At 44.8% G+C, this 121,896-nt stretch overlaps 3 long non-coding RNA genes across 4 annotated transcripts; 2 read left to right on the top strand and 1 right to left on the bottom strand.

Annotated features, from left to right (window-relative positions):
* Window positions 1–2,385: 2,385 nt before the first annotated feature.
* Window positions 2,386–85,252, top strand: LOC103876830. The gene is made up of 2 exons (XR_636235.4): window positions 2,386–3,698; window positions 84,922–85,252. It is a non-coding gene; the product is annotated as an uncharacterized LOC103876830 (long non-coding RNA).
* Window positions 83,878–86,249, bottom strand: LOC103876829. The gene is made up of 2 exons (XR_002516586.2): window positions 86,165–86,249; window positions 83,878–85,069 (listed from the first exon to the last, which is right to left on the bottom strand). It is a non-coding gene; the product is annotated as an uncharacterized LOC103876829 (long non-coding RNA).
* Window positions 86,250–86,464: 215 nt separating this feature from the next.
* On the top strand, window positions 86,465–98,234 carry LOC108581593. 2 transcript variants are annotated; one of them, XR_001893964.3, is made up of 4 exons: window positions 86,465–87,980; window positions 92,082–92,206; window positions 92,296–93,168; window positions 95,577–98,234. It is a non-coding gene; the product is annotated as an uncharacterized LOC108581593 (long non-coding RNA). The 2 variants fall into 2 exon arrangements; XR_001893963.3 differs by lacking the exon at window positions 95,577–98,234 and having other exon boundaries at window positions 92,296–93,628.
* Window positions 98,235–121,896: the final 23,662 nt, after the last annotated feature.

Below are 121,896 nucleotides of genomic sequence, written 5' to 3'. Positions count from 1 at the left end.
ACTTCCCTGAGCCTCAGTTTTCTCATTTGCAAAATGAGAATAATAAATAGTTCCTGCCTTGTGGAGCTGTGATGAGGTGCTAGTACCTGTAGTATATGCTTAGCAAATGAGAGTTGCCTTCTTTTTACTTCTTCCTTCTATCCATCTCTATCTAATTTGGCTTATGAATTTGCTCCAGTTAAATGCCTCAGGGAGATGAAAATGTGAATGTCAATCAACCTAGAAAGAAAGTGCTTATGCACTATGACCCATGGAGAACCATTAGTCCTCAAAAGCACTGGGCAAGTAGGCAGTTGTGGCCTGCAGCCACAATTTGGCACTGAATCATGTCCTGTTTAGCATTGTTCACTAATTGTTTCAAGTTATTTTCCCTCTCTGAGATTCAATTTCCTAGCTAGTTGTAACATGAGCTTGGATGAGATCCTCTTTAAGCCCTGTCTAATTCTTCTCAGTTCTCTTTTCTGCTCCTATACCCCCATTTACATACAAAAACTCAGAAAATAGAAACAACTATGGAAAGCTAAGCAAATCCCTTACACAGAGCTCAGATTCTCTCCAGTATGATATACAGGCACAGTCTGGGGCCTCTGGTTGCTGCCCAGAACTCTCACCATTTTGCACCATCCTATTATAATACAAAGTCAGTGTCTTTGTATTATAAACCCCACAGCGAGTATCTGATGACAAGACGAACTCCACCCCACAGCGAGTATCTGATGACAAGACGAACTTCTGAGCTCAGGGATTCAAGACCAGCATTCAAAACAGTTCCACTAGAATAAGTTGGTTCAGAGAGTCACTGAAATGGTCACACTTTGTGCTTACTCTCAAGAGCCATGCTTCTAAACTTTAGCTATGCATTAGCATCACCTGGGGAGCTTTCAAAATAGCAGAGATCATCATTGTATTTGGTTTAGGATGGGCCTAGGCAGTGATATTTTTTAAAAGCTCTCCAGGCAATTGTAAGTGCATTCAAGATGGAGAATTATTGATTTAGGTCAGATACTAGAGTGTAATTATTGGGGCCCACCTCTGAGTTTCTGGACACACCGGCAATAACCCTGACAGGCTCTGAGTAGGACTGATGTTGGATGAATCAATGGATGAATGAACAAATAACTGTGAGATAGTATAGTGGCAAGAGTGTTGGACTAAAGGCCAGAAAACCATATTCCCAGCCCTGGCCCAATCACTGTGTAAATACTGTACCAGCAATTATTTTCCCTGAGCCTCCATTTGCTCTCTTGTGAAAAGGGGATAATAAAATCTGCTTTATGTGAAGATAGTGCATGTCAAAGTGCTTTGCATATGTGTACATCATATTGAGAAATTGTTAAAAATAAATCATAACAGCCATCCTAGCCAACTGTTTTTTTTTTAAATAAAACTTGGAACTGCGAATTAATGCAGAAATTGACTGTAGGGTCAGAGTGGGAAGCAGACTCCACACTGCAGCCATGTGGTTCGTGTTCCCCTAGTTTAAACCTAGTGTGATTACTGTATTGGGAGATCGCTATAGGATGTTTGTGCCCCCACGCCCAAATTCATATGTGGTAGCCTAATCCCCAATGTGATGGTATTTGGAGGTGGAGATTGTGGGGGGTATTCATGCCCTTATAAAGAAGAGCTCCCTCTCCCCTTCCATCATAGGAGGACACAGCAGAAAGCATCATCTGTGAACCAGGAAGCAGGTCGTCATCAGACACGGAATCTGCCAGCACCTCGATCTTGGACTTCTCAGACACTAGAACTATGAGCAATACATTTTTGCTGTTTGTAAGCCACCCAGTTTATGATATTCTTTTTTCTTTTTCTTTCTTTTTTATTAAGTTATTTTTTTGTTTTGTTTTGTTTTGTTTTGAAATGGGGTCTTGCTCTGTTGCCCAGGCTGGAGTGCAATGGCACGATCTCGGCTCACTGCAACTCTGCCTCCCAAGTTCAAGCCATTCTCCTGCCTCAGCCTCCTGAGTAGCTAGGATTACAGGCACGCACCATCACACCTGGCTAATTTTTTGTATTTTCACTAGAGACAGGGTTTCACCATGCTGGCCAGGCTGGTCTCGAACTCCTGGCCTCAAGTGATCTGCCTGCCTTGGCCTCCCAAAGTGCTGGGAGTACAGGCGTGAGCCACCATGCCTGGCCTTTAAAAATTTTTTTTTGAGATGGGATCTTGCTTTGTTACCCAGGCTGCAGTACAGTGTTACAATCTCAGTTCACTGCAACCTCCCTGTCCTGTGCTCAAACAATCCTCCAGCCTCAGCCTCCCAAGTAGCTGGGACCACAGGAGCTGCCACCACGCCTGGCTATTTTTTATGTTTTTTTTAGAGATGGGGATTTCACCATGTTGCCCAGGCTGGTCTCCAACTCCTGGGCTCAAGTGATCCCCCCCACCTTGGCCTCCCAAAATGCTGAGATTGCAGGCATGAGCCACCACACCTGGCCTAGTTTATGGTATTCTATTGTAGCAGCCCTAATGAACCAAGACAGGGATCATGAAGCCGTGGTGACTGACCAACATCCCACCCCCTGCCAACAAGCCTTGCACCTCAGGTCCCACTAAGGCCCCTCCCCGGCTGCCTCGTTGCCATCTCCCTGTTTCTCAGCACAGTTCTGGCTTGGAGTAGGTGATCAGTGGATGCATGAGTGAGTGTCCCTGGATTTCTGAGTGCAGCTTTAATACATGCCTCTGCCTTTTCTGTTGTGGCAACTTTCTGGACCACCCATCTGACAACTTTGGAGTGGTTTCATGTAAGGGGCATGAGTCTGCTGACTCCTCAGTTTGGATGCCCCCTACTGCCACCTGTGAGAAGTTCCCATTCTCTTGCCCCCAGCAATTTGGGCCCCCCACTAGTCAGACCAGTCTTGGCTCTTCATGAAGGGGAATGTGGAATTCAGACAAAACACATGGTGTTTGCCCAGGATCTTGCTGTTTTCATTTATGTTTTTAAATAACTTGTTTTTCTTATTATTACAAAGTAACACATGTTTGAAAAAATTTGGAAAAACCAGTCAAGCAAATATTAAGAAAGTACAAACCTTTCACAAATCCCTCAATCTGAAAGAATCACTGCTTAATGTTCTTATTTTTGTGTATCCACCAGATACACACACATGTATACATACATGTTTAGAAAAATTGGGTCATCCTGTACTTAGCCATTTATAACCTGCTTTTTCACTTAATAATGTTCTACTGCCTTGAAGAGTCATCTTGCCCTATTATTTACCTCGAGCCCCATGTGTCCACTTCTACTGCCATGAGTTGCTTACGGTTATTTACAAACTGAGCAACATAAATTAGAACAGGACAAATCAATCCGGTGTGCAGGGCTTTTCTAGCTAACTGGCGCCTGGTAATGGGTGCTTTCACCAGTGGTGTCTGCTCAGCGACAAACCCTACATGTTCTAAAATATTTGTTTCATCAAGAGCTCCAGGGCTCAGGCTGTAACAGAAACAACAAGTTTACGGAGCAGCCATACCCTTAAAACTGCTATGGTTTCTATGAAACTGGAAAATTCCATTGCCACAGCCAATGTCAACAGGCAAGAAAGGAATGCAGGCACTCAAAGGAAGGGAAGAATTTGACGAACAGACTATGGGTAACTGGCAACAATTCCGTGAAAATGACCAGAAGGCACCGGCTTCTGTCATCGGGGTTCAGAAATGAGAGTCCAGGCATTGGCCCTCCCTGAAGCAGGTAAGGTAGTAAACCTGTAATATATGTTTGTGTAAAGAAGAAACCTAGGCTAGGGTTCTGGCAGTGATGGAACTAGCTAACAGTATCCCAGGAGCCCCCAGCCCTCCCCTGGGGACTTGTCCCCCAATCTTACAATACTCCTTGGCCAAGTGCCCACGTGCCCACACCACAGGCCACCTCGAGATTCTTGCAGATGCTGTGCCTCCAAATGGGAAGCTTGATGGCTGCTGAGGGGAGGAGGTGGGGGCTTGCAGGGAGAGAGTTGGGATTCGGACTGAGAGAGAGTGAGTGGGTGTCACACGCATCACATGTCACGCAAGGAGAGATTACATTCAGATCCCTTCTAGATTCACACTTCCCACCAATATTATTGCAGAAGTCTCTGAACTGGGACCCCTTGTTTCTTGTTTCTTGATGCCTTTCTTTACCATCCATTAACCAAAATGCCACCTAGAGTGATTTTCAATTACCTTCTAATTAGATAATTCTTATTTAAAATGTTCTTTTCTTCTATTTATGGAAAGCAAGTAGTACCTGCACATTGTTTAAAAATCAAACACAACCAAAAGATCCATAATGAAAAACGTTAGTCTCTTGTCTCTGCTCCCCACCCATTCCCTACTGACTTGCCCCAGTTCTGGCTACCAAAGGTGACTACTCCTAAACTTTTTCTTTTTTTTTTTTTTTTTTGTGGCAGTTGTGGTGCTTAGCTTCATATTCCTTAATATCATGCTTATATTGTTATTTCCTGACCCCTCAATTTTAAACTTTAAACTGCCTCCTTTTTATGTAGATGAGGATTTTTAAAAATGTATAAACAGCTTTATTGAGGTATAAGGGACATAGAATAAACTGCATGTATTTAAAGTCATGTATTTAAAGTGTACAGTTTGGCCAGGAGTGGTGTCTTGCACCTGTAATCCCAGCACTTTTGGAGGCTGAGGTGGGAGGATCACTTGAGCCCAGGAGTTCGAGACCAGCCTGGGCAACATAACATGACCCCATCTCTACAAAAAAATAAAAAATTGGCTGGGTATTTTGAGACCCTGTCAGAAAGAAAAAAGAAAGAAAGACAGAAAAAAAGAAAGAAAGAAGAAAGGACGAAAGAAAGGAAGAAGATTAAGAAAGGGAGAAGATTAAGAAAAAGATTTTGTGCTAGAAAAAAAAAAGAATAATGAATAAGCACATGAAAAGATACTAGCACTAGAGAAACGCAAACTAAAACCACATTAGATTAACTAAAATTTAGAAACCTGACCATACCAAATGTTGCCAAAGATATAGAGGAACTAGAACTCTCATACTGCTAGTGGAAATACAAAATGATAGAACTACTTTGGAAAACAGCTTGGCACTTTCTTAAAAAGGTAAACATGCACTTACCATATGGTAGTGTATGATTCAGCTACTCCACTCCTAGGTATTTACTCACTAGAAAAGACAGCAGATGTCGATACAAAGACTTGTACAGGAATATTCATAACAGCTTTATCTGTAATAGCCCCAAACTGGAAACAGCCTAAATGTCCATTAAAGCTGAATGGATATACAAACTGTAGTATTAGGTTAGTGCAAAAGTATTAGGTTTTTGCCATTGAATGGCAAAAACCTAATACTTTTGCACCAACCTAATATATTCATACAGTGGGCTACTACTTAACAATATAAAGGAATGAACTATTGATATATGCAACAAGATGGCTGAATCTCAAAGTCATTATGTTGAGTGAAATAAGCCAGGCCAAAAGAGTATATACCATGTGATTCCATTACATAAAACTCTTGAAAATGCAAGCTAACCAATAGTGACAAAGAACAGATCAGGGGTTGCCTGGGAATGGTGGCAGGAAAGAAGTCAGAGAAGGGAGTGGCTAAGGGATGAGAATACTTCTAGAGGTGATAGATATGTTCATGTTTTTGATTGTGGTGATGGTTTTGTGGGTGTACCTAAGACCAAATGTATCAAATCATACACTTTATTTATTTATATTTATTTTAACTGTTTTTAGAGACAGGGTCTCGCTCTGTAGCCCGGGCTGGAGTGCAGTGGTGTGATCATGGCTCACTGCAATCTCAGACTCATGGGTTCAAGTGATCCTCCTACCTCAGCCTCCCAAGTAGTTGGGACTCCAGGAATGTGCCAACATACCTAGCTAATTTTTTTTACTTTTTAATTTTTTTATAGATATGGGGTTTCGCCATGTTGCCCAGGTTGGTCTCAAACTCCTGGGCTCAAGCAGTTTGCCCACCTTGGCCTCCCAAGTGTTGGGATTACAGGTGTGAGCCATGGTGCCCAGCTCATTCTGCCTTTGTATTATATTGTTACATGTTTGTATTTATATTATATTGTTACATTTTATGACTATATATATTATTATTCAACCAAGGGGTCAAAATTAACATAACCAAAAATATTAATTATTGCTTAATGATATCAGTGTTAATGATATCAAATGCTGCCTGATGTGATGCATTCAAAAAGATAATACATTACAGTTGAAGTAGCCTTGCCTAAAATGCATAATTTAAATCGCATCGTAAGACAAAATCAGACAAACCCACAAGGGAAATTCTAAAACACAACAAGTCTGTGCTCTCCAAGAAAAGCCAATATCCAGAAAGACAAAGGAAAGCTGAAGAAGTGTGACATTGGATTGTATCCAAGACAAGATGTTTCCCTGCTGAAAGGCCAGATCTAGCTCTAGACTTACCTGGACTGGGTAAGTCTTAGCATCCCAGAGGTTCGGGGAACAACATGGTGGCAGAAGTTTTTAGGCAGCAGTGGGTGGGAAATTCAATGAATTCTGGAATCACAGATCAGGAGGCAAACGAGGTGGTGCCTAGGGTGAGGTATAGGGGAAGGGGCATGAAGCTTTCATACCCTCTTTTGGCAGGCCATCCTCTGGGAGCCTCCACATGTTCAGCTAGCCAGAAGTTCCTTATTCTTCTATCTTCTTTGGTGAAGTGTCTATTCAAATATTTTGCCAATTTAAAAAACTGTGTTTTTTTCTTACTATTGCGTTTGGAGAGTTTGTCATACATTCTGTATATAAGCCCTTTATCAGCTATGTAGTTTGCCAAGATCTTCTGTGGGGCTTGTCTTTTCATTCTCTTAACAGTGTTTTTAGAAGAGCAGAAGCTTAAAAATTTAGAAAGTACAATTTATCAATTTGTGCTTTTTGTGTTGCCTAAGAAAATGTTTGCCTAATCCAACTTCATGAAGTTTTTCTTCTATGTTTTTTTCTTGAAGTTTTATAATTTAGGCTTTTACATTTAGGTCTGAAATACATTTTGAATTCATTTTTATACATGGTGTGAGATATGGCTCAGTTATTATATGTTTTTGCATGTGGATATCAAGTTGTTCCAGCTCTATTTGTTGAACAAACTGTCTTTCCTATACTAAATTGCCTTTGTATCTTTCTTGAAAATCTATGGTCCCTATATGTGTGGGACTATTTTTGGACTCTGTAATTCTGTATTCTGTTTCATTGATCTATTCATCTATTATTGCACCAATGCTAAACATATTTCATTACTGTAGCTTTATAGTAAGTCTGCAAATCAGGTAATATTAGTTCTCTAACTTTGTCTTTTTTGTTTTTCAAAGTTGTTTTGGCTCTTCTAAGTCCTTTGCATTTTCATTAAAATCAACATCAATTTCTACAAAGACTCCTGCTATGATTTTAATTGGGATTACATTGAATCTTTATATTAATTTGGGAAGAATTGACACATTAAAAAATATTAAGTCTTCTGATCCTGGAAAATCAAACCTGAAATATGCCCGAGCATGGTGGATCACGCCTGTAATCCCAGCACTTTGGGAGGCTGAGGCGGGAGGATCACTGTAGCCCAGGAGTTCAAGACTAGCCTGGGCAACATAGAGAGACCTTGTCTCTATTTAAAAAAAGAAAAAAGAAAAGAAAAGAAAAAAGAAAAAAAGAAGCTGAAATGCGGAAATACTCAGAATTTCAGTTACAGAATTGCTTTTCTGTTATTTTCTAATATTTTTATAATATAGTTATATCAATAAATAGTATTTTCTAAGAATTTGCCATGTGCCAAGAACTGTGGAATATTTAGTTTAAATCTTACAAAATTCTACCAAGTTAATACTATTATTAGTTCTATGTCACAGATGAGGAAACTGAGAATCAGAGAGATTAACAGACTGCTTCAGAACACATAGCTAGTAAATGGTGCAGCCAGACTTACTTTATATTACTTTTATAGTTTTAAGACCAGACTCTATAAATTGCCTTCATCTAAACCCTCAAAGCTAAGCTTTATTTGAGCAAAATCCCACCAACTATATCTGTCCCTCCAGCTAGCTCCAGCTTTTATTAAATGAGATAACCAGTGGGAGAGAAGTTCATGGAATTGAGAGGAAAAAAAAAAAAAAAAAAACAGCTTCAAGTGAACTGTAGCTCAGTCCTTGGACTGGCATTGCCTGCAGGGGTGGCCCCTGGCCTGGACATGGGACCTGAAATGTGGGAAGCTGGTTTCTTTTCTTTTTCTTTTTTTTTCTCCTTTTTTTTTTTGTACTTCAGAGACACCAGAGTTAACATTATTTTTGATTCTGGGAAAAATAAAAGAAGTTGTAGAGCAATGCTCTTTCCTCGCTAATGACGTCTGTGTGAACTTCTATGATTCACACTATCCTTGAGGTTTATCACATCTGAACCTGAAAATCACTTTCCAGTTTGACTTTAACTCCATGAATCACCCCTTGTGCTCCAGGATCACCCCTCCAAACAAGACAGGGAGGTTGAAACTAAGAGGAAAATGACTTTTAGGGGGTTTCAGAAACAGAAACTTTTCACATTGAGCATGGTTTCTCTAAAAAGTATATTTGAATTAGAGAGCACAATATTGTTCCTTAAGATTACTGGTAAACAGGAAGTGCAGCCTGAGGCCCAGCACGCAGAGATTCAGGAAAAAGAGAGGGTATTTGGGGGCTGTCAACATTTTATATTACTTCAATTTTGATTTAGGGAGGTGGAAATTTCCAGTCTGCGTCAGAACACCCCTAAGGGGACAACAGGAAGATAGAATGGGAACTTTGGGTTCTGATATAATACAATTACTCCACAAATACTGTCTGGTACTTAGCTCTTGAGACCCAAGAGGTGTCTTCGGACTGAAAGGACTACACACCAAAAGGCAAGTTGAAACTGTCGCATATTTCAGGGGTAAAGAACAAAAGCATCACTCATTGCTTCTGAAAATCAACTTAGAGAGGAGGGTGAGAGTGAGCTATGGAATTTCTTCATCATTTCTTGTCTTCTCTGTTGAGAAGTAAATAACCAGGTCTTTCCTGATTCATCAGACTTTGAAGCACACACATACACAAACCCTAACAATCCTATCAGAGAGAATCTGAACATGAGATAGGACGCAGCACATAAATAAAAGCAATTCTACAAGTGATGAAGAGATGGAAGACTCAGATAGCATGCACAGGAGTGTTTACTATGTAAGACAGACAGCTTTGGAGCTAGATAAAGAAGACAGAATAGTTATTTCCCGGGCTCAGCCATCGAGATAAGGGCTGGTGGATACCCTGGGAAGTTGCAAGCAAAATATTACAGCTCATGAAGGGTCTCTGCCCAAGAGCAGCTAGGAACTCAGTAAAGCAATAACCTTGAGACTGTCACATATCAGAGCTTGAGATGAAAGTGGCCTCTAAGGTCGGGTCTGAGTGGCAGGAGGAAAACTGGCACCAGCAGAACGTGGACTGGCCTATGGGCAAAGTACAAGGGGGAACAATAAAACAAAACGTTTCAAGGTAGGAAGAGATTGTTGGTGATGGACTGCTGGAAAGAGATTTGGGAAAACGTTTTATTACTTTTGGATGCTGACAGCCAATGTATCATATCCAAGTTTCCTGATGGTGTAGTAATAACAAAGGCAAAGCAATAATAAAGGACAAGGCAATGAAATAAAAAAAAAGATTTATTTTATTTAGTTACTAGGGTTGGCAAAGGCACAGGTGGTACAATGCAAATAAATGGCGAAGTCCAGTGTGACAGGAAGAGAAGGGAAAGTGTGAGAACCAAAGAGGAATGAGGAAAAACTAGGGGTTAGAATGGATCGTTTGGGCAAAGAATGAGAAAATTTTGTGAGACATTGGAAAATTGGAAGCATTCAGGGATCTTGGTCCTTTTCTAGAGAAGAATCCTATTGTCCTATATTATTATGTCAGTGAACACATGTGGGGGTCTCTAAAGTCAAGGGATCATCCCCACAATGAGAGAGCCCAATAATAGTTCTGCCAAATACCACAGAGACCCCCAGCTTCTGAGATCCCCAAGCTTTGTGGTTCCTGAGTGAGGAGACACAGAAACCGCAGTGTAGGATTTGGTATTGACCTTTTTAATCCCTGTACATGGAACATGTGAGATTTCGCACAGACTTGAAGCCTGCATAGATCTGACTTGGTGTTTTTCAGACTCTGCCCCTCACCTTCTCTGTATGTAGGTCTTTGCTGGAGCCCTGTGTATGGTGAACCACGGCTTTCCTACCTGGGCTCCAAACCCAGTGCTTCTAATCCTGCCTTCCAGATTTTACTCTTAGCTGACCCATTGGCATCCTATCCCAGGATCATCAATTCAGAATCTCCATCACATTTGGGTGCAGTGGATCATGTTTATAATCTCAGCACATTGGGAGGCCATGGCAAGATCACTTGAGTCCGGGAGTTTGAGACCAGCCTGGGCAATGTGGTGGCTGTCTCTACAAAAAATAAGAAAAAAAATTAGCCTGGCATGGTGGCATGTGCCTGTGGGGCCAGCTACTCAGGAGGCTGAGGTAGGAGGATCTCTTGAGCCTAGGAAGTTGATGCTGCAGTGAGCCAAGATCCCGCCACTGCACTCCAGCCTGGGTGACAGAGCAAGATCCTGTCTCAAAATAAATAAAGAATCTCCATCACCAATGAGTATTTATCGGGTGACCACAAGGTACAATAACTCCCCATGTACACTCTGAGGTGGAAGAAAAAAGACCAGTTTGGAGAAAGGATACATTTACAAACAGATAACTTGTCTCATACTCCACAGGAAATCAATGACTTTCTCCTTTTATCTTCGTCACCACCACCACCACCATTTTTATCATCATCATCACCATCATCATGATACAAATAGATATTCCACTTGTGGCTCAACTAGGCTGACAGCTTTATGTGTAATATGTTATATAATCTTTCTCCCAATATTGTAAAGAGAGCATTATTTATCATCCCCTTTGTACAGATGAGGAAACTGTGGGTTAGTTTGCTCAAGGCTAAGCATCTGGGGAGTGATGCACCCGGCAGTCAAGTCTAGAGCCTGCCACCTTACTTATTAGCCTACGCTCTTGCTTAAATCTTCTACTTCTCCTTATCGTCTTATTTTTCCTAGCTCAAACATGAGTTCCCCTACAGGTTCAGTTGAGGTACATAGCAGGTGTTCAATAAATAATATTTGTTCAGTTTATTTGAAATGGGCTCACTGATACTCACAGCTGCATCATGAATCCACTGGCCTTATGGAGCCTGCTTTGGAGGGTTTTATCTTCATCACTTCATCCTTTCTTTCTTTTTGAGAGAGAGTCTCACTCTGTCGCCCAGGCTGGACAGCAGTGGTGCGTGGATCCCTTCTTTTTTTTTCTTTTTCTTTTTTTTTTTGAGACGGAGTCTCGCTCTGTTGCCAGGCTGTAGTGCAGTGGCACGATCTCGGCTCACTGCAACCTCCACCTCCCAGGTTCAAGCGATTCTCCTGCCTCAGCCCCCCGAGTAGCTGGAACTACAGGCGCACACAACTACACCCAGGTAATTTTTATATTTTTAGTAGAAACGGGGTTTCACCATGTTAGCCAGGATGGTCTCGATCTCTTGACCTCGTGATCTGCCCGCCTTGCCCTCCCATAGTGCTGGGATTTTAGGCGCGAGCCACTGAGCTGGGCCTGTGGGATCCCTTCTTTCATCAGTTGAGGTCCTCCAATCAGCTGGCCAGCTTTGAGCTATGTGAAGTAACACATTTTCAAGCCTCGAGCCCTGGGCCACTGTGACCCAGTGTGGGGAAAAGAACAGAGCAAATTCTCATTATTGGCAGCTCAGTATTTTATCCACAGCGGATGGGGACATACAAGACTCCGAGGCACAGGCGGCTGCCAGCCTGACTCAATGTCTTGGCACTCTTTATGATTGTCACGGAAAAGCTGAATCCAGAATGAACATCTGCCCAGGCTAGTCAGAGAGGAAACAGCTCTTGGTTAGCTAATTAATTGCTTTTTCATCTGCATCAGATGATTCTGTTTTAGTGCAGTGGCTTTAACACAAGGGTCTGGGAGCCTGGATTTACTCTTTTCACATTTCCCGGGTGGTAGTAGTAGGTCCTTGTACCTCCCAGCCCAGGTCCTATCCTGTCTGGCTGGCTCCTTGAAGAAGAAAAAGACCTTACATTTGTCTAGGCAGACTTATTGTTTCTTGAAAGAGTGAGCATCTGAGCTGGAGGCCTTTATAGCCTATAGTTTTTGAGAGTGGGGTCCACATGTGCCTCTCACTATAGTTCAGATGACTTCACCCATGATGTACCCAGCACCCACTGCATGTAATGACAGAACACGGGTTCTTCCAACCTAGTCTGGTGTGTCTGTGTGATGTGAGAGGGGAGGGCAACAGATAAGATTTATACACAGAAGCAATAATGGAACAATTCAAAATAATGTGTGTTCAAGGGCTAAATTGCTTAGCAGTTGTGCAGCTACAGGGAGAGAGCAGTTAAACCCACAAAGTCCTTGGAGGATAAAAGAAATTTAGAGAAATGAAGAGGACCTTCTCGGAAGGACAACATGTACTGAGTGGTGGAGGTGGCACTGAGAATCCCGAGTGTGAGGAGGGCTAGGCTTTCTACAGTATAGTCTGGGAAGTAAGAAGACTTGCTATAATGGAGCCCAGGGTTCATGGTGGGGAACCCCATGTTTCCTTCTCCTAGCATTTTTCCAGAGCCTTCGTGGCATCACTGGCCCGTGTTCCAACTGTCCCCTGCATACAGTTCTCTCAAGCTGTTTTTAACACTTGATTACCTTTAGCCCTTTATAACTGTGTTCCCCATTTTTAGACAGTAATCTGCTTGAAGCTGAGGACCGTGGCTTATTTGTCTTTGCCTGGCACAGAAAACATGATCCATAAATGTGTGTTGAATAAATGAATGAATAAACACTTCATTGGAGGGGAATTGAATGAATAGACTGGCTCTAGAATGAAACATGCTATTTGTGCCAGGCATTCTGACTCATTCTGCCTTCAGATGAACAGGGGTGGCATTTTGGGCTTACAGTAATTTATTCAATCATTTATGTACTCAAAAATTGTGTGTTGAAGGCCTACTGTGTTCTCAACACTAATATAGAAGCCATTTTATCAACAGTGGTAAAACAGATAAACTCTTATTCAGGTGGAGCTGACATTCTTATAAGAAGGATAGATAGGCTAGGCACGGTGGCTCACGCCTATAATCCCAGCACTTTGGGAGGCCGAGGCAGGCGGATCACGAGGTCAGGACATCGAGACCATCCTGGCTAACAAGGCGAAACCCTGTCTCTACTAAAACTACAAAAAAATTAGCCGGGCGTAGTGGCAGGAGCCTGTAGTTCCAGCTACTCAGGAGGCTGAGGCAGGAGAATGATGTGAACCTGGGAGGCGCAGCTTGCAGTGAACCAAGATCAATAGCGCCACTGCACTCCAGCTTGGGCAACAGAGGGAGACTCTGTCTCAAAAAAAAAAAAAAAAAAAAGGATAGATACTGAGGCCTGCTGGAGAATTAGTGAGGCTCTATGCAAAATGGAAATTTAGGGTCTTTTGTTCAAATAGCAGGAGAAGAGTGGTGTTGTTAAAGGTATTAAAATATAAAGTTTTTTTTCTTTGTTTTCTGCAGTTTCCCTCTCAACTTGTCATGGCATTTTAAAATTTGCTATATAAGATCCCTCTAAGAAAAATGATCATTTAAAAATTATCACCATAAATTTTATCATTTATGTTTATGTTGTATAATGCCAGTTTTAAGTATAAGCATGAGAGTATTTAATGAAATTACAAAATTCATATTTTATAGCTCATACATGTGTGTGGACTTCGTTTTTTAGCAGAACAGTGAAAACTGCATAAAACTAATTCAATTATTTTTATGTCATTTCCTAATCTACGACATTCTACCAACACTGCCCACCTTTGGCATGCTGAGTGAAGAAGGTCTAAAAAGACTATGGGTTGCCCAATCTTTCCCTTTCCTTCTATGCCATTATTTTCTGTGTATGTGTGTAATTGAGGCACTGACAGTCCCCCGAGGCAAAATGAGAACTTGCTTCAAATGTAGAAAGAAAGCAATGGAGGCCGGGCGCGGTGGCTCAAGCCTGTAATCCCAGCACTTTGGGAGGCCGAGACGGGCGGATCACGAGGTCAGGAGATCGAGACCATGCTGGCTAACACGGTGAAACCCCGTCTCTACTAAAAAATACAAAAAATTAGCCGGGCGAGGTGGCGGGCGCCTGTGGTCCCAGCTACTTGGGAGGCTGAGGCGGGAGAATGGCGTGAACCCGGGAGGCGGAGCTTGCAGTGAGCTGAGATCCGGCCACTGCACTCCAGCCTGGGCGACAGAGGGAGACTCCGTCTCAAAAAAAAAAAAAAAAAAAAAAAAAGAAAGAAAGCAATGGAGTTCCAATAAACACAAATGACCACGGAACCTTATCATATCTTCTTTTTTTTTTTTTTTTTGGAGACGGAGTCTTGCTCTGTGCCCCGGGCTGGAGTGCAGTGGTGTGATCTTGGCTCACTGCAACCTCCATCTCCAAGATTCAAGCAATGCTTGTGCCTTGGCCTCTGGAGTAGCTAGGACTACAGGGATGCGCCACCACGCCCGGTTACCTTTTTGTATTTTTAGTAGGGACAGAGTTTTACCATGTTACCTAGGACGGTCTCGAACTCCTGAGCTCTGACAATCCACCCACCTCGGCCTCCCAAAGTGCTAGGATTACAGGCATGAGCTACCGCTCCCAGCCCCTATCATATCTTTTCTTACTCATGTTACTTCCCTGTACTGTATTAGGATTGGCTTAGAATGTGCCTTTCTAGAACCACTGTATATTGAAAAAGAACCACAAAACCTTTGACCTTCTTTCCACTATGTCTTTTCCAGTATGTGTCTTCCTAAAAGGGAGCTCTGAAAAGCCCACGACAGTCTTGTAGATGTTCATTAGAAAAGCTTAGACCCAGAATATATGCTCGCCCGCATGGCTCAGTGATACGGGAATTAAAGGATTCTTGAGTAAAGGGAATGAGTGTATTTGTCTTTGTGGCAAGGGTGTTGGGGAGATACTGGAGGATATGCGACAATGTGTGTGGGTGGTGAGTGCATGTCATGCCTGGGTGAGGCTTAGAAGGGGTGTGGTATGTGTTCCTGTGCGTATCCCTGTATGTGTGTGTGGCGGGGGGGTGGTATTTGTTGCACATGTTTTGTGTGTCTGTGTGATTGGTAGATAGGGTTTGTGGTGTGTTTGTATATGTGTGCAATATGAAATGAATGTTAGTTTTAGTTTTCTCAGCATACTTTTCTCTGGGCTGTGTAGCCCGCATCTTTTGTTTCCCCTGAAATGCCAGTCTGTTCTCATGTTCTTCTAAGTAAAATAACATGCAGCTTTTAGACATTCACAAACAAAACCCAGTGGTTTTTACTGAGTCAAGTGTTCCCTGGGGCTTTGCTTTTTTTTTTTTTTTTCCTCCTCTCCTTCCTGTAAATCCATTTTATGCGTTGGAGCTAGAAGATGACATCTTGTTACATCATGTTAGACAGCACCATAATTTTTTCCAGCAAACCATTTCCAATCTGGCTAAGCAGACAGAACTGAACAATGACAACCCAGCAGAAATAAAGGATCGGCTCGCAGCCCTGCAGGGTGGACTCGGAGGAGCCTTGTCCCCAGATCTGAGGTTGACTCGCTGTGTTTTAAGTCTTAACTTCTTAGATTGGGGAGGAAGAAATCTGTTCAGGTTCGCAGCTCTTCCAGTGATAATGCACAGTCTTTCTCTGCTGGAGCTGAGGATGCCTGTTGTGGGGAGGGGCCTCTGCAAAGGGAGGGAGCAATAGGGTGAGACTGATGGCTTGCCTGAGGTCCTTTCTATACTATGCACAGGTCAGGCCTGTCTTTTGCTTCCCAGCTGCAGCTGCTATTTATAGTCCTGTCTCTGTTTGCTATTCTGCCTGTGACCCCTGTAGTCAGCTCAAGGCCTGTGTTTAAAAAGAGCTCTTCTATGCTTATGTTCAAGCCCACCACGGAGGCTTTCCTTTAGCAATCTGTGTGCCAAAACTCAGTGAAAGGGCTCTGCAGGTCCCCTCCCCACCTCCTTGTATGCCATGCATCAGATCGGGCGTCAGGGTTCCCTCAATGCTGCCCTGCATCTCCACCTGCAGTCTGTGTTGTGGTGAGAATTAGTTCTAGGTGGGAGTTGTGCTGTATCTCTTACTTATTGTGGGTGACCTGCCAGAGTGTCCCTTCCAAACAAATCTCATTATGTCAGCCTTTGGCCTAAAAATATTCACTAACTTACTAGCTGTACTGCCTAGATAACTAAGACAAAAAACTTTAGGATCTATAAAGTCAGGGATGCGTATGAATACCAAACTCAGAGCCAGGTGATCCAGGTTTGAACCATAATTCCAAACTATGTGACTCTGAGCAAGTCGGTGACACTCTCTGAGCTTCCCCATCCTGCTTGCAAAGAGATTGCCTGCTTCGCAGGGGTGGGGATGCTGCGAGGACTAGGATGAGAAAGTAACCTGGAAGCCCCCCTACTTGCACATTCTGCTAGCTCAACTTCTCAGACTTCCCAAAAGAATGTGGCAACAAATGAAGGTGGGGAGCAATTGAGATGCTCTGGAGATCACAGAGAAAAAGATTGCTAGGTTTGACTCCATCCGCCAGTAATGGATTTTTTTTTTTAAATTGAAAAATACTTAAGATTGAAACTTAGAAAGTATGTGTATATATTGTAAATTTAACACAGGTCAATAAAAATCAGTTGAACACATACTGCATTCCAGTCAATGTAGTCAACACCAGAGATATCAAGAACACACAGAAATAATTCGAACAAAATGTTTTTGTGATTCTTATCACAAAAAGGGGAATTATATCAAAACAACCACAAAGAGGATCCAGAACTCAATCTCACTATATAAATTTAAAATGTGATAAATATGAGAGTAAGAAAAGATTATTTAATAAGAACTATGTGTATCACTGGTCATAAATTTGGAAAATATTTTGTTTAGATCAATTCTTTATATCATATCATATAGAAAATGGCAATGGGCTAAGAATCATATATAAATAGACAAATTATGTGACGAAACTACAAAAATTCAGCATAGACACAGCCAGATCAATAGAGAAATAGGTTCTCAATTTTGGAGCAACAGAACAAATCATGAAGATTGACAGGCCCAAATAAATATTTTAAGAGCTTTCAAGTAGTGAAAACTGGTAACTCTAATATAAAATACCAACAGAGACTGCAGAAATATTTTTATCAATCATGGTAAAGGGTATGTACTGATACTTTAAAAATTATTCATTAAAAAATATAAAATAAAACATCGAGATTTCAATAGATGAATAAAAAAAAGAACAAGTAATTTACAAATTTACAAACAAGAAACTATAGATTGCCCATAAACCCCAGAAAAAGTTTGTCGTTATAATTAAATAAGTGTAGACTACAGCAACATCAAAACATCAATTTACATTGTTAAATAAAAGGAAGTTAAAATGTGATGGTCAATGATGGTCTGGTTGTGAGTGACACTGGAGAGCCATACATTACCGATGCCAATGTGAATTCTTATCACCTGTCTGAAAAATAAAATGACAATGCATACCAAAACCCATAAAAATATTCACACCCGTTGAGCTTAATGTCAGTCTCCAAAGAGTTTATACTAAGGAAGAAATAAAAAACAGAAAAGCTTCGTGATTGACATTGTTTAAATTTTCTTTAATAGTCAAAATTGATGATAAATTAAATGCTGAACAAAAGGGGCACAGCAAGGAAAAGTATGATGACTATGACCCTTAAGAACACTATGTAGGTATTAAAATAATGATAATAAAAAGGTTAAAATACAGAAATGTTTATGATAAAATAATTAAAATTAGGCTGGACATGGTGGTCCATGGATCACACCTGTAATCCCAGCACTTTTGGAGACCAGGGCAGGAGCGCTGCCTGAGGTCAGCAGTTTGAGACCAGCCTGAGCAACATAGTAGGACCTCATCTCTACAAAATTATTTTTTAAAAATTAGCTGGGCACGGTGGTGTGAGCCTGTGGTCCCAGCTACTTGGGAGGCTGAGGCCAGAGGATCACTTGAACCAAGGACTTTGAAGCTGCAATGGGCTATGACTGTGCCACTGCATTCTAGCCTGAACAACAGAGGGAGACTCTGTCTCTAAAAAAAAAAGATAAAAGATAAAGTATAAAATTTAATATTATATAAATACAGTATAATAATTATAATTATGTAGAATGAGTTATACATTTTAACAGAACCAAAAGAAACTATGCAAAAGTATAAAAATAGTTGTATTACATTATGCAATTATGATTGTTTTTTAATTAAAAAGAAAGATTCCTTAATTGTGCTATACTGACTTGATTTGGCCAAAAAAAAAAAATTTTTTTTAATTAACAAGTAAAAATTGTACATATTTATGATGTACAACATGACACTTTAATATATGTATACATTGTAGAATGGCTAAATCAAGCTGTTTAACGTGCATTACTTCACATGCTTTTTTTTTTGTGGTGAAAACACTTAAAATCTACACTCTCGGCGACTTTGAAGGATACGATATATTGTCATTAACTGTAGTCACCGTGATATACAATAGATCTATTGAATTTATTCCTCCTAACTGAAATTTTGTGTCCTTTGGTCAACATCCCCCCATTTCCCCCACCCCACCCTCGGTATCTGATAATCACCATTTTACTCTCTATTTCTGTAAGTTTGACTTTTTTAATACTCCATGTAAAAGTGGGATGATGTGATATTTGTTGCCCTGTGCCTGGCTTATTTCACTTGACATAATGTCCTCCGGGTTCATCCATGTTGCCACAAGTGACAGGATTTTCTTCTTTTTCAAAGTGGTTTAGTATTTCATTGTAAATGTACAATGCATTTTCTTTATTCCTCTGCTGATGGATACTTAGATTGATTCCATATCTTGGCTACTGTGAATAGTGCTGCAGTGAATATGGGAGTGCAGAGAGCTCTTTGATATACTAATTTCTTTTTCTTTTTTTTTTTTTGAAATGGAGTCTTGCTCTGTCACCCAGGTTGGAGCACAGTGGCATGATCTTGACTCACTGCAACCTCTGCTTCCTGAGTTCAAGAGATTCTCCTGTCTCAGCCTCCCAAGTAGTTGGGATTACAGGCACCCGCCACCACGCTGGGCTAATTTTTGTATTTTTTTTAGTAGAGACTGGGTTTCGCCATGTTGGCCAGGCTGGTCTCAAACTCCTGACCTCAGGTGATCCGCCCACCTCAGCCTCCTAAAGTACTGGGACTACAGGCGTGAGCCACCATGCCTGGCCTGACATACTAATTTCTTGCCTTTGAATAAATATCCAGTAGTGGGATTGCTGGACGGTATGGCAAGTCTATTTTTAATTTTTTAAGGAACCTCCATACGGTTTCTCATAATGGCTATACTAACCTACATTCCCACTAACAGAGTACAGGGCTCCCTTTTCCCCATATCGTCGCCAACACTTATCTATCACTTTTTGGGTGATAGCCATGCTAACAGTTGTAGGTGACATTTTGTTGTGGTTCTAATGTGCATTTCCCTGATGATTAGTGAGTGATGTTGAGCAACCTGTTTGCCATTTGTATGTCTTCCTCTTTTTTTATTAAAATTTTTTTCTCTTAAATTTTATTTAATTACTTTTTAAAATTTTTCTTGTAAAGATAGGGTCTCACTCACTATGTTGCCCAGTCTGACCTCAAACCCCTGGCCTGAAGCAATCTTCCTGCCCCGCCTCAACTTCCCAATGTGCTAGGATTACAAGCATGAGTCACAGCACCTGGCCCTTGGCTCATTTTTTAATCAAGTTGTTTGTTTGTTGTTTTAGTATTGAGTTATTTGAGTTTCTTACACATTTTGGATAGGAAAAAAATATTAAGAAGAAGAGAAAAAAATCCTCTTCATATTGGCCTGAACTTAAATTCTGGGTATATTTTTATTTTAGTTCTTGCTACTTCTATTTTGACCTGTTGTTTGTAGACAGATCCTCCCATCCTCATCCCCAGCTCCACCACAGGGCAAATTCCAATGATCTGGCTGCCACTGGCTTCCTGATAGTGTTCTTTGTGTTACTGTGACCGTGGAAGCAAACAAGAAAGGAAATGCTTTATTCTGATCACTTCAGGATTCCCAGCTTCCCTTTCTCCATCCTATAGCAGCATCCCTCTTGGCCCCACAGGGCCTGCTTGAGAAGGGCGCATGCAGCCAGCCCTGGTCACGTGCTCAGCTGTGTCACAATAGTGAGAGGAAAGATCAGGCTAGCTGTTTACAAGTACATAATCTCAGCATAGGCAAGTAGTATGGAGAAGGTTGAAAAAGAATTCCTGAAGGAATTAAGAGTTATCTCTTATTCCTCTTCCTTTCTATTTTCTAGTTTCTTTCTTAGGGCCAATTCTTGAGTCACTATTCTTTTCTGTAAGTTGACCCTATGTGCACCTACACGTCTGTTCAGCAGTCTTGTAGTGCCCCACTCCATTCCACGCCCACAGCTTACAAAGATGTACAAGATACAGTCCCTGATTTCAAGGAGCTTGCTCTACAGCAGGAAAATAGACATTAAACCAAAATTCTTCCCTATAGAAATGTGCTAACTCCCAAGACTGAAATCTGGCATCACACTCTGGGAAACATCAAGAAGGTTCTGGCCCAACCTGGACATTTGGAGATGGCATGAGGTGGGGAGCAAAGTGGGGTTGGAGAGAATGGGGTGCGATGAGATGGAATAAAGGATGCTTGAGACAGAGGAAACAATATTAGCCAAGACCAGCCTGAAAGGAAACAAGCAGAGTGAGTTTAAGGAAAACTATCTTTCAGCTCCCTGATGCTTTTAAAAATGAAAGCTATTTTAGTGGCTGAGACCAGGATCGACTCCTTTCAGTCTATTTATTTATTTATTTATTTATGAGGACAGTGGCTTGCTCTGTCACCCAGATGGAGTGCAATGGTACCATCATAGCTCACTGTAGCCTGGAACTTCTGAACTTGAGGGATCCTTCCACCTCAGTCTTTTGAGTAGCTAGGATGATGGGTGCACACCACCATCGCTATCCTTTCAGTCCTTTTAATTATCCAGCTCTGCTGGAGAAGCCTCTCTCTCTGACAGCACAGTTGGAGTAGAATGCAGCGGAGCGATCATAGCTCACTATAACCTTGAACTCCTGAGCTCAAGCAATCCTCTTGCCTCAGCCTCCTGAGTAGCTGAAACTACAGGCAAATGCCTGTATTTTTATTTATTTATTATTTATTTATTTGTAGAGACTGAGTCTTGCTTTTTTGCCCAGGTTGGTCTCAAACTCCTGGCCTCAAGCCAAACTCCCACTTCTTCTCCTAAAGCACAGGGATTATAGGTCTGAGCCACCACGTCCAGCTCCAGGCAATTTCTATTTGTGAAAATGCTTAGATGTTGTTAACTTTTCCTGGATGAATTCTGAGGTGTGTATGAAGAACTCAGGTTAATGTAATTGCTATATTTTAAAAAAAAAAAACACTTGGTATTATCAAGTTTTCTGTATCTGAGGAATGAACCAATGAGTTTATTTCAAGTGCTATATACAAGAAGGTAGCAGTTAAAAAATAATAAATAATTGATTTTTAACAAGAGGGACATGATCATTCAATAGAAAAAGATGGGTCTCTTCACCAAATGGTGCTGAGACCACTGGATATCCACATACAGTAGAATAAATTTGAACCCTAAGTCTCACTTCATATATGATAATTAATTCAAAATAAATTGAAGACTCAAATAGCAGAGCTAAAACTATAAAGCTGTTAGAAGGAAACAGTTATACATCTTCATGACCTTGTATTAGGCAATGGTTTCTTAGACATGGCACTAGAGCACATGCAAAAAAATTAAAAAATAAAAAAAGGAACAGAGAAAGTAGAGAAATTGGACTTTATCAAAATTAAAGACTTTTGTGAATCAAAGGCCACTACCAAAAAGGTGAAAAGGCAACCCACTGAATGGGAGAAAATACTTAAAATCTGATAAGAGTCTAGAATATATAAATAACTTTTATAACTCAACAACAATAAGACACACAACACAATTTAGATGTGGGCAAATGACTGGAATAGGCATTTCTCCAAGAAGATATACAAATGGCCAATATACAAATGGCCAATAAACTCATGAAAATATTCTTAACATCATTAGTCATTAGTGAAAAATGCAATAAAAAATCAAAATAAGATTCTACTTTACACCCATTACGATAGCTATAATAAAAATAAAAAATAAACAGAAAGTCACAAGAATTGGTGACGATGTGAAGAAATTAAAACCCTCATATACTGCTAGTGGAATGTAAAATGGCACAGCTGCTATGGAAAATAGTTTGGCAGTTCCTCAAAAAGCTAAACATAGAATTACCAATAACCCAACACTTCCACTCCTAAGTATATACAAAGGAGAATTGAAAACATATGTCTGCACATAAACCTGTACACGAGTGTTCACAGCAGCATGATTCATAACAGCCAACAAGTGGAAACAATCTAAAAGTTCATCAACTGATGAAGGGATATGCAAAATGCAGTCTAGCCATAAAATGGGATATTATTTGGTCATAAAAAGAATTGAAGTACCGATACATGCTGCAACATAAATGATACTTAAAAACATTACACTAAGTGAAGAAGCAAGATGCAAAAGGCCACATATTGTGTAATTACGTTTATACGAAATATCCAGAATAGGCAAATCTGTAGAGACAGAAAGTAAGTTAGTGATTCCTTAGGTGTCGGGGCCGGGGAGAAAGGGATGAGGAGCTAATGAAGGGAAGAGGGATGAAGAACTTTCATTTTGATGTGATGAAAATCTTCTGGAAATAGATAGTAATGATGGCTGCACAAGTTTGTGAATATACTAAAAACCACGGAACTGTACACTTTAAAATAGTCAGATGTTATGTGAATATTATCTCAAAAAAATTTTTAAAAAGGAATGCAGAGAGACTTTAAACTTTACTACACTGAACCTAAGCTGGCACTTGGGACTCTACTGTGACCATAAGTGAGATGTTACAATTTGAGAAGCACTTTATGCTAAGGTTTCAGCTGGGAATGGTGGGAAAACACCAGTAAGACATTGGCTCTATCCTCAAGGTGCTCATTCCCTGTTTGAAGACACAGGTCCATTGCACTAACTAGAACGCAAGCCAGAAGACAGTAAATGCCACCGTGGAGAGAGGTGGTTCTGCTGGAATGCAAGGGCAGGAGTGGTATATTCTCACTGAAGGAAGACGGGAAGGCCTTACAGAAGAGGAGACATTGGAATTGGGCTTCTAAGGATGAGTAGGAGTTTAACAGGTGGAGAAGGTGGGGGAAGAGCCATCTAGGCAGTGGGGCCAACTTGAGCAGAGGTCTGGAGGTATATAAAGCATTCAAAGATATTCACATTAAGTGGAGGGTATGATTAAAGCTATGGTTTCTCTCTTCTTCTAGCTAGCACTCAGTCATTGCTTTTTATTAAACATCATAACCATTATCCACATTGATCCTTGGCTTTCGTCTCACAGAATATGAGCCTCCGATGTAAAAGTAGAGAAACAGAAATGTTGTTGAGCCTTGGTAAGGCTCGGCAACATTTCTTAAGTTCTCTTGCTGTGTCCACATCCTTTTTTTTTGTGAGACAGTGTCTCGCTCTGTTGCCCAGGCCAGAGTGCAATGGTGCGATCTCGGTTCACTGCAACCTCTGCTTCCTGGGTTCAAATGATTCTCCCTGCCTCAGCCTCCCGTGTAGCTGGGATTACAAGCACCCACCACCATGCCTGGCTAATTTTTGTATTTTTAGTAGAGATGGGGTTTTGCCATGTTGGCCAGCTGGTCTCGAACTCCTGACCTCAGGTAATCTGCCCCCTTTGGCCTCCAAAGTGCTGGGATTACAGGCATGAGCCACTGTGCTAGGCCTCCATATCCTTCTTAGGGTTGTCTGCACACTGGGACATTTTCAGCCCATGGCTCTGCTCCTGCATGTCTCTCCATTCTGAGAAGCCCTCTTTGCTGCAGTGACTGGCTCCATCCACCTGCCAGACAGACAAGTTTTTCTTCCCTCTTGAAAAGGCTTTTGCATGATGGAGGAGGAAACCAGGGAGGAGGGAAAGAGACACATCTTATTCTCCTGAGAAAAGTCATCCTGACTGTCTCCATTGGCAGCTGGCTTTATTTGGCTTCTATTTGGATGGTGAACCCATTGCCTTGAGGAGCTTGGGGAGACAAGTGCTTCTGTAAGAGGAGTTTGGTACCTAATGAATTGTTCAGTGAGGAATGCTAAGCAGAAAGCATTCTGGAAGGAAAGACATATTTTCAGTATTGAGCCCTGAGGCTCCTAATGCCTCCCAGACGAAAAACTAACAGAGTGATCCTCCCAAGTGTGCATGACTGACATTTGCTCCCCAATGCACTAAGCATAAGCCTGTTTTATTGTGTTTACAATTTTGTATCTTCAGACCGTAACTGATTTATTGCAAACATGAATGTCCTAGACAGTGGAGATGTCCAGTCTTTTCTCTAAAGCCAGAGCTAATCCTGCACCAGAGATCCAGTGTGATGAACTCTTCAGTGTTCCCAGACCTCATGTGCTTATGAGAGATCAGGACAGGGAGACATCTGGTCTCAAGTAGCTCTACCCGGGGTAGAATATTGTCCTACCCAGGAAATGATCTTGGCAAATGAAGCCTGTGTGCCTGCCTGGGATTCAGCCTCCTGCCCTGTGACCCCTGCGTATAGAGCAGAGGACTACGCAGTGTTGTAAATATGCTCCTCCCAAATCCAAATAGGAGATGTGGGATTTAACACTATCTTCTCCTTGAACCACTTGATAATTTTTTTTCAATCCCAAGAAAACTTAATTCCTGTTCCACGGTCTCTAGTTCTCTGAGGGATAAATGCTCTGAAATGTAGACAAGGACCAGATGTGCAGCGGATGGGTCAGTCGGTACTGGGAGGGAGGAGGAGGGAGAAGGGAGGAGAGAGAAGCAGGCCTGAATGTCATTACTTGCAAGGGTCAGGGGGGTCAGTGACAGTGGCAAGAAACAGATTTTTCCAGCTGCTTTCAGGCTGAGATTTGTACTGCATAATCTGAATGCTTTTATCTGTTTCTGAAAATAGACAGGAATTTTTTCCACAGGCTGCTCCAATCTGGCTATGGAGACGTGAGGGAGGATTGCAGGGAGACAGTTGTATGTAGTCCAATAAGTATGTTTTGTGACCCCCCCCATCCCGCCCAAACAAAATGAGCCTTTCTCCATTTTGGCTCTGTGGAGCCACATTATCTTAAAGCCTCTCAGAGTCAGGAGTCAAAAGTGCTGGACATACTTTCCATTCTGAATTTTGTGTAGCTTCTGATATCTTGAGCTATTGTTTATTTTTACTTAAATAGTCAGGATAAAAGGCCTTTGTGAGTTCCTAAGTACCTGTCCAGATACTGGTTTCTTGAGTCTGCACAGAAGGGCATATATGGGAAACACGAACAACACAAAAGAAAATGGTTTGATCAGAAATTACAGTTTACAGTGATTACCAATTCCACAAATCATATTCTCCTCCTTTATCCTGAATTTAGACTACAAAGAAGCATCACAAATTATTGACAAAGATATTCTGGAAGGTTAACTCTGGATTAAATCAGACTTCATCTCTCTCAGCAGCTGGTCCCTCTCATCTAAGATCAAAAGGATCTTGAACCTTCCGAGTGAACTGCTGTCAAGCAAACAGCAGGAGAACCTCTAATATTATTTACATAGCATTTTCTTTTTCCAATTATGTATTGGTTTCTTCTTGGTGCAAGCCTAGCTTATAAATGTGGAAACCAAGACACAGGGAAAGAAAAACAATGTTAAAGGTCAGGTAGAGAGTCAGAAAGGGAACTGAGAATAAGACAAGCTCCTTTTAACCCACAGATAAATGTGTCTAGATATCACCTCTACTTACTGCAACAATCCTTTTCAATCGCTATTCACCCATCTACCAAGAATATGAAGTCATTTGTGCTGAGGGTGCAGTAAAGCATGCCAACTTCATTTTCCAACCTGGAGTTTCTTGGGCCTATAGGAAACCGATTAGAGTCTTTGAGACTGGTACATTTGGGGACCTTGTTTGCAACGTTCCTCTGAAGTAGAACTTGTAATGAATGGAAGCAAGAGAAGAGTGCCAGATTATTCTGGAATGCTGTCAATATCCTGTGTCTCTAAGATTCTGTTGTTGTCCTTATGCCCAAAGAGCCTCATGATTAACTCAGGTACCTGTGAGGAGGAAAAAGTAGAAACACGAACTCTCATAGTCACTTACTGCAGGCCAAGGTCTCTGTCTAGGAACTGCTATTTGTGAGTCAATTTCTTGATGATGTGTTTTTTTCTGCTCCATACCATGCTGGGTGTCAAGTGGAATGTCTTGTTTATCAGTCCTCCAGGACCCCCACACCTGGTACTTGTGGCATCACGACGATTGTCATAGTCTATGGGAAGGTGACTACAATCTGCTGTGTGTATAATGCTGTGTGACTCCCAGTTGTCAGCCACTCAGTCATTAAGCAGAAGAAAGAATGGGAAGGCATAGAGATCAGAGGGAGAAGGACAAAGAGATACAACGAGAGTGACAGGAAGGAAGAAAAAATGACTGAGAAACTCATAATGCAAAGTGGGTAATGGGTTTTGAAAATAACAGGGTGAGCCAAAGAGAAAGGGACAAATGATTTAGCAGAGAGACTGGAACATATACTGGTACCTCCACCTACTGTACCCCAAGCCTTGTGTTGAACCTGGAAAAACAGTCTGGCCCTGCCAGGGACTCCCAAGCACAACCAAACACAGAGCTTCAAAGGAAAGAAGAGCAGGAAGTTGGTGGGTTTCAGGTGCTTGGAAAAGAAGTAGGCTGACATCTGACTCATCCTATTCAACTGAAAGCACCTAGCACACACACAAGCTTTCAGATGAGATCATCTGGTCGTGACTTGCAAAAGACTCTGATTTGGTGGCGTATGGGGCTAGGTACTTTATCAACATTTTTCCTTACTCTTCCCAGCACAGCAAAAGGTGGGTAGAATTGCAGCTCCTTTATAATAATAAGTAATGTTATGGAAAGGAAAAATGAAGTATAGAGAAGGGATAGAGAAGGGACAGACTTTAAAAAGGATACTAAATATCAAGAAATACAAACACACACACACAATAATAAGAAAAACAAACACACACACACACATACACACAGACAAACAGACATTGTTCTCCTTGATCCCTTGAGAGGTAATACGGTAGGACAGACAACACATGTGCTTGAACATCAGAAAGACGTAGGCCTAAGCCTACTTTTGCCACTTACTGACCTTGAGCAGTTGGTTTAACCTCTTTGATCCTCAGTTTTTTCATCTGTACAGTGGGAAAATAATTCCTACCATTCAGGGATCTTGTGAGGGCTGACGATGAGATGCGTACAGTGCCTGGCATTGGTTAGGAGATCAGTGACTGTCAGCCAGGATTATTCTACTCTCTGTTAGCTTCTAGCAGCAGTGTGAGGACTCACTTCTCCACCTCCCTAGTAATTGTTGTTTTATGGTACTTTGGAAAGGAGCTTCAAGTTCATTTGGTTCAAGTCATTCCTTTTGTGGTCCAGAAAGGTGGGTGGCTGATTCAACATCACAGCTGGGAGGTAGATCAGTGGCAAAGCTGGGTTGGCACACCTGGCTTCCCAGACAATACTGCTTCCTCCTTACCTGTCTGCTTCTGCAAAAATGATGACTGGAACATCTTTGTAATAAGTCTTCAGAAGAAAAAATATTGATAAAAATAAATGAACCAGAGGCCTCCCCTTTCATTACTTTGCGATCCCTTTACACACCTGGGTTGTTGTGCAAAGCAGATAAGCTCTCCATCTTGTGGGTGCTAACACGGGCATCAGGGAGATTTCTTACCATTGTGCAGGCAGCCCTATCAAACCTTCACATGAGCTTTTTTTTTTTTTTTTTTTTTTGCTTTCCTGGTGGAAGCAGTAGCAGTGACTTGCTGCTATGGGATGCTCCGTCCACTAGCCTTGGCTTATGGGAATCCATCCAATGACTGTGCAGGAAGTCATCTATCTAAACCCTCTTTGCCAGTAAGAATGTTTAAAACCGGCCAGAACCTCAGGGACAGTTCAGCTATTAATGGAAAGTAAATCAAATCTGAGGCCCTTAAAGACTCATGTGGTATAAACTGCATTTCCATAGACCCGAAAGCACATCTAGAAAGCCTTCTGGAAAGAAAGAGGGCCTTAGCTTCATCCTAGGCTGTGACTGCTTATGTTAGTAAGGATCAGGCAAGATAGTTAATTCATCTTTTATAGAGCCGAGAACTTTCCAGAGGTAGAAAACAGGAGAGCAGGGTATTTAGGATGAAAGGAGAAGGAATAATCCAGCCTAGGAAGAAAAGCAGCCTGGGATGATATCCTGACCCCAATCTCGTCTCAGGGCTGGGTTCAACCTCCAGGTCTTCCTTTTCCTTCAGTTGGTTGAGAGAGGAGAGAAGACCAGAAATGGGTGAAAAAGAAGGGAAGCCTTCCATCTGTCCCTTACAAAAAAAGGACTCTCTTACCATGTCCTGTTAAGACTCTCCTTCTAGAAAATGGGCATGGAGGTGCCGATTAGGGCAGAATCCATTTCTCAGATGCCAGCTCACCATCAGCATCTGGGTGGAGGGAGGCGTTCATGCTGGCCAGATGTTTGTAAGGCTGTGGTAGTGAAGCCAAGAACCCCTGCAGACAACCAATGTCCTACTGAGTCTAGGACGAGTCTGCTTTGCCCTCAGCCTGGGGAGTGCCCGTGCACAAGGGAAAAGGCAGGTCAGATGAGAGTGGGGATGCGAGGGGACCCTTTCTAAGCCAAAGGCCCACTTCAGTTCCAGGCAAAGAGGGTCTCCCTTTCTTCTCCCCCAGCAATTCTTCAGATGATTACTTCCACACCCAATTTCCTTCATGCTCACATAAAGAGCCAGCCTCAGGGTCTGTAGTTTGGGAGGAAAGCTGCCTGCTCACCCCTCCTCTTTATCCTACACAAAATACACACACACACACACACACACACACACACACACATGCCTGCAAGAGTTTCACTCTTCACTGACTCTATCAGCCCAGCCTCATTTCCTTCCACGGCAGGGCCCTTGGAGCCCAGCGCTGAGCTGGTGCTGCTCTAAAAATAACTGTGTCCGATGTGATGAATGGGAAGGCATTTGCTCTCCTTTTCCTGCCTCAGCGCTGGGGCCTGAATCATGTTGGGAAATGACATTCTGTTAACACAAGCACTTTTGTTTCCTCCTGTGCTCTCTTGCCATCCGGTGGGGGCCCCGGCCTGGACTGGCTTTCAATTTTTAAAGCCTCCCTGGGGGTCCATCCATACCCCCATCCCCTGACATTAAGGAAAGCTTTAGACAAAGAGAAACGGAGAGAAGCATCCTGTGCCTCCCTGGGGGCATGCTAAGGACGTGAGGAGGCACAGGTGGCACAGATACGACCCCATCCCTACTTCACCAGGAAAAGCTGAGCTGACCGGACGTCCAGACCAGGAATGTCTCGCGAGGTCAGGAACCAGCCTCAGCTTGGCACTCGGCTCTGGGCAGCTACTCGACGAATGACTGCAGAGTGGGAAATGGGAGGGTCCCAGCCCGAGAATGACTTCCTGCTTCCATCTGAGAGTGGCTCTGATGCCACATGGAATCAGGCTTGGAGGGGAGTGGGCCTCAGCATTTTGGGCAACATATTTTGAGGCTTCTCCTTCCAGAGAAGCAGCTGGGCTTCTCTGGACTTTGTTCTAAGTTCTGTGAAACCAGGCATCAAACCTACTTACCTTTCCATACCCCTAGGTCCCAGTCATCGTGCCTGGCTCGGAAGAAGATCTTAATAGGTGCTTTTTCGTTCGAACAGAAATAAATAGCATCCAGAGGGTCTTGGAGGGAGAACTAGAGTCACTCAGCTTTTTAAAGAACAAAGGATGGAGTCTCTGGAATCTAGAGATTTAGGCAAAGCCCTCATGCTGGGCCTGGAGAAAGACTATTTATTTATTTATTTACTTATTTATTTATTTTATTTCCTTTTTGTTTTTTAGAGACAGGGTCTCACCATGTTGGCCAGGCTACTTTCAAACTCCTGGGCTCCAGCGATCCTCCTGCCACAAACCCTCAAAGTGCTGGAATTACAGGTGTGAACCACCACATCCGGCTGTCAGATCATTTCTTAAAGCCCTTCCTCTGCCCTTGACTCTATCCCAACTCACAGGCCACTTGGGAACCCATGACTCTCCTCTCTGGAGCAAGGATTTGGCAGCTTATCACCCTCAGACAGAAACCAGCTCCTCCTGCGAAGCCTCGCTTCTCGTCCCTAAGACTCATTTCTGGTTTTTGTCTTGCTTTTGTATGGGACCTTGGTTTAACGGAACTTGTTTTAAACATCCTCTTGGGCCCCCTATCGATCCTCTTAGCCTTTAACCTATTCTCAAAGTGACAGAAACTTTTGGCTTCAGTAGTAAACCCATAATAAATCCGAAATCTAGGGAATCCATGTTTTACAGTTTCAAGAGAGTTTCAAGCCTGTAATCCCAGCACTTTGGGAGGCCGAGACGGGTGGATCACGAGGTCAGGAGATCGAGACCATCCTGGCTAACACGGTGAAACCCCGTCTCTACTAAGAAATACAAAAAATAGCCGGGCGAGGTGGCAGCGCCTGTAGTCCCAGCTACTCGGGAGGCTGAGGCCGGAGAATGGCGTGAACCCGGGAGGCGGAGCTTGCAGTGAGCTGAGATCTGGCCACTGCACTCCAGCCTGGGCGACAGCGCGAGACTCCGTCTCAAAAAAAAAAAAAAAAAAAAAAGAGAGTTTCATTGTTGGACTGGGGCAGAATATAACCAGCACCCATGCATGGTCATCACTCCCATCTGTGTGTCTTTAAATGTGTAGGGACCCTGGGGCAGGTCTTAGTGGCTGCTTGCATGCTATGTTATCCAGCTCTCCAACGTGTCTCCCCACTCCTTTGGCACCCAATCACACACACGCCTACCCTGAGAGGAGATGGGGAGCATGTGGGCCTGAGAACAAAAGTCTACGCCCTCAAGGTGGCCAGGACAGGCTTCCAAGCTGTCAGTGAGTGATGGCAGCAGACAGGCCCACTATGACTGGCAGAGGCTGATGCATACTCATGAACCTATGGGACACAGATATGCTATGACTGGAGAAGACACAGGTTCATGTAAATAAGAAGCTGAGATTGGGGAATCTCTAAGGGCAGAAACTCAGGAAGATACCACAGGAGACTCAGATTCCAAAAATGGGGGCACAGAAATGCATCAGCCCAGTGACTCACACCCTGTAGGTGCCGGTCATTGATGAAGAAGAGGAAGGAATTTGGGAAGGAGGCATTGGCTCCACCAGATCTTTTGTGACCTTAGGTATCTTCATTGGTAAAATCAGGAGACAGGGTTGATCTCTGAATCTGTGATGCTGTCATATTTTGTACTTAAAATTGGAGGGATCAGGCAATAGGAGGACGAGAACAGCCTCTGTGGTGAGATGGCCAAATGGTTCCTAAAGAGAAGGCTTCCCTCTGTCCTTTCAATTCCTTGAATCTTTCTCCATAATCCCTTGTAACAAATCAAAATGCTCTTTCTTAGAAGGCCTGGACTCCATCTTGGTGGTTAGCACCTCCTTTAATTTCTGCTGCACAGCTTGTCAGCTCTCTCTCCTTCCCTCTCGTCCCCTCCTAGTTGCCCTTAGGTGTGGCTTTTTCCCTCCTGATGTCTCTGACTGCTGAGCAAGTGGAACCCTTCTCTCTGGATTCCCCAGGCTTCAACAGAGGTCAGATTGGACTTGACTTCAGCCGGTCCTTTGACCACCTGAGCAGTGTCCTTTCCCATTCTCCCACTCGCAGATATTTCTTCAGAGGTGTGTCCCTAGTTTTGGGTATTCCTTCTCCCAAGGCAGCTCTCCCGAAGATCTCTGTGCTCTTGCCTGCTCCCCAAATTTCTTTTGTGGCCACTCCCTGAAGGCCTGTCCTGAATCAGCTCATGCTCATTTTGTCCTTCCCAATATTTGTTGTTTGGACACACAACTCTGCATCTCTGCTTTCTTGGTCTTGCCCCTTCTCCAAGACTTTCATTTTCTGTTTTTACTCTAGCTCTCAGAGTGATCGCCAGGGCTAAGCCTAGAAAGATGCCACTGAAGGGAAAGAGATCTTGCAGACTGGAACTTCCCTACCTCTACCCCCACCCCCAGTTATCTCTATTGAGAAATGGCTACCAGGCAATCTCTAAGAGTCTGGGGAACTTTATGGCTGCTAGATTTCAGGGGACTATTCTGGATGTTTCCAGAGTGGAGCCAAAGCTCATCTTCAGGATATTTATATGGTGACCAGAAATCTCCAGTGCTGGCTGATGCCAGGCCTTTGCATGAAGTGCTTACTTCTGCTAAATTCTGTTTGTAGGAGCCTCCTCCTTGCAGAGGATGACACTCCCTTGCTGAGGGTTAACTGCTCAGGAAGCTTTTGATCTGCATGTGAAAAAGCAACCAAAGTCAATCCAGCAGGCAGCCCAGTTTGCTAGCTCTCTCCTTCTCTGTCTCTAGATGACATCCAAATAGCCCTGTTCTGATAAGTGCCAGAGAGTAACTATTCTAAAATTAAAGGGCAAGAATGTCTTTTCAAAAAAACATTTTTTAAAAAAACTTGGGCTCTGCAACTTAGCCTTTCCCTCAGTGAGGCAGGCTTCCAGGGTGGCTGGTTTCACTGCTGTAAAGATAAATGGGAGGCTAAGTGGGGGTGCGCGCACCTCCTGGGGCCATGGCTGGGGACTTGACAAGTCATTTATTCCAGGGCATAGCCTGGCTTCTCGCTAACCTCCAGTGTAATCTCAGCCAAAGAGAAACCTGAAGTGGACGACCCCCAGCGTGGGTCCACTGCTTCCCAGTCAGCACCTCCCGCATCTGGTGGATGTGCACAATTTGTAATACTTTTGAGGATAATGACTTGGTCTCATGGAAAAAGGAGAATTGGTCCAAGATAATGTCTGGTAAGCCTTGACATTCCACCCTGAGGCGATCCTACACTCATGTAGAATCACCGAACAGCTGCACGATCATATTACAGAATCTTCCTCAACAGCCAGTTTGTCATTGAATTCATCCCCAAATTCCAGCTTTTCTCAAACAAAAGGAGCCCTGATGTGGGAGGAGCTGGAGTCAGCCAGATGGAAGAGAAGTGCAGATTGCCAAGGCTGGGAGCACCCTTCGAATGTTTTGGTCCAATCCCTCTCATTTTGTATGGGAAAAAACTGAGATCCAAAGAAAAGGTGAGAATTTCCCAAGGTAACCCAGTGGAAGAGCTGGGTCAAGAAGGTGGGACTCTTGAATCACAGGACCCCAGGCCAAGGTAGCCACTCGCCTCTTGGGGTTGCATGGCCCTCCCTGACCCCATTCTCAGAGAAGCCTGGGGAATGAGATTCTTGGCCAGAGGAAAAGTGATGGAATTGCTTTAGTGAAAAGAAACAAAGCTGTATTGTCAGGAGGATCCTGAGTCTCCCAAGTCTGCCAGGAGAAGAAATCTTGCTGTTTTCGAGGGAAAATGAGGAGGAGGTGGTGGCAAAGTCCAGCTTTTATGAAGCCATAAATACAAAGTTAAACAACATGAAGCAAGTTGCCTGGGTCTGTAACACAAGTAAACTTGTATCCCTGGAATCATTTTGGAGGACCAAACAGAAAAGAGCAAATAATAGTAGCCATTCAATAGCAAGCCTTAAGCACCTACTTGGGGTAAGATATTGTACTATTGTGCTAGGTGCTATTGGGGATAGAGGAGAAAGTGTGGGCAGAGAATATTGTTCCAAGAGCCAGTCTGGTGCCTGTCAATAGCAATGTTTTTAGAGGCACACACACATACACATACACATACACATGCATGTGTGTCAAGGAACGAAGTATTTTATAAAGCCCAATTCATTTTCTTTATTCCTAGATAATTTTCTATCTTTTTGGGCTGTTATTAATATAACCTTCTCAATTTTTAACAGTATCCTCTGAATAAAGTGTTGGCAACTCTCCTGAGTGTTTTTGAAACTATATTGGTTGATGAAATCCAAAAGTCTGGCAACTACAGATGTGGTTGAAAGGACCTAGGCTCTAGGGATAGAGAGAGATGGGTTCAGATCTAGGGTCAGTCCTTTATTAATTATCTGCCTTGGGAACATTTCTTAACCTTCAGAGTTCAAGTTTCCTACCTATGATACAAAAGTCCCCAGAGCAGTGAAGCCTTCCTGTGGAAGTACTCACAACTGTTATTCCTCATCTCTTAGAAATTGTGTGTGTGTGTTTATGTGTGCACACGTGTGCACTTGCACTGTGCTAGGAGCTGTGTGGGAAACAGGCAGGCTTTAATAGCCTTTACTCTCACGGAGCTGAAAATGTTGCCGGCGAGACAGTCCACCTCACCAGAAATCATGAGACAGAGGCAGAAAGTCTAGCATATCTTTCTTCTCCCCCAGAACAATTTCTTTGGTTTGGTAAAGGTGACAGGAATTTTCAGAGATTGCTTTCCACAGTTCACATTATATTGTTTTTCCATGGCTGGTTTCAGTTTATACTAAGGCTCCCTCAAAGCTCATAAAGTTCCCTTTAAAACCTCATAAAATTTCACCTGTGAATATTTATTGCCCACAGGATGTGAGCTGTGTCCGTTTGGTTTTGATAGATTTACCATTATTAAACATGGACTCCTACTTCCCACCAGCCTTATGAAGATGGCTGCCTCCTCATTTAGTGCAGTGGGCAATCCTCTCTGCTCCCCCGTGAGGAAATATTTCAGCTCCCCGGAAACGAGCTCAGCCAGTGGGCAATGATTCTTATTCCCAGGCTCCTGAGGTTCAGGAGTTTGCTCCAGCTCTGGGCAATTGATATGGTCCATAAAAGTCACTCCAACTCACTCCAGCCTCCCAGACTCCTCCCAGATGCCATTCCCAGGAATCCATCCACGAATATTTGTTGACCTCCACAGTCAGAGGTATCTGAGACATTACAAGGATGTTAAAGATGTTCCTGCCATAGTCAAGCGAAAGTCTCAAGTGCATAAAAACAATTCAAATTAATTTCTTCTATTGACCCCAAACTCATCTCCCAGGGACATTTGCCCACTGGCCCTAATCCTATATGATGATCCTACAAATATTTGCTGAAAGGCATCATGTTTCTCCTTTAACTTTCTCTTTTCCAGGCCAAATAATAATATCACCACTCCATTGAATCTGCTTTAAGACCCTGGTTTCCAGACTCTTTCCTGTCCTGGTTGGTACCCTCTGGGGCTCCCATTAGAGCATGTGTCTGAATCACACTGGAGTCAAGAAGAGTCTGTAGGGATGGATCTCAGTCTGCCTGGCTGAAGATCCTCGTTCCCAGGGTGAAGAATGAACCTGGCTGTGCAGAGCACTTCAGAAGATGTCAGCCAGTGCCCGAAGTTCACAGCAAGTTCAGACCCTGGTCAATTAAAGAACAGCTCTGGGAAGTCCAAACAGGCAGATAGAGTGCCTTGATCAGAGAATCCACAGCAATTTAGGGGTGTAGGCTGCAGAGTCAGAGTAGAGGAAAAAATACAGAGATACAGGCTGGGATAATGTAGAAAGAGAAGGAAGCTACCTACAGCTAGATGTAACCCAAGTGCCTAAGTCTCACGCCTAGGGGATACAGAGTCCTGGGTCTGAATGACATGTGGGAGGCTCGGAGGAAGCTGGAGGAGCAGTCTAGGTGAAGAATTGTTGTTTAACCCTAAGGTGTAACAGAAGGTGAAGCCAAAGCTGCTGACCTACTCCTTGTTGTATTATCAGGATTCCTTTGCATGAAAGTGCAGACGTCCAACTCATACTGTCTTATGCACAAAGGAGATCTATTTGTTCATACAACCCCAAGGTACTGGTACTGAGGGTAGGTCCTGCTTCAGGAACTGTTGGACTCAGGTGATTCTCTATCTGCCAACTCCACATTGATGTTCTTTCAGACAGGTGTTTCTGAGTGGTAGATTCTGCAGCTTTTGTTCACTTATTCTCAGCCTCAAACTCAACTGAAAATGAGCCTCTGTTTCCTAAAAATTCTAAAATAAAGTCCCAGAATTGGAACTGGATCACGTGCACATTTCTGGAGCTTGGAGGTGGAAGTCTAACCTTGTAATGCAGAGAATGATGGAGAAGGAATTTCCCCAAGGAAAATGGGACTGGATCCTAGTGAAGCACAGATGATAGATGTCTACACAATGCCTCACTCCAGATTAGCTCTGGAGCTGGGGTACTCAGTTTCAGGCTGGGGCAGTGGAAAGAGCTGGCAGTTGCCATGAGCTGAGGGTGTCTGCCAATTGGAAGGCCTCTTTTTTGTCAACATTTATCTTAGCACTTCAGACATGGTCCAAGCAGCAAGGGGCACAAAGGGACCTCATCTCCACATTGCAGGCCCTGTCCTTTAAGGAAAGCCCAAGTGTGGATTGTAGATGCCCCTCTGCATTCTCAACGCTCCTCCTGGGGGTGTGTACTACACTCAGGAACTTGCTTTAGCTCTGTCCCTTTTCAACATCAGGTACATTTTGTGGGGTGAAAAAAGAACATTTAAAGCAGTCTTGCTTCTCCTCTTCTTGATCTTCCTCTGGAAGTAATCATAACAAAGCCTCATCATATTCTAAAATTAAAGGTTTGGTTCAGCTTGGTAAGCCTGGGTTTGACTCAGACACAAATGTCATCCCCAAACTCAGCTCAGCCGTGGATCTGCACTGAGTTGTTATTCCCCTCATCTTAATCTCAGCACTCTCTTGTGAAGACTTTGTGGGAGAGGGACACTTCTCTGAGTAGGGGCTTCTTGGAGAACTGGAGTGACTCCATTTTTTCCTGGGGCGTTCTTCTTTCTTCTGTTTGGACAAGAAGAATCTGTCCTTCCCTGTCCTCCCTTTCAACTCTTCCACTCTTTGAGCTGGAAACTTTCCTGACAAAGTAAAGATGGAGGTGACAAATCATATTTGGGTCACATTCCTAGGTCTCCTCCTCTTGGCTACCCCTAGGCTAAGGAGTCTGGAAACCGTCAAATGATTCAGAATGAGCTGAATGGGTTCTTCATGCTTCACATTTGGTGCCAGGGAGCAGAGCAGTGGCTGATGCAAGAATTGAACGGAGCAGGAGTTGAGCTTAAAAAAAGAAAAAGAAAAAGAAATCGGCTGTAGCTAAGGAATCCTACAAAAAGTATTTACAAAGAGCACTCGGTGGGGGCCCATGCATGGCTGTAGATCTCAGGTTGCTGCTGGAGGCCAGGTAGAGCTGGACTCTGCCCACAGCATGTGCTCGCTTGATACTTACAGGATTCCCTCTCTGTTCCTAGGACCTATTCCTGTCCAGGGCCATTGACAAGGAGTAATCAGGTTGGGCAATTGGAGAAGTTAGGATAGGCTCAGCAAAATCTTGGGAGGATGAACAAATGTCACTTATCACATCCACAGGTGACAAGCACGCAGCCATGGGGAAAAGGCGCTCATAGGACAGTGAGTTGTACCACGCTGTTCTTCAGCACCTTCGGCAGGCTGTGCATGCAGGCTGATGATGGCAGCCTGCAGGTATGCCTTCGGGAGCAGGCAGCCTCCTGTCAATGGAGAAGGCTCACTGGGTCACTGTTGACTCCATTTTTCTTCATTAATCCTCCAGGTCTTGCCCCTCTACCCCCACCTAACACCCCTTCAGTCCACCGATCTTCTCCGGGATCCTGCCTCATTCTACTCCCAGACAGTTTTAAACCTGGGGGACCATTATCTGGTTTCTCTGGGGGTGGGGGCTAAAGTGGAATGGCCTGGTTCTTCCCCCGTGCTCCTCCCAGTCAATCTTGAGCATAAACTCTCTGTCTTGTTTTCTTCAGGGAGGCTCCTTTGGATTGTCAAGAGCCTTTTCTTCTTCCAGCAAAACTCTCTTTGCATAAATTTTAAAAAAAATTGGTTTTCAAAATTTTTGAATTTGGAAGTTAAATGAACAAAAAAATGGACTTTTTTTCCCTTTGAAGTACACTTTGAACAATTTTTAAATTTCGTATAAGTAAAATAACTTGTGGGGTACAGGGCAGTTTTGAGACGTGGAGATGTTGCGTAGTCGTGAAACCTCGGCTTTTAGGATAGCCGTCACCCAAATTACCTGTACGTAACTTCTCACCCCTCACCCCGCTCTCACCCTCCCACCCTTCTGAGTGTCCAGTGTCTATTGTTTGAACAATCTTAATTCCCCCCACCCCTGCAAATGACGCAGATGTTTTGAAGACAATAATTAAGACTGAGGAATTGTAAAAAAGAAAAGCACAAACACTGATATTTCAATATGTGATTCTATTTCATTCTCATTGGTTCTTTGTGTGGCCAAATAATTTGGGAGCAGAAAACCGATATCTACAAATAATCTTTTAAAAATATATTTTTATACATATTATTTATATATTATATAAATAATTATATATAAATTGTATTTATAAAATACATTTATAAATATAAATTATATATAAATTATATCACCACTACACAACATCTCCATGTCTCCAAACCGCACTGTACCCCCACAAGTTATTTTACTTATGCAAAATTTAAAAATTGTTCAAAGGGTACTTCAAAGAGAAAAAAGTCAATTTATTATATTGTTATATAAATAATATGTACAATATAATTTATATATTATATTATATATTTGTATATTATATAATAATGTGATTGAGATTTTTTTTATATACCACACAATTCACTTGTTTAAAGTGTATGAAACAGTGGTTTTTATCCTATTCACAGAATTGCCACAATCTGTCCATACAGGTGGTTCTTTTGGAAAGTAGACACTGGAGCAATGGTGATGGATTTTGTTTTTGTTTTTGTTTTGAATTCTACAAAAAGTCCAATTCACACATGCTAAACTGCCCAATGTAAAATCTAGCACCAGAGTGTTTCCAGGGCACCAGCACCACCTATCCACCTTGCTTAGGGTAGAGGGAGCTTCCGTTCATCAGTGAGCCCAGCCCTTGACATACATTGCATTATGTAATCTTTCTAAGATGATTCACCCTACAGGGGAGAATATGATTCTTATTTTTCAGACGAGGTAACTGGGGTGATTAAAAGTCACCCAGCTAGTAAGTGGCAGAGTTGGAGATTTTAGTGCAAGTCTGTGTGAATCCGAGGCCATTTCATCCAAAGCTCTTTCTCCTGCCTTAGACTGCCTCTGAGGACAAAGGATAGCATGGGAGTGTTCTAGAAAAGTTTCTCTGCTTTCACGGGCTTGAACTTCTCTACTATTCTGAGAGCCCTGCAATGGAAATCTATGCCAGCTGGGTGTTTTCAAAATGTGGTTTGAAATGACTGGTTTGTCTGAGATGGCCATCGGCCGAGACTCCAGAGACATGGAGAAGGCTTTTGTCATGGGCCTCCTCCAAAAGGAGCAGATGACATGGCCTTGTGTCTTGAGCCCAGATCATGAGACCCTGGAGAATGAATGCCTCTAGAACCATCCTGGTACTGCCTCAGTCCTGGTGACCCAGTAACCTGGGCAGAAGGGCAGTCTTCCAGGCTTTGACCCTGGGACATCCTCATCCTGCATGGACCAGAGCCAGGCGGAGACAGGCCTGCCCCCTAGTTAACCCTCTGCCTTTGACCTCTCTTCTTCTTTTGACTTCTTGAACCCTTTTATGTATTTTCTTATGTCTTCCTAGCTCCTTATTTGGACTTGCTCTTGTTTTTGTTTTTGTTTTTTGTTTTTTTCTGTTCCAATAAAACCCTCACAGCAAAGATTTAAGTGAATGACAATACCTAGTGTTGGTAAGTGGATGGGAAAACAGTCTCGTTTACCATTGGTGGGAATTTAAAATGGTGCACCCTACTTGGAAGGCAATTAGTAGTATCTGTGAAAAGCTTTTGGACTCAGCAGTTTCAGTTCATGAAAGTAATACTATAGAAATACTTGCACAAAGGTATATGCACAAAGAACTTTTTTTGAGACAGGGTCTCATCTGTTGCCCAGACTGGAGCTCAGTGATGCAACCACGACACACTGCAGCCTCAACCTCCTGGACTCAAGCAATCCTCCCATGTCAGCCTCCCGAGAGGCTGAGAATACAGGTGTGTGCCATCATTCCTGGTTAATTTTTCATTTTTTGTAGAGATGAGGTCTCACTGTATTGCCCAGACTGGTCTCAAACAATTCTGGCCTCAAGTGATTGTACTGCCTCAGCCTCAAGCGGTCCTCCCACCTCCGCCTTCCAAAGCGCTGAGATTACAGGCAGGAGCCGTCGCACCCAGCCTGTTAGAGCGAGCTTTGTAAATCGGAAACCATCTAAACATCCACAGTAAGGAACCAGTTATGTAAACTGGTATGTTGATATAAAGATACTTTGCAGTCATTAAAATGGTAGTGCTCTGTGTATTTTCATAGAGTCAGCCAAAGTTATTTATACATAAGTGGTTGAGAACAGTATGCACATTATGATAGTTAATATTTATTATCTACTTACTATGCATCAGGCATTTGTACTTTCACTTATTGTCTTATTCAATTATCAAAGCAAACATACGAATATTATTATTGTTCCCATTTTCAGACAAGGCTTTACAAAAAAATTTACAGATCTTGTCCCAATGCTGCACAGTTAATTAGTAGCCAAGCCAATATGAGAACATGGATCTGTCTCGCTCCTAAGCTTTCCAGTGTAATCACATTTTTGTAGACAATATGATAATATGCATGGATGTTAGCACAAGTGTTAAGAAAACAAAAATTTGCTTGGAGAACTGCCGTTTATCCTCCTAGACTCCTTGGGTGTTTACTTTCTCTCTTTCCATTTCAGGCAGAGTCAGTCACCCCCTCTTGGGTGCTTCCAGAGCCGCTGTGAATATCCCAAATACCCCTCACCAACCTCTATCTTAAACATTAGCTTACATGTTTGCCACCACTATTATTACGTTCTGTCCTCACCAGCTAGGTCTGGCTTATTTGGTTTTATAACCCCAGTGCCTGGCACAAAATAGATAGATGGCCTCAGAACACTCATTGAAATCCTAAAGGAGTTTAATACTCATTGAGTCAAAGGTCAGGGGGTCAGGTTCAAGGTCACGATATCAGGGCAGATGGCCACTGCTGCTATTCTGGGGAAAGGGCCTGGTGGGCAGATCAGGGAGCTAATCTCAGTTGCTCTTAGGATCACTGGAGCAGAGTTCTGAGCTCCAGAAGGAAGCCTTCCACAGGGCCAGAGCAGATAGACTGGGAAGCTAGTGAACCTAAAGCTTTAGGACCCGTGAAGGTCCTGTATTAATTTTGCATTTGTAATTTTGCAACCTTTCTGTGAGAGAGGGTTCCCCTAGGCCTGATATGGTGGCTCATTCCTATAATCTCAGCACTTTGGGAGGCTGAGGCAGGCGGATCACTTGAGCCCAGGAGTTTGAGATCAGATTGGGCAACATGGCAAAACTCTGTCTCTACAAAAAATTTGAAAATAGCCGGGGGTGGTGGTGTGTACCTATAGTCCCAACTACTTGGGAGGCTGAGGTGGGAGGATCACCTAAGTCTGGGAGGTCAAGGCTCCAGTAAGCTGTGATTGCACTACTGCACTCCAGCCTGGGTGACAGAGTGAGACCCTATCTCAAAAAATGAAAAATAAAAAAAGAGAGGGCTCTCCCACAGGTGGCATAAGGTTCAAACTCCACAAAACCTGTGTTGCTGCCCTGTCCAGAACTTTTCTATCCCAGACACTTCTCCCTCCTTTTTTCCTAAGGTGATCTTTCCTTAAATGTCCCCTTAAATGTCAGGTGTCAGTGTTCTGAGCATCCCTGTCATCAATCACCTTAATTGTCATCACTTGCACTTCAATGCGAATCAATTGCAAATCAATTACATTAAACAATGCAAATTAGTGTTCCCCAGGAAGATAGCTTGGGTGTCTTGGGTCTCTATGGTGTTGAAATATTTTGGGAAGCCCAGGAGAAGCAGCATATTTATCTGTTATCAGACCTCAAGGGTCAACTGAAATGTCGACTGGTGTTGCACGAGGCTGCAACTGAAACTTCTCATGTGGGAACACTAGGCGCTTCGAGCTCATCAGAAGCCTGATTGGCAAATGCATTCATCTGTGATTAATTAGAACATGGAGCAACAATGTCATCTTAATAGGGTCATTAAAAATAAGTCATTTAATTGCTTGGAGACCAACTCTTTCAAAAGCAAATGTAGGGGCCCTTAGAAATAAAAATATTGGGAATTCCTCCTGTAAATCTTTGCTCTGTAGACTGATTAGCCTCTCCAAAAGCAGAGCAGATCCCAAAGCCACAAGGGAGTGGCTCTGAGCACATGAGATGAGATTGAGTAGAAAACATGTCCACTCACAGCAGCTCTGTCTCCCGCCCCAGCCCCCGCTCCCCTTCAGGGCTCCTGGAAGCCTCTCTTGGAGGGAGACAAATGGTTTTCATTTAAGAAGTGATCATTGGCTGGGCGCGGTGGCTCACGCCTGTAATCCCAGCACTTTGGGAGGCCGAGGTGGGCGGATCACCTGAGGTCGGGAGTTCAAGACCAGCCTGACCAACAGGGTGAAACCCCCCCCATCTCTACTAAAAATACAAAATTAGCCGGGCGTAGTGGCGTGTGCCTGTAATCCCAGCTACTTGGGAGGCTGAGGCAGGAGAATCGCTTGAACCTGGGAGGTGGAGGTTGCAGTGAGCCAAGATTGTGCCATTGCACTCCAGCCTGGGCAACAAGAACGAAACTGTCTCAAAAACAAACAAACAAAAAACCAACAACAAACAGAAGAAGAAGTGATTATTTAGTGACTCCTGCACAACCTCTTTCTGCAGCCCCTGGCCTCTGATTGCACAGCCTGTTCCAGGAGGTGGGAGGAGAAGCCGGCATGTGGTTTAAGAGTAGTTGATCTTTTTGAAAAATCCCACATCTTAGCCCATCTTTCAGCTCCACATGATCTATTCTCAGAAAATGCTAACCGGCCAGAAGGAAAGAGCAACAGAAGAAAAGGAGGAGGGCAAAGAGTAAAAGAGGAGAAAGGAAAGAGTGACAGTGAAAAGCAAGTAAGAAAAGTGAAGGGAGGAAAGAGAAAGATGGAAGAAGAGCGGGTTGGATGGCAAAAGGGAGAAAGTGTGAGTAGTGGTCCTGAAAAACGACAGTCTGTGATGAGATATGGCCACAGTACGAATGGTGTATTTTAGAAACCTTCAGGAAAACAAAAAACAAACAAACAAAAAAAACAAAAAAAAACAGGTACTTTTCCCACAAATGTAATGAAGACTCCTCCTTAGCCCAGGTGTCCCACCCTCCTCCCCAAGCCCTAGCACAGCATCCCATCCTTCTCAAAACCCACTTCACCAACATATGCTGTTAGTTTCTGCCACCTAATCTGGGGAGTCCTATGAGGTAATGGGTCTTTCAGGATGGTGATGGGATCTTGCAAAGCCAAAACAACATAGTGGGACAATTGCTCAAGTGATTCCTGACATAGCACCACCTGGGATAAACACAGGCCAGCGGCTGAACGGCTATGCACAAGCACTCAGTGCCAGAGGTGGAGTGGAGCTATGATTCAAGATAAGGAGGAGCCTCCCAGGCAACGAGAATGGCAGCAAAGCCCAGCACAGCTTCAACCCAGGCTCTTGCACTGGCTTTTCTTTGTCTTTCTGGTTTTATTATAAATATACTCATATAAAAATAAGTACCACTCCACTTTTGTATACAACTTTATAATTTAAGCATTTCCCGTGCATTCTCTCATTTGATCCTTTCACACTTAAAATTGTTTTAAAATTAGCTAAATGTTCAATGTTTTTATAATTTTCCTCACTCGACCCACATATTTTCCACAAACATTACTGGTCTATCACTTCCCTATACCCGCAACACATGCAACAACAACAACAACACATCTTTTCACCTTTTTTCTACGTCTTTTCTAAAGCAGGCTTTTCCTCCTCTGGCCAGTTCTCATGACACTGTAATTGCAGGTTTTTGCAATTTTGCTTTCCTGTCTACATCTCCAGGATTGTAACCTTTTGTTCCCTTTTCCACTTACCTCTGACAAAAGGTTTGATCTTTGCACCTGTGGCTTGACTCTTTACCTCCTCCTTCCACGTTAGCTTAGCCAACTCTCACCAGGTTCTTTCAGGACCAGAGGACAATTAGAGGCACAATTAGATGAAGTGTTGGCTAATCACCTCTGCCTTGTGTCTCACTCACTGCAGCTGCTTTTCTGCTCCTCGATATTATTATCGTGATTATAATTATTTTGGAGAAAGAGTCTCTGTTGCCCAGGCTGGAGTGCGATGGCATGACTTCAGCTCACTGCAACCTCCACCTCCCGGGTTCGAGTGATTCTCCTGCCTCAGCCTCCCCAGTAGCTGGGATTACAGGCACGCACCACCACACTTGGCTAATTTTTGTATTTTTAGTAGAGACTGGGTTTCACCATGTTGGCCAGATTGGTCTTGCGCTCCTGACCTCAGATGATCCGTCTTTGAGCCTCCCAAAGTGCTGGGATTATAGGCATCAGCCACCGCGCCCAGCCTATTATTATTATTATTTGAGATGGAGTCTCACTCTGTCACCCAGGCTGGAGTGCAGTGGCATGGTCTCAGCTCACTGTGACCTCTGTCTCCTGGGTTCAAGCGATTCTCCCACCTCAGCCTCCCGAGTAGCTGGAATTACAGGCATGCACCACCACGCCCGCCCAGCTAATTCTTTTGTATTTTTAGTAGAGACGGAGTTTCACCATGTTGGCCAGGATGGTCTCAAACTTCTGACCTCAAGTCATCCACCTGCCTCGGCCTCCCAAAGTGCTAGAATTACAGGTGTGAGCTATCATGTCCAGCTCAATATTATGTTGTTTTGAATTCAGCTCTTTAATTATTAGCTGAGAAACCTTGGGGAAGTTATTTAATCTCCTTGAGCTTCACTTCCCTGATTCTCAGTAAAATCAGCGTACTAGTAGAACTGAAAGTAGGCTTGTGGTAAGACTTAAAGAGATAATGATGCACAGAACCTCCTGCCTGGTAGGGGGTGGGTGTCTATCAATGTCAGTTCCTAATCTCTTCATTGCACTTTCACATCTTTCTGACTAATTAGGAACACAGCATTATTGGAAAACCACTTGACTGTGGAATCACTAGACCTATGTTTAATTCCAGCTTTTGCCTCTTTGGACTAGACCTTCATTCTAGTCTCAAGTAGCACATGCCTAAAATGGTGACAATAAACATCTTGTGTATTCACCCACCAAGATGGTTGTAAGGATCAAATGGAAAGTGTGTAAAAATGCCTCTGAAATTCAAAGGTGACATTCCGACACAATTCTTAGTGATAAGACATTCTCTGAGACAGTACTGGGTTGACCCACTTCCTTTTTATTTTCCTGTCGCTTCCTAAGGAGCCTTTTAAGATTTTTGGTAACATTACAATAAACATATTGTAAAATGTATTATCTTAACCTTGTAATTGTACAGTTCAGTAGTGTTACGTATATCCACATTGTTGTGCAATCTTTGGAACTTTTTTCATCTTGAAAAACTTAAGAGGATTTAAAAACATCCTTCTCTCTAGACTACCAGCATCTACTGTGTAAGGCTTCACGGTATTTCCCTTTGAGATTTCCTTCTTAAGCCCTCCGAGGCAAAGGTGGGTCATTGAGCCTCTACTGAGGCAGCCAGTCCAGGAATATTTTAAAGTTAAATCCTGGAGATGGGCCCATGGGTTGCCCCTGTGCCATCTGGAACCCGTTTTTTCCTAAGTGAAACTCTCCCTTCCTATATCTTTGCAATGGTAGAATCAGAATTTGGCTTCCAGTGGTACCTACTTTTCTTTCCACTGTACGAGCAAGTCATCACGACCCTAAGATGGCTTAAATGGCTCAAGCTGGCCCCCTTCCTGTTCCTTCTTTAGCAGGAAAAAGTGCATCCTCCTGGGGAACAGCCTCTCTCTCAGGCCGAGCTCATCCTTCTCTTTGGGGCCATAGCTCCACTAGAAGGACCTTGACTATATTCTATAAAAGAAAACCTCTGCCAGCAAATGTTGCTTCAAATGTCTTGTTTTCTCGGATTAATTCTAAATGACCCTTTAAAAACATTTCCCTTCTTTTTAGCTTTTTACCTCTTTCTGCCTCTTTTTCAAAGTGAACTCCTGGGCTCTTAGAATAGAACTCCTGTTCTGTTAGAGAAACTTTATCACAGGATAGTAAAGGCAGATGCTGAGCAGCTGAATGATCTGAGCTGCTCTGAGCCGAATGATCTGAGCTGTATAACTTCGGGTAAAGTTACTCTCTGGGCCTCAATTTTCTAATCTTTAGAACAGGTATAAGACTATCAACCTTTTTTGCCACTGAGGATTTTTGTGAGGATATAACAACAAAGAATAATGGGCAAGGAATTTCCTCCCAGAGAGCAGATCTAGAGCCTGCCTGCCAGATTGGTTGGCTAGGAATTTTACTTTACTGCCAGTGCAGAAACTTCTCTTTTTTTGTCACCAGTAGGATTTGATAGGTCTATGGTCCAATGTGCATTTCCCATTTTTTTTTTTTTTTGAGTTGAGTTGTTTTTATGTGGTTTTCTGGTTTCTCTCTCACCTTTGTGTATCTGAGGCATTAGGGCAGAGAAGCTGTCTTTTCAACTTATGGACCATGGTCATGAGAAGCACATGCAGACCTGACAGGGAGCTTGCACAGTAGCCAGTGATCCTGGACTTTGGACAGGACAAGACTTTGGTTTTCTTCATCGGTGATGACGGCATGAGAATACACACAGGAATAGGAATGTCCATGGATGCCTAGGAGTCAGAAGAACAACTGAGGCAGATGCCATTCAATAACCCATCAATATCCATTCTCCTGTTGTGCCTTTCCAATGCAGATGTGAAAGGACAGTTTTGTTTTGTTTTATTTTGTTTTGAGATGGAATTTTGCTCTTGTTGCCCAAGCTAGAGTGCAAAGGCACGATCTCGGTTCACTGCAACCTCTGCCTCCCGGGTTCAAGTGATTCTTCTGCCTCAGCTTCTTGTGTAGCTGGGATTACAGGCGGGCACCACCATGCCTGGCTAATTTTTTTATTTTTACTAGAGACGGGGTTTCACCATGTTAGCCAGGCTGGTCTCGAACTCCTGACCTCAGGTGATCCAGCCACCTTGGCCTCCCGGAGTGCTGGGATTACAGGCGTGAGCCACCATGCTCGGCCTGTGAAAGTACAGTTCCAGATCTCCCAGCTTCCTGGCTGCTGGGTGTGACTGTCATGCAGTTCTGACCAATGAAATGCAGGTGCAAGTACCCTGGGGAGTCTTAGCTTCCTGAGTAAAAGCCCAAAGCCTTGTAAGGAGATAGTCCTTCACCTCTTCACCTCTCCCTTCTTCTGCATTGAACATGGATGAAAACTAGAAGTAGAGCGGCCACCTTGCAACCTCGAGACAACAAGTAAGAAGATGAAAGCTAGCAGGCCACACCTCCAGGGAGGGAGAGGAAGTGCTGAGTCCCCAGTGGGAAGACTGAGCCATGGCCCCCAGTGACTGGCTACTTCTCCTCCTGAAATGTGAACCTCCTGTTAGTTTAAGCCATAGTTGGGCTTTCTTTTATTTTGTGGTTGATTGCAATCCTAGGTTGTACAAGAGCAGGCATATTAAAATTTTAAAAATTAGCAACTATCCCTTGAGAGTGGGGTCTCCCAAAAGCACTTAGGTGGGTGTGCGAGAGGCGTTGGCTACTTGAGGAGTGAAGAACTTAGGTGATTCTGGGACTGAAATAGAGTGCAATCTTTTGAACCTGGGGCTGTGAGGTTTAGAATTGGCTGAGAAGTTTGTCTCTTGTGCAAGAGTTCATTTGAAGACAAGCCACTCCTTGGAAGATGGTTGATGGGACTCTTTGGAGACTCAGCCCAAGACATGAGTGTAGAACAATGGATCAGCAGAGCAGCACTGAGACTGAAACAACTCCTGAATGTACTTCAGGCAAATTTAACAAGGTGGGGTTGAAATGTACATAATACCAGCATACTGCCTTCTCACTAGGCTCTGACAGTCACACCCATTTAAGCTTTAGCTACCCGTTTAAACTTGAAGAGTTTCGCAAACTCTCTCTGTCTTTATTTTAGGTTCTATTTGAAAAGGGTCAACTGTCTTTCTCTGCACAAATAGGAAAATTATACTCATATTTTGATAATTATTGCATTTTGAGTGTTTGAGAATGGGGTTGGGTTTATTTTTCCCAGTTATTGCTAGTCTTTGTTTTCGGTTCTAATTGAAAAGGGTCTATTGTTTTTGTCTGCATAAATAGGAAGATTCACGCTCTGAGGAGGGGCAGGGTGCTGCTAGTGACCCTCCCAGGTGAGGAAGTACGGAGAGTTTCACTGAGCTGGAGCAGAGAAGGGAAAACTCAAAAGATGGGAAAGCTGCAGAGATTCTGCCTCCACCTAAGATTTCACAAGCTCTCCCTCCTTGAGCAATTGATTTTCTTCCCAGCATCCCTACCTTGGTTTAAATTAACACTACTTCACTGTACCAGTTGATCATTGAACCATTTTTTTTTTTCATACTTTGCTACATTTGTAAGAAATCAAGTGGTCCAGTGGGGTCTGGAGGTCCACTGTGAGGTCTCAGCAGTAAAGTTACAGGACTCAAGAGAATGGCCCCTTTCATCAGCCTTGTGGTGCTGCTGTCTTGAGCAGTGATGTCTGTTGTGACCACCTGCAGAGCTGCCTGTTGCGTGGCTCTCTTTGGATCTCTCTCTGCTATTTCCCATACTCTGTCTTTCTTTTTGTCTTCTATGTTATTAATAGTTATTATTGTTTTTCTTGATTAACCTTTTCTTTCTTTACTCATCTCCATGAGTGAAGGTTTATGGAGACTTTCCTCATTTGTTCTTTGATTTTTACTATGTCTGTTCCATTTTCTTCACCTGTATAGGGGAAAAGGTGCTCTGCATTGGTCACTCCTGCAAAAGGGGAGAGCTATTTTTGTTATTTAAAGTCCTTGGCTTGGTGCCTCCTTTTGAATATTTTTAATGTAGTTTTAACATGTCCTAGTTCTTCATGGCATTTTGAAAAGGGAGAGAGTCTCCTTTCCCCTTAATGATTCCTATTATCGTTTTAATTTCTTCCTGTTTCAGTAGGAATTTGCATATTCCCTATTTGATTTTGCCAAGTTTCCAAGATTTTGAGAATTCCATTTCGATTGGGAAAGAGAATCTTGGTCATCACCCCACTCCCATGAACCATGTGTCTTTGGGTCACTTAGCTCTGTGTACCTCAGTTTTTCCACTTACAGCAAAAACATACTTTCCCTAAAGGCAAAGTGCTGGATAAGATAATTTCTCAAGCATCTCTAGTGCTTTAATATATGATTTTATTTTATGTGGCAAATTTTAAGGATGCAGGAGGGTCAAGGCTCAGTAGTTACATGTGTGAGCAATGGAACCAATCTAGATAATGCATATGAAAGGTATTTGAAATTGTGAAGTGCTGCACAGGTTTTTTTGTTTTAATCCCAATAATGTGACATAAACTTACCAAAAGAAGAGAGAGAAATGGGCTAATAAGAGGCACAGGATATGTACGAACTAGAGGTTGTTACAAAACAAAAACCATCCCTTTTCTGATCATTGCAAAATTAACATATGTACATTTATCTTTTTCTTTTTAATGGCTATATAATATTCAACTTTACGAATATGTATGTATATATTCATATATGTATACTCAACTTTGTGGATATGTGTGTATATATACATATATGTATACTCAGCTTTACGGATATATGTGTATTTACAAATATATGTATATTCAACTTTACATATATACATAAAGGAGAATATTATATAGCCATTAAAAAGAAAAAGTAAAGCTACATGTGTTAACTTTGCAATGGGTTCCTGATACAATGTTATGGGAGAAAGTGGAGTGCCAGACAGGAAGCATAGCCTGATTCATTCGTTGATGATTTGTTCTCCTATCTACATATCTACAAAATCATTCTCCTATATAGATATAATCGTTCTCCTATCAATGAGATAATTAGGTTGCTTTCACTTTTTTCTTATAAATGGTACCACAATGAACATTCTTGCACATATATATACTCATGCAATTATTTCTGTAGCATATTCCCAGAGGTAGTATTGCTGGCTTCTAGGATTTGCTCACTCATAGTTTAATAGCAATGAATCCTAAATCCTTTCATCCATATGTTACTTTTCATTTTTAACATCTGTCCCTCTTCACCATGATGACTGAATTTCTCTCTCTTCCTTTAAAATATGACATTGCTCTAAAATATTTACATTCTTACTTTGATGCAGAAATTCTATTTCTGGAAATTTATCTTATAGATAAAATTAAGGATAAGTACAAAGATTAGCTATATTTATTATTAATATTAAAACAATATAAGCAGTAGTAACATTACTATTATTAAATATCATAGTATTATGATGACACCATGTAAATCTACAAGTACATTATTACTTGACAATGTTGTCCTTATTACTATGTACCTATTATATTCCAGGCATTGTATAAAGTGTTTTAAATACATTATTTTACTTAATTCTAACGATAGGTTTTGGTGTAAGTACTATTAGTAAAACCCAATGCCATAGATTAGGAAAAAGGCTTAAAGAGATTAACTTTCCTGGAGATATACAGTCAATAAAGAGGAAACCTAGGGACTGAACTGAGATAGTTTGGCAGCAGAACACACAGGTTTAGCCACTGCACTAACTCCATATATATATATATGTAAGTGAACCCAGTTCCTTCTATGTGCATGGAAGAGTTAGGAGAGCGTTTGGAAGATTGCCTTTAGGTTCACAGGTTTGAGAATATTTTTAATTATCTTTTTGGCTTGTTTATTTCTTCTGATTTTTTTCTATAATGATAACATGTTACTTTTTAATAATAAATTAAAGCAAAGGCTTGAAAAATAATGATATCCAGTTTGACCAGAGTTTGTTTACATATTGCAGAAAGACATTTGATTATTGAAATTGTTTTGAAGTCTTCCAAAATTTATTCTACATATTTGATATTTTAGCTTGTTTCAGATTTTATCTGTAAATTTACATAAAATAATCAGCTTTTGGGGGGAAAGTCATGAATATTTGCGAATTCATTCTCCTGCTTTTTCCTGTTTCTCTTTCACCTTTGTTCATCTTCCCACCAACCTCCCACTGCTTTTGAAAATTCACATTCCTTTCCGTACTTTATTGCCATTTATGAGCTGTTGGGTTCTGATATACCTTTGGACTATCAGCCCTGTCTCCTGACCCTGCAGAGTTCTATGGAACCCTTTTGTTCACTTGTTAGGAAGGTAATTTTAACAACTTGACATATTTAGCTAGGGCTTTACAGTTTAAAAGTGCTTTCACATGCATACTCTTATTTGATTTCCCCATATTTTCCTTTGCAGGAAGCAGGGATAACCTTATTAACCCCATTTTACAGAGGAGAAAACAGCTTTACTAAGTTTCCCTTCACCAAGGCTACACAGCTAGCAAGTGCAAGGCTGAGAGCAAAACCCAGACCTCTGCATTCCAAGTCCAGTAGTCCTTCCTTCCGTTCTCTCATACCACCTCTGAACAGTTATCAAAGGCCACCAGATAGAGAACAACTATTCCCCAGACCCAAAGACTTCTATCTTAAATGGGTGGGCAGATCCTTTTAATATCCAAAATGGGACCCAGGCATTGAAACCAATCAAGGTAGCATTGGGTTAGAAGGCCAGCCTTTTCCCAGACGTGGAGCAGGCACAGAGCTATCCATGGTCCTGAGATCGCCTGCCCTGAGCCCGTGCTGACCACTGCAGCCACCGCCCATCTGACTTGCTCTTTACTTGTCCACTACTGCATAACTTAGTCTTTTGAATCTCACTGACTGTTCTGTCTCGTGTGACTTCTCTTTTTTTCTTGGTTATTATTTCAGTGGGTTTCAGGATCAGTGGTGTCTCTTGGTCCAAAGTTATATGTATGCTCTATAAAAACTTTACCCTGCATGATTGCCATCCTTAAAGCAAACAGTAAACTCAGTTCCTTGAGAAATAGTGACTTTCTCTATTCATCCCCAGCTTTGAAAAGTGAAAATCAACCTATGTCCAGTTTTTCTTTCTAGCCTTCTGCATACTTACGCACTTGTTTCCTGTGTATCTGGCTTAAGTCCTGCTTTACCAATACTTTGTTAACACCTTTTTTCCTTCAAGTCTTTTTTTCCCCTCTTACCTTTGCCTTCTTTGTCTCTTTCCTGTTTCTTGGGCTGTACGCAATACATTATTTCTATTGCCACTTACCTATTTCTGAGGTTTTTAATTCCAACAATAGTTAACAAATATGTTTCTTAGCTTTGATTTGTCTTAGTTTCTCTGGCTCAGGGTTTCTCAAAGAATGTCTCAGAGTATATACGAATCAAAATCCCCCATGGCATTTAAATTTCTGGATTCCATCTCTGAGCAGTTCTTCTGCTTTAACTGGGGCCCTTTTTCATCTGATTTCCCTTCTTACGGACTTGGAGACTCCTGTTCCAATGAAGCATTGGCCAGCACATGAGAAAGTGGATCTGAGCTGTGCCTCTCCAAACCTTCACATTACCATCGCTATCAGCGTCTGTTCCTGCTTCACAGCCCTCTGCTTCCCACTGGACTGCGTGTGGTTTGTGACTGTCGTATGCTCTTGTATGCAGGCCCTCCAGCTCCTCCTTCCCTCCTCTTCATCTTCCACCTCAACCCTGCTTTTTCTTTATTTCTCTTTTTGGATAGCCTCTTGAATTTCTCTAGTATTTCCTATAGCTCTAGTATCTAGCTTGAATATCCCTGGTAGTCCTATAGTATTTTCTTACTCTTCTCTTTTTTCTCATTTTTTTGGGGAAACATGTGCTTTCATCTCAGGAAGTGCCATTAATAAGGTAAAGCTGGTCTAGCTCTTATGATAAAATTGTGGGGAAAGTAAAATATGTATCATAATTTCTTTTTACAGATAAGGAAACTGAGATCTGGAAAACTTAAAGTTCAAGATCACTGACAGAGGTGGTACTAGAATCCTGGTCTGAAGACTTTTATATAGCAATTTAATTCCAAAAATACTTCTTGAGTTTCTACTCTATGCAAGGCACTGAATCAGGCACTAGAGAAGCAATATGGAGAAAAACTTCCCTCTCTGGTTTTATGAAGCTTCCAGGAGTCATTAGGAAGTTAAGAGATGCCCAAATGACACAGTACCAGGTGCTGTGTTCAGTACTTCAAGCTCTAATGCATTTATACATGAAATATAATGAGATCCAAGAGGAAGGAGGGAATACCTGAATGCTTTTAACTAAGGAGTAGGGAGAGATGGCACAAAGATGAATTACTGGGCATGTGAAGTTTGAGATGGGCATCAGAAAATATGTAAAATTTCCAGTGGAAATACACTGCATGTTTGGAGAATACCCTAGGGATTTCAGGCTTCAGGGCTGAGATATTTGAAAATAAGTAGGTTTAGGAAGGTAACTTGGGGCTGCATCATACAAAGACTTTAATGTCAAGCTAATGGAGGTGGGTGATGTCTAAAACTCTTATCATTCACACTATTGCCTTCACACATGCATGGGATAAATGCAGAATCCTAAGTATCACTTTATAAATAATGGCACAAATTCAGGCACAATGGAGAATGCACCAAAATGACAAGACCAGCACAAGAACTCCAGAGCAGCGTGGTGACAGCACTTCTGAACATCAAATGGGGAACCAACCCTCAGAGTTGCTCAGGAGGGGACAATCCTTTATCTCATAAAGCTGACATCTGCTACTCAGGGCTTGTATTGGCTTCCCCTGAGTGTTCTACACCTGAAATATAGTGTTTACAGCTGCATCTTGAGGTCTTTGTCGTATCTTTCACATTGTGATAACAGTGAATACAAATTCCCATAAATGCTTTAAGCCACTTTAAAGAAATGGGGGAGTGTGGAGTAAGAGAACATTTAAATACCAAGCAAAGAACTAACTTTTCTAAAGGATATAGTAAGCAGTGTGTGGCTAAAAATAGCCACCTGTTCCAGGTCAGATCCCAAATTGAAGAGCTCTTCACATACCAGATTCAAAAAGCATCTGTCACCAGTAGCCATGGCAACAGCCATCCCTGAACAAATGTAGAGAGATGTTTTTGGAATAGGGCTGGGAAAGGAAGTGGCCATGACAGTCTCCGCAGAAGGGGTGAGCCCTTCTGCTCCCTTCCTGGCTGAAGCTTCATCTTACTTTCCCATGTCCCAGGCCTTCTAATTTTCTACAGTCATTGGTTCTTGTTTTCTTCAAAGAAGCAGTTTATAGGGTTGGTTAGTGCCTATTTAATGGGCTGGACAGGGAGAGGAGACGGGAGGTAGGATCGGACATCCCACTGGCACTACAGAGATGGGATGGGAGGCCAGGCTACTTGAGGGGATTGGGGGAGAACGGGAACTTCTGAAGAAGGGGTTGTTGTGTGCTGTATTATTTTGCTGTTCTCATGTTTTCCTTGTCAATGATCCTCTTAAAATGTGTTTGTCACTTCATGTTGCAATATTAAATCCTATATGTCTGGGTTTTTTGTTTTGTTTTGTTTTAATTGCTTTTAAGGAGTTTGTAAACTCCTCGAGGGCAGGGAGTCCTCTTCCTGGTTTTCGCCATAGCACTGAGAAACTCCTCCAATCTGTCATCGTGTTGCTTGCATGACAGCACCGTGGAATCCTCTTACGGCTCGGAATGCCTACCCAAAAGCTGTATTTAGCCTCCCACCTGTCAAATCCTGGAGTCCCCAGTTTTGAAAAGTGGTTGAAATGTGTTAAGTAGTTGTGTTGTCCTTGAAGACATTTGTAATCTGTGAATGAGATGACTCTGAATTAAGGTGCACAATAAGCTCTCTTCAGTGTATGAATAAATGTAAATGAATAAAGATGCTTGTGATGAAGTTGGTGATGAGGGCAGTTATGCGAGGATTAAAGAAAAGCCAGAATCTTCTGAGTGTGTTCTCCATACAGTTTAATAAGGAAGACATCTGGCCACTGGAGAAAGACTGAGAGCAGACTTCTCATCCAAAGAGGGGTCAGCTAGACTTTCTAAAGACAAAGTCAAGAATTCTTGGGCATTCTTGAGATCTTCAGTAGATGAAATCTGAACACTATCTGGGTTTCTTTAGGAAGAGCTCTTCTTAAGCACATAGCTCTAGATCTTGGTTATTTCCATGGTATTCTCCTCATTTTTTCTTGCTTACCTGATGAAGAAGATAATCTATTTATTAAGCACCTATACCCATGTGTCCTTCATGGTGCATGAAGTCCTAGGCTTAGCGGGTGCATGGGACCATTTGGTCACTCATTCATTCATTCATTCAACAAATCTGTCCTGAGGGCTACTGTGTGCCAGGAATTGTGCTGGGTGCTACATAGTCTCTGTCCCATGGACCTTACGTTTGGATAAGAATAGGAAATTTTTATTGTTATAATGGTTCTTGATGATAGTGATGATGATAACCATCCCAGCTATAGCACAGGCAGTTCTGGTTAGTGCATAAATGTATTAACTATTTTCTGTATTCTTGATTCTTTATTTTCTGTATTCCTGATGCTCTGGCATGTAGAGCCTTGCTGATCCTGGAGAGACTGTTCCTCCAGAGCTAGCTAATTTCTAGATGTAGCACACCTTTTATATGCAAACCAACCAATCCAGACCCCATACCTGCCAATGCCTCCTTTATGCAGTTCTCAGTTTGAGCTACTATCCCCCTGCGATAACCACGCAACTAGAGGCAATCCCTCCACCCTGAGACCCCACGGAAACTATTTCATCTAGCCAATCCTAGACTTGTCTAGCTTGCTTACCCTGTCTCACCCATTCCTTCATGCAAAACTACAATAAAGCGGGCTGAGTGCAGTGGCTCACACCTGTAATCCCAGCACTTTGGGAGGCCGAGGGGGGCAGATCACAAGGTCAGGAGTTCGAGACCAGCCTAACCAACATGGTGAAACCCTGTCTCTACTAAAAAAAAAAACTAGCCAAGCATGGTGATGTGCACCTGTAATCCCAGCTACTCAGGAGGCTGAGCCAGGAGAATCACTTGAACCCAGGGGATGGAGGTTGCAGTGAGCCAAGATCGCACCACTGCACTCCAGCCTGATCAACAGCAAACAAGACTTTGTCTCAAAAACAAAAACAAAACAAAAAAAACACTACAATAAAGCTCTTGTCCATGCTTTCCCTTCACTTTCTTTGCCTTCTGACCAAGGCTGCTGCTTCCTCATGTGGCTCTGCATGGCCTGGCATGCACCTTCCTCTTGGGAACTGTGAGTAACAACATATCTTTTCAATAGCAGTCATCTTCTGATCTGTTGGCCTAATAATAATAATAATACAGATGCTTCTCAACTTACGATGTAGTTATGTCCCAATAGACCCATTGTAGGTTGAAAATATCATAAATAGAAAAAGCATTTAATGCACATAACTTACTGAACCTCATAGCCTAGCCTAGCCTACCTGAAACATGCTCAGAACACTTACATCAGCCTACAGTAGGGCAAAATTATCTAACACCGAAACTATTTTATAATAAAGTGGTGAATATCTCATGTAATTTATTGAATACTGTATTGAAAGGGAAAACCAGAATGGTTGGATGGGTACTTGAAGTACAGTTTCTGCTGAAAGTGAGTCACTTTTGTACCATTGTAAAGTAAAAAAGTTAAGTCAAGCCATTGTAAGTTGAGGAGCATCGGTAATAATAACAACTACATTTTAAAACAATAGGAGCTCAAGCTCTAGAGTCAGATCTCCTGGATTCAAGCTCATCTCCACCATTTAATGGTTATGGAGCATAGCCTTAGTTTTTCATCTCTAAAACAGAAACTATAATATCTAACTCATTGGGCTGTTAGGAGGATTGAATGATATAATTCATATAAAGCACTTAAAGTAACTGCCATAGGTAAATGCTAAATAAATGTGAGATCTCTCTCTTTCTCTCTCTAGGAAACAGAATGTGAGGCCTATGCCTTTTAAAAATTATTTATTTATTTTTGGAAACAGGGTCTTGCTCTTTCACTCAGGCCGGAGTGCAGTGGTGTGATCACAGCCCATTGCAGCCTTGACCTCCTGGCCTCAAGTGATCCTCTAATTTCAGCCTCCTAAGTAGCTGTAACTACAGATGCTCACCACCGTGCCAAGGTAATTTTTAAACATTTAAAAATTTTGCATAGAGATAAGGTCCTGCTTTGTTACCCGGGCTGGTCTCAAATGCATGGCTTCAAGTGATCCTCCTGAGTTGGCCCCCCAAAGTGCTGGGATTATAGGCATGAGCCCCCACACCTAGCTTACCCAGGCGTTTTTGAAACCTATAATCAAATGGAATTTTCTAACAGTCCTCATATTCATGATCTTATTTGGTACTTACAGCTCTTTGTAGGGTGGTGGCGGGTGGTAACTGTTTTATAGACAAGGAAATTGGCACTAAAAGAGTACTAGCTAGACAATGGAAAAGGCTGGATTGGGATGCAGCTCTCATGACAACTCATTCTTTCCACCTGGCTTTTCTACTGAGAGGCCAGATGTGGAGTGGATAAGGATTTGGCAATCAGACAGACCAGGTTTAAATGCCAGCCCTGCCACTTATTAACCTTGCACACACTGTGAAGAGTTGGAGGTCTCTGAGCTTTCATTTTCTCAACTGCTGAAAATGAAAATAATTTTTCATACATTACTTAATTGAGGCTTTTAAAAAAAGATTTTAATCAAAGTTGGTTAGAGTATGGTAAAATAGCCCTCTCATATACGGGGAACTCTCGTTTTCTTATGAGGAGTATTTAAAATACAGAAAAAGCTTTATGCACAGGATTGTTCATCACAATACTATCTAAAAAATGCAATTGGGAGAAAACAACATGTTCAATAGCAGCAAAATAGAAAAATAAATTGCAATATAGCCACACGATCAGGTAATATATAGCCATTAAAAATGACATTTACAAAGTTTATAACACACTGCATTTATCGTTAGATCAATAAATCATGCCTTGTCTTCCTCTTTGAGGTTGTTTCATTTTAATCAAAGTTACACATGGATTGAAAAGACAAGTAGTTCAACAACACTTGTTAGAAAAAACAACAGTTCCCCTAGTCGCCTGTCTCCAGATGCAATAATAGTCTTTAACTCCTTCTGCTAAATATTTGGTATTTTCTTTTATGTATCCAAAATAATAAGACTTTATTGTTACTTCTTGATTTTTTTTTTTGACACCCGGAAAAACGGACCAGAAAGAGAGTAGGTTTCTGCCTCTGTTCTTTTCCGGATTTTCGTCATGCAGTGAATCGATCAGTAATGCCGGAAGAATCTCTCCCACAGTATCTGTTCCTAGGGGTGGAGCACATATTCTCTCTCCACCATACAAAATGTACAAGGAAGAGACAAGCATTTTGCTGCTAAGCTTTGAAGTGTATGAAGCAGCATACGAGAGATGTTTCCGGTCTACTATTGAGTGGAAAATGTAGCCAATGTGATTTCAATTAGGGTCACATGGCTAAAGGGCCAGGAGGAAACCAGCAACTGCTGTATTAGCAGTGATTCCTAAGGAGTAGAATTATGGGTAATCTTTTACTCCCCGCCACCACTCCATATTTCTATAATAATCATTCCGTTCTTTTATCATAAGTAAAATATTTAGTTCTAAAAAGCTGATGCAAATCCTATTTACTTTCCACAGTTGTTGTAAGGCCACCCCCGCAAAGAGCCTACTCCATATCAATTAGGTACCGCAGAGGTGGCAGCTTCCTTTCCTCCTTCGGCGCTGACCATCCCTGTGGCCTCTGCTCCTTGTAGAATGATGATGAGGTGAACATGTGCGGTTGGACCCAGGAGTGAATCATCAGGGTGCTCTTGAACTGACATTGGTATTTGATTCTTCAGCAGTGTCACATTAGAGAACCTGCAAAGACATTAGGATCCATGATGAGGGTGGCCAGACCAGAGCTGGGCGCAGCTAACAGGAAATCTCAGCCTCTCACACCCAGGGCCACTCCCATCTACTGATGAGCCAGTTCTACCCCGACCCAGCTGGGAAGGAAAAAACGGGTCCTGGGCAGACACGGCGGCTCATGCCTGTAATCCCAGCGCTTTGGGAGGCCAACGTGGGTAGATCACCTGAGGTCAGGAGTTCAAGACCATCCTGGCCAACATTGTGAAACCCCATCTAGCGATGCAAAAATTAGCTGGGCGTGGTGGTGGGTGCCTGTAGTCCCAGCTACTCGGGAGGCTGAGGCAGAAGAATTGCTTGAACCTGGGAGGTGGAAGCTGCAGTGAGCCAAGATCGCGCCACTGCACTCTAGCCTGGGCGACAGTGAGACTCTGTCTCAAACAAACAAACAAAACAAATGAACAAACAAAACTGGTCCTGGCAGGAGAACTGTGGAGGCAGGTGAAGGGCTGAGGCTTGTGGGGACAGGGATGGCTGAGAGTGGGGTGCACCAGAAGGGGTATGAAAGAAGGTAATACTAAGGAAGCTAAGTCTCCCAGTTTAGGCTCCCCTAGAAGCAAACTCCGAAGCAAGGATTCAAGAGCAAGTAGTTGATTTGGCAAGTGCAGAGGCATGAGGAAGTGGAACAGGGACGGGAAAACCAATAAAGAATTTATACCTATTGGCCCAGTGTAACTTAATAGCGCCCTAGGTTACCAAGCAGTTACTCCTGTGTGCAACCGGAACATAATCGTATGGGGAAATTCTGAGAAATTACATCAAACACACACCTCACAGCCATCCCATCTTACGGGTGCAGTTGCCAGGCTATTTGTATACCTATCCTTTTCATCGATGAGTGAAGGCTGCTCCCAGGAGATGTCAATTCCCTGCCATTACAGCCTGGTGTGCACTTAGATAGAACAGCTTTCTGTGGTTTCTCAAACACTCCTCAAGTGAATAGAGGCAGCTCCTGGCAGTCGGAAAACTCTAGGAACACACTGAATTGGTAAGGCCCGAGGGTGGGGCCCCACCACCTACCCCTGGGTCGAGGGTATCATATCATTTCCCAGCTGGTGGGTCAGTAAAAGTTAGTTATCTTTGTAGAGTGACCATGTAATTTATTATCAGAACTATGACACTTTTAAAAGTGAAGGGGACACCATTAACAATTATGCTGGGACAACAGGTATGAATGGGGATGGTTCCAGGCACGCCATGTGGATGGTCACTCCACCTCTCTGGATACCCTTCCTATGTAGGCCTGTAAACTTCCTCCCTCTTGCTTTTGTGTTAACAAGTTCTATAGTGATTAAAATAACTGAGGGAAAGGGCAGCCAGAGTCCTATCTTTGTGGTTGGATATATAACAAAGACTATGGAAGATGTAAGGGATTCATTCATTCATTCATTTACTCACTCATCAAACACTAAATATCTACTCTGTTCCAGGCACTGTCGTAGACTTGCAGGCCACAGGGATGCTGCCCTAGGCAGCATCTAGTCAAGCAGACGAGACAAATGTAGAATCCAATAAATTACGATATAGTACTTAACTGCAATGCAAATGTTTTCCTAAATTATATATGGAACACAATGATAGCACTAAGAAAAGGGAGAGAAAGAAAACGTGTGGTGGGGGACTGTCAGGAAAGACTCTCTGGGGAAGGTGAAATGTGTGCTTAGAAGGATTAAAAACAGTTTCTCCAAGAGCAAGAAGGGGAAGAGTTTCTAGGCAGAGGTAATGGTATGTTTATAGGCAAGGATGAACAAAATGAATATTTAATTGAACACCTACTATGCACCAGCATCGTTCCAGACCATGGGGAATTACTGATGACAAGACTCCTATTTTCAAATAATTGTACACCAATGATCATTGAATGGATAAACAAAATGTAGCATATACATGGTATAAAATATTACTTAATATAAAAAAGAATAAAATTTTGATACATGCTACAACATGGATGAACCTTGAAAACATTATGCTAAATGAAATAAGCCAGTCATAAAAGAACAATATTGTATGATTTTATTTTTATGAATTACTGAGAATAGGCAAATTCATAAAGACAGAAAGTAAAAGAGGGGTTACCAAGGGTGGAGAGAAGGGACTGGGGAGTTATTATTTAATGGGTACACAGTTTCTGTCGGGATGATGAAAATGTTCTAGAAATGGATAGTGGTGATGATTGCACAATAATGTGAATGCACTTAACGCCACTGAATTGTACATTTAAAAATGGCTAAAATGGTCAACTTCATGTCATGTATATTTTACCACAATTTTTAAAAATTCCTATTTTGGTAGAGCCTACATTTTGGAAGAGGAGACAGACAATAATAAATGAACAGATAATAGACCAAGATAATTCTAGATTATAAGTACAATGAAGGAAAAAGACAGAGGGATAAGATGGAGGGACTAGGGGAGTTTATTTTGGGGCCCTCAACATGTGTTTATCAACAGCAGCTTGGTACCTCTAGAGAATTAAGACTAAGAAAAGAATGCTGGGAGACAGGGCTAGAAAAGTAGTTGGAGGCTAGGATCCACATTACGGAGAATCTTGTATATTAAGATGCTTTGGCTTTATCCTGAGAACCAACGAAGAAAGGCAGTCATGTGGTTAGCTTTGGCCACAGTGCACAGGAAGCATTGGTGGGTGAAGCCAGATGCAGAAACACATGTGTAGGAGGTTGTTTCTGCTATTCTGCTCTGTGGAGGAAGGCCTCAACTTGGGTGGTGGCAGAGGACAAGAGAGGTGGAGAAGTATTTCCCAAGGCCTGGGAATTGGTCAAATGTGGAAATCGAGGGGCAGGAAGGAATCCAGGTTTCTAGCTTGGGAGACTGGGTGGATAGTGATATATCAGCTAAGCGAAGGATCAGAGCTGAAAGAAAAGATGGCAAGTTTGAGATTTAATATGTTGAGTTTGAAGGGTTTGGGGAAGCTGTTGATAGAGGACTCTGGAATGTAGGAATGACCGGCATCAGAAATATAGATTGTAAAGCCAGTGCAGTGGCTCACACCTGCAATCCCAGTACTTTGGGAAGCCAAGGTGGGAGAATTGCTTGAGCTCAGGAGTTTAAGACCAGCCTGGGCAACATAGGAAGCCCCCATATCTATCAAAAAAAAAAAAAAATAGCAAGCATGGTGATGTGCACCTGCAGTCCCAGCTAGTTGGGAGGTTGAGGCAGGATGATTGCTTGAACCTGGGAGACAGACATTGCAATGAACCAAGATTGTACCACTGCACTCCAGCCTGGGCAACAGAGTGAGACCCTGCTTCTTTATATATAATGGAATCACATACACTGAAGAAGGTTTAAAAATCACAGGGATAGCTGACAATTTCTCAGATGTGAGTACAGCGTGAGAAGAGGCCAGAATCAGGACCCTGGGATACATCTAATGGAAAACAACGGAGATGCAGGGGAAAAGAGAAAAATGATCAGCAAGGCAGGTCAGCAGGAGGCAGAAGTAGTCAACAGGCAATTGCTGTCCTATTGAACAGTCAGGAGGTCGTCCAAGATCTTTGCCAGTGCAGATTCCACGAGGTTTCAGCTTAAACATGCCTTGCTCCAGAAATTCTTTCCTGGCCCATGAAAGGATAGGCTGAGGCTACTAAGTGCTTCCATCTTGCCGGAACTCCTGGTCCTGGCAGTGATCAATCTCCATTGTAATAATCGTGAGGCTAGGACTGTCTTCCCCACTAGGCTGTGGGCTCTGTGAGGACATCCCAGGCTAGTTGCTCTCACCATTGCTTCCCTGGTGCTCCACACAGTACCTGACATGCCATAGAGGCTCAGTGCTCTGGTAGACGAGTGCATACATGAAGGCATGATTTAGTTAATTATTTTGGGGTGTGTGTGTGTGTGGTGTGTATGTAAGGAGAATTTAGGGTATGTGTTACTGGAATTCGCAGGGACAAGTAGCAGAGCTCTGTCAGCTGACAGTTCCCCTTGTCCCAGCTTTAACTTTTCTCTCTAGCTTGGGAAATGGCAAAGCCAGCAATATGTCTGTCCCTGTGCTGCTCCGAAGATACTGCGCGTCAACCTGTGGTGTCCCTGTGGCAGCATGGGCAGCTTCATGCGGGACACGAAGGGGGCCACTAGCTTGTTCTTTGTCCTGGCCCCGCAAAAGTTTTGGACAGCCCGCCAGGGGCTGAGCCCACGCAGCCGCAGTGCTGAGACAGAGAGAGGCTGTGACAGGAGGTTTTGGGGTGAGCTCACGCTGCCAAACCTGGAGTGGGGCCTCCAGCTCCCCTCTGGCACCGTTTGTGTCTTCCTGCCTCCTCCCAAACCACTCATCCCAGCTGGGTCATGAAGAAGAGAACAGTATAGCCATATATTTATAGTCTCTGTGAATCACTGGTGACTAATTTTTCCCATTTTGTCACCCCAAATAGTTTTCTCTTTAGGCTTCCAGTGAAGGCACACCACCAACCAATCATTTCCATGAAAATGTACATTTTTATTTTAAAAAATTCCTCTCTTAACACAGAACAGAATGTTTACAAATGCAAACGTTTAACTGAACAATGACCAGCTTTCTTTCTTTAAAAGTGACATTTTTATCTGCACCTAGTTCAGTAGTGGCAGAGAACTTTCTCCACTGAATCTCTGGACTAGGAGGACATTCCGAGGCTCTATGGTCTATCTTCTTACACTCAGGGAAGATTTAAAAATGAAAAAAAAAAAAAAAGGCCATGTGCAGTAGCTCACACCTGTAATCCTAGCACTTTGGGAGGCCAAGGTGGGCGGATCACATGAGGTCAGGAGTTCAAGACCAGCCTGGCCAATATGGTGAAACCCTGTTTCTACTAAAAATACAAAAATTAGCCAGGCTTGCTGTTGGGTGCCTGTAATCCTAGTTACTTGGGAGGCTGAGGCAGGAGAATCACTTAAACTGGAAAGGCAGAGGCTGCAGTGAACCGAGATCGTGCCACTGCACTCCAGCCTGGGTGACACAGCAAGACTCCATCAAAAAAAAAAAAAAAAAAAATTCCCAGGGTGAAAAGTATCACTGCTATTTTCCTATTTTCCACTGTGTTTGTTGGCTGGATCTCCTTAGCAAAGAAATGGTCTTTCAGTATTTTGGTTACATATCATTATGTTCCATTTAGCAAACCCAGCTTACAAAAAGGAGGCTGGGGCAGCCAGTTTCCAATGCCCCGGTGCCTGTGACAAGTTCTTATTTAATACTAATTGCTCCCTGTAAAACTTGGCCTCTTGAGTTTTGTTTTTCCATGATCAGCATTCTTTACGTCTCCAACCAAAAGGCTCCATCACTCATGCATAACTCGGATAATTTATTGCATTGCCTCTGAGGAATTTCTTTCTATGGCATGTTTCTAGAAAACTCATTCAACTCCTAAATAAAACAATGGAAGGACGGATGGGATGGGACCAGGAGAAGGATCTGGAGAGAAGATGTGGGGTAAAAGGAGAAAATATCTAAGGATGGTGTTTAATCAGAAAACAAGATTTTCAGTTAGCACTTCTAAATTGCTGAGAAGCCGGGTGAGGTGGCTCATACCTGTAATCCCAGCACTTTGGGAGGCCGAAGCAGGCGGATCATGAGGTCAAGAGATTGAGACCATCCTGGCCAATACGGTGAAACTCTGTCTCTACTAAAAATACAAAAATTAGCTGGGTGAGGTAGTGGACGCCTGTAACCCCAGCTACAGCTAAGGCAAAAGAATCGCTTGATCCCAAGAGGTGGAGGTTGCAGTGAGTTGAGATCTTACCACTCCAATCTAGCCTGGGCGACAGAGTGAGACTCCATCAAAAAAAAATTAATAATAATAATTGCTGAGAAATGAATTGACAACGCTGTTTAGTATGGAAGAGAGTGTTCGGTTTTAGAGATGGCCCATGTGTGTGTAAGGAGGTGACAGAAAGTGTGCTGAGAAGGTGCAGCCAGCTAAGTGGTAGGACCAGGCAGGGGGAGGTGGGAGAGAGAGTGGCTGGAAGGAAGCAGAGTCAGGAGGCCATTGGGCATCTGAAGCGCAGACAGGATGGGTTCTGGGAAGCCCTGGTTTCCCCTGACGTGGCTGTGGCCCAACCAAGCTCAAGGCTCACATCCTGCACCTTTCCCCAAATTACTCCAGCGAGGGCTGGCTGCCTTTCTCAACTCCCATTGCGTGAATGTGTTTGTGCAATAATTTAAGCTGGCAACCCACAGCCATTTGAGGCATGCAATGTCATTTTACCCTTGAGAGCTCAAACCTGCTACTTTGGGTTTGATTCAGTTTCTTATTCCCAGAAGCAAATGACTTTTCACCTCTGGATCTCCACCCAAAGCATGTTTGGACCATGGACCCAGGCAGGCTTCAAGGAGCCAGATTTTCCTGCCTGCCAATTGAGGTTTGCCAGTGCTGATTTTACACATTCCTATTAGTTTTTAATGAGTATTTTGTTTTAGTTATAAAATAGCAACTGCAGAGCCATAAACTTACAGATCACGTGGTTGGAAGTGCATGCTTTAATTTTCAAAGGGTCTCTATGTAGAATGAGGTTCCTAACCCTTTATTAACTCCTATCTTTGGTCAACTACTACACAAGAATTAATTGAGTGCTTACTTTATTCAAAGCCCCAAGCTAGATACTGTATTCATCTGTTTTAACACTGCTGATAAAGACATACCCAAGACTGGATAATTTATAAAGAAAAGGGGGTTTAATGGATTCACAGTTCCATGTGGCTGGGGAGGCCTGCCAATCATAGTGGAAGGCAAAAGGCACATCTTACATGGTGGCAGGGAAGAGAGAATGAGTACCAAAGGAAAGGGGTTTCCCCTTATAAAACCATCAGATCTCATGAGACTGATTCACTACCAGGGAACAATATGGGGAAAACCGCCCCCATGATTCAATGATGTCCCACCAGTTCCCTCCCACAACATGTGGGCATTATGGGAGCTACAATCCCAGATGAGATTTGGGTGGGGACACAGGAAAACCACATCAGATGCTATAGAAAGACTGAAAAAAATCCAACCCTCCTCTTAGGATTCAACACAGAAGAGGATTGAAGAAGTGAGTACCAACCGGTTGACTGCATCAAACCAGATGTACCCTCCCACGTGTTGCTGGTACTCTATTAATAACCTTCCTAGCCTCATTTTCCTTCACCCTGTTGCCCTCTGTTCTCCAACTATCAGAAACTGAGAAGTTTCTGGTTTTTTTTTGTTTTTTGTTTTTTTTTTTTTTTGTGAGACACAGTCTCACACTTTCACCCAGGCTGGAGTGCAGTGGCATGATCTTGGCTAACTGCAGCTCCGCCTCCCGGGTTCACGCCATTCTCCTGCCTCAGCCTCCCAAGTAGCTGGGACTACAGGAGCCTGCCACCACACCCAGCTAATTTTTTGCATTTTTAGTAGAAATAGGGTTTCACCATGTTAACCAAGATGATCTCGATCTCCTGACCTCGTGATCCACTCACCTCAGTCTCCCAAAATTCTGGGACTACAGACATGAGCCACCATGCCCGGCCCAGAAACAGAAGTTTCTAAAGAAATTTGGGATGGGCCATGAAGAATAAGATCTTCAAGTCCAGGTGAGGGATTTGTGTTTTGTACTTACTATAGAGCCTTTGGATTATTTGATTTTGTGAGGGTTTTTTGTTTGTTTGTTTGTTTTTGTTTTTTGTTTTTTTGTTTTTTGGACACTATCAATTCCATATTATTGTCAAAGGCATTTCAGAACCTAGGACTAGCTCTGACCCCTTGACCAGCACTTTCCAGGGTCTTTGATACTGGAAGTGTTAACAGATGTGTGATTTTTTTTTCCCCAGTCAGGCAAAAAAGGGTAGTAGTCTCAAAGGAACCACATAACAAAGACACCAAATACTTGACTTTTGAGGCCCAAGGCCTCAATCCAGGTGTGAAACAGGAGTGATGGAAAAACTACCTACTGGGTACTGTGCTCACTACCTGGGTGACAGATCATTTGTACCCCTAACCTCAGCATCACACAATAAACCCATGTAACAAACCTACACATGGAGCCTGAATCTAAAATAAAACTTGAAATTATTTTGAAAAGATGTGATACATAAAATCTTTACTTAATAGTTCTCCCTGTCCCCTGCCCCACCAATAGCCTCTAAGCTGGAGGAGAGGAAGAGAGTTTAGGGAGTGAGATGCATCTTGGGAGGCCTGAGCCCTGTTTCCTTTTGGGTCCTGGCATGGAGGAGATGACAGAACACACCTATAAGGATGGGGTTCAGGCAGGTGAGGACCATGTCTCACTTCCCTGGGAAAGCCCTGAGTGGTGCTGAGCCTCGGAGGGTCCTCTGGCCACCATGGTGTGGCAGCTGCAGAGCGGAAGTAGAATGTGGCATGCCTAGGCAGAGAACGCCTGACCCCCACCCTCCTCCTACCCCTCCTTCTCACCCCGAACATCCAGGCGTACGTGGCTCTTCCAGGGGGTGGAGGTGAGCACAGAGAGACACCTCCAGGAAGCTGCCAGCCTGCAAAGGGGCTTTCAGCAGGAATGGGGGCATGGAGCAGAGAGGATGCTGCCGCAGGGATCATCTGCCAGGGATTGAACAAGGGCAGCCCCTGTAATGGCTTGGAAAGGGAACGTGTTTAAGGACCAGACAGGAACATGCTACATCTCAAAAAAAGAACTCGGGGCAGATTGAGCAGAGACGTAGCCTCCCTTTTCCATGGATGCTCCAGATCCCACCCTTGGCATCAACTCCAGGGAGTAAGAATGAAAATCTTAAATTTAATAGAATTAGAATACTGAAATGATTGAGAACATGACTTAAGGGACTGTTTTACTTGGAAGTAACTACACTAGTTTTTCTGCATCAGCCAAAATAAGAGCTTGAAATGAAAAATAAGACCAATTACAGAAAAATAAAGAAAATGACCTTGTACATAGAGGAGCCTCCTGACTAGGGAAATCAAACCCTTGCATTGATCAAGGGTTTGGGGGTTCTCTGCCTACACATGCCACACTCCACTTCTGCTGCCATACCACGGTGGCCAAGAGGACCCTCTTCCAGCCTGTACCCCATCCCATCAACTGAAACATGCTGAACTGTGCTCCTATTTACAGAACTGTGAGCCTTGTAAGAAAGCCAGGAACTGGCCAGGCACGGTGGCTCACACCTGTAGTCCCACCACTTTGGGAGGCCAAGGTGGGTGGATCACGAGGTCAGGAGTTTGAGACCAGCCTGGGCAACATGGTGAAACCCTGTGTCTACTAAAAATACAAAAATTAGCAGGGTGTGGTGGCATACGCCTGTAATTCCAGCTACTCGAGAGGCTGAGGCAGGAGAATTGCTTGAACCCGGGAGGCGGAGGTTGCAGTGAGCCGAGATCGTACCACTGCACTCCAGTCTGGGCAACAGAGCAAGACTCCATCTTGGAGAAAGAAAAAAAAAAGAAAGCCAGGAATTTGTAGCCTAAAAATAATAAAGCTAAAAGGGACTTTAATGATTGTTTGATCCAACTTCTTCATTTTAACAATGAAGAAACCAGGGCCTGAGAAGGAACGTGACTTGCTCAGGGTCCCAACACAACTGAATGACGGAGCTGAGAGAATCTGGTTCCTCAGGTGTTCTCACCACCAGCTCTTTTCCCACACCAGCTCCGGTCTCTCCTGGACCCCCAAGTGCACAAATCTCTCCATGGACGAAGGACTTGGTCTTGCCCCATAGCCATCAATCACTGACAGCCCTCTCTGAGCTCAGGCATAAGCCCAGGCCTCCAGCAGGAAGGCAGCTGTCCAGTCTCCCGGGCTGGACCTGTGATCCAGAGCAGATGGCGCCAAGTACAGGGAGCAGCGGAGTGAGGGACATCACTGGGGAGCTGCCCAGCATGTAGTCTTATAGGTGACCCTCCTACAGTGTGACCTCTTGGCCCCGGAACAAAGCACTTCTCCAACACACTATGGATCATGGCTTGTGGGGGACGACATGACACATGCCAAAGATTCTTTCCAAGCCACAATTGCTTTGGAGCCATGGCAGAAAGTCTCTGTCTGCTGGGGACTAAGAGCTCCCCACAGGCCGTGCTGAAAGGAAGGAAAGTCTCAGACCTCACTGAGTTGGGACCACTGGCTGCCAGGAGACCACCCCAAACATCAGAACTCAAGAGAACAAGAGGTCAAGCCTCCCTGCCCTAAAGGCAACACCAAATTAATGAGCAACTTTACAAAGCAGGCAAACACCAGTGTTGAGTTTACTCTGTCAGCCCTGTGCCAAGAGTTTTGCTTACTGTTCTCATTTAATCCTCACAATCTAGTAGGCAAGTATTATTATCTTTTTAAAAAGAGATGATATAAATAAAGTTCAGAAAGGTTAAGTGACTTGCTAAGGCTACACAGTCTTTAAGGAGAGGACCTAGGATTAGAACCCAAGTGTGTCTCACTCACTGGACACCGTGGCCTTTCAAGAGGGCTCTTTGTGTGTCTTCAGCTGCAGAGTAGCCCTTGGTCATGCTTCAGAGCCTCTGTGAGTCTTTCTCCCAGGAATCTCTCTCTTAGTTCTTTCCACCAGAATCTGGGGTGCAGAGAGGGAATAGAAACAGCCCCACCCATTCCCTTGCAGCTTAGGGGTTGAGAGCCAGGACACCCAGGCACTTGCCTTCCCCTCTGCTGACCACATCTCTGAGCAGCCACTTCTTTCTTGAGAAGACTGTTTTCTGGACAGTAACTGGAACTGGTTCTGAGGATCTCCCACATTCCCTTAGGGGTGTTTTAAGTTAGGAGCACAGCAGCCCTATATTAGGAATGACACTGAAGGCTGATCTATGAGCTCTTAAAGCAACAAATAAAACCTACAGTGGGCCAGTCTCAGTGACTCATGCCTGTAATCTCAGCACTTTGGAAGGCTGAGGCAGGAGGATCGCCTGAGCCCAGGAGGTGGAGGCTGCAGTGAGCCGTGATTGTGCCACTGAAGCCTGCCTCAAAACAACAACAGCAACAACATCCACAGTAAAGTTAATCTCACACAGGGTTCAATGACAAGCACAATCATGGAGCTATATAGAAATTAGACCTAAATGATGAATAGTCCCTGAACGCGCGTATACCATTACTCAGCCAAAATGTTAGTTTCTCTATTCTCATTTGGTAGATTCTTTAGTTATAATCTGTCATCAGGGCTGAAAGTTTTCTCGGGTCATTATGAACAGTTTTATCATCATTCTACTCCCCAACCCATATACCCACATGCACACTGATTCCCAGACATATTAAAGACGGAGGTTTGCGCTTCTGCTCACAGGGACCCTACCAACCCCTACTGTGGTCCAGGCACAAGGTTCCCGGTGTTTTCTCATATGTTTGTTGATGGTTCTAGTTTCTTCTGCACCTACTTACTCTCACCACACACTCTCTCTCTCTCACACACACACACATATGCGCACATACACACGTGCATGCATGCACACATGCACATATGCACACGGGCCCAAGCATGCCTTCTTACATGAGCAGAATCCTCGAGACACGCTCTATTTCCCAGTCAAGATTCGTGTGCTGGGTGGGCCCCGGGGTGCAGGAACTGGGACCCTGAGGCTGTAGAGGGTCTGTTCCCAGGGTCTTCCTCCGTTTGGGCCCTCAGCTATGTCTCCTCCTACTCCTGGCAGGGATAAGGTGTCCCGCAGTGACTAAGAGGGGCTCAGAGGCCACCAGCCCCTGCTCAGCACTGGCGGCCTGACTCAGAGCAGTGTGTGGTCCCCGCTACATCCTGTTGTGAAGGATGCTGTTCCCTGTTTCAGAGGCTCCTGCTCTAATCCCCGGGCAGACAAAGGAAGTCAGTAAAGGGAAACAGCCGTGGGGTTTGTAGAAAAGCCCGCCCTGGCCTCCTTCCTGAGTGACGGCTTTCCTGGGCCTCTGTCAGCCCCCAGGAGCGGCGTGTGCTGTTGAGGAGCCATTCTGGTCAATACCGGAGATCAAAGGAAAAGTAATTTCAGCAGCACTAAAAATAGGCCCTGCGGTTATTTCAGAGCTGTTTTGCTAGCAGCGCAGGAGCAAATCTTGGATTTTGCTCAAACTTCCTGTCCATCCCACGGCCTCTTCCTCCGCTATGCTTACTCCTCAGTCTAGTGGTGTTCAGAGGTTTTTGACTATGGCCCATGGTCATTTTCCGTTTCTACTTTGTCCACACATAGAAGCATACACACACACTGAGAAGTGCCATCAACCATGACTGGCTGGAACAGTGTGCAATGCACTCTCTTTTCTATTCTATTCTATTTCTTTTTTTTGGTAAACTCATTATGATCCACTAAGTGAATTCAATGACCCACTGCTGAGTAGCACCCACAGTTTGAAAAAACATTAATCAATCTATTCTTCCTTTTTTATTTTCTTTGATGCCATCACTACTCAGTTATGTGGCTTTGAGCCTTTATAGAGCCTTTGTGTTTTTCATCCAAAGAAAGAGCGTTGGTCAATAGTCCCTGTGTTAGGCTGTTTTCACATTGCTATAGAAGAATACCTGAGACTGGGTAATTTATAAAGAAAAGAGGTTTAATCAGTTCATGGTTCTGCAAGCTTTATAGGAAGCAAGGTGCTGGCCTCGGCTTGGCTTCCAGAAGCTTACAATCATGGTGGCAGGCAAAGGGGGAGTCAGCACATCACATGGCCAGAGCAAGAGCAAGAGAGAGGGAGGCACTATACACTTTTAAACAGCCCCATCTCTAGAGGACTCACTCACTCTGGTGCGAGGACAGCAGCAAGGGGATGCTGCTAAACCATTCATGAGAAACCCCGCCCCATGATCCAACCACCTTCCACCAGGCCCTACCTCCAATACTGGGGATCACAATTCACCATGAAATTTGGGCGGGGACGCAAGTACAAGCTGGATCAATCCCTTTGACTCTCAGAAGTTGTGTGGTTCTGGCTCCTTCCTTTAAAAAGAATCACCTGTAGCATTTCCCAGGCCAGTCCAATCTGGGATTGAGAACAAAGGGGAGACTGTTGCCTTCCTTCTACTGGTCTGGCTTTAACACTGTGGTAGAAAGATGAGCTTTAGAGGTGGACATATAAAACCCCAGCTCCCCACAGATGGGCTGTGTGAGTTCCTTAACTTCTCGGTACCTCGGTTTCGTTACCTGTACGGACATTGATGCTATCTCATAGGGCTGCTGTGGGGGTTAAACATGACAAAGGCAGTGAAATCCTAACCACAATCTTTGGCTTGCAGCAAGCGCTTAAATTATAGTGGCCGTTGCCATTACTGTAATTATTTAAATGAAAAGAAAAGTCATTCAAAGATGTGTCCAGTTTGAAAAGTCCTGGTGGTCAAAATACCTGCCTAGTTGCCAACTCTTTCCTTCTTTTGCCTCTTCAAAAAGCCATCTTTGCCAAGTGTGACAACCTCCAGTGCCACAGAAAGGCCAGGTAGGATCCCCTGGGCCAGCCGTCTCCACCTAGCTGGCCTGTTCTAGTGGGAATTATCTAAACCTCTTTGGAACTCGCTGGTATTTTCCACCTGTACAACCTCTGGGGCAGTGAACGGCACTTATTATAGAGCACCATGTAGCTTCTCCAACAGGATCCCTCTTCCTGCACCCTTTCATTCTCTCATCTTAGCTGCCAAGTCAGGAAAAATTTACCATTCCAGCTTTTCCTTCTCCTCTCTTCCTCTCCCCTGCCCTCTCCTCCCCTCTTCTCTTCCCTCCCTTTTCTGCCCCTCCCCTCTTTTCCCTTCCTCTCTCCTCCCCATTTCCTCTCCTCTCCTCTCTTCCCCCTTCTCCTCTCCCATTCATTTGGGGAGGATGTCCCCTTCCCTCTCAGACTTGCTAAACTTCTTTCCTGAAAAACTTTATCAACAGCACCTCCTTCATTTGGAGTGTTACGTTTTGCAGAGAATTTCTGCTTTGGTTTTCCTTGGTTCCCACGAGGACCCTGTGGTTTGGTAGGGTAGGTAGGATGCTAATTTTACAGATGAGAAAAATGACTTGCTCGGGGTCACTCAGCTATTAGATGCCATAGGCTCACAGCTTCTCTTGCTGGAGTCAATGATTTCCCCTGCACACCCGATCTTAGCTCACTGCAACCTCCACCTCCTGCATTCAAATGATCCTCCTGCCTCAGCCTCCTGAGTAGCTGGGACTATAGGCATGTGCCACCATGCCTGGCTAATTTTTTTTCTTTTTTTTTTTTTTTTTGTATTTTTAGTAGAGAGGACATTTCACCATGTTGGCTAGGCTAGTCTTGAACTCCTGACCTCAAGTGACCCACTCGCCTTGACCTCCCGAAGTGCTGGGATTACAGGTGTGAGCTGCTGCTCCCGCCCTACACCTGTTTATTTAATAAAGTCTTGAGGACAGCCCTTGACCTGAGAAAGGGCTTGTGGCAGCAATTAGACAAGGAACCAGGTAGCTGGGAAATGGGACAATTGTAGATGATCAAACTTCACTCACAGGTGTAAATTGTTTTTGTGGGCTATTACCAAAAATTACGTACAATAAGCGTAGAAAAATTGTGACTCATTCTGATCTGCATTATAATTTCTAATCATTGCATTTGTTCATTAACTTATTTTTGTCTTTTTCCCTTACCAAAATATATGCTCCATCTGGGCAAGGGCTATGTTCGCTTTAGTCATCATTGTGTTCCCAACATCTAGCACAGTGTCTGGCACCGTAAACATTTGCTGCTTGAAAAAAGTACTTGTTGGTTACATGACTCAACGTGCCACCTGTGGAGAGACTGGGCTGGTGACCTCTATCTCTATTTATGTGGCTTACTTAATGTATGTGTTCTTTGACCTGGATGATATGGATGCCATGTCTTATGCACACAAAGTGAATGGGAAAAGTGAAGTAATTATACTGGTAATTCGAGCAGAATGGACCACCCACTCCAACCTCAATTATCTTATTTTAAGTGGAAGTAGTTTAAAACCCGAAGAACAGGAATAATTACCTACTTTCTCCATTGCACTTTATTCTTGCAGTCCTAGCTACAGAGGGATGTGGAAATGCTGCCCTATTAAGCGAGACCTACAGCAGACACACAGCAGCCAGGCACACGCTGCACATGTAAACACACACACACACACGTGCACACATGCAAATATACATATGCAAGAGTGTGAAGGGTAACAGGAGTTTAAGAGAGAGCCAGAAAGCGACATTGAGGAGGCTTACTTTCCACAAGGAGAAATCGTCCATGCCTGGCTTTCTGTAGCACCCAATTTCTTTAGCACCCTGAGTGTGCATTGCTGGAGCCAGGGAAATTGCTCCTTAACCTTGGCAAACCTGGTTCAGCTCTGAGCCGGACCATCATGGGCAGAAAGGACTGGGCTGGGAGACATAGTTCTAAAGAAGGTACATTCTTCAAATCTGGATTTAAAAAAAGAACAGAAACAATTGTAGCGTAAGCCAAGAACTTTGGCTTTGTCACGTCGATAGTATTTGAAGATGTTATTTGGCCGAGCTGTGAGCTCTGCAAATGAAAAACAACTTGACCGTCTCTTCTCTGCCTTCTCTCCTCTCCCTGTTAGCTTCCCATCTATCCCTGGCTCTCCACTGAAGCTTCCCTCCTGCACGGAGCCTAAGGGCACCTTGTCTTGGGAAAATCACGTGTACGTTTGATACCAACTTAGTCCACAGTCTGTCTTCCTTTGTGCTGTTTGCATCTGAGGCATTTGGAGTGTTTCAGTCATCCACTGGTCTCCTAAGCAAAATGGCACTGGGGTCGGGGCAGAGTGGCTTCCTGTCATTTCAAGGAAGAGGAAATGGAGGCCCAAAGAAGGAAGGAAGGAAGATAAGGAGACACCCAGTATTTCCCGAGTGTCTCCCATGTGCTAAGCAGCCACTAGCTAGTTGTTTATGTGATGATATATTTGCGGTTCAGACCGCCCTGTGAGATGGGTACAACAGGTAGAAATAGTTTCATTTCACAGATAAGAAAATGGAAGCAGAGAGCGGTTAAGTGATTTACTTAAGGCCATATGTTTAGTAAGTGGTCAGATCTTTTGGATTCCAAAGCTCATGTCCCTTCAACCATGTAAAGGGAAGTGCTTTGTTCCGGGTTGGTGAGTCACTTGAGGTACACAGCGACCTGTCTTCCGCCTTCATTTGTTCTTGCTTCTGAGCTTTTGCTGACAGTGTTCCCTCAGCCTTCTGTCAACATTCTAACCAGCTCTCAGGCCTGGTTTGTCTCTTCCTCCTTTGTGAAGCTTTCCTCAAATCCCCCAGCCAGAATCAGTCGCTTCCCTCTGTGTCCTCACAGGGTGTCTGTTGGTTAACACCTGTGCGTTTGTCAGGAGCTGACCTGTGATATGGTGGCTAAGGGGTGTAGGTGGCACTTACCAACGTGGGGGCATTTGGTTCAGCCTGGCACCAGCTTGAGAAGGCACAGAGTGGAGATGAGGCACTGGGGGCACAGGGCAAAGGGGAATCTTCTTTACTCTGCTGTTCGCCAGGACATGCCAAACCCAGAGGCTGCAAACCCTGCCTTCCCCTGGATTTGGCTAACCTGAGGCCAGCCCACATAACACTCAGATTCCAGAAGGCTTCCTTTATCCTGTTGGGAAGTCAGTGGTGTGGAAAGCATTGGGGGTGGGGGGCATGGAGAGGGAAATAAGCTTTGAGCTCCCCCAAAGCAGGGTGTAGGTCTGCATCAGAAGTGGTTGTGGGGTGAATGAATAAGTAATTCAATGATTCAGTGTTGCTACTCTCAGGAAGCCACCATGCTTGGTCCTGGGTTGAGAGAGCCATGGGGAGAAGATCCTGTAAATGTGACTCCCTGACTCCCCCTGGTTTCAGCCCAGGCATCATTGTGTGACTCGGGCACTGGCTGGTCTTCCAGGACCTCCCTGGGCTGAGTCCAGCTTTTTGCTCACTCTGGGCTGTATCTGAGGGTGCAGGAAAGCTAAGGCCCTTGTACCCCTGCCTCCTGCCTTGCCCTAGGATGATTCCACATCCTCCTCTTTTTTGTTGCATTCTCCCTGGTGCAACTCTGTAACTTGCTACTGGGATAATATACAGAGACCAGACCAGTGAGTAGGCCTGGGTCTTAGTCCTTCTCTCAACCTGGGTGAGGCCTAACAGCCATAGCAAAGATGTGCCTAAGCCTGGAACCCATGGCTATCCTCAACTATCAGCTAGTCTAATTTGAACCTCTGTAACAAAACGCGAGTGTGTGTGATTGTGCATACGCGTGAGTGTCTGCCTGTGTGCATCTACACAGGTGATTTCTCAGGCTCGGGGTATCTAGAGACACCTGGGTGTATTTGGACAGACTTGAAGTGCTCTTCATTTTATAAATAGGGAAACAGTTTATTTCAGTTCATAGAAGTTGACATCGCCACCTGATACATGGGATATATGTGTGGCAAACCCCATGGTTGCCAAGGAAGGGGGAGGGTCCCTGCTCATCTGCTCTCCTCCCCTCCACCCATGAGCCCCTCTTCCACCATCCTGTGTTCTAGGCCCCTTCCTCTCCTCATAGCCTTTATAAGGAACAAACAAACAAAAAAAAACTTGAGATGGTCCGGGTGCGGTGGCTCACACCTGTAATCATAGCGCTTTGGGAGGCCGAGGAGGGTGGATCACCTGAGGTCAGGAGCTCGAGACCATCCTGGCCAACATGGCAAAACCCTGTCTCTACTAAAAATATAAAAATTAGCCAGGCATGGTGGCTGGAACCTGTAATCCCAGCTACTCAGGAGGCTGAGGCAGGAGAATCGCTTGAAGCCAGGAGGTGCAGGTTGCAGTGAGCTGAAATTCTCCCCTGCACTCCAGCCTGGGGGACAGAGCGAGACTGTGTCTCAAAAAACAAACAAACAAACAAGCAAAACCCAGATGATATCATTGAGGATGCAAAGATGCTTTCATTGTCTGGGGTCCCCATCTGTCCTTTCCTCCCCTGGGCATCTCATGGTCCCGCCTTTCCCCACAGGCTCACCCCCTACTAAACAACTCTGTGCCCTTTGTATTTTTCCCCATAAAGCCTTGCAACAACCTTGTGAGGAGGGTATTATTACCCCCACTTTACAGGTGAGAAGACTGCGGCTCAGAGAAGCTGAATGACTTGTCCACAGCTCTCAGCTGGCCCCTAGCAGGAGTAGGGTTAGACCTCAGCCTTCTTGCCTCCAAGTGTGTGCTCTGAACTGGCAGGCCGGAGGCTGCTCTGGGGAGGACGCACTGTGTCCCATGACTCTCCAGCCTCCTCGGAGCTGCTGAGCTTCCTGGCAGGAAGCCCATGGCTGCTTCTCTCCCTCTGCCCCCGTCCACACTCCAGAAGCACTCGGCTTGAGCTGATAACCACGGCAGGCGCTTGTGAGAGGGTTCTGACACCACAGGAGCTCTCTGAGGGGCCAGCCTGTGGGGAGGCAGGTGCAGAATCCACAGCTCCCATCCTCCTGCACCACGGACACCAGCTTTCATACAAGTGGCCCTGGAGCCCTGACTCCCAGCTGTCAGCACAAGCGATCCTTCTCAGGAGCTAAGCCTTGGCACTTCCCAGGTCTGTAAGAGGCCAGATTTCTCCTCCAGAGAAACTTCATCTGTGTCTGAGCCCAGGGCCTTGTTGCCTGGCCAGTGTCTTCATAGCTCAGATTCCTGTAACTATGAAGGGATTGGTCCTTCCAGCTACATTCCAGGAGAGAGGTGATGCCTTTTCCATTACATACCAGGCTCTTGAGTCCTTTTGGCCATTAAAGGACTAGAAGAAGTCCAAAAACTTCTGGTAGTCTCTGAACCAACTCAGGTACTTCAGGTGTCTCCTGCAGTGGAGCAGCTTTCCATCCCAGGCAAAGGTCTGGGTGAGGTCAAAACCTGGGGACAAGGGTCTGGAGCTAGACAGAAAGAAAACAAGGGAATGTCAACAGCAAATGTAGCAGGACCTGAGGAACTGCCCCCAAAGAATCCAGGGGTGTCTGCAACCTACACATATAGGGAGTAACATTTTAAACAGAGTTACTCTGTAAAGTCAGCAAACAAGGAAAGATCCCCTATGATCAGACTCACCCTTGACTCTTCCCTCAGAAGATACCTTGTTGAAGACTCTGACAAACTGGTGTTTCCGTCAGCTTGGGAACAGCTGCTGTGATTTTGGGTGCACATGCAATGGAGTGACTGTCTTACATTTAGGGACCATGCTGTGTGGAAGTGTGTATCACTAAGCACTAGACTCACGCACACACATATGGGTGCCAGGGCTGACTCAGGCAGATGGCTGGCTTCTGGCTCCTGGGGCATATGCTCACTACACAGAACAGCAGGCTCAGTGGCTCGAATGACTGCACCTAAGCTGTGATCTGTGATCGCGTGATATGACTCCCCCGTGTTGACGCTCAGCATCTCCATGCCTGTGTGCGCTGGGCTGGGCAAGTAGCAGTGTTGGGACAAACAGCATAAAAGAACAGAGAGACTGCCTCATGGACTTGAACCTGTGCACATAGGCCACCTTTGGTTTATTTTTGGAAAGTTTCTCCTTTTGAAGTGCTCCCTGTTGCTGCCTCCTTACGACATCACGTATGAGGCAGCCAGGGATGGGACCACTTTCCAGAACGAAACAATGAAGTTTCTCTAGCACAATTGTGTTTTAGAGCCTCTGCCCTCTCCTGCACTGAAAGTTATCACGTATTAAGGGAGTAATTAAGGGGTAATTAATCCCACGAACTGGAGGCAGGTGTCTTCTCTGTATTGGGGAAAGGTGGATACACATGTGGGTTTCTGATGTGGCATACCTGACAGAGCACCTGGGTGTGGGGGTGGTGGGGAGAAGGGCGGGGGGTGGCGGGGAGAAGGGCGGGGGGGCTGGGAAGAAGTGTGGGGGGTGGTGGAGAGAAGGGCGGGGGGTGGTGGGGAGAAGGGTGGGGGGTGATGGGGACAAGGGCAGGGGGTGCTTTAGGTGCCCAGGCAAGAGCAGGGACAGAGGAGCTGCTTAGGTCAAAAACCCTTCTGGTTGGGAAAGTGAAGGGTAGCCCCAGTGCTAAGGAAGCTGCTCTGAAAACAGAAAAGATAAGGAAGAGGTCACTGAATCATGCCTAGGTTGCAATGATTTGAAAATCTTTCTTCAAATGACTGATTTTCCTTGAAAGTCCACTGAAAAACATAGGTAACTGGTGTTCTGCAAATATTTATACCAGTATTTAAAAATGCATTACTTTTTATGACAAAAGCAGTACAATGGTTCCTATGAAAAAGCTAAATATCAAAGCGAAATACAAAAATTAGTTGGCTATGGTGGCACGCACCTGTGATCCCACCTTCTCAGGAGGCTGAGGCAGGAGAATCGCTTGAACCCGGGAGGCAGAGGTTGCAGAGAGCCGAGATCATGCCATTGCACTCCAGCCTGGGCAACAAGAGTGACACTTTGTCTCAAAAAAGAAAAAAGAAAAAGAAAAAAGAAAAGAAACATGGATTTGGTCTCAGCCCCTGATTTCTGGCTCCTAAAACCCTGGTAGATAGGGGTGCTAGGAGACTCTTTTTTTCAGATATTTGGTCTTTGACCCCAGTTCCTGACGCAGAGCTCCTAAGACCTCTATAATTTCCTGGGTGATAGAAATGTCCGACACAGAGCTCCTAAATCCCTTGGAATTTCCTGGGTGATAAGAGCATATTATGTTCTAATGAGGTGGCTCCTAGTGGGTTCCTGGATAGGCTCAGGATGGAGACTGGTTGCCAGGGAAACCACCCATGTGGTTAGAGCGTTGAGACTTTCAGCCCCATCCCCTAACCTCGACAAGGGGACAGGGGCTGAAGGTTGAGCAGATCACCAATGGCCAATGGTTTAATCAATCATGCCTACGTAATGAAGTCTCCATAAACATCAAAAACGGCTCAGCTTGGAGAGCTTTTAGATAGCTGGACGGGTCCCTGGAGGGTGCCGCACTGGGAAGGGTGTGGAAGCTCCGTGCTCCTTCCTACATGCATGTGCATCTCTTCCCCCAGGCCGTCATCTGCATCTTTTGTAACAATCCTTTATAATAAACTGGTAAACATAAATAAAGTGTTTCCCTGAAATTCTGTGAGCTGCTCTAGCAAATTAATTGAACCCAAGGAGAGGGCCATGGGAACCCCAATTTATAGCCCGTTGGTCAAAAGTACAGGTCACAACCGGGACTTACACTTGGCATCTGAATTTGAGGGCAGTCTTGTGGGGCTGAGCTTTGAGATCTGACACTGTCTCCAGGTCTGCTGGAGAATCGCTTGCTTGGTGTGTGGGAAAACGGCCCTTGTTCATCTGGTGTCAGAAGTGTTGTGCTGAGTGTTGCGTGAGAGTAGGAAATACACTGGTCTTTCCTATCACACAGAGGTCCTTTCCCAGGACTCCTGTGGGCAGGCAACACCCCCAGGGCACCCACCACCTGCCCTGTCCTTACAGTTCAGCAATAGTCAGATTCTCAAGCCCATCCTTTCTCGCACTCTCCTCTACTGCTGTGTAGCAGAAAGAGGGCTGGATTTGGGGTGGGGGAAGGGTAGGGAGAAGGTTGATGTTTCTTGCCCACTTAACGCCATCCGAAGAGTTTACGTACATTTAAGTCTTTCATTGTGAGGTTAAATGACGTGCCCAAGTTTACACAGCTAGGAACTGGGAGAGGTGTTTCTGAAACCTGTTCTGGCTGGTGGACAACTAGAAGACCTTGGTGTTCCAGTAACTCACCCTTGGAAAAACGGCTTCAGCTCTCTGAGCTCAATGTTTCTATAAAGTGAGAAAGCTGGTTCTCAACCTTGGCTGTGCTTTAGAATCACCAGAGAAGCTTCAACACACTGACACCTGGCTCCACCCGGGGCTTCAGACGTTACCAGTCCAGGATGAAGTCAGCCTCACCTTCTCTGGCTCTGTGCTGTGCAGTGGGTTCAAGGGGCCCAAACATGGTCAGGCCAGAGTAGGACTGTCCCTTCCAGGAGTATGGATGTTGCGAGTCCCCACTTTCTTTTCTCTCTCTAGATCTGGTTACCCAGACTAAAAAGTTCCCTTGCCCAAGAGGGTGTCAGGGTCCAAAATCTGTGGGGTCACATCTCGGATGCCTCACTTGGCGATTACAGGAGATGGCTTAACCTCTCTGTGCTCCTCTGTTTCCTAACCTATAAAATGAGGATAAAAATAATGCTTGTCTCACAGGACTGTTGGGAGAATGAAATGAGACAACATGAGTAAAGGGCCTAGCGCAGCGGCTGGCGTTCGGTGAGGCCCTTTCTCCATCTCCTTCCCTACTTCCTCGAAAGGAGCGCCCTCCACCATGGCGGCCCAATGGAACGATCTGCATTCACTCTGTGTCTGTGAGGCCTGAGTTCAAAGGATCACGTGGAAGAGTCCTTGATGTCCAAATAAAGGGAAAATAGAGGACAGTCCAGAAGGGAGACAGGTAGAAGCACCAGAGGAGATGAACCCATTTTGGGGGCTGATGAGGGAGCTGCCTCCATGACCCTAACTCTAACCCCAACCCTAACGCTTCTCTCATTCTCACGGGATCTCTCACTGAGATGCCCAGATGCCGAGCTGGCTTCTCAACAAGGAATTGGGCTTGCTCTACCCAACTGCTCAACCATTAGTAGAAGTTGGAGGAGCTCACTCTCTGAGATCCAGAGAAGTCCCTTAACATGAGAGCCCCAGCCAGGTGGTAGCACTGACTCCATCCCTGTCCCCTTTCAGATGGTCCAGAAAAACTCTCATAACACCTCACTGTCTGTTTTTTCTCCCAAGGGCTGGGTTGTGACTCATTGTGTCATTATGTCAGGTCATTATGTTTTGTGACCTGGTGGTTGAGCTTTCCAAGGCTCAGCCAGGGAGAGGCCAGGCCCCCTTCTTAGGACCCAACCTTCGCACTATCTCTGGGCCTAGCTCTGTCTGCTGTGGCTGCGAGGCTGGAAGGACCTTCAACTCCAGGGAGGGAGGAACCCTGAGCACTGTAACCTGATGCATCTGGGGTCTCTTCTTTGCCTCTTTGCCTCGCCACTGGTTAGCTTTTTGATCTCAGGCCAGTGGCTTTGCCTCTGGAGAAGAGCTTAGCACAAGTTATCCTGTTTGCCTCTATCTACCTTTTGTCAGGCTTGATCATGGGGCATGGTTACTTCCTCACAGCTGGAAATGAAGCTGGGGAGATGAAGGAGGCAAAGTTCTGGGCCTCCCAGGTCAGTATCTTGGGAAGAGCACTGCACACAGGGCCTCATGTGCTGTCCTGGCAAAGCCGCCCACTGACTGCCACCTTGGACAAATCAATAACTTCTCTGGACCTCATTTACACAGCTGTGCTAGAAGGCAGTTGGTTTAAATCAGTCATTCTCAAAAGTGAATCATTTAGTACACTAGTTTTGCAAGCTGCTTCTCAAAAAAAAAAAAAAAAAAGAAGTCTCAAAGGTCAAATAAGCGAGGAATCCTATAAACTCCACCCCCAATTAGCACATGATACATATATATACACACACACACACACACACACACACACATATATATATATGTCAGCTTATTAATAGTTCTCAGAAATCCAGTAACAAAGAAGCCAGTCTGGCTTTGTTTAAGTCACTTTTTCCTGAACTCATTTGGCCATGAACCTTTTTTCCCTTTTAATTCCTATTAACATCCTGGCGTACTAGCACCGGAAGAAAAACAGGTGAGAAATGATGCTCTAATTTGGAGCTGGGTCTCTCAAACTTGAAAATGCATGCAAAACACCAGGGGATCTTGGTGAAATGCAGATTCTAATTCAGCAGGTCTGGGATGGCGCCTGAGAGTCTAGATGTCTAACAAGCTCCCAGGTGATGCCCGTGATGCCAGTCTAGGGACCACACGTCAAATTACAAAGGACTGATTCTAAAGGCTTTGTTTGGCTTCAGTATTGGAAGTAGTATAGAAACGGTGGCTCAGGGACTCTGAAATCATAAGGACCTGGGTCCGGGCCCTGACTCCACCACTTACCAGCAGTATGACCTTGGACAAGTCATTTTACCTCCCTGACGTTCGTTTTCTTATCTGTAAAGTTTAGATATTGATCATGTCTGCTCCATGGGATTGTTTGAGAATTAAATAAGACTATGCAAATAAAACACAATGCAAGACCTAGCCCATGATAGGAGTAAAATATATGCTGGTCATCACTGATGATGAGACACAGTTCAAGCCTCTCCTATCTGTAGGCTGACACCTACAGATGACACCTCTTTCCGTGCCCCCACTGTTACTTTCATCACTGACTGCTGCTCCCAACCCTCCTTCCTCCCCAGTCCCAAGGCCCTGTTGTCTCTGTGTGTGTGACTTTACATGATCTCTCTTCTCTAGCACATTCTGGTAACCTCTCTTGCTTTCAGGGCATCAGAGGAGCTGAGGGATCATGGCTTCTCCTCTGATGATTACAGACAAACTGTACTAGCAGCCCACTAGTAATAGTACAACCCACTCAGGCAGAAGCTGGGCTAACATAGGTCTTCCTAACCCTGTCCAAACGGGGTCCTCATTGACGGGTGAAGCGAAGCATCGGGGTTAGCACGAGCCCATCACACTATCCTGGGTACAGGCCCTACTGACTGTCATAGACTTTGTTGTATGTCACATGCAGCTACTTGAGAGTATAACTCTCACTATATTCACCTTTGTGTTCCTCAGTCGTGTGTCTGCAATGGAATTGTATTAACATGTTCACCTGGTAAAAAGAAATCCTTTATGAGCTAGCAAGAACTGTATTTGGGCTCAGTTAAACCCTCTGCTTAATTGCAATTATGCTTAAACAATGGATTAGGACCATAGCACTCTGGCTGCCCTTGATCTTGGAAAAGGAAGGGAGGGGGAAGGAGGATCTCCATTTATGGATCACCTCTAGGTGTTTTGCTTTTGATACATATCATCTAAGCCTCTCAGCAACCCCACGTGACAGGTATTCATATTCTTATTTATCAAATTCAGAGAGACTAAGGAATTTCCCTAAATACACACAGCGAGTAAGCAGCAGAACTGGGATTAGCATTTAGGATAATTTGACTTTATTATCACTATAGGCTTTCTCTCTTCCCAATTATGTTGGCAGAAGATGGCTGCTATCGACTTCCACGTTTTACACGTTATTGGAACACCTGGAAAGAAAATAAATCTTCTCTCAACTTCACCCTGGTCTTGGGTCAAGTTCTACATCAGGACCAATTAATGTGTTCATAGAGACCGTGTCACATTGTGCAAGCATGGCAGCCTCTGATTGGACCATGTGGATGGGAGGCAGGATGAAGGAGAGTGGGTTAATCAACGCCTAGATCAGGGTGCTGGGCAGGTCCCCAGTGACTTCCAGTCTATGGCATACCCCTTATTAGGGGGCGGCAACTGGTAAAGGAGATATTAACAGGCAGATGGGGATGAAAACTCCATCTTGATCAGATCCAGGTGCCATGCTGGCTGCCCTCTGGCCCTGGTACATGTTGTCACCACCAGCCCCCCCACTGCAGTAGCCTTTGTTTTCTTTGGCAGCCTCCTCCTTGGAGGGCTGAGGATGGAAATCAATCACATCCTCACCCCTTACCTCTCATCTCTCCGTCTGGTTGCAGAGGCTGGTGTGGGGGGGGCATGGTGGCAGATTCCACAGCTGCACATATCTGGGAACTTCTGGACCCCTGAGTCCCTGCCACACCATGTCACATGCCCTTCCATTTGTCCAGCATGGAAGGGGGTAGTAGAGAGATGATGAGCCTATGCAAGAGACCATTAAAACCAAGACTTTCTGGAATTTCCATGGAGTTGCGGGGTAAAACGAGGTGAAGTGCAAGTTGTTAACCATTCCTCCAGACTCCCAAAAATGACTTTAGAGAGCCTCCCTGACCCTCCTCGCCAACAAGCCATCCAGAAATGCAAACACCATTTAAAGCTGACAGCTCCAGCTTGATCATTGTCCTCTACACCATGCAAATGTGAGCACACTTAATTAATAACCTGGGATGCCCTATCTCCTCCACACTGGGAGGGCTCAGTGCCTTTCTCTTGGTCACCACTGCTAGCTGATTTTTAATTATCTTTCAGGACTGTCGCCTTTTGAAATGCCGCAAAGGAAATGCTCACCCCAGCTGGGCCAGGGCCAGGCCTGTTGGAGAACAATGTCCATCCCAGAGTCCATTGTGCTGATCTCTTGGCTGGAACGACAGCCCTCAGACGGGAGAGGAGCGCTTCCCTGCAAACCGAGAGAGGGCTTGGTGCCTTTTCAGCATTCTGTATCTATAGAGCTGACACGACTTAAAATACTGACCTCTTTTTAAACTTTTAAAACTTTGTTTCTGAAAATACTGCCTTGAACAAGGCAACTGGGGTCTTTTATTATGTTTTAATCCAACAATTATGATGATTTCCCCTCTAATTGTAGCAGCTGGTGTTTATTGAGCATCTATTCTGTGCCAGGCACTGTGTTTAAAACAATTTTATTTTAATTTCTTAAAGACGAGTGTGAGGCTGAGCATAGTGGCACATGCCTGTAATCCCAGCACTTTGGGAGGTCGAGGCGGGTGGACCACTTGAGCTCAGGAGTTCTAGACTAGCCTGGGCAACATGGTGAAACCCCATCTCTACACAAAAATACAAAAATTAGCTGGGCGTGGTGGCACACGCCTCTAGTCCCAGCTACTTTGAAGGCAGAGGTGGGAAAACTGCTTGAGCCCAGGAGGTCAAGGCTGCAGTGAGCCGAGATCACTCCATCGCACTCTAGCCTGGGTGACAGAGCGAGACCCTGTGTCAAAAAAACAAAACAAAACAAAACAAAACCACCAAAAAAAAACCCAATATGATACTATAGGCACTGTGTTTTACATGCATTGCCTCATTCACACCTTGCAACTGTGTGAAGCAGGTACATTTACTGCCCCCCTTTTACAGAGGAGGGGACTGAGGCTCAAACATTTATATCCCCCTCCCCTACCTGAGGTCTAAGTGGCAAGTAGAGAGTGCTGGGATTTGAGGTCAGGGAGTCTGATTTCAGAGCCTACCTTTTAGCCATGACCTTCCTCTTCCCTCCTCAGAATTGAGTATATATTCCATTCTGCCCAAGAACAGGTCCTGGCAAAGCACCTACAAACCCCAAGCCTTGGTTTTTAACTTTTATTTAATTTTTTTATAAGACAGCATCTCACTATGTTGCCTAGACTAGTTTTGAACTCCTGAGCTCAAGCGATCTGCCCGCTTTGGCCTCCCAAAGTGCTGGGGTTACAGGTGCGAGCCACTGTGCCCGGTCCGATTTATATCTTCTACTCACTCCATCCCAGCAATCTGTGCTTACCTGCTTCTGAAAAATAGAAGGACTGTGTATGGTCAAGGTGCCATGTTCTTGCCACCACAGTGAGTGTTGAGAGCCAGGGCCTTGGTGGACGAAGACACAAAGTCTGCTTCCAGGAATGGACGGCGAAGCTCCTGGGTTTGCCGGCTCTTGCAGGTTCTCCAGCGAGCTCCACTGGACATTTCAGGAAAGATGTGGCTCATTCTCTGCTCAACTGGGATGTTGCAAGGAGAGGAGTGAGAAATGGGGCAGGACAGCAGCAAGGCATTCCAGAGGGCTTTCCTGCTTCCTGCTGCTAATGGTTTTTCCATTGCTGTGACTTTGGGCCTGCAATCCTTCCCCTTTACTTGGCTCTAGAACTTTCCTCTCTAGCGTTTTTTAAGTCACAAAGCCAACAAGCCCGAATTTTAAAGTAACCCCAGACCAAACATGGTGGGTTGAACTGTGTCCCTCCGAAAGATACGTCCAGGTCCTAACTCCATGTACCTATGAATGTGACTTTATTTGGAAATAGGGTCTTTGCAGGTGTAATTAAGGATTAACATTATTCTGAAGAGAAGACCCTAAGGATCTCTCAGGTGGGGCCTAAATCTAACGACTGATGTCTTTATTTAAAAAAAAAACAAGTGAGAGGAAGACTTGAGACACACAGGGGAAAGCCGTGTGAAGATAAAGACAGAAATGGAGTTAGGCCACCACAGCCAGGGAATGCCAGAAGCCACAGAAGCTGGAACAGGTGGGGAAGGATTCTCCTCTAGAGCCTTTGGAGACAGCATGACCCTGCTGTCACCCTTTATTTTGGACTTCTAGTCTCTAGAATGGTGAGAGAATAAATTTCCGTTGTCTTAAGCCAACTCAGTTGGTAGCAATTTGTTAAGGCAGTCCTAGGACACTAACACACTAAGGCAAGACGTTGTCATCAGCCAGGTCGCTGGGAACCACTGAAGAGCAGAACCTGCCTTTCATGACATCAACGTGCCCGTGGAGATTTGAGGCTGGCCAACGTGCCAACCTTAGCCCACACTCACGCCTGGGCTTTTACACTTGTCTGGCTTCTGCACCTTTGGGGACAGGTACTGTGTGGAATGGCTGGAAACTGTTGCTTATACCAGCTGACCACAGTCAGAACTGTTCTGGGAAATGACGGCCCATTTGGTAATGGAAAGCAATGCTCTCCTGCCCACTCTCTCCCAACCTCCAACCAGGCACAGCCTGGGCCTCACTTGCTGACTCAGGCAGATGCCCTAACCTCTCTGTACCTGTTTCCTAACCTATAAAATGAGGATAAAAATAACGCTTCACAGCACTGTTGGGAGAATGAAATGAGACTGGATGTGCAAAGGACCAAACACAGTGCCTGGTACTCAGTAGGACCCTTTCTCCACTGCCTGTCCTACGTCCTCTAAGGGAGCTTCTTCCAGTATGGTGCCTTAATGGATCCATTTCCATGCATTCTGTATCTGTGAGGATTCAAAGAATTACACTGAGGAGTCCTTGATGGGAGAGGGTTGGAGCAAAGGCGGGTTGAATTGCTCCATATAAAAGACTAACAGAAATTTCCAAGAGTCCTTGGAAGTCAAAAGGAAAGAGGTATGATGGTGTTTCCTCTTGAGGGATGGCAGAGTCTGGAAGAGGGGAGAAGAGGAGACAGTTTCTGTGGACAGCGTGGCAGTGGGTGGAACCAGGAGCACTAGAATGGCTGGCAGAGAAGGTCCCTGAGGAGGATTGGCCAAGGAAGCGCAGGGCAGTGGTGTGAACTGTGCCCTCTCCTGTACTTCACGGTCATCGGTCATCGGTCATCCCCTGCTCCTACCAAAGGGTAAATGTTGGTTCCGTCAGCTGTCTCGGGTCAGTGCTTCTTTAGGGAGTGTGGGGAGAGGGACACATCATGTGTGGGATGAGGCCGCATGAAAAGCAGGCGACATCTGCAGGGGACACACCTATGAGGGTATCTCTCACAGTTCTCCCAGTCTAAACAAGAAATGAGATTGGGAGACATGTAGCTCTGCAAAATTACCGGGGGTTGGAGCAGGAGGATGAAAAAGTCTTGAAATTCTGACGGCAAGCGGGAAGACAGCACCAGGCAGTTGACCTGGCCGCTAAAGGAAAAGGTGAGCTCAGCGGCTTGAGGACTTGGGGACAGCCAGGAGGCAGCTCTTGGGGGCCTGTTTGACTTAGCTCCTGATTCCCTGCCATGCTAGCGTGGTGCATTGCATTCAACAGATTCTCAATAAATCCCTAAAAATAAATGATGTCTCGCAGGGGCCATGGAGAGCCAAAATAGTATGTAATATTCTGCATAGGAGGAGCCCATGCTGCAAACCAAAGTCAAACTATGCACAGGGAGCTTCGAGGGATCTCCCTTTTCGGTCCCTGCTAGCTCAATGGACTTTACCTCTTTCCTTCTTCCCTAGGCCTTTCCTCTTGAGTAAATTCTCCCCAGTGCCTGAGAGCAGTTTATAAACTTTTTCCCAGATGACTGCTCTCTATAATCTATAATTCTCATCAATTATATATGAAAATATACACCTATATCTAAGGACATATAAGATATATATTTATATATAATTATATATTTTTATATATAATTATATAGTGATATATTTTATCTTTCCTCTGTTCCTTTAAAGCAAATCGCCCCCACTCCCACTGCCTTTTTTTTTTTTTTTTTTCCGAGACAGGGTCTCGCTCTGTTGACCAGGCTGGAATGCAGTGGTGCGATCATGCCTCACTGCAGCCTCTGCCTCCCCGGCTCAAGTGATCTTCCCACCTCACCCTGCCAAGTAGCTGGGACTGAAGGCACGCATCATCACGTCGGGCTAATTTTTGTATTTTTTGTAGAGATGGGGTTTTGCCATGTTGCCCAGACTGGTCTTGAACCCCTGACCTCAGGTGATCTACCTGCCTCGGCCTCCCAAAGTGTTGGCATCACAGGCCTGAGCCACCACGCCCCACCTACATTTTCTGCATGAGGATAAGGAAGCTCTGAGAGGTTAAATGACTTGCCTGAGTCACTCAGCTAATGAATGGTGAAGCCCAGCACTTAGCTCAGGCCAGGCGGCATCACCGCTCACTGTAAGCTATTCCCACGTGGCGAGGCGCAGGGTCTTTCGGCCTCATCACTGATGTGGGGACTTGAACATGGCTCTTCCTTTTCCTGCATCCTCCATGTGCCCTCCTGGTAAACCAGACACCCACGGCCTCAGCCGCTCTTCATCAGCCTGACTTGGGCTTCCAGAGCCTACCCAGGCCACGTGGGGCTGGTTTGGCAAAAACTGGGCTCTAGAATTTGCTTTAGCTGTTTTCTTTTCCACTTCATTGTTTCCGTGGGATGTCTGCCTTCCCAAAATAACACCGGGGCATTCCAGGTAAACTCAACATCCGACGAAAATCCCCGTTCAGCGGCAAGTCCGAGGGGCCCTGGTTTTTGCTATTGTTTTCCTCCCTTCCTCTGATCCCTCTGGCTTGGGAGGGGTAGGCGTCTGGGACAGGTTCCCGGTGGAGCCTGGATGGAGGGGGAAGCCGGAGGAGGAGAGGCGGGGCTTGGCCAGCTCCAGCCAGCCAGCTGATACTCTCGCTCTCTGCGCTAGCGCTGGAGGTAGCCCTGAGCTTGCCCTTCTCACTTTTCTGGGGAACGTTCTGAGGCCTGGCGGAAAAGAACTGGGCAGGATTTTGTGCCTTACTTCACTTGTATCAGAGAAAGAAAATAAAACCAAGGTGGCCCCTAATTCTGCTCTGATTTCTGGAGGCAGCATGGATGGTATCATGGAGAAGCATTGACTTTGGATTAAGCCAGATCTGGGCTGAATCCTGGCTCTGGTGCTTACCAGCTGTAAGCCATAGAAGCTGTAAGACCATAAACAGCTTATGTGTTCCTCTGAGCCTCCATTTCCTCATCAGTAAAATGGGGGTGATAGTGTCCCTATTAAAGCAATAAAGACAGATGAATGCAATGCCCCAAATAGGACCTGCCCCATAATAGGGTCTCAACCCATACAGAATAGTTTTCTCTCTACTTCTTAGGATATGGGAGGGGGGAGTTGCTTACTTCTTCATTGCTTTTTTTTTTTTTTTTTTTTTTTTTTTAGACAGAGTCTTGCTCTGTCGCCCAGGCTGGAGTGCAGTGGCGCGATCTCGGCTCCCTGCAACCTCCGCCTCCCCGGGGGTTCAAGCGATTTTCATGCTTCAGCTTCCTGAGTAGCTGGGATTACAGGTATGCACCGTCACTTCCAGCTAATTTTTTTTGTAATTTTAGCAGAGACATGGTTTCACCATGTTGGCCAGGCTGGTCTTGAACTCCTGACCTCAGATGATCCACCTGCCTCAGCCTCCCAAAGTTCTAGGATCACAGACAGGAGCCATCGCACCTGGCCTTCATTGCTTTTTGATGTCATTATTACCCAAGTGCTGAGAAGGTGCTGTTTAGAGGCCAACTTAGAGAAGTGGAAAAAACAGAGTGTTACCAGACAGGCAGGGCCCATGGCCACCAGCCTTGCTTGTTTATGTATGTACCCCTAACAGAATTTTGTAAAGCTAGCCCCTCTGTACCCCCAGCACATTTAAAAAATGAAGTTCAAAAGTTAAGTAGCTGCAAAAACTGTGGTTTCTGGCTTATTGTAAATATTGATATTTAAAACCTACTGTGACTTCACACTTTAAAACGTATCCAGTGGAACGTAACATGGACGATTTGATATCCCCTCTCATCCATTTTAAAATGTATGAAAAAGCTGGTTGGCATTCAGGAATTTTACATCTTTCTTTTTATCTCCTGGAACTCGTATTACTATTTCTACTTCCTTCACAGATTTTTATCCTGACATATTATTTTCTTATGCTTCAGAGTATTTTATAGATCACATTTATATACATGGAAAAAGTCATTTTTAGTATTTTATACTTTTTTCTTTTTTTTTTTTTTGCTCTCCTAGGACTCTCCCCCAAGAGTAGGGGGAGCGAAGAACAAAGTAATTAAATGAAAATTGTTATTTTATTTTATTTATATATATATTTTTGAGATGGAGTCTCATTCTGTCGCCCAGGCTGGAGTGCAGTGGCGCGATCTCAGCTCACTGCAAGCTCTGCCTCCTGGGTTCACGCCGTTCTCCTGCCTCAGCCTCCCGAGTAGCTGGGACTACAGGCGCCCGCCACCACGCCCGGCTAATTTTTTGTATTTTTAGTAGAGACGGGGTTTCACCATGTTAACCAGGATGGTCTCGATCTCCTGACCTCATGATCTGCCCGCCTCAGCCTCCCAAAGTGCTGGGATTACACGCGTGAGCCACAGTACCTGGCCGAAAATTGTTATTATTCTCACCACCAGTACAAGGGTGCAGCAGGCCCTGTGAGCTATGGAATTATTCATGGAGTCATTCCCCACGTTGGGTCCCCTTTCTTTTGTAAAATGGAAAAAGCCTTAGTGTGTTAATTAATTCTTATTCTCAGGTAACTCCATTTTAGGGAAGAAGGCCTATGCAAGTTGCGGATCTGGAAATTGGTTTCCTGATTATTATTTTTGCCTAATTACCCTCCGGAATTGGATACATATCCCAGTTAGAGGACACTGAGTTCCCATGTGAAACCCAACTTTATTACTTAATATGGTCAGGTAACCTGAGGCAAGTTTCCAAACCTGTGGGTTTCCACAGAGGATTGCTACTAGAATAAAATGAGGTTATAGATATTATGCTATAAAGTTTAAGTTCCCAATAAATGGTGAATTCTCAGGGGACACATTTTTCAATATTTAGTATTTATGAAATTAGGGTGTGTATTATTATCAGTGTGTACATTTGATGTGGTAGGATTTTCCCCCCAAGTCTGTTATTGAATTGCAATTGATAGCCACTTAGAATTAAAGATACAGGGTAGTTTGCATCCTTCCAGCCTGTCCTCAGTCTGCCTTCTTTTGGGTTTCCAGGCTGCACCTAATAACACTCTGACCTGGGCTCATGGCCTTGGGGGCTGAAGTCTACAGCAAAGAGCCGGCGATACCTCTTGAATCCTTTTCCCAGATTGTACCAGTGGCTCAGAGCTCATCAGCTTGTAAGTATCATTGAACAGTTTTCTCTAGATCCACTCCCCTAACTGCAAGCTCATTGAATTGCATCTAACGTTTGCTTTTCCCTCCATAGCTTTGTGAAAGTTTCCTGTAGTTTTCTTTGATCTATATGACAGTTCATTGTCCAGAAGAGCTATGTCGTCCTTGGATTTGAAGGCTTCGCTGTGTACTCCTTCTTTTCATTTGAAAGGAAAAAAGAAGCCAACAGAAAAGAGATCTGAGCGCTGATCCCCGTGAGAAAGGACAAAGTTACCTGCAAAGAAGCCGTTATGCTGCCTTTGTTCATGGACTCTACGGAGATCCGTATCCAGTGTGAAACATCTCTCTGATCACGTATTAGGGACTCAGCAAAATGTCGGTGAATGCATGAAATGAATCAATCCCATGGAAATTTAGTTTTAAACGATGCTTTATTGCGAAAGATTTCAAACATTGGGAAGTAAATAAACGGTGAAGTGAGTGTCCATGCAGCCATCACTGGTTTCAATAATGGTCGGTTTATGACTCATTTTGTTGCATTTACACTTCCCTTCTCCTACCAAGGTCATTTTGAAGCCGCTCCCTCAGATCATATAGTTTTATCCGTAAGTGTCTCAGCAAGCATTTCTAAAACATAAGGTTCTTTTTAAAAACCTTAAACACAATACCTTATGACACCTTAAAAGTTTAACAATTCCTCAGTATATGCACACAGTGCTCAAATTTTCCCAACTTTCTCTTTATTGTTTTATGATGTGGGAATTCACTTTAAAATATTGGTTTTGGTGGAGAGACCTGTCAAAGACTTTTCAACTATTTTCATAAGTGTTTCTCAGGTTTTAGTGTGCAAAGCATTCACCTGCGGAGCTTATTAAAGTGAAGATTCCTAAACTCCACCCAGGCACAGAAAGAGCCCCAGAAGTTGCCATTCATAACAAGCATCTCCAAGGAATGTGATGTGTGTACGGTATGTAATCCAACTCTGAGAGAAACCCCACCCAGGCCTAGAAAAAGCCCCAAAAGTTCCCGTTCCTAACCAGCATCTCCAGTGAATGTGATGTATGCGGAGTAACCATACTCTGAGAAATCCCAATCCACATCTATTGAAACTCCCGTCCTTTTCCTTTCCTTGTCTTGGTTTAACTCCTTGACCCTCACCTCTTGCTGGGCTCCAACAGGTACTATGATCCAGTTACACTGAATTTATTTTGGTTCTTTGACTGTACCGTGCTCTCTCCATCTGGCCTTCGTCCAGGCGTTCGCCTCTGTCTCGAACATATCCAGGTGCCATTGTAGCCCCTCACCTCCTCTTCACTTAATTGACCCCTGTTCATCTTTTGGGTCCTGATATGGTTTGGCTCTGTGTCCCCATCCAAACCTCATCTTGAACTGTAGCTCCCATAATGCCCACATGTTGTGGGAGGGACCTGGTGGGAGATCATTGAATCACGGGGGCGGTTTTCCCCATACTGTTCTCTGCGGTAGTGAACAAGTCTCACAAGAGCTGATGTCTTTGGTGAGGGGTTTCCCCTTTTGTTTGGCTTTCATTTGCTCTTGCCTGTTGTCATGTAAAACATGCGTTTTGCCTTCCACCATGACTGTAAAGCCTCCCCAGTCACATGGAAGTGTGAGTCCATTAAACCTCTTTTTCTTTTTTTTTTTTTTTGAGACGGAGTCTCGCTCTGCCGCCCAGGCTGGAGTGCAGTGGCCCGATCTCAGCTCACTGCAAGCTCCGCCTCCCGGGTTCCCGCCATTCTCCTGCCTCAGCCTCCCGAGTAGCTGGGACTACAGGCGCCCGCCACCGCGCCCGGCTATTTTTTTGTATTTTTTTAGTAGAGACGGGGTTTCACCGTGTTAGCCAGGATGGTCTCGATCTCCTGACCTCGTGATCCACCCGTCTCGGCCTCCCAAAGTGCTGGGATTACAGGCTTGAGCCACCGCGCCCGGCCAAACCTCTTTTTCTTTATGAATTACCTAGTCTCGGGTACGTCTTTATCAGCAGCATGAAAACGGACTAATACAGGTCCTTGTTCAGCATCCCTTCCTCCCTGCTGCCTTCCCTAAACTTCAATTCCAGGTCAGGTGTCCCTCCTACCTGCTCTCCCAGTGCCCCACGTTTCCTGTCATAACAGCCATCAAACTCCTTTGCCACCACATCAGAAGCACTGGTCATGCTCTCCCAGCAGACTGTCAGTTCCCTAAGAGTGGAGCCCTCATCTGTCTGTTTACTCCTACAGTCCCAGCAGCCGGTGCCTGCCCTGCACACAGCCAGGATTCTGCGAGTCACCACTGAAAATGACACTGAGTTCTGTTGAAAGTTCATTTTAACCATATGAACTAGGGAAAATTTTGCTAGCAGAAAATACCCATATTTTATTTGTGTACAGCCTAAAAATCTCAAGCATTAGCATGTATATGCAAAATACAGTCAAACTGGGCTAGGTGTGGTGCTCACACCTGTAATCCTAGCACTTTGGAAAGCTGAGGTGGGAGGATCACTTGAGTCCAGGAGTTCAAGACCATCCTGGGCAGCACGGCAAAACCCTATCTATGCAAAAAAAAAAAAAAAAACCAAAAAAAAAAAAAATTAACTGGGTGTAGTGACATGTGCCTATGCTCCCAGCTACTAGGGAGGCTGAGGCAGGAGAATCACTTGAGCCTGGGAAGTGGAGGGTGCAGTAATCTGAGATCATGTCACTGAACTCCAGTTGGGGGACACAGTAGAGGGAGATCCTGTCGCCTGTCTCAAAAAAAAAAAAAAAAAAGAAAGAAAGAAAAGAAAAAGTGCAATCAGACTTGTTATAAACACCTATTTCCAGCATGTTTCCTATAACATATGTTTGCTATGTGTTGTCTTTTTGTCAGCACTTGCTGGTAGATACACAACTGTAGTTAACAAAAAATTTGAAAGAGCAAAGAAGTCTCCATCTACTTAGTTCTTTCCTCTTATTGAGAAAAGATAATCTTTCTCCATGCCTATGTTCAGCTCAAGGAATGCCAGGTGAGTTTTGAGAGAAGTCTTTTCTTCCTCTTCTACATGGTCATTTACTCATAAGGCAGCATATGATCTATTCCTGCCCTGTTCGGTAGGGCAGCCATCAGCCCCAAGTGGCCATTGAGCATTTGAAATGCGGCTAGTACAAAATGATATGTGCTGGAAATATTAAGTACACACTGGACGTTTTTTTTTGGAACAAAGTCTTGCTTAGTCACCCAGGCTGGAGTGTAGCAGCATGATCTAGGCTCACTGTAGCCTCAATTTCCTGGGCTCAAGTCATCCTCCCATCTCATCTCAGCCTCCTGAGTAACTGGGACTACGGGTGCACACCAACACGCATAGCTAATTTTTTTTTTTTTTTTTTTTTTTTTTTGTAGAGACAAAGTCTCACTGTGTTACCCAGTCTGCTCTCCCACTCCTGGACTCAAGCAATCCTCCCACCTCAACCTCTCAGAGTGCTGGGATTACAGGTGTGAGCCACCATGCCCAGCCCACACTGGATTTTAAGGACTTAGTATGAAAGAATGTCAATGATCTCATTAAAATACTTTATACTGATTTCATGTTGAAATAACAATACTTTGGCTATATTAAGTTAAATAAAAATATTACTAAAATCAATTTCACCAGTCTCTTTTTACTTTTATGTGGCTTTTAGAAAATTTAGAACTACATACGTGGCTTGCATTGTTTCCATAGCCAGCACTGATCTATACGACTATTTGGCCTCTCTGTTGCAGTTTTCTCAGCTCTAAAATGGGGATATCTATAATAACTGTTTTACGGAATGTTATAAGGATAAAATGAGTTAATATTTGTAAGGCATTTCGAACAATACCTGACATATAATAAGTGCTTTTAAAAATATTTGTGAAATAAATAGATGGTGCTTAATATTTTTAGCATCTAAACTTCTTGGATAGGCCCAGGTCCCCTACAAAACTGAACTTGAGGCAGAGCTTAGGGGCTAATGTTTTATCAGAAGGTATAATCCCAGGGAGAGCACGACTGAGGGCAAAGGGGAAGTAAGGCAGGGGAGGAGGGAAGCCATCACAAGATGGTTTTTTGTGGAACTGGCCACAGCTTCCCAAGAAAACACATAGCTGATTGCTTGATCATGTGAGCCATCCAGAGAAGCAGTACAGGACCACTGCATCTTGGAAGAACTGTTGAGGGAAGGAAGGTGAACAATTTATCTGTCAGTTTCCTCCTATCTCCTGCTCACATTGGTTAAGGTTTGCCCCTTGTGGAGTTAAGTCCTTTGCACTTTCTGCTTATGTCACTAGGCCCTTTTGGAAAGCCACCAGGGAAGTCAGAGATGCCACAGTCCAGGTGGCTGGACATGGGCTCTGGAGCCCCTGAGGCCCCTGACAGGGCAGGTGCCATGGAAGGCGTGATGAAGCCCGGCCCTCATCTGTGGGGCTCAGTCAGCAATGAGAGGTGAGGCCACAGCAGTGGCAGCGAGGTTCATAACCACGGGGAGGTCATTATACCACGGTGGGGCTGCTCCAGCTAGGAATCAGGGCAACGACTGAGCCTCGGGGGAGATGGGGCCAAGTGGAGCTGAGGAAGGAGATGTGTCCTATGAACCCCATATACCCTGCCTCTCAGAGCCTGATCAGATTTGCTTACTGGACCTCGACACTTACATGTCTCACTAGCATCTCAACTTCAGTGTGTCTGAAACTGAAGTTTTGGTTTCCATATTTGAGTCTATCCCCTGACCTAGTCCCTCTGTTTCCTATCTTCTACAGTTCAGTAAATTCACCCGCTTGCTTAAACCAGAATACTGGAGGCCATATTTGAGGACTTGCTTTCCTCTGCCACATGTGATCATCAGCAAGTTCTGTGGATGTAATCTCCAAATTGGATCTTCAAGCTATCTGCCTTTCTCTATCTCCACCAGATGGCGGGTCACCAGCATCTCTTCCATTACAGTGGATTCCAAGAGGGTCTTCCTGCCTCCTCCCTTTCCTCTCTCCAGTTCTTTATTTACACAGTAGCCAGAGTAATATTTCACAGCATAAATCAAGTCATGCCTCTCGGCTGCTTTAAAACCCTGCAGTGGCTTTTAGAATAAATCCTGAAGTCTTTTCCATGTTCTACGAAGCCTTCCATGATCTCACTCCTGTCTTTTCCACCTCACCTTGAAACCCTCCCCTTCCTCCCTGGCCCAGCTAGCCAACCTCATTCTTTCCTAACACACAATGCATGCTTTATTGTTTCAGGGCAGGAATTGGCAGAATACTTCCTGCTTCTGTTTTATAAATAAAGTTTTATTGGAACACAGGCATGAGAGAGATTGATGGACCATGAAGCCAAACATATTTACTATCTGGCCCTGCATAGAATGTTTGCTGAACCGTTTTTTGGGGCCTTTGACTTTGCCTCGGGCTCTTTTTCCAGTTTGTAGCCCAGTTGATTCTTTGACTTTCAGCTCTCAGCTCATATGTTACCTCTTCAAATAGATCATCCTTGACAACATTGCTTCAGTAGAAGCCCCTGTCTCCAACCCCAAAACATGCTTATTCTCCATCACACCACTCTGCTTCTGACCTTTGTAGCATTTTCTCAATTTTAGATTACATATGTATGTATTACGTTACCTGTTTACTGTCCATGTCCTTCCCTGACAACTTTAAGCTCCACGAGGGTAAAGACCGTGGCTGTTTTGTTCAGTATTGCACTCCTTGCACCTCCAAGTGCCTTCTCTTGCTAATAAATCACCGGAATTCCTGCATCCAGAATGAGGCTTGATCCCTTCAGTGCAGCTCCTACTCTCCCAACCACTCCACTAGTCTGTACACTTATCCAGCAATTCTCCACTGCTGAGGACAGTTTGGGCTCAGGTGATGCTTCCAGAGAGCAGTTGAGTGTGGAGTCTGAGCTACGGGGTTGAATTTCCTAACAATTCTCAGCCATCTGGGGAGTTGTGACACCACCTCATTGGGTGTTTGATTTTTAAAAAATGATGTTACAGGCTGGGTGTGGTGGCTCACGCCTGTAATCCCAGCATTTTGGGAGGCCGAGGTGGGTGAATCACCTGAGGTCAGGAGTTTGAGACCAGCCTGGCTAACTTGCCGAAACTCTGTCTCTACTAAAAATACAAAAATTAGCCAGACATGGTGGTGCATGCCTGTAATCCCAGCTACTCAGAAGACTGAGGCAGGAGAATCGCTTGAACCAGGAGCCAGAAGTTGCAGCGAGCCGAGATCGCGCCACTGCACTCTCCAGCATGGATGACAGAGTGAGACTCTGACTCAAAACAAACAAACAAAAAAGATGTTACAATTCTCTCACTGTTTCGCACATGCTAGAAAATAAAAAATGATCACAGGGTATCGTGCATTTATCTTTCATTAAAACAGCCTGAGAGTTACTTTGGGGAGCACTAATTCTAGAGGGCTGCCGGGAGGAGGTCCCGCAGCAGCACTTGTAGGTGCCTCCTCTGCAGCCACCTTGGGCCTGTGCCACCTTCCAGGGTCGTGATTCCTTGCTAACTTCCCCAGAGCATGGGCTAGACAGGTGCAGTTGGGGCTGGGAGGCCAGGCAAGCAGCTGCAGCTCAGGGGCACTGAGGGCACGGGCCTGGAAACCCTTCCTGTGGAACAGGCCGAAAGAATCCAGGGATATGTAAATGCATCAGACTGAGACACAGGCCCAAGCACCACTGCTTTCAGATGTACACACACAGTCATGGGGAGGAGGGACAGAGCAGGAAGTGGTTTAGAAAGCCACTCCCTCGGCTTTACAGATGAGAAAACTCCATCTAGAGAAGGGACCTACCGGGTTAAAATTAGAATCGACTAGAATGCAGACCTCTCTCCATTCTCCCACTATGTTCTTCTAGGCTGAATCAGCCAGGCTGTCCTAAGATTCTAAGGTGTCCTCCTGGACAGTATCTAGAATGGCTGGGCACATGCAGGATTCCTCTGGAAAGCTTCATGGAGGAGGCTTGGAAGAGCACAGGACTTGGACTTGGATGAACTTAGGTTTGAACCCCGACCACTCAATAGCTGCAAGTCCAGGACTAATGTCCCAAACTGCTGTGAGCTTCAGTTTCAGAACCATAAATTGTGGTAAGAGTCTCTAAATTGCTGGACAGTTTTGAAGATTCAATGAAGTAAGACCCCAAGTGTGCCTCAGGAGTTCCAGACACATAGTAGGCATGCAGACATTCAGTCAATATTAGTTGGATTTTGAGCAGCCAAGCTAGCAGAGGAGGGGTAGGAGCAGGAAACCGTGTATCCATGGGGTATGGTGTCTTCTACAGTAATTACAAATGAGTTCCTCAAAGGAAAAGTCCATGACAAATGCCCCTTTCCCATCCCCTCAATCCCAACCTCCCGGAATACCATGTTTCAGGTAGTACAAGTATGAAGGTTGCATCTGTCCAATGTCTTCAGAGGAATCAGGGTTTGTACTCATAACATCTTACATCCTGGGACATAGGTTTCAGTATGACCTATGCCATTGTCTTTGGATACCTGCTTACTAAAGGCATTCCACCCTCTCCAGGCCATTTTATAGATATCCAGCGGAACAATGTTAATGTTGTTGGATGGCTCAGTGCCCCACCCACTCTGGCAACAAAAGGATATCATTAATGTCCTTTGCGCAACAAAAGGATATCATTTGTCTTAATGTGGGGCATTTGTTCAGAGTCCTTTGAGACCTCAAAGCATTCCTCTTCCCCCACATCCAGTTTGCCTGACTGTGCTCTGAGAAATTCTGAGTGTTCAACAGAGCCTCTGCTGGTAGGAGAGGGGCCAGAGTGGGTGGGGCACTGAGCCACCCATCACCCTTCCTTCAGAGAAGTTTCACTTTAAGCTCTTTGCACATTGGGTATCTCTGTAAGATTATATTTGAACTAAAATTTTTGCAGCTAAAAACCAGTTTGCCAATTGTTCACTGGAGACTGAAATTAATGGCTGCCAGGTTCTGTCCTAGGTGGTTGTCACATGTCATCTTGCCTCATGTACTCCTCCTGATAACCATCTGAGTGGGTGTCATTAGCCTTGCTGCAGTGACAAGGAAACCAGGGTTCTGAGAAAGGAAGGAATTAGCTTTAGGAGCTAAGAAAAGAAGGATCCCAGGACTGGACCCCAGGCCTGCCTGGCTGGAAGCGACACCCTCAGACCCCGCAGAATACTATCAGAGTGTGGTGCTAGTAACACGGATTTCCAGTTGGAGATCTGCGTTCAAGTTGTGTTTCTGCCTCTTCCTACTTGAATGATCCCTGACTGGACACTTCATGTTATTTGAGCCCTGTTTTCCTTCCTCAAAAAATGGGTATGATAATAACACCAGTCAGAAGATGCACACTCTTACGTCTCATCCCAGTGATGCTATTTGTGTGGCATCTTGGGGGAGAGCCCAACTGCCTCCTTCACAACCCCTCGCCCCCAGGCTGAGCTGGCCTGGCTGCCAGCAGACTCCCCATTCATAATGATCCCAGTCTTGGGGTCGCTGAACTGCAAGGGTGAAGTTTCCCTGGGGGCCCAGAAGCCCTTATTTATGCTCAGTCTGGGGCTGTGGGGCTCAAGATCAAAGTGTGTACTCTGCTCTCCCCAGGCGAGACACATCCCTTCACCCTGCAGCCCTCTTTAATTAGCTCAGAGCCTTAGAGCAATACCTTTTTTGGGTTCTTATCAGCACTTCCTGATAAAGTAATTAATGGGTTTCTCTTCTCCACTGAGCATCCTGCTGCCCCAGAGGGCTGAGCTGGGAAGGAAGGTGCTAATTAGCTCCTGTGTGATTATCTGGCTAAAGCAACTGCGCCAAGTCTCTGCAAATCTGTATGGAGCCCTCATCCTCCCCTGGGTGAGACTTCAGCTCTCTGACTGTTTATTCCTTTTGCTTGGTGCCAAGTCTGCCCACAAAGTTCAGCCCCTTCCACAGACAGCCTCCCTTTCTCTCACCACCAGCATCTGCAGGTGGCACTGTGGGACCCAGGGTCCTGCCTTGAGCCTTGAAGCCAGTCACCTGGGAGCTCTCAGGGAGATCCCTGGAAACATGAGCATTCCAAAGCGAGTCCAGACTTTCCAAGACTGCTTCAGTGAAAAGCGCAACAGCAGCAGAGTGTTGTGGAAAGAGCCTTCTCTGAGGCCATAGACTGACTCTAGACTGCCACCTGCCACCAAATAAGCTGTGTGACCTTGGGTAAATGACGCATTCTCTCCAAGTCCCAGTTTCCATAGCTTTTTAAAAAGGGAGTGGGGACAGGGAGTTGGTATATAATCAGGGATGGCAAATATGTGTGGCAAATGTGTAGTTTTGCCAACTGTGATGAATCTGTCTTGACCCTGCACCACGTTGACAGCGATGAAGCCATGTCCAGTTCCAGTGGGGAGACTGGAGAGGTTGACCATGATGTCTGCCATTGTTGAGGTAGGTGCAAGGCTTCCCATCAGCAGCACTATTGGCATTTGGCGAGGGCTATCTTTGCTGTGTTTGACTGTGCTGTACCTCTCAGGATCCTTAGTACCTTTCAACAGCATTCTCTGAATGGCAAACAAATACTTTGCATGTTTCCAAAGATCCCCTAGGGGCTATGCTATCCTTGGTTGAGTACCTTAGGTAGGCAGATGGTGGTAAGAGTCAGGATTTTTTTGGCTACAAGTGACAAAAACCATACTTAAATTAGTTTGGCTAAAATGGAAATACAGCCATTTATGTAATAGAGAAGCCATGGGAGAGACTCGGGCTGCCTTTCTCCATCCAACATAGCTAATTAATCTCTCCTTCAGAAGAATCTGTGGTAGGGTAAGTTCTTTTTAGATCCTCTGCCTCCCCAATCCCTTTCTATCTGGGAGGAAATAATGGAAGAGATGAGCAGCAAGGTCCTTCCAAAGGTAGGGGACAGATCACCCCTTTGCTCAGCCTGGCAAGCTAGAACATTAGCAGGGACTTAAGCACAGCCAACTGTGGGTGCCTGCCTGGGACTTTGTTCTAGAGAGGCCACACAAAGGCTCTTGACTCTATCCACAGTTATTATTGGTGGTGGTGGTGCGGAAGTTGGGGTTTCGGGGCAGGGTACCTGTGTTCAGAGGTGATGGGGTCCAGTGGGGCAGTGATGGCTATAGCAGCCTCCTATGCTGACTTCCTGTGATGAGGACTCGCCTGGGCCTTTGCCACCCTTAGCTTCTACATGTACTTTGTTCTTTGGCCTTCCTGTTTATCCTGTAGGTGACCCGGGACCTTTCCAATAAATTATTTTCCTGATTAAGTTAACTAGAGCCAGTTTCTATTGCTTGCAACCCAGACCTCGCTAACACAGTTGGAGTGGGGCGTCTGGGTAGGACAAAAAGCCAGTAAGCAGGTGAGTTGCTCCAAAGTCTCAGGGGGCTTGTGGGGGGTGGCTTGGAATCAAAAGCCAACAGGACCCAAAGGCCACAGAGGCAATTTTTCTTGGAGATTGTGCTAGTGATCTCACTGAAGACTGGAAATTCCTCCCCACAGGGAAGACTCACTTCTATGCAAGGCTCTGTTTTGGGGGGCTAGTTCCGGGCACCCCATCTCATGATCTATCTCTTTGCTAAGCTCAGGTCCCAGTGGCAGACAGGATGAGTCTGTGTTGTACTTCCTACCCATCATGCCCCTTTCTTTACCACATGGGGGTTCAGTGGATAGGCGTCTCCACACTTGTCACTGTCGGTTCTAGAAAACAACATAAAGCAAGTGCCTGAGCTGAACGAACAGCCGAAGCAGGGCCTGGGTCTTTCCCCGCTCCCGGATTAGCTCAGACACAGCCAAAGAAGGGCTGGAGGTCTTGCTATGAAATCTGTGGGTGGGGAGAGTCCGCTTTGCAGTGGAGCTGATTTAATAACCTCCCCCTCCTCCTCCAGCAGGAAATGGCCAATGTAAAACCCTAAATGAGGGCCGGAGTCTAGAAGAAACTGTAATAGGAACAATGACAGCATCCTCTGTAGGAGCTGCAAAGAGAACAGACCAGGATGTGAACCTGGTTGTTTTCCTGTGAGATCCTCTGCTACATTGTTTGACCAAGGTCAAGGCTCTTTGAGTTAGCCTAGTGAATTGTTCACCCCCAGCCTCTCACCTCGCAAGTGCTCAGAGGGTCAAAACCATACAGTAGAGATTGGGGGCTGAGACCATGAACTCTAGACTTTGGAGCCAGACTGCCTGAGTCCAAATTCCAACTCTGTCACAAGATGAGTACACGTGGGCAAGTTATTAAATTTCTATGCCTCCATTTTCTTCCCAGGAATGATAAAAATAGGATACCTACTCCTGAAATTTCTGGGGAAGAATTTCCATTCTTCAATGAGATCACCTCATAAGATTACCGTGAAGAGTGAAAGAGCCTGGCACAGAGCATGATCTTAATAAATGTCAACATCTTAGTGCCCTTGTGTGGCACCTGACCCTGGTGGTTCTCCTGATCAGTTGAATAGATGACCCAGTTCTCCAAGAAATTCCTGAATGAGGCCAGGAAGTAAGAATAAAGTCATTATGGTCTGGGAGGACCCAAAGTTTATGTTTGTTCCTTAAAACCAAAGAGATAGGGTGCTCAGTGGCCACTGTTGGTGAAGTGGCCCTGAAATCCGTCCTGAACTCTGTCACCTCAGGAATGCTGTGACAGGCTCATGGGGACACGCAGGCACACATGGATACACACACATTCACAAACATGCACACATGCACAGGCACACACACAGACACATGAACACAGGCACATGCACAGGCACACACACATGAGCACACATATGGATACAAAAATATGCATACACACACATGCACACAAATGAACATATGCACACATGGACACACAAACATGGATATACATGGACACACAGAGGCATGCACGCATGAACACATGCACATGGACACGAACATGGATGTAAAACACATGCACATACAAACACACAAACACATGCACACACAAGCACACAAACACATGCACACACACAGACACACATACACACACAAACATGCACATAAATGGTGCATTAGTCCATTCTCACGCTGCTGATAAAGACATACCCGAGACTGGGTAATTTATAAAGAAAAAGAGGTTTGATGGACTCATAGTTGCACATGGCTGGGGAGGCCTCACAATCACAGTGGAAGGCAAAGGAGGAGCAAGACACCTCTCACATGGTGGCAGGAAAGACAGCATGTGCAGGGGAACTCCCCTTTATAAAGCCGTTAGATCTCATGAGACTTATTCACTATCACGAGAATAGCATGGGAAAGACCTCCCCCCATGATTCAATTTCCTCCCACCAGGTCCCTCCCATGACACGTGGGAATTATGGGAGCTATAATTCAAGATGAGATTTAGGTGGGGACATAGCCAAACCATATCAGATGGGCACACATGGACACACACAGACACACTTGAACACATGCATACAGACACATGTACGTACACAGACACATAGGCATGCACACACAGACACATGCATGTGCAGAGACACACATGGAGACACACGAACACACACACATATGGACACATGCACACACGTGGACATGCAAACACGTGCATATGCATAGATGCATGCATACACATGGGCACACATGGACACATGCACACATGGACACATGCAGATATAAACACAAAATGTGCACACACAGACATGTACATACATATACAAACACATGACATATTCACATACACGAACACATGCACACACGAGGACACATGCACACATTCACACCCAGACACACACACACATTTGGACACACGCATGCTTGCATGGGAACTCACAGCCACATGGATGACGGCTTCAGACAGCTCAGTTACAGTCACTGAGCGACCTTCTTACATCCCCTTCTTACATCCCCCTTAGCAGTGGGGGATGCCACCTCTGACCTATCTTCCTCGGAATCAGAGTCCTCTAATTACTTTTCTAGCCTACAAACACCTTTGGTGGCCAAGATCAAGACCCTGGAAGAGGAGAAGCAGGCACTTGGTATAAACCAGTGTTCTTAAACTCCCCACACCCAGAAACTCTCGTTTCTTCTTCTCAACTCTACCCACACAGAATTCAGAAACCCCTGAGCTGTTGACTCCCTCACAGGTCTGGGAGCACACAGCTATGCTGTTGTTCCCATCTTTGTCCTAGGGCCAGAATAAGATCTCTAGTGACAATAACAGTAACAATATTATTATTAATAGTAGCAAATGTTTAGAAGGCATTTGCAACATGCTTAATACTGTTCTATATGCTTTTTAATATATATTAACTCTTTTTAATCTTATTTTTTCAGAGACAGGGTCTTTCTCTTTTGCTCAGGCTGGAGGGCAGTGGCACAATCATAGCTCACTGTAGCCTCCAACTCCTGGGTTCAGGCGATCCTCCTGCCTCAGCCTCCTGAGCAGCTGAGACTACAGCCACACACAAGTATGCCTAGCTAATTTTTAATTTGTTTTTAGAGACAGGGGTCTTGTTATGCTGCTCAGTTGGATCTTGTACTCCTGGCCTCTAGCAATCCTCCTACCTTTGGGATTACAAACTGTTGGGATTACAGGTGTGAGCCACTGCAACTGGCCAAATCCTTTTAATAATCTTATGAAGTAAGTATTATAATCATCATCCCATTTTACAGATGGGGAAGCTGAATCACAAAGGAGGAGTAACTTCCCTGATACGCTTTAGCCATGTCCCTACCCAAATCTCAACTTGAATTGTATCTCCCAGAATTCCCACCTGTTGTGGGAGGGACCCAGGGGGAGGTAACTGAATCACGGGGGTTGGTCTTTCCTGTGCTCTTCTTGTGATAGTGAATAAGTCTCATGAGATCTGATGGTTTTATCAGGGGTTTCCGCTTATGTTTCTTCCTCATTTTTCTCTTGCCACCACCATATAAGAAATGCCTTTTGATGAATTCATGTCCTTTGCAGGGTCATGGATAAAGCTGGAAACCATCATTCTCAGCAAACTAACACAGGAACAGAAAACCAAACACTGCATGTTCTCACTCATAAGTGGGAGTTGAACAATGAGAACACATGGACACAGGGAAGGGAACATCACACACTGGGGCCTCTCAGGGGGTCGGGGGCCAGGGGAGGGATAGCATTAGGAGAAACACCTAATGTAGATGACAAGTCGATGGGTGCAGAAAATCACCGTGGCACGTGTATACCTATGTAACAAATCTGCAGGTTCTGCACATGTATCCCAGAACTTAAAATACAGTAATAATAATATAAATATATATGTATATACGAAAGAAGTGCCTTTTGCCTCCTGCCATGATTCTGAGGCCTCCCCAGCCATGTGGAACTGTAAGTCCAATTAAACCTTTTTTTCTTTCCAGTTTCAGGTATGTCTTTATCAGCAGCATGAAAACTAATACATTTCCCAAAGTCACACAGCAATAAGCAGCTAGTCTGGCTCCAAAGGCTGGACTATTAGCCTGTACGGTCTACTTCACTATGAGCACTAAAAGGCTTATGGCACTCCTGCCCCCCCAACAGAGGTAGTTCAAAATAAAACCAGAAATAAATCATAAAAGAATGTGAGAAAGTGCCGCAGAACTCCGATCCTTTTTCTTGATGACAACCTTAATGCTTAAAAAAAAAAAAAAAGCAATCTTTCCAAACATACATTTTCTCTTATATCTCCCCGTTCGGCTGGTGCCCTAAGCATGGGTTGCTCAGCCTAGCAGATAGTCCAACTATTTCTTTTACCTGTAGCTAGAACAGCCTCTACCTGAAAGTTCAAGGTTGACCCAGCCTGGGATTGGTTGCTGCCCTTCGTGGGGCATGTAAGCGTTTCTTGCCTGGAAGGGGAGTGGCTTTGGCCTCAAACCCGTAAATGGCAGGAGACAGCTGCAAAATGTGGGCCTGTGCCTCTCCCTCAGCCATGGAGGACAACCTGTGTTGATCGAGGATAAATGAAAGAGGCTTCCGCACGTGTGTGTGTGTGTGTGTGTGTGTGTGTGTGTGTGTGTGTGTGTTTTGAGAGTGGGGCGTTGCCTTAGGGCTCCTCCCTGCTTTCCAGGACCCACTTCTGTGTACAGAATTGGGGGGTTCCTGCTCTCACTGACTTCATGAATGAAGCTGCGGACCCTCTCGGTGAATGTTACAGTTCTTAAAGATGGTGTGTCCAGAGTTGGTTCCTTTAGACGTTCAGATGTGTCCAGAGCTTTTTCCTTCTGGTGGGTTCCTGGTCTCGCTGTCAGGAGTGAAGCTGCAGACCTTCGTGGTGAGTGTTACAGCTCTTAAAGGCAGTGCATCTGGAGTTGTTTGCTCTTCCGGGTGGGTTCCTGGTCTCGCTGGCTTCAGGAGTAAACCCGCAAACCTTTGCAGTGAGTGTCACAGCTCATAAAGGCAGCATGGACCCAAAAAGTGAGCAACAGCAAGATTCATTGCAAAGAGCAAAAGAATAAAACTTCCCCGATGTGGAAAGGTACCACAGCAGTTCCCATTGCTGGCTCTGGCAGCCTGCGTTTATTCCCTTATCTGGCCCCACCCACATCCTGCTGATTGGTCCATTTTACAGAGAGTTGATTGGTCCACTTTACAGAGAGCTGATCGGTTGGTTTTGACAGAGTGCTGATTGGTGCGCTTACAATCCTTGAGCTAGACAGAGTCACAGAGTGCTAGTTAGCTAGATACAGAGTACCAATTGGTGTATTTACAAACCTTGAGCTAGACACAGAGTACTGATTGGTGTATTTACAAACCCTGAGCTAGACATAGAGTGCTGATTGGTGCATTTACAATCCTTGAGCTAGACAGAGTCACAGAGTACTAGTCCTCCAAGTCTCCACTAGGTTAGCTAGATACAGAGTACCAATTGGTGCATTTACAAACCCTGAGCTAGACACAGAGTGCTGATTGGTGCACCTGCGAGCCTCCGGCTAGATATAAAAGTTCTTCAAGTCTCCATCCAGTTCAGGAGTCCAGCTGGCTTCACCCGGTGGATCCTGCACCAGGGCTGCAGGTGGAGCTGCCCGCCAGTCCCAAGCTGCGCCTGCACTCCTCAGCTCTTGAGCTGTGGATGGGACCCGGTGCCACGGGGCAGGGGGCGGTGCCCGTCAGGGAGGCTCAGGCCACGCAGGAGCCCACCGCAGGAGGAGGGGAGCTCAGACATGGCGGGCTGCAGTTCCGGAGCCCTGCCCCGCGGGGAAGCAGCTGAGGCCCCGTGAGAATTTGGGTGCGGCGCGGGCGGGCCGGCACTGCTAGGGGACCCGGCACAACCTCCGCAGCTGCTGGCCCCGGTGGTAAGCCCCTCACTGCCCTGGGCCGCGGCGCCAGTCAGCTGCTCCGTGCGGGGCCCGCCGAGCCCGCGCCCGCACCCGCTGGAACTCGCACTGGCCCCCGAGCGCCGTCGGCAGCCCTGGTTCCCACCCGCGCCTCTCCCTCCACACTTCCCCACAAGCAGAGGGAGGCAGCTTTGGCCTCAGCCAGCCCAGAGAGGGGCTCCCACGGTGCCGTGGCGGGTTGAAGGGCTCCTCAGAGTGGACGCCGAGGCCGAGGAGGCGCCGAGAGCGAGGGCTACTAGCACGTTGTCACCTCTCACTTCCAGTCACAGAAGCAATTTCTGGCTTCCTTTTCATTCTTGGGACCTGAGGTGTAGTGTGTTCTTGGTCAATAACTATCACCAAGAGATTGTTTCAAACAAAAAAACAAACAACCCACCCCACTTTTCATTTCTATTATCTCTAGGACACAATACAAACAGAGCTGCAGACTCTAACTTACTGTCTTTCCTTCACTTAACATGCAGTAAGGACTTGGGAATCCTCCCCTGGCAAGGGCCTATGCTAGGTCAAAAAAATTAACACAACTCACAGCTCCTGTTCTCAAGATGCTCAGAGTTGGAAGGGAGGAGCTATGTGCTTTATTGTCCCATTTCTATCCCTTCCCCTGTTTCCCACCATGCTGTAGGGTAGGGACAGTATTTTCTCCCTTTCAGAACCTCCCTTTCCCAAACTCACAATGGCCCCATTGTCCTGCCCAAACCCTGGCGTTTCATGGACTTTCCATGGGTGTTTGATGATGAAAGGGCTGGAAGGAAGAGAACTGGAAAGTTTATCTGATCCAGTGGTCCCAAAGGGGCAATGCCAACCCCTGGAAGTGTTTTGAAAAACGGGGGGGGGGGGGGGGCGGGCCAGGCATGATAGCTCACACCTGTAATCCCAGCACTTTGGGAAGCTGAAGCAAGTGGATCACCTGAGGTCAGGAGTTCGAGACCAGCCTGGTCAACATAGTGAAACCCCATCTCTACCCAAAATACAAAATATTAGCCGGGCATAGTGGTGGGCACCTGTAGTCCCAGCTACTTGGGAGGCTGAGGCAGGAGAATCGCTTGAACACGGGAGGCAGAGATTGCAGTGAGCCGAGATCACGCCATTGCACTCCAGCCTGGGCAACAAGAGGGAAACTCCATCTCAAAAAAAAAAAAACAAAAAAAAGAAAAATTGTGAGACACTTTTGTTTGCTGGTGGGTGAGGCCCATGGATGCTACATGTCTCACCATGCATGGGACAGTCCTGTACAATGAATAATTGTTCTGTATTTCACCCGTCTTTCCAATGTTTCTCCAGGCATTCATGTATTGAAAACTCTGGTTATAATTTTCTGATCTTTTAAGCTGTAACTCCATATTACATAAAACCCCAAAGTATTTTTGCATGGTTTTAATATATATTGAATATTTCAGGAATACAACTACTGTGAATATTGAGGAAAAACAGTACTTTATATTTCATTCTATACTTCAGTAAATAAGAGTTGTTTATTGTTTTGTAAAATTACACCACTGATGGGAACCCGACTCAGAGTGGCCAAGAAGATAACACATGGATAGATACCAGCCTGTGTGTGTGGCTATTGCTTTCATGGTGATTTTACATGAAGATCCAAACATCTCTCATTGTATCTTTTTTTTATGAGACGTCTCACTCTGTCGCCCAGGCTGGAGGGCAGTGGTACAATCTCGGCTCACTCTGCCTCCCATGCTCAAGTGATTCCTGTTTCTCAGCCTCCTGAGTAGCTGGGATTACAGGTGCAGACCACCACGCCTGGCTAATTTTGTATTTTTTAGTAGAGATGGGGTTTTGCCATGTTGGTCAGGCTGGTCTCGAACTCCTGGCCTGAAGTGATCCACCCGCCTTGCCCTCCCAAAGTGATGGGATTACAGGCATAAGCCACCACGCCCAGCGTCATTAGTTTAATGGTGGTTAGACATTTACACACTGAATACATATGTGTGTATATACACACACACATATATATACACACACATACATGTATACATAAATTTTTTCCTTTATCTGTTTTAATTATTAACTCATTAAATGGATTTTTAAAATTATATGTGTAAGTAGTTTATATTTTTATAAATTTTGTTTCAGGATAGTATGGGGGGTGTTATAAAATATTTGTTACGGAAAGAGGGCATAGGGCCTAAAACCCTGAACCCAAAGCTAACTCAACACTTCCTCTTTGGTCTCAGTTGTTTTGAATGCATGCAAACATACCTACATTGTAAAGATTTCAAGATTAAAAGTTTTTACCACCTCCCACAGCAATCTGTTCATTAAATTATTGATGTTGCACTTCCTTGTGGTGTGAATGAATCATCTGTCCAGTCTCCAGCAGAAATGGTGGTGTGCGTGGGACCATGTTAAATCTCAGTTCCTTCTCGAGGTATGTTTCCTGCCTTGGAAAGGACCATGGGGCAGTGGGAAGGTGGGTGGTGGGAATCTAGCAGCCAGAACAGAGGAATGGACGGGGCTGCAGACAGCATGGACTTCAACCACAGGGGCCTGGGTTCTAGGTCCTGTGTGGCCCCTAATCTGTGAATGGCTCTGGGCCACATGCACAAAATGAGGTGTCTGGACTGAGTCCATCTAGTACAATCTGTGATTCTGTGACTGGTTCCTTGCTCTGCAATGTAGCTCATGGTAGTCACCACAGTTAAATAAAAGTCAGAGAGTCTAAACTCCAAATCCTAGCTCTTCTGCTTAATAACCGGGTGACCTTCAGCAGATAACTTCTTTAAGGCTCAGTGACCTTGCCTGAAATATAAGGATCAGAAAAAGCACTCACTTAATAGGGCACTGTGTGCATTGAACAAGACAAATGATGCAGTACGTCTGGCACCCTATAAACATGCACGGTACTGTGGCTGTGCCCGCCACCAGGGACTCCCAGCGTACTCGGTCAAGGTGCTTCTGTTCTGATATCTGCTGTGATGGGGCATGACAGGTGCCCACACTGATCCACAGTGGCATTCACACCACAGGTGGCTTGGACTAATCCTATACCAAGCAGCCTAGTCTGATATTTTTGATCTAAATAGCCAGCAAGCCCTGAACCAAAGCTGAAATCTTCTTACACGCCAGGCCACAGATGCTCACCTAATATTAAGATAAAACATCAGCTTTAAACAAAGGGGCTATGTTGATGGCATTTACCTATTAAAACAACAGGTTGATATGAGCTCACTGTTTGTCTTAGTTTGGCCTGCTATAACAAAGTACCAGTAAATAGGCTGGGTGGCTTATCAACAACAGACATTTATTTTTCAGAGTTGTGGAGGCTGGAAGTCTGATATCAGGGTGCCAGCATGGTCCTGTTCTGGTGAGGGCTTGCTTCCTGGTTGCAGATGACTAGCTTCTCATTGTGTGCTTACATGACAGAAAGAGGGTGAGAGAACTCTCTGAGGTCTCGCTCTTTCTTTTTCTTTTTCTTTCTTTCTTTCTCTTTCTTTCTTTCTTTCTTTCCTTCCTTCCTTCCTTTTCTTTCTTTCTTCTTTCCTCTCTCTCTCCTTTATTTCTTTCTCTTTCTTTCTTCTTTCCTCTCTTCTTTCTCTCTCTTTCTTCTCTCTTCTTTCTTTCTTCCTTCCTTCCTTACTTCCTTCCTTCCTTCCTTCCTTTCTTTTTTCTCTCCCTCTTTTCTTTTCCTCTCTCTCTCTCTCTCTCTCTCTCTGACAGAGTCTCACTCTGTCACCCAGGATGGAGTGCAGTGGCACAATCTTGGCTCACTGCCACCTCCACTTCCTGGGTTCAAGCAATTCTCCTGCCTCAGCCTCCCAAGTAGCTGGGATTACAGGCACCCGCCACCACACCCAGCTAATTTTTGTATTTTCAGTAGAGACGGAGTTTCTCCTTATTGGCCAGGCTGGTCTCAAACTCCTGACCTCAAGTGACCTGCCCACCTCAGCCTCCCAAAGTGCTGGGATTATAGGCATGAGCCACCATGTCCAGCCTTGGGTGTCTTTTTTCTTTTTTTGAGATGGAGTTTAGCTCTTGTTGCCCAGGCTGGAGTGCAATGGCGTGATCTTGGCTCACCGCAGCCTCCGCCTCCCGGGTTCAAGCGATTCTCCTGCCTCAGCCTCCTGAGAAGCTGGTTGGGATTACAGGCATGTGCCACCACGCCCAGCTAATTTTGTATTTTTAGTAGAGACAAGCTTTCTCCATGTTGGTCCTAGGCTGATCTCGAACTCCTGACCTCAGGCGATCCACCTGTTTTGGCTTCCCAAAGTGTTGGGATTACAGGCGTGAACCACCGTGCCCGGCCTGGGGTCTCATAATTTATAAGGGTACTAATTCCATTCCCTTGGGATCCACCTTCATGACCTAACTACCTCCCAAAGGCCACCGTCCTAATACCATCGCCTTGGGGTTAAAATTTCAGCATATGAATTTGGAGGGCAGATAAAGCATTCAGTCCATAACACTGTTCACTTATTTAACAAATAGTTTTCTAAGCTACTGTGTACTCAGAGCTGTGCTAGATGCTGGGGGCTCCGTAGCAAGAACAACAGACGTCTATGTACAAAGCAGAGTAGTTGCTGCTGTCATCTGCTTGGCTAGCAAAGACACAAAAAGCTTCACAGTAATATCTGTGTGGCACTGAAGAGTTTTCAAGGAACTTGCACAACAAACCCATGAGGAGTCATTATAACCCACATCACACGGATCTGGAAACTGGGGCTCCCGAAGTTTATATGTGGTCCAAGGCCACCTGTCTAACTTGTAAGGGGCAGAATGGAAGCTTACACCCAGGCCAGTCTAGCACGGTTCCTACTATGCCACACCACCTCCCGCACTGCACAGGGATGGTTTGGATGGAACATAATCTCCATGCCAATGCTAATAAAAACACACATGGCCAGGTGTGGTGGCTCACACCTGTAATCCCATCACTTTGGGAGGCTGAGTGGGGAGGATTCCTTGAGGCCAGGATTTTGAGACCAACCTGGGCAACATAGAGAGACTTCGTTTCTACAGAAAAATAAAAAATTAGCAAGACAAGGGAAGGTGCACCTGTAGTCCTAGCTACTCTGGAGGCTGAGGCAGGAGAATCTCTAGCCCAGGAGTTACCACTGTTACCTCGAGATAACAGTGAGCTATGATGGCACCACTGCACTCCAGCCTGGGTGACAGAGTGAGACCCTGTCTCTAAAAAACCAAACCAAACCACACACACATGCTCCTCCTGAATCAAATTGAGAGCAGCTTATCCTGGGGGCCCTAACCAAGCTAAACGCTCTTGGGATGGTCGGGATCCTGTGCTTTTGGTCCCGCCGCATCAGGTTGGCTCAGAGCGTATCAGGGAGTGAAGAGCCGGGAGAAACCCCAAGGCTGTGACACCCTCAGGAAGCAGCTGGACCCAGCAGATGTGCAGACCGGCTTAGCTTTGCTCCAGATGGAGGCTCTTTTGTCTCAGTAGCCTCATCAGTGCAACAGGCATGACGCCTTCTCTGCCTGCAGGCAGGGGCTGGGCAGGATGACCCTATGTGGTCCCATCTTACTCTGAGAACCTCATGTATGAGGCTGTGATTCAACCTTTCTTCACGGCTGAGAGGTGCTAATTCGTTCACACACAGTTTTCCAAGATGTGAGCTGGGAAGGGCTAGCTCTTCTGGCATGGCCCATATTCGAGTATTCTCTAGGGTTCTTCACAATCCTGGGACAGTGAAAAAGAGAAAAGTGGTAGGAAATGCGAGCAAGGCATGGAAATTACAAATCCACTGGCTACCAAAATTACTCAAGCTGAAGACAGCAGACAACTTTAGGGGATGAAAGCTCTAGGGAATTTTCCCTATCAATCTGGGGGCAAGTTTGTGTGTCTGCCTGTCCCTGACCGTCTTAGAGGACAAGTCCTGGTGGTTCCATCTTCCCAGGATTGTAGAGGGTAAGTACAAAGACCTAGTTACTTCCAACCAAATGAGGCTGAGACCAGGTTTCAGGAGTCTCCAAACCCTCATAACCAGGAACATTTGGACCTCAACTACCATTTGTTCTTACTTCTTCCCTTACAGGTAAGGCAGCACCTAGAAGACTCGATAGGCAAAAATTGTGTGTACGTGTGTGTGTTTGTGTGTGTGTGTGTGTTGGGAAGGGTTTCTGGAGCGAATAGGTTCTGGGGCACATTTTATCTGGCAAGCTGGGGCCTTCCCAAGAATAAACGTCCCCAGCCATAAGCTGGCCAGGCCTGCGCCCTGGGAGAAGAGGGCTGAGGCACACACTCTTTATTAATAGCCTAAGCATCCCAGGACCCTTGTTCCCTAAGCCATTTCCATTTGTGGTTCCAATGGGGTTTTGTTTTTGGTTCTCATGAGTTATTTTCTGCCCTCTGCCCTCTGCCCTCTGGCCTTTTGCCGTGGATCAGCTGGAGAGCTGAGCAAAGGGCCCGACTGGTGGCACGGCAGTGCTCTGAGAAGAGAGAAGGCCAGGGGATGGGTGGGGGCTTTCTGCAGAAAGCCCATTTTGTGTTTGGTGGGGCCTCCAGGGTTATGGCTGGAGAGAACTGGGACTGATTGGAGCTAACTAAGCATTCAGGGAACATCTAAGTGGAGATGCAGGGGAGGGGCTTCTGGACAAAGCCAAGGCCTAAGGCTCACCCCCAGGGGAAGGGACAAATGTGGTTCCTCTGCATAAGAAAAGCACTCTCAGAAGTCTGCAGCCCAGAATTCCCCACACAGACTGCTAAGGTTGTCAATGTGGGCCCAGCTGTGCCTAGTTTCTGTCTTCCTTCTCCCTGGGAGCCAAGGTTTTCAATATTGACAAGAGACTCCATTGCACCAGTTCATTCACAGCATTACAGCTAAACATCTTACCAACTTTAGGTCAATTTTGTTAAGAAAGAGAGAGTATTGGGCTGGTTGTGGTGGCTCACACCTGCATTCCCAGCACTTTGGGAGGCCAAGGCCGGTGGATCACCTGAGGTCAGGAGTTCGAGACCAGGCTGGCCAACATAGTGAAACCCCATCTCTACTAAAAATACAAAAAATTAGCTGAGCGTGTTGGCAGGCACCTATCATCCCAGCTACTCAGGAGGCTGAGGCAGGAGAATTGCTTGAACCTGGGAGGCGGAGGTTGCAGTAAGCCGAGATCACACCATTGCACTCCAGCCTGAGCAACAAGAGCGAGACTCCATCTCAAAAAGAAAAAAAAAAAAAGAGAGAGAGAGTATCTTATGGCTTAATAGCCTCATTATTTGATAAGGGTGGTAAATATGTATTATGCCTGTTCCTCACTACCCCTCAGGGGTTTTGGACAAATAAATATGTTTAACAAGTGTTTTCTTGCTTTGGAAGAAAGAGTACAGCTGACTGCAGGACCTCCAGGGACAGAGGTCTCCAGGGAGTTGGGAATGGGGCATGACATCTAAGAGAAAAGTCAGCCCTAGTTTTGCAAGTTTGGGAGGGATTGATTCACTAGGAGTTGAAGCTTGAAGCTGTGAAAGTGGATGAGATCTTTGAGAAACAAAGCACTGAAAGCACAAAATGTGAGTGAGGATTAAACCTTGAGATCACATTGAGGAGGGAAAGAAGCAGGGAAATGAATCATGCTTCATTCAACTTGGAATCTCTTGAACTAGCCAGTGCCTTGAATGCACTTAATAAATGGTGCTGAAAGAAAAAAAGAAGAAAAAAGGAAAGAAGGGAGGGAGGAAAGAAGGAAGGAAACAAAAGCCATTACAAGGATGAGGAAACTAACATTTAAGTTCCACACCATGTCATTCACTTGAAATACATCACCAAGCTTAATTCTCCCTACAACTCTGTGAAATGGAAATGATTATTCTCATGCTACCCATGAAGCCCCAGAAGTTCAGAGACAGGTGCCCGAGGTACACAGGTAGTAAGTGGTGGAGGTCAGATTTGATCCCACCTTGTCTGACTCCCCTGACTTTTCTCCATATTCTCTTTAGGAGAAAAACCAAGTACAGTTTCTGAGAGTGTAAGGGTAGAGAAAATTGATAGCTCAAAGAGGAAGCAAGGGCAAACCAAAGTTTGTTCAGGATTGGGGATGAGTGGAGCATTTCTTTAGACAAAGTGGATGGCACCCCCAAGATAGGAAGAAATTAAAGATTCTGGGTAGGGTTGGGGGAAGTTGCATTTAAAAGAAGTATTGCTCAGTCCTACTTCACAGCATTTCCAATTTAATTCTACATTTAAAATATGTATTTAGTGTCCGCACTTTAGTGAGGCAAGGAAGGGAATGGCATTTTGGGCAGGGGGAGTCACACAGACAAAGGTATAAAGGCCTAACATGCATGACTTTGTGAACAAACGTGAACCTGAAAGAGCCAATATTTCAAGATGGATCCCCAATGGGTAACTGGGCCTAAATTCAAATAGAGCAAAGTGGCTCCTTGATAACTAGAGGTCGCACACATACTCTGAGATTCCCCAAAACCCACACCTCTGTTCAATTTGGGGACTGACAAAACTCACCTGAACCAATCAATCAGAGCCCATCTGCCTTGATCAATCAGGATTCAGCTGTATGGAACAATTAAAACTCAGTTGTACGGGCCAATCAGAACTAAGTGAGTGTAAATCCTTCATTTGTATAAACGGACCTGATTGGGAACCTGGGTGGGAACTTTTGATATGAAACCAGAACCTTCCCTTTGTTCTCTGGAATATACCTTGGTCTTATACGGGCTGCTGCATCTCTCAGGTTTATCACCTGTTCACTGGAATGAAGTCTCTTTCCTCCAAATTCCTTTTCAGAGAACTCTGTGTGTCCATTGAGATTGTATTTAGCAGGTAGTAGCAGAAAACTCTAACACAGTGGCTTAAATAAGTAAGGGGCTCATCTTCCTCATTTAACTGGGAGACCAGAAGGAAAGAGCCCAGGGCTGGAAGACTCAACTATTTGTATCTTCTTGCTCTGACATCTTGGATGAAGGCTTTTGTCTTCTTCATCACATGATAGTTGCTGCACCTCCAAACATTATGTCAGAGTTCCAGGCAGGAAGAAGGGGGAAATGATGGACAAAGCTTTGCCCGTTTATTTTGGTGGGAAGCCTCTCTCTAGGACTTCTGCCTACCTCTAACCCATCAGAGTGATATCACTTGGTACCTTACCTGCAGGGGAGAGTGGGAATTTGAGTATTTCTCTTTTCACCCTTTGCAGTGAGGAAGGTAATATGGAAGGGGATTGGAATGGGTGTTCATCAAGCCAAACCATGGGTTCTGCCACAGTATGCTTAGAGGAAATGTGAGTGGTCCAGAGTAGACAGTAGACACAAGAAGCAACTGGGAATGGGGCTGGTAGATGGGAACTGAATGGTGAATGCCCTGCTACACGTTTGGCTAAAACCACTTCTAGAAAGCCAGGCTCTGGAAGCTACAGGAAGGTTGTCAGTCCATTAACTGTGACCCTGGGTTTGGTTTCCAGAAGAGTATATAATTCTCAGGAGAATTTCATGGGTGAATATGTTTTCTTTCTTTCCCACCATATTCCTTCGCTTGCTTATCCACCCATTTACTCATGCATCCATTATCCATCCATCCATCCATCCATCCATTTATCCATCCATCCATCCATCCATCCATCCATCCATCCATCCATTTATCCATCCATCCATCCATCCATTTATCCATCCATCCATCCATCCATTTATCCATCCATTCATCCACTCATCCAGCATCTATTATCTTTGTACCAGATGTATTATCTGTGTGCTAAGCTTGTATATCCTCTCTCTGTCTCTCTTTTCCCCAGGCTAGGCTGAGACCTTTTCCAAATGTGGGAGCCTAAGGATGAAGAGTTATCTAAGACAGTTGCTATTTCAGTTCAGAGCTGGAAGCTAAAAATGTTCGAATGGAAAAAAAAGTTTAAAAATATAGATGTGTATTTTTCTAAAATCCCATTAAGCTGTCAAGGGCCCTCACTGTGTGTTTCCTTTCCCATCGTTGCTAATCGGCAAGGTATGTGTGTGCCCTAAACAGAGGAGTAGCCAGCCTCCTCCTCCTCTTCTCCCCACCTCTTTCTGCTGCTGCTGGTGCCTGAGCCTTGGGAACCCAGGAGCCAGACCTCATGTCCCTGGAGGTCTGCTATCTGGAACAGCAGCCCCGCTTCTCCACAGAGGCTGGAATGCCAGTACTACCCTCCTCAAAGATGCGTCTAGACTGCCTGGGTTCTCCTGCCCTCATCACTGACTAGATGTATAACTTTGAGCGCTTTATTCCTCTGGGTCTCAGCGTCCTCAGGTGTGAAATAGGGATTGCAAACATTACCTACATCTTAGTGTTGCTGTGAGATGAAATGTGCAGAACACATAATGCAGGGCTTGCGTTCGTGTTTATCACTGCTCTTCATTCCTTCCCCAAATTTAGAGAGTCTTCGCATAAAAGAACGGGAAGACAGACCTCAAGGATTCTTTATCCAATCACATCATTTTAAGATGCGAAAATGAAATAGAAGAAACTTTCCTGTCACTTCCCACTTAGTAGGAACATGGCTCCAGTGTCCTTTCCGCAGGAACACAGCTTGGGTCACTCAGCCTCCTCTCCTGTCAGCCTGCCAAACCCTTGCACAAAAATATTTTATATTTGCATTGTTTAAAAATGTGTCCCTTGGCCGGGCACGGTGGCTTATGCCTGTAATCCCAGCACTTTGGGAGGCTGAGGCAGGCAGATCACCTGAGGTCAGCAGTTCGAAACCAGCCTGACCAACATGGTGAAACCCTATCTCTATTAAAAATGCAAAATTAGCCAGGCGTGGTGGTGCATGCCTGTAAGTCCAGCTACTTGGGAGGCTGAGGCAGGAGAATCGCTTGAACTTGGGAGGGGGAGGTTGTGGTGAGCCAAGATTGTGCCATTGCACTCCAGCCTGGGTGACAGAACGAAACTCCATCTCCAAAATAAATAAATAAATAAAACTGTGTCCCTTAATGCTGTCCCATCCTCATGGCCTGTCTTGCCATGCTAGATATACCCATCCCCACAGCCACTGCAGACAGAAAGCCAGAGCAAGAACTGCTTAGGAGAGAGATTCTGATGGTGGGGACGAGAGCGGTAAGAAGAGTGGCACTGGGTTCTTGGCTCAGATTCAAAGCAATATCTTTGAACCCTCAAGCCCTGGGATTATGTGATTCTAATATTTATATAAATACAGGATATTGTTTCCAATAAGATGATAGGTTGAAGACTCAGGTTCTGGGGGTATTACTGTTATTCCCACATAGAGATCCAGTGTGACTAGGAGTAGCCTTTTCAGAAGGAAGTACGAGTGTTCCCCAAACATTTCACTAGCCCATGACATCACCTCTGGCCTTTTCTCCATGTCGACTGCTTAGAAATCAAGCTGACTAATTGTTGGTGCCTAGTAGGCTATGTGTGCTATGAGGGATCCCAAGATGGGTGCCTCAAGATCCCAGCTTTTGAGAAATTTGCAATGTACTTGGGGAGATAAGCTATAAACAGGTGAATAGTGAAATGACAGCAGATGTAAATGACAGTTCAGGATATCCCAGCATAGCACAGGGTGGGGACCAAATGGACCACAGTTGCTGTGAAAAGGATACTAGGCTGGGAGACAGGGTTCTGCTCCTGGGACCCCCGACATCTTGCTCTGTTACCTGAGTAATCCTTGACCTCTCTGAGCCTCAATGTCCAAGTCTGTGAAATGAGGGGCTGGCCTGGACTCGTACCTCCCTGTATTCACCCCTCTGGGTCCCCCGCAGTACTGAGATCACTTCACTGCACTCCAGCTTGGGCGACAAGAGTGAAACTCCGTTTCAAAAAAAAAATCATACTTTTTTGTGTATAAAGTACAGATACGCATAAAGTACATAAACATACAGTGTATCTGTGGTATTAAATTTTCATGGGAGGAAGCAGGAAAACCTATCTGAAAAGGCTCCTTAAGGGAATGGAGTGACTTAAATCAATTATGATTCATTGCTGGCACCTGGAGACTTTTCTTTTGGCCAGAAAGTCCGGGGAATGATGGCCAAACAGGCAGCAACAATATCTGCCACATCCTGCCTAGAAGAAACATGCTGTATGTGAAAATCTGGGTATGTGTGTAGGTGTGAGACTTCAGAGTGTGCTTGATTAAAATGTGTCATCACTGACCTGCTTTCAAAGATGGGTAGGGCTGGCCAACTGCATGCTTCAATCTGGGTACAAGTTGAGGACCAGAGGTGAATTTCTGGGGACAAAAAGGGGAATTGACAAGGGGCTACAGGAGAAAGAATAAAGCCTTCTAGAGGAGATTTGTATTATATAAGGTTGGTTGTGTGGTGAATGACTGTGTTAAGTGACTCAAGTTATTTCTCCCTCTTTGGCTGAGGCTCTAGGTCATCGGCACTACTCCAGTGAAGCCTGACCGTCCTGCTTAGTGAAAAAATTGCAGGGATCCATCTTTTTTAGTAGATGGCTAACTCCTGCCAATGTGAGGGATTCAGGGGCACAAGGATATCTTGCCTTCTTCCATGCCTGAGTCCATCTGAAATCCTCACCTTCTTTTTCCTCAGATGGTTTAGTCCTTCTCTTCCATTGATTATACCACTGTGCTTCCAATTCCCATCCTGCTTAATACGACTGGTATTCACCCCTCAGGAAAAGTTGTTTAGCTAACTAAGCATTCTTTGTTGGTAGTTGGGTGAGCTGAGGCAGGTGCACCGTTGACCTGGAGTCATTGTGGGATTTCCCACAGCTCTGCATCCACCACCACTTTCACACCCTACACTTGGTTTTCCTGGAGTCTTGTCTTACAGACCGTAAATGTTGCCTGGGTGTTTGCTTTTTTTTTTTTTTTTTTTTTTTTTGCCTCTGTGGGCTCCTAGGAGGTAGGGACAGGTAGTCTCATACAACCACAGGAACCTGATTTCTGAAGGAGGACAAAAGGATGATGATTTCCTCTGGTACTGGAAACCTGGTGGACCTAAGTTGGTGCTCCTTGCCAGAGATAGATTCTAAGTATCCTCACTCCTTGACCTGGTCCCCACAACCCACATTTACAACTCCTCTGGCTAACTGCACTGAAATTCAAAAGCAGTTATCTCCAGGGAATAGGTGTGTAGGCGATGTTCACTCTCCTCTTTATGCCATTCTATAGATCAATGGTTCGCAGCCCTGGTATGATTAAATGACCTAGGCAGCTTTTAAGTCAACATCGCTGCTCAGATAGCAGCCCAGGTCAATGAAATCAGAATCTCCGGTGATGGGACCCAAGCTTCAGGGTTTTTGTAAATTCCTGTGTGACTGTGATGTGCCACCAGCATAGAGAGGCTGTAGGCTGTGTGTGTGTGTGTGTGTATGTGTGTGTATGGGTGTATTTTTCTTACAGTGAGTATATACTATTATTATTAATTTTTTTTGGTAGAAACAGGATCTCACTTTGTTGCCCAGGTTGGTTTCGAACTCCTGGCTTCAAGCAATCCTTCTATCTCAGCCTCCCAAAGTGCTGGGATTAGAGGCATGAGCCACCATGCGTGGCCTATTTTTAAGATCTTAAAAGAAAA

The sequence above is a fragment of the Papio anubis genome, chromosome 14 (assembly GCF_008728515.1).
Source record: "Papio anubis isolate 15944 chromosome 14, Panubis1.0, whole genome shotgun sequence".
Lineage (NCBI taxonomy): Eukaryota > Metazoa > Chordata > Mammalia > Primates > Cercopithecidae > Papio > Papio anubis.
This window is presented reverse-complemented; position numbering and strand designations above follow the sequence as displayed.